Source organism: Gobio gobio (genome assembly GCF_949357685.1).
Source record: "Gobio gobio genome assembly, chromosome: 3".
Lineage (NCBI taxonomy): Eukaryota > Metazoa > Chordata > Actinopteri > Cypriniformes > Gobionidae > Gobio > Gobio gobio.
The window spans coordinates 47,396,231-47,540,409 of NC_137099.1; the positions used below are offsets into that span (position 1 = coordinate 47,396,231).

Here is a 144,179-nt window from a genome sequence, read left to right on the forward strand (position 1 = left end):
GAAAGGTGGCAAATTTTTCAAAAGGAGAATCAACACTTGCATTGAGTTTGGAGAAGTCGATGGGAAACTGGTTGTGTCTGGAGACATTGTTGTAGTGGGCATTTCTACAATGAAAGGCAGAAACACACAATAAAACTCAGATTTAGAGCAAAAAGACCTTCTTTTTTCATATAGATATATATCATCAGTATTGACATACTAAGCTCATTCAGGAAGCTGACTGGTTGTATGTCATCTCCTTCCTGGAAGCCGTATTCCACACTGCCATTAATCTGGTTTGATGTGCTTCTGCAGGAAAAATCAAAAACATATTTGGAAAGAGTTTTCAATACAGATTTCTTAAAAAAAATTGAGCAAATGTATTTATTTTGTATGCTTTTTTAATGTACTGAAATCCAAAGTTGAACATAATGAATAATTAATTGGATTTCAAGATAGAAGTAAGATCATCTCACGTGAAGCTGGAGTTCTTTGGTACAAAAACTTGCTTGCCAGGTTCATTCAGAAGAGTGTTCAGCTGCAGGAGAAAGTCAAACCATTCGTCAATCTCTGGGGAAGATTGGCATTGTAACAAGCATTTTGGAGGGTTACACTCTAATATTTACCGCATTATTGATATTATCCTGCAGTCTCTGGTAGGTGTCGCCTCTGAGATCCGAATCCTTTGGCATGCTGATGTTAACCAGGTTAAATGTGAAGACGACCGCATAGGAGGTTTCAGAGATTTCTGTTTCGAGAGAAATGTTACGATTTTATTTGGTTAAACTTGCCATTCATTACTGTTTACTCGTTGCCATTTCAAAAGCCTTTCAACCTTAAATGATGAAACTTACTCTGATATGTGACATTCACCACCTTCACTGAATCATTGAGCTGTGATTCCCTGCTTTGCCGGAGAGTGTTTGAAGCTCGGAGGACCAGAGCTTCACTGGGGACTGGAGATGAGGAGTTGAACACCAGCGTGCCTATGACCACTGCTGAACCAGATCTATAAAGAGCAGCACTTTTGATTAATACATTCACTTTTTTGGGGATAAAATTAGAACTCCATGAAAGGTGGCACATTTTTCAAAAGGAGAATCAACACTTGCATTGAGTTTGGAGAACTCGATGGGAAACTGGTTGTCTCTGGAGACATTGTTGTAGTGGGCATTTCTACAATGAAAGGCAGAAACACACAATAAAACTCAGATTTAGAGCAAAAAGACCTTCTTTTTCATATAGATATATATCATCAGTATTGACATACTAAGCTCATTCAGGAAGCTGACTGGTTGTATGTCATCTCCTTCCTGGAAGCCGTATTCCACACTGCCATTAATCTGGTTTGATGTGCTTCTGCAGGAAAAATCAAAAACATATTTGGAAAGAGTTTTCAATACAGATTTCTTAAAAAAAATTGAGCAAATGTATTTATTTTGTTTGCTTTATTGATGTACTGAAATCTAAAGTTGAACATAATGAATAAAAAACTGGATTTCAAGATAGACGTAAGATCATCTCACGTGAAGCTGGAGTTCTTGGGTACAAAAACTTGCTTGCCAGGTTCATTCAGAAGAGTGTTCAGCTGCAGGAGAATGTCAAACCATTCATCAATCTCTGGGGAAGATTGGCATTGGAACTAAAGCATTTTAGAGAGTTACATTCTAATATTTACCGCATTATTGATAATATCCTGCAGTCTCTGGTAGGTGTGGCCTCTGAGATCCGAATCCTTTGGCATGCTGATGTTAACCAGGTTAAATGTGAAGACGACCGCATAGGAGGTTTCAGAGATTTCTGTTTCGAGAGAAATGTTACGATTTTATTTGGTTAAACGTGCCATTCATTACTGTTTACTCGTTGCCATTTCAAGAGCCTTTCAACCTTAAATGATGAAACTTACTCTGATATGTGACATTCACCACCTTCACTGAATCATTGAGCTGTGATTCCCTGCTTTGCCGGAGAGTGTCGATGGCTCGGAGGACCAGAGCTTCACTGGGGACTGGAGATGAGGAGTTGAACACCAGCATGCTTGTGACCACTGCTGAACCAGATCTATAAAGAGCAGCACTTTTGATTAATACATTCACTTTTTTGGGGATAAAATTAGAACTCCATGAAAGGTGGCACATTTTTCAAAAGGAGAATCAACACTTGCATTGAGTTTGGAGAAGTCGATGGTAAACTGGTTGTGTCTGGAGACATTGTTGTAGTGGGCATTTCTACAATGAAAGGCAGAAACACACAATAAAACTCAGATTTAGAGCAAAAAGACTTTCTTTTTTCATATAGATATATATCATCAGTATTGACATACTAAGCTCATTCAGGAAGCTGACTGGTTGTATGTCATCTCCTTCCTGGAAGCCGTATTCCACACTGCCATCAATCTGGTTTGATGTGCTTCTGCAGGAAAAATCAAAAACATATTTGGAAAGAGTTTGCGATACAGATTTCTTAAAAAATTTGAGCAAATGTATTTGTTTGATTTATTAATGTCCTGAAATCCAAAGTTGAACATAATGAATAAGAAACTGGATTTCAAGATAGAAGTAAGATCATCTCACGTGAAGCTGGAGTTCTTGGGTACAAAAACTTGCTTGCCAGGTTCATTCAGAAGAGTGTTCAGCTGCAGGAGAAAGTCAAACCATTCATCAATCTCTGGGGAAGATTGGCATTGAAACTACAGCATTTTAGAGGGTTACAATCTAATATTTACCGCATTATTGATAATATCCTGCAGTCCCTGGTATGTGTTGCCACTGAGATCCAAATCCTTAGGCATGCTAATGTTAACCAGGTTAAATGTGAAGACGACAGCATAGGAGGTTTCTGAGATTTCTGTTTGGAGAGAAATGTTACGTTTTTATTTGGTTAAACTTGCTATTCATTACTGTTTACTCGTTGCCATTTCAAAAGCCTTTCAACCTTAAATGATGAAACTTACTCTGATATGTGACATTCACCACCTTCACTGAATCATTGAGCTGTGATTCCCTGCTTTGCCGGAGAGTGCTGATGGCTCGGAGGACCAGAGCTTCACTGGGGACTGGAGATGAGGAGTTGAACACCAGCGTGCTTGTGACCACTGCTGAACCAGATCTGTAAAAGAGCAACACTTTTGATTAATACATTCACTTTTTTTGGAATAAAATTCGAACTCCATGAAAGATGGCAAATTTTTCAAAAGGAGAATCAACACTTGCATTAAGTTTGGAGAAGTCGATGGGAAACTGGTTGTGTCTGGAGACATTGTTGTAGTGGACATTTCTACAATGAAAGGCAGAAACACACAATAAAACTCAGACTTAGAGCAAAAAGACTTTCTTTTTTCATATAGATATATATCATCAGTATTGACATACTAAGCTCATTCAGGAAGCTGACTGGTTGTATGTCATCTCCTTCCTGGAAGCTGTATTCCACACTGCCATCAATCTGGTTTGATGCGCTTCTGCAGGAAAAAGCAAAAACATATTTGGAAAGAGTTTTCAATACAGATTTCTTAAAAAATATGAGCAAATGTATTTATTTTGTTTGCTTTATTAATGTCCTGAAATCCAAAGTTGAACATAATGAATAATTAATTGGATTTCAAGATAGAAGTAAGATCATCTCACGTGAAGCTGGAGTTCTTGGGTACAAAAACTTGCTTGCCAGGTTCATTCAGAAGAGTGTTCAGCTGCAGGAGAAAGTCAAACCATTCATCAATCTCTGGGGAAGATTGGCATTGAAACTAAAGCATTTTAGAGGGTTACATTGTAATATTTACCGCATTATTGATAATATCCTGCAGTCCCTGGTAGGTGTTGCCACTGAGATCCAAATCCTTTGGCATGCTGATGTTAACCAGGTTAAATGTGAAGACGACAGCATAGGATGTTTCTGAGATTTCTGTTTGGAGAGAAATGTTACGTTTTTATTTGGTTAAACTTGCTATTCGTTTCTGTTTACTCGTTGCCATTTCAAAATCCTTTCAGCCTTAAATGATGAAACTTACTCTGATATGTGACATTCACCACCTTCACTGAATCATTGAGCTGTGATTCCCTGCTTTTCCGGAGAGTGTCGATGGCTCGGAGGACCAGAGCTTCACTGGGGACTGGAGATGAGGAGTTGAACACCAGCGTGCTTGTGACCACTGCTGAACCAGATCTGTAAAAGAGCAACACTTTTGATTAATACATTCACTTTTTGGGGATGAAATTAGAACTCCATGAAAGGTGGCACATTTTTCAAAAGGAGAATCAACACTTGCATTGAGTTTGGAGAAGTCGATGGGAAACTGGTTGTGTCTGGAAACATTGTTGTAGTGGGCATTTCTACAATGAAAGGCAGAAACACACAATACAACTCAGATTTAGAGCAAAAAGACTTTCTTTTTTCATATAGATATATATCATCAGTATTGACATACTAAGCTCATTCAGGAAGCTGACTGGTTGTATGTCATCTCCTTCCTGGAAGCTGTATTCCATACTGCCATTAATCTGGTTTGATGTGCTTCTGCAGGAAAAATCCAAAACATATTTGGAAAGAGTTTGCAATACATTTTTTTTTTTAAATTTGAGCAGATGTATTTATTTCGTTTGCTTTATTAATGTCCTGAAATCCAAAGTTGAACATAATGAATAAAAAAATGGATTTCAAGATAAAAGTAAGATCATCTCACGTGAAGCTGGAGTTCTTGGGTACAAAAACTTGTTTGCCAGGTTCATTCAGAAGAGTGTTCAGCTGCAGGAGAAAGTCAAACCATTCATCAATCTCTGGGAAAGATTGGCATTGGAACTAAAGCATTTTTTATTGGGTTACATTCTAATATTTACCGCATTATTGATAATATCCTGCAGTCTCTGGTAGGTGTCGCCTCTGAGATCCGAATCCTTTGGCATGCTGATGTTAACCAGGTTAAATGTGAAGACGACAGCATAGGAGGTTTCTGAGATTTCTGTTTGGAGAGAAATGTTACGATTTTATTTGGTTAAACTTGCCATTCATTACTGTTTACTCGTTGCCATTTCAAAAGCCTTTCAACCTTAAATGATGAAACTTACTCTGATATGTGACATTCACCACCTTCACTGAATCATTGAGCTGTGATTCCCTGCTTTGCCGGAGAGTGTCGATGGCTCGGAGGACCAGAGCTTCACTGGGGACTGGAGATGAGGAGTTGAACACCAGCGTGCTTGTGACCACTGCTGAACCAGATCTGTAAAGAGCAACACTTTTGATTAATACATTCACTTTTTTGGGGATGAAATTAGAACTCCATGAAAGGTGGCAAATTTTTCAAAAGGAGAATCAACACTTGCATTGAGTTTGGAGAAGTCGATGGGAAACTGGTTGTGTCTGGAGACATTGTTGTAGTGGACAGTTCTACAATGAAAGGCAGAAAAACACAATAAAACTCAGATTGAGAGCAAAAAGACTTTCTTTTTTCATATAGATATATATCATCAGTATTGACATACTAAGCTCATTCAGGAAGCTGACTGGTTGTATGTCATCTCCTTCCTGGAAGCCGTATTCCATACTGCCATCAATCTGGTTTGATGTGCTTCTGCAGGAAAAATCCAAAACATATTTGGAAAAAGTTTGCAATACAGATTTCGTAAAAAATTTGAGCAAATGTATTTATTTTGTTTTCTTTATTAATGTCCTGAAATCCAAAGTTGAACATAATGAATAAAAAAACTGGATTTCAAGATAGAAGTAAGATCATCTCACGTGAAGCTGGAGTTCTTGGGTACAAAAACTTGCTTGCCAGGTTCATTCAGAAGAGTGTTCAGCTGCAGGAGAAAGTCAAACCATTCATCAATCTCTGGGGAAGATTGGCATTGGAACTAAAGCAGTTTTTTGTTGGGTTACATTCTAATATTTACCGCATTATTGATAATATCCTGCAGTCCCTGGTAGGTGTCGCCTCGGAGATCCAAATCCTTTGGCATGCTGATGTTAACCAGGTTAAATGTGAAGACGACAGCATAGGAGGTTTCTGAGATTTCTGTTTGGAGAGAAATGTTATGATTTTATTTGGTTAAACTTGCTATTCATTACTGTTTACTCGTTGCCATTTCAAAAGCCTTTCAACCTTAAATGATGAAACTTACTCTGATATGTGACATTCACCACCTTCACTGAATCATTGAGCTGTGATTCCCTGCTTTGCCGGAGAGTGCTGATGGCTCGGAGGACCAGAGCTTCACTGGGGACTGGAGATGAGGAGTTGAACACCAGCGTGCTTATGACCACTGCTGTTGTTTGAGCTGTTTCAGTTGTTGCAGTTGCAAATTCAGTCACTGGAGTCACAAAATTAGTTGGGGAACCACCAGTTGTTGACATAGACATTGACATAGTGGTTTCTTGAGTAACAATTATGAGTGTCGGTGCACTGGTTGCAGTGGTTGCTGAAGACATAGTGCTTTGAGCTTCAAATGCAGTTGTATCTGGATTGTTTGTCGTTGAAATTTGAGTTGCATTTTGTAAAGATGTGGTTGTCAGAAATGTTGTAATTTCTGAGAACATCGGCATGGATGTGGGAGTGACAAATGTTGTTGTAAAAGATTCTATTGGTATTGCTGAAGATGGTGTCTTTGTTGGAGCAGTATTTTTTGTTGCTGGAAATTCAGTTGGAGGTTCTGGGAATATAGCCATGGTTGTATCCACAGGTTGGGTTGTTGAAGCTTCAGTTGTTGAAGATTGTGCTGTTGTTGAAGATGATATTGTGTTTGAACCTGTAACTGTTGTTTGATATTCTGTAGAGGCTTCATTTGATCTTGAAGATGTCATTGAACCCGTAGTTGTAGAAGGTGTATTAGTGAAAGTCACAGCTGTACATTTTTTATTTTGTTTGGGGGTCATAGCTGTGGTAATAGACACTTTAGTTTTTATCATACAAACTTCACTGGCTGTTTGTGAAACCAGTGTTGTTGGTGCAGTTGTAGTAAGGGAGGATGTACCTCCACAAACGGTACACCATACACATACTGTCAAGAAAAAAAATTATATTTCATCATTACCTTTTGATGTCTCAAATTTTATTTTGACTATTTTTAGACTAGTTTTGATTTGGGTGGAAATTATTTAAAATTATTTTCTTTTTCTAATTATCAATAATTCAGCACATAATATCCAGATTTCATATAAAGTATACTTACATATGGTGAGAAAAACTGTCCATTTGGATTCATTTTTTGAAATGAAACACCACCTAAAATAGAAGAAAATCATTTATTTTATGTCCTTAAGAAATTTCAGAACATTTATATTCAAAGAGCTTTATGAGTTTTGTGCAATAAAGTACTGGTATTGTTTCTCTTGCAGAATTACCGATCTACAAATAATAAATCTTTGTAGAAATAAATCTATGTAGAATTTTTTTTCTTTAGAGAAGATTTAAATAACTAAAATTGTGAGAAAAAAAATTGTCAGGCTTTCAGAGACTAAACTGAACCATTTTATGTATTAATTCTGTCACAAACACAGTAGAATTAAAAATGTTTAAACCGAGGCATCTATGACAAACATGCTTTTCAAATCATTTTAAAAAGCCAGGTCCAACTACATGGACTAGTTTTAATATTTATTTATTTTGTATTTTTTTGTCTTAAAATGTCCTTCTAGGTGGAAATATCCCTTATGGTACCACATTTGAATGCACTCATTTGAAGCAGCGCATATGGCATTCAAAATACATACAGTTATTGTATTCCATTGGAATCGAACCCATGACTTTGATGTCAAGTTCTAGTGTTTGTTCGACAGGAATGCGCAGAGATTTCCAACAAACATTGAAACAGACTAAGTATGGATTTCAGACAATAAAACACAAGGTGGCACTGTAGTCATCCCAATCCGCATCACATTGATACTTGGTAGACGTCAAGCACGTCACAATGAGTTTGAGATAATATCTCAATAGATAAATATTATGGTTGAAGATTCATTCTACATTGTATATTTGCATATTTCTGTATAATAAAGTATAATAAAGTAAAATAACGGTTCGTTGGGATGCTTGGCCATGGGGGACATCCCTGTGCCCCCCTCCGGACCTGATAGTCTAATAGCGTTTAATTTTCTCACTAAACCATGCCAACTGCTGCTGCTTCTTCTAGCTACTGATTGCTATTAGAGGGAAAAGCTGCCCAACACTGCTTGTCTAGAGCAGTGGTTCCCAACCACGTTCCTGGAGGACCCCCAACAATGCACATTTTGCATGTCTCCTCAATCAAACACACCTGATTCAGGTCATCAGCTCATTAGTAGTTACTCCAAGACCTGATGTGGGTGTGTCAGACAAAGGACACATCCAAAATGTGCACTGTTGGGGGTCCTCCAGGAACGTGGTTGGGAACCACTGGTCTAGAGAAGTGGTTCTCAACCCTGTCCTGAGGACCCCTCGCAACTGCACGTTTTGTATGTCTCCTTCATCAGACACACCCAAGTCTTGCAGTCTCTAACTAGTAATGAGCTGATGATTTGAATCAGGTGTGTTAGATCAGGGAGACATGCAAAATGTGTAGTGGTGAGGGGTCCTCAGGACAGGTGTGAGAACTGGTCTAGGGTCTGTTTTCTTCGTAATAATCGCATATTATTATGTCTTTGCGCTCGTCAAATTATTAAATTTCCATCGTGTTTTCCCTTTGGTTAGTAGCCTAATGTAGCCTATCACAGACATGTTTGTTAATTTCTACAATGCAATCACCGCTCAAGTTTTTGTCCAGTGCTGAGAGGTCTGCACGCGCGCTAATCCTCTCTAACTGTAGATATTATGTAAATAAGAGATTAATTGTGTATCAGCTTCAATGATTAATATAACAAAACTGTGTGAGATTGCGTTCGTTGAACGAGTGAGAGTTTTAGTGATAATAAAGGGAGCGCTCTTTGCGCACTGTAGGCGATAACAGAGCTAACATATGAATAGGCCTATTCAGAATTTGAATAAAACCATACACGCTTCAATACATAGAACCATATGCGGAATTCACTTTCTAAATGACTGACAGTGATACATATAGGCCTATGTATGTAGCCTATTGGAATCAGACGCGATTCCTGGCTGCATGTCAAAGCCTGTTCATGAGCGCACCCTTTTGGTAACTAAACATATACCCTCAAACTTAGGCTACACACTTTTGCCTGTAGACAATACCTAACAACTGCTAACAACCTATATGCCAAATGTAACAGATACCACTAGATGGCATTTGTAATAGGACTTTAGTTAACGTCAGGCAAAGCGGTCAACAGCTATCTGCTCGTTTCCCAAAGGCTTGGCTGTCTCTGTTTGTTGTTAACATTAGGGGTCAGTGTATGCTTCCCAGATTTGTTCATTTTAGTAGTTTGGATTTCTTTCAGTATGTTTGTTGCTTAACATTAAACATATGCTGCTGCTTGTTGCTGCCTGTAGTCTATGTTTCCTTCAATCTTGTATTTTACTAACTTTAATTATCTCAATTAATAGTCCCCTGTGAATTTAAAAATAAAAGTGCTTCAAGTGTTGTATGGTGATGTGATGTGTTGGGTAATTTAGTAAAATACATATTTGAATAGAGTTTTAATTATTGATTTATTTATGATTGTCTATTTATTTATTTATCCATCTGCCTGTGTATCTGTTTCTATTATATTATTCTGTCTTTCTCTCTGTTCATAAAGCCTATAAATCTTAAAATGTTAAAACTTTTTTTTTAACCTTCAAACAAGGCTTTGTCAAGTCAACATTCAAAAATGTATCTTGACAATCTGCTTTTCTGATTTTTTCAAATTTTGATTAAACGTTGATTCTGCTTCCTTGGTACCTCAATTTAATTTAAATTCAAATTCAAAAATGTAATTGTAATTTAAAAGGCATTCCCATTTCAAATTTGAATGGCGCAGAAGCCTGCTTTGACAAAGTTAAAACAAGTTGACAACAAATCATACAAGCAGATGCAGGGGCTAATATAAATTTATAACATATTTACATAGTCTAAATTGAATAAAGTCTTGTACAGTATTATAAGCTGTCAAACATTTAATTTGTAATCATTTACTTACCTCCTTATGCTATTCAAAGTCATAACCATGTACTCCAAAAGGTATTGCAATGCTCTGTGATTTGTCTTCTTAGTTCAAAAGTGACATAGGCTACTGATAAGCGCAATTTTGGGTGCTGCTATATCAAAGGCAGATTGACGTTTGTAGGGTGTGGTAAAAAAGTATAGTTCAGTGACCAAACCCTGTAGTACGCAATACATAAGAGTACTGATGGTATTATTCCATGTTCACAATGAAGGGTGTAAATACAATGCTGATTACTGCTAACGTGAATCTCAAGAATTCATGTCTGTCAGGATAATAAAAGGTGTTTTGTTGACAGGATCTATTTTGATGTAAGATAATAAAAGGCATGAAGATATACAAGGTAAAATAAAACCAATAAAAGGCTTTATGAAATCGATAAACAATAAACAAGAATAAATGTTCGCTGCACACATTAATCAGTGGTTGTAATTGTTGTAGAAGCCTATAAATGTTTCATTATAAAAAGTTAAAAGTTTGATTTAAAATTATTAAATGATGTTTTAACATTTAAAAGGCTATATTGTCAGTAACAGTGATTTCATTTAAAGAGGGCGGGGGGCAAATATATTTATTTATTTATTACTAATATTTTTATTTTAATAGTTTATGGTGATACTATGTACAATTTAGATATCAAACCGTTTTGCTCATATATTTGATAAAGGACTACCTGTCACAGGTCGTTTCTACTCTTTCCCCTGAGCCCAAAGTGTAGACCCTACCCCCACCCCCCTTCTTCCAGCCTTCTACCTAACTTATGATTTTGAGATTTGATAGTAGAGGAGGTGAAATATGGTGAAATTATAATCATCAATTAAATCATAATTTTTTTTAAAAGGATTTTCTGCCAAACTCCCTTTTAGGCTAAGGAGTAATATCATATTTAATATGTTAATTGAATAATTGCCAGGACAATAGGTTATATACTGATGCTGAAAAAAGCAATAAAGTGACCTGCAAAGCCACAAAGTAATCTCATATAAAAATCTTTAATTCTTTCTTATAATTATAGTTTAGGGTGTGAGTCTCAACTCTCTGTCATGCATACGCACACAGCAGGACGTCTAAAAGATAAAAATGGAATTGCTCTCATGTTTTGTTGTTATACTGGTATAAGGTGTGTCTTGGAATGTTCAACAAAGTGCGCACGCACACACACACACACACACACAGCAATTTACGTAGGCAAAAGGTTAGAGACTCTTTGGAATGAACAATCATTATATAGGCTAAATCTTTAATTTTGTCCAAATTTTGTTAAAATTGTCCAATATAGAATTATAGACCTGCTGTTGTATTTTGATTTTTGCTCATGCTTAATACATCCTGCTTAATTAATTAGCACCTATATACATTTTTGATAGGTAGCCTAAGTTACATGTGACGGCAATAAGTAAAGGCAATAGACATAACCATCTCTGTGATTTATTACAGACATTATTTTCCATTGGAAATTGACCTGATATACCTTATACATTACTGACATCCACAATAATTAATTAATTAAGACCTGAAAATGAATCGCTTTCAAAGAGGAAAGGTTTTAGATGTGCTACTTTCAGATTTTCAAAGTTGTTCAGTTCACATGCTTTTGCTATTTAATATTCACATGCCACTATTGTAACAGCCTAAAATAAATAAAAGTAAAATAATGACATAAAATACGATTCATTTCCTATGATATCAAACTTCAATCAAAAGGTTGCTTAGCTCTGAAGAGTGTGTAGACTGCTCTGAGTACAAATATCTCACTTGGGATCGGCCGTGTGAAGATTTCGCAATAGTTGCAGGTTCACTTCTAATATTACATAGCTGTCAATATGAGATTTTAAGATCATTGGTTATTTATGATATAAGTAATATAATATTATGTATCATGTTGCTTACATCAAATAAAACTATAATAATCAAGTGATTGGCTCAAAACAAAAACATGCCCATGAAGCAAAGATGTCAATGCCTTTCCAGGGAAGATCTTTTTTTTGAAAACAGTTTTTTTTTTTTTTAAGAATAAATGAAACCAGTTTGACCAGCTTTTGTGGTTAGCAGGTTAATGTCTATGAATACTGGAATGCAGTTAAATAATTTTGTGAACTGGTAAAGGATAGGCTATATACGAATCAACAGTAAATCGCCATAGATCAACATAAGCTTGCTTTCCACATAATGAAACATAATGATAATGAAACTTACCTAGGCCTACATAAAAAGAAAAAGGACTACACCCTTAAGAAAACATGATTCTAAACAGTTCTTTGGCTTTTAATAATAGCAGAACCCTTTTTATAAGGTTCTATAAAGAACCGTGCTTTGAAAGTGCTATATAGGACCTTAATAGTGTTAGAAATAAACTTTTTAATAATAGTTTATTTTCATTAATATTAATATATTTATATTATTAACATTATTTTATATATAATTTATTAATATAGTTTTTACCCCTCTATTTGCCAGATATTATACTATTTTGTAGCCTCTATTAGGGTTTAAAAAAAAGTTGTGTCACTAAGGTACTTTTTTATTGACAAGTATAATCAAATTATAAAACAAATTACAATTATTATGAAACACAAAACATTGAATTAAACCATTTTAATACAACAAAATGTATTAATTCACTTCAACCTACTCAATAATCTGTTCAAAAGCCACAGAATAAAGATATATTTTTAAAGAAGATTTATGAAAAGGGACACTATTCCAAAATGTAGGACCTATCACAGCAAAGGTACGGTCACTCTTTGATCTATAGCGGCAACGAGGAACCTTCAATAGAAGTTGAGGTTGGAGCTCTCGTTGGAGAGTACGGATGTAGAAGGTCGCTGATATATTGGGTTGTGAGACCAAATAGAGCCTTGTAGGCAAAACTCAGAATTTAAAAAATAGACCCTGGATTTCACCAGGGGCCAGTGCAGAGATGCTAAGACCGAGGAAATGTGATACCTCTTTCTTGACCCTGTTAACTCGTTTTGAATAAGCTGTAGACAGACCAATGTGAGTTACAATCTCAAATCTTGATTAAATAAGTGAGGATGTGGGGTTGGACAGCATCTGAAATACACAATTGAGTTACAGTGCATCTCATCCATCCATCTATCCATTTATTTATGTAAAAATAGTTGTTTATGAAGGCCAAAAGCAGCAAAAATGCACAGCATGTGGGTGAGCCTTTCACAATATTAAAAGGAAAAGGCGATAAAAGGAAAAAGCGATAAAGTCATAGTTTTAACGTTTTTATCAGATGGCAAAAGACACTTTTCGTCTGGTTTTGTCAGATCAGTTTTTTTAGGGGGAGACAGGGGATGGTTGTAACACTTCCGATTTCTCCAATCAGGAACTGGTTACAAATCACCTGATTCACTTCACACATGCTCAGTTTAGTCCTTATTCCACATGTGATAAAGTAGAGCCCTGTGGCAGACACAGCAGATGTTAGAGTGGAAAAACCAATTTCGAGGTAAGAAAGTAACTTTTTTTAGGCTACTTAGTTTATTGAATTTCTGCTTTGTAGTTGAACTCATCAAAGTTAAATTATGTTTATTGTAGGGATGTGGAAATGAAGCCTCATGAAGCAGTGAGGCTTTACCCTGACGGTTTCGGGAAAAGATTCAAAGCTTCGAGAGTGTCAAGAACAGCGCCATCTGGTGCTTATTTAAAATAAAGCAGGCAGAAGTCTGTGGAAGAAGCTCTGTCAGATGAAGCAACCACAACACACTCCATCATTTCAATGCTATGTGTACAAATAAAAGCTTTATATGTTTGTGTTTAATGTGTCCAGTAAATAAATTAATTTACCCATTAAAGTGTGTCAATAAAATATAATATGAGCTTATATGATTCAATAAGATGTAACGTAGGCCTACTCTCTCTCTCCACACACAAACACACACAAAATAAGGACATTGTGTGATAGGATCATCTGTAATTAAATGTGCTTATGACACTTGGCAGTGATAGTGCTTGTGTAACAGTAGGAATGACAGTAAGGCAAATATTTTACCAAAATACAAAGACACAACTCCAACAAACAAAAAATAATAAATAGTGACAAATAAATGTTTATCTAAATGTAATATATTGTTTAACTTTCAAAGTACAGCACACTCCTCACAAAACCATCAACCAGACTGAGGCAACAAGGACTTGTTAAAGGGGGGGTGAAATGCTGTTTCATGCATACTGATCTTTTTGCACTGTTAAAGACTTGGATTCCCATGCTAAACATGGACACAGTTTCATAAGCTAAGGTGGACGTTTGATGGGAGTATTTCTTTGCCAAAATTAGTACTTCCTGTTAGTAATAAGTTTCGGAAAGTTTTTTTCGATCATGGGTCCGCTTGACGTCAACAGGGCGGAATTTCCTTGTATGGGCCGTACGGACAATTCTACCGGAAGAGCGCGAGAGAGAGAGAGAGAGAGCGTGAAAGCAATAGGCTACGCCCATCAAAGCGCTGGCTCGTACAGATGGAATTTGCTTTTCCGGATCAACAACTGAGTTGCGCAAATATTTATGTCTGTTCCCTGCATTTCGGTGCCGATTGTTTTATAAACAAGGCCCAGTTCGACGCCGGATTTTCAGATCGCCTAATACTGAAGGATGGTGCGGTCCCAACGATAAAGGTCCCAACGTTGGAACCGCAGGTTTGACTGCTTCAAATGTCTGTTTTTGCCTATGCCCATCAAGAAGCCCAAACATGATCACGTATTGATCAATGGAGCATGCGATGTATAGTGTGTGTACATTTGTTTAGCTGGCCACTATATGTGTATGTTTGTGTATTGTAAAAGCACTCCAAACAACAATACACAAAGAATGGGGAAATATGTTGAACTAAATAAGCGCGCTTCTTCATTCAAATGCGCTACTATTCCATGTCTTTCTATGTTAACACTAGCCTGACGCGCAAAACCAGTCCGCTTACTACAAATCATGTCTACACAAACCACGCGTAAACACACACACACACACACATACACACACACACACACATTTGTTTTTGTGAAATGTGAGGACATTCCATAGGCGTAATGGTTTTTATACCGTACAAACCGTATTTTCTATCCCCTTACACTGCCCCTGCCCCTAAACCTAACCCTCACAGGAGACTGTGCAGTTTACTTTCTGTGAAAAAAACCTTGTTCTGTGTGATTTATAAGCATTTTGAAAAGTGAGGACATGGGGAACGTCCTCATATTTCACCCTCTTTTTGTAATACCTATGTCATACCCATGTCATTATACACATTTGTGTCCTGATATTTCACAAAAACATGCCCACACACACACACACACACACACACACACACACACACACACATTGTAACACTCGCGCTTGACATAGTGTTCTAAATAACACAAGCCGCTAAACATATTATATAGTTAGTGTAACTTATACCACATAGTTGACGTCCTGCTCTAGTCGTTTTTGCTGCTGCTCCTGTTCAACTTCAGCCTCTGGGTCTGATTCCGGATCATAGATGTATGGCTGTATCTGATTAAAAGCCATTTTTTATTTTGAATAAAGTTTTTCCCGCTTTTAGGGATGACGCAGCTTTCAGACGCACTCAACACAGTAACAGCGGCGCGCGCTCGACATTCTTTAGCTCCGCCCACACGATACGCCCCCAGCCGCACGGCTTTTTTCGGAAAGACTCGGAACAGCGCATCTTTCTTTTATAATTATAATAAAAATAAAGACTTTTCGGAGATATGCAGGATGCAATGCTACTCTATAGGTACTCAAGATTGACATGAGACTGACTGAAACTGAGTGTTTCCCCCCCCCTTTAAGTAAGATCTGGGGGTTCGAAGCTTCTGACACGCAAAGCGAAACGCGCACGTGATTGGACAGAAAGTGAGGCTTCATTTGTCATCGATCACGTGACTCTAGGAAACCAATACACACCCCGATACGGAGCTTCACTAGAAAATGTGTCGCATGCGCGATACGCGCATCGACGCTTCAGTGTCATACGTAACATCACTAGTTTATTGTGTGTCGGTGTATATATTTTTTAATGCAAGTTGTTAGTGCTAATGTTTAAGCTTTTAGCTGTGGTGAGCTAGTTCATGGCTACATGACTCTGGGTTAGTTGTAACAACAATGAAACGTTATAATCTACCCTAAGAAAATGTTGTTGAATTTGTATATGTTTTATTTGATTTTAGGTCTTGGAATATGTTAGAAGAGAAGGGATCAGGTGAACTTCCAAGAGAATACCACAGTGGAAAGAGGGTCTTCACTGAGGAACAAGAATAACATCCTCAATTGTTCAAGTTCAATGTATTATTGTCAATTACTATGACTGAGAGTGACAAACACACTGAGAATGAGAGTGACACACACACACAGACACTCACATCAGTTATATTGAAAAGTCAGTGTTGAATAAAAAGCTATCAAAAATCTATTTTTTTGTCATAATCCTTATTTAATTATGTTGCATATCACCCCGGTGGATATCATAATGTTACATCTCACCTATGGGCTGTGTAATATGGACAGAATAATCATTGCGATTTTTATTTTTTATTTTTTTTATGAATATTGCAATTGATTTTATATAATTTATTGATTTTATTTGCGATTTTGGAAATTGTTTTTGCTTTTTCAAACATGCCAGTGCACAAGAAGTGCATAACAACACATTTCAAATTGAAATAATAGTATTAACAGCTTGATAAACTAAACTAAACTGTCTTTAAAATAGACAACATAAAATAAATTAAGGTTCACTAACCTAAATTCCAGTCATAACAATCAATAAACTTCAAAACCGTTACATTTATATACGGCTCCATCGTTCTGCTGGACCACATATCTGTGGTCGTGGCGTAGTAAATGTGTTTTTATTCACTAGTAACATTTGTTTCATAAAAGCAAATAAATACAGAGTATTGATTCTAAAATTTGACAGATTATTTTTCAGATTATTTTTTTTATGTCAACAGGTTCCACGTAATTGGGTTATGTTGAATTTAATTAAAATAGTTTATTTCAGTAAACTTAAGTTTTTTACTTAAAGGGCACCTAATGCCGCTTTTTACAAGATGTCATATTGGTCTTGGGTGTCCCCAAAATGTGTGTGTGAAGTTTCAGCACAAAATACCCCACAGATAATTTATTATAACGTGTTTTATATTGCGACGACAATAGTTTTTGTGCGCAAAACAAAATCAAAATAACACCTTTATCCAGCTTGTTATTGCCTTCCGTGTGTGCCTCCACGACGCATGCGCGAGAATATGACGTAGCGCCGGGGTTCGAGAATCCATGAAATGGACACTCTAACCCCATTTTGAGCACTACGCCGAGACCTAAAGCACGATCAATGTAGAATCCAACAGCTGAGATACGCGCGTCTTCCTCTGATTGTAAACAAATCACTTCTGGGTCATCTGTCCGAACGCCGGATCTGCGTCATATTCTCGCGCATGCGTCGTGGAGGCACACACGGAAGGCAGTAACAAGTTGGAAAAAGGTGTTATTTTGATTTTTTTTGCGCACAAAAACTATTGTCGTCGCATTGTAAGATTATTGTAGAGTCACTGTGGTGAGATGGACTTTGTAACGATGTTCTGAGTGCCTTTTATCCGTCTTGGGAGTATAAGTGTACTGAATGCCAATGGAGGCCTATATGAAGCCTTTCTCAGCCATCAGCTTTCAACAAAAATATCTTCATTTGTGTTCCGAATATGAACGGAGGTCTTACGGGTCTCGAACGACGTGAGGGTGAGTAATTAATGACAGAATTTTCATTTTTGGGTGAACTAACCCTTTAAGTATTGAAGCTTTCCTTATTGTTTGTATATAACTGCTGACTCAATAAAACGTGATTTTAGTTGGATCTGTTTGTCTGTCTTTAATTTTGCAGTGTTGCTGTGATACATGTATGAATGATCATGTTAGGCTAGTAATGTACTAGCCGCATCTACTGGACAGCGCAAATTTGTTTTTATTTACGTGCCACATTTCATGACTGCACATATATACACAAAATACTAAACTGTAAATAAAATATTTGACAATGGATTACGTGGGAAGCCTTAGTACCTCCGACCGTGCCGATTATATAAAAAAAAACTTACTCTCAGCAATGGTGAGATCTTGCCAGATCCTTACGCTATACATGACGATCTGTGGATTGTGGATGACAAAAAATGGCCAGCAATTGAATGGCCTGATATATACAATTATCTAATTCAGACACCAAGTGTGTATACTAGAGAAAGTATTAGAGCGTACAAATCCCTCGATGCATACAACTACGTGCGGTCATGTGCAGCTTGTTAAATACTTTGATGCTGCACCGGATTTTTGCGTGTTGAGGTCAGGTGTGCTCCCTAGTCAAAGGCAAGAGATTAAAGCCAAGCCTTATGATGCCTGGGTGTATGTCCACAAGGCCTTTGGGTACATCCTCACGGCTAACTGCAAATGCATGGCAGGGTACGTCTACCTATCAAAATGTACCTGCAATAACAAAAATATTTTTTTGGCAAACGCATGCTTCCCCCTAGGTATGTTAAACATCAGGCACCCAGCACTGGCTCTGTTGGTACAATTAACCACGCAGCAACTCCTTGGCATTTTGACTTACAGACACGCCGCTACCAACCTACAACACGACACGAGAGGTTTCTTCTTTCTGCCTCTCGGGTGCGTGCGCAAGCAGTGATGACGTCGCAGAGAAATCCATGTATTGTGACAACGGTGCTTTTTTTTGCCTCTACGTCTATCACTCAACTGTTTACTGAGATATCGGCTCGCGCCTCTATCTGGGGTTGTGCGCTTGCGGCTTTGCTGGCCGGTTCGTCTCTGCCGGCGTGGTGCATCAGGATCTTCTTTGTGTATTTAGTTTATGTAGGCTACTTGTTTAGTTTATTGATTTTGTTTACAATTCACTCTGAGTATTGTAACTTCTATTTCTATCTCTCTCTAGCTGCTGAAAGCCTGAGTGAACTTTATGTTCATTCTAAAAGTTTTCTGGCATCCAATCCTCACGTGTGTATGGGCGCGACGGCGCGTGTATTGTGTTACTGGGGATTTTCTAATTTGGCAGCTGGCCCGTACCTACCGGTACATGCGCTAGGCCTACTGGTTAACTTGTTTTATTTAAATGTAGTTTTATGTCTGACTGAGGCAGATTGGTGCACATTATTAGTATATAGCTGATTTAAGAATCCAGCTTGAAGTTTTAGCTATTTATTATTCAATGTTGATAAAAATAAAATAGTTCATTTTTCTGTATACGACCCATCTCCTCACCCATTCTTATAGGAACCTGAGCTCCCGTATTCCTGGTGGCGTAGTCGACCATTGTTGCCATTATTGGTATCTTCTTTAGTCTCGGATAGCGTGTCCCTCGATTGTTACACCCGTCTTGATTTGGTTGCACTGCTTCAGGGTCAGCATGTTCATCCATGAGCACACCAAAGTCTTTTAATATGTTAAACAGTATGACACGCTGCAATGATGACTGCCTGCTCTTGTTGGTTCCAGACGTAACTCTCCGTGAAGACAGTAAAATCTCCTTTTAAGCTGGCTAATGGTCCTTTCTATGATTAGGCTACTCTGGATTTTGTTAGAGCAGTGTTAAGTGCATAAACTTTTGAATTATTTGTTCTGATGACACATTCTTCTTGGACATAGGTAAGCAGGTACTTCAAGATTTTTTTTTTTATTGAAATTATACATATGTCCTCACTAATGTATCTGCTTTCCACATATTGCTTTGAATCTTTCCTTGTCTTTTCAATGCGAGTTACATAAATGGATCAACTGCCTCCTTCCTTAATTGTCATACATTGCAAACATGCAAATGTTTTGTTAAATTAAAATATAAACTTAAAATCACAGGAGACTTTAGGTCAACCGAGTTAGGCTGGCAAAATAGTTTGGCAATCCCTGCCCTACAAGATTATGGTGCAACATTCCTTTGTTTATCATTGCATGAGACATCATTATAATAACATGACATGAAGGTTGTTTCAAAATAATGTTCACCTTTGTCCAGAGTGCAACATATTGTCAAAGAACAGACAACATGTTAGCCTATGTTTTTGTGGACCCGTTTTAAAGGAATAGTCCACACCAAAATAAAAAATAAATAAAATAATTGTCACCTTTATGGTATTTCAAATCTGTTTGATTTTCTTTCTTCTCTGGAACACAAAAAAATAAATATTTTGAAATTATATGTGAGAAAAGGTTTTTTTGTTTTTGTTTTTTTTCCATTAGGAACCAATATTGTTTGGCATTTTCAGAATATTGTTTGTGGTCCACAGAAGTCATACAGGTTTAGACCTACAGTATACTCTAGACAAAGATTTTGTTGTTGCTTTGTTAAAGCTTTGTGACTTTAATGCTACACAATATTCAGTATAATATGGGAAAATAAACATATGTAGTTGTTGAAAAGAGGTACTTGAGTCTTATCGATGGGCCTGTGGAGGTTGGGAAACTATTGGTTATCTAAAAAAATAAGTAAGAAATTAAGGATGACATGAATAATCACACCAGTGTAGCATGCATTTATTTTATACACTTGTGGAAATTTATTTCAGTTATTGTTGTCAACACAATCTATTCAACTTAATTTTAAAGTCCAAACACATCACGACTCAAACTGCATTCATTATCTGAATGCATTTAAATCAATCAGGCACACAGCTCAGTGAGTATCATAATACACAAACTATTTTGAAAATGTGAAGAGTTGCGGCCACGGGTTATAATTACAATCCTTTAAACCAGTGTTTCCCAACCACGATCCTGGAGTCACACCAACAATGCACATATTGCATGTCTCCTTTATTTAACACGCCCAATGCTCAGGGTCCAACGCTCTCCATTTACTTTGAATTGCGTTAAGTGGCCTCCTTGTCATTTCTGACTTATAACAAAAAATAGAACAATGTCTAAAAGCTGCTATGTGACAGGGTGTACAGAAAACAAGCTAATAAACACAGAACTAAGTTTATAAGCTGTCGACCCAAAAGACGAGCGTTTAAGGAGACAAAAGTGGAGACAGGCAATAAGATATGAAGCATCAGCAGGAAGAATGGGTAAATGTTGGGATCCAGACACTCAGTATGCCTATACGTGTGCAGTAAACATTTTGTCACTGTTAAGTCAAATATCCAAATGTCAGTTTTATATATTATATTTCCTATTTCTGATTACGTTCCCCTCTAGTGGGTGTAGTTCTCAGTGTAATATAACATGTCACGCTCTGTCTTAATTGCCTGTAACCACTTTTGTTTCCTTAAACGTTCATTTTTTGGGTCAACAACTTATAAAAAACTTCTGGGTTTTTGGTTCTGGGTTTTTTTTTTTTTTAGCCTTCTTTGCTGTACACCTGCCCATGGCCAACACACCCATGTGGGGCCCAAAGGGGTTGCGCATGGGCTGATATCTGGGGCCCACCTGGGCTACCCAAATGACACCCAGCTAATTTTGTCCTCAGTTTCCATGGAAAGATGGGTTGATGATGGGACCCAGACAGGTGTAGGGCTCTTATGGACCACAACGGGTATATATTTTCTGTTTGGTTTACCTTATTTTACAGTAAACCCCTAAATACAAACATTACATGCAATCCACTAAACTACACTAAAATGTTAAAAGGTATTCAATGAACAGAAACCAGTAGTTCATGCTTTACTTTATTAAGCAAGGTTTATTTGGAATAATTTGAATATGACTATTATTACATTATAGCCTTTTGGTGCCCCACATCAAGTTGATCTAGATGAAATGCTCAGCAGGGTCAAAAACAGGTGGCGAAGAATCGACACACGCTAACTGCAAAATAATTAAGAATTAAGGCGAAGAATTAAGTGTGAAAACATTAGAAACCTTTAGTCTCCAGCCCAACCATTTTCCAGAACTGCAATTGGAGTCTCCAGAAGTGCAAAGTGTCAGGATCTCAGAGACTTAAGTTAGCTAAAGAATCCTAAAAAAGACACCCACTTAATAAGAAACACTAGGGGATGTGTTGTAAAATGGTTATGGTTTCAAACCTGTCTTGGAGCACCACCAGCCCTGCAAATTTTGTAAGTCTCCCTATATCTGACACACCCATTTCAGGTTTTGCAGTCTCTACTAATGAGCTCATAAGTTGAATCAGGTGTGACAGATGAGGGAGTCATACAAAAGCTGTGTCCCAAAGTGAAGGGTGCGCACTTCGAAGGCCGTGCACTTCGAAGGCTAGGCCAGGCCACGAAGGGTGAACCGAGGGACAGGGTTGCCAGGTCTGCACAACAAAACCCCTCCAATTACGAATCAAAAGTAGCGGAATCACGGCCAAAATGTGGCAATATGCCAAAACGCGGGGGGCGCCCGGTAGAAATATTGCTAAAGTAAAGACAACTTAAACCTGTAGACTATGGCCCTGTCCCAAATGGCACACTTCATGTGCACTTCGGTCTTGTGGACTTACAATGGCCGCTGCGTGCGCGTGTCCGTTAACTCCACGAGACCGCAAGGTGTCCCGTTTGTCATTTTAGGTCCCAGAAGGGTGCTCGCGAGCACCCCCCTTGAGGTCGATATGCGCCCTCGATGCGCACTTCTGCCGAGCCCGCACTGGTGTGAGCTACGCAGCGGACTTCTTCCCGGCAGTCTAAGCGGCATTACGTCGTGAAAGTTTGGACTCAGAGGAAGACCGCGAGGGTTTAGGGTGCCATTTGGGACAGGGCCCATAGGCTACAAACAACCCACAGCAACAGTAAATGCAGCCCAATTCTAGACTTGGCAACACTGAACCGAGCGTTGTTGAATGGGCTAGCAGGTGTGTGACAACTGACAGCGGACCTTGGCGAGGAGATTTTAAAAAGAGAAATGGACAGGATTTTTTTTATTTTTTTTATGAGTCTTATTGGATTTTGACATGCTTCAAAGCCTGCGACGATGGGAGACCGGACCATAAGCACGTAAATCTGTAGCCTATGGTTAAATATTTAATCGTTAAGTTGCAACTATTGTTTATTTATTATGTTAAATGTAACTGTTACAATATATTTTAAACATTTATACATTTACGTCCAAGTCTTTATTTAAAGGGTTAGTTCACCCAAAAATGAAAATTCTGTCATTAATTACTCACCCTCATGTCGTTCGACACCTGTAAGACCTCCGTTCATCTTCGGAACACAAATTAAGATATTTTTGTTGAAAGCTGATGGCTGAGAAAGGCTTCAGATAGGCCTCCATTGGCATTCAGTACATTTACACTCGCAAGACGGCAAGAAGGCACTTAAAACGTCGTTACAAAGTCCATCTCACCACAGTGGCTCTACAATAATTTTACGAAGCGACAACAATAGTTTTTGTGCGCAATAACGACTTTATTCAACCTCCTCTTGTCTTCCGTGTGTGCCTCCACGACACATGTGCAAGAATATGATGTAGCGCCGGCGTTAATCAAATAAAGACACACGACTGAGGGAGTACCTCTATAAACAGTGCGTAGTAGTCCGAGTAGCAGTAAAGAAGGCCATCAACATGGCTGCCACGCCAAGTAATGACGTCACGACGCCCAAGCCCTGTTAAAGTTTTCCCAGGTTGCTCAGGGCAGGGAACTGGGGACTGTGTGAATGCACTAAATGTTTTTTTTTACTTCAAGGTCAAGCGGTTGCGCTGTTGTGTTCAATAGTATCCTGGCTAGACTTTTCGACCGCCACCGTCTTTCACTGGGAAATTTTATTCCGCGCCGCAAGAAATCTGATCGAGTGCCGCGGGAATGCGGACCAGTCGAATCCTGTAGTCAGTGTGCTATGAATTCTGGGATAGGGTAGGCTGCGAAGTTGTGGGAAGGTTCCATCCGCTGTACCCTTTATTTGCCTGAGAAACGGAGGGCGCATTTTGTAGTCGACTTGCTGCAGCCTTCGTCGCGCCGCTGTGACGCAATCGCACTTCAAATGTGGCCTTCAGAGGGTGCAGCCTTCACATTGGGACACCCTTCGTAGTGCCGCTGTGACGCAATTGCACTTCAAATGCGGCCTTCAGAGGGTGCAGCCTTCACATTGGGACACTCTTCGTAGTGCGGCTATGATGCAATCGCACTTCAAATGCGCCCTTCGAAGTGCGCACCCTTCACTTTGGGATATAGCTAAAATGTGTTAATAGGCTTGTTTGAGATGAGCAAAATCTGCGCAGAACAGATCACCGGTGATCAGCGCGAGATGCATGCCAGTTAGAAATGTGTCCGAGGGCGGTCCGCCTTGCTCTGATTTCATGCTGACATATGTCAAAAAACTCTCGCGAGCGAAAGGCGGATGTGTTGAGTTCTGCAGTCGAGCGCAATTGCTCTCCACTGACTGCGCTGAACAAAAGCATGATAGGAAACGACTTGCTGACGACACAGCTGAATGCTTATTGGTTTAAACAACCGTGATGTATGGTTCTTTTTTTTTAATGTTTGATTTTAAAATTCTGATATCATGTTTTTATGTTTGAAAATTCCCAAACTCTCGGACAGTGCGATCTCTACTATGTGGGTTATGTGTATCTTGACCCTCGATTTGACCTCCCATACGAGTGTGGAGATAACTACCCTCTCTGGTAAAATGCACTCGGGAGTAACCGGCCGTTCGGATGGATCAAAAATACGAGATAAGCAATTGGGTTTGACGTTCTTGGAACCCGGGCGGTACGAGAGAGTAAAGTCAAAACGTCCGAAAAAAAGTGCCCACCGAGTTATTTTGGCAGAACTAATATATTCTACGTTCTTATGATCGGTCCAGACGATAAAGGGTACCCCCAACCCCTCTAACAAATGACGCCACTCCTCCAATGCTAGCTTGACGGCCAACAACTCTCTGTTACCAATGTCATAGTTACGCTTGGCCGGTGATAAACGATGGGAAAAAAATGCACAAGGGTGCATCTTGTCCTCTGAGGAAGTGCGTTGGGAGAGAACTGTACCGACCCCCACCATGTCTCTCAACACATAATTGACGAGTGCCTGGAAAACCGCTGGGGAGTTGGAAAGGCTGAAGGGCATAACCAATTATTCAAAGTGGGAAGGGAACTCAAACAACAATCTGACAACATGAAATGGGAGAAAAGGCATTATATAGGCTGAGATGATTACAAACAGCTGCCGCTGATCAGCATGATGAGCGGCCAAGACCACCATAACAATGAATGTAACGAGACCCGAGACACCCACACAAACATCACACATGAGACTATAATGAGACAGCGGATCTACGAACCGTGACAATCTGTTGTATCTCTCAGATAACTAGGAAGAGATGTGACTACTGGTCTCAGAACAAAATCAACAAAATTTGAGAGTGGTTCAGTCAAACTATTGTTACCAGCTACTATAGGCCATCCTGGTGGATTGATCAAGCTTTTATGTACCTTGGGTAGGATGTAGAACACTGGCCTACTTGGAGAATGATTGAACAAGTATTGCATCTCCTTATCAAAAACAAAAAGCTGAGAAAATCACGTTTTTGTCAAAGACACCATGCAGATCAGATTCAGAGCAATGATCAAACACAGATGGAGTAGATCAAATCCATCAACTCCCCTAATGCTTGCACAGTCCTAGAGCTTGTCCTGGATCCACATTTCATTATGTAACATTAGGCAGTTTTATATGATGTTTAATGTTGATGATCACGTTATTTTACATAATGCATCTGCTTACATATGATCGCTTGTTTTTTTGCGTATATATATATAATTATTATTATTTTTATTAACAATGATAACAAATAAAAAAACAGTCACAAATTGACAAACATTAACATTATGATCGGATTCCAATAAAGAAATGAAAAGAAAGAAAATAATCTGAATTTTTATAACGATTCCAAGTAGGAACCGGTTCTCGATGCCCAATACTAGTAACAATGTTGCTACCAAACATTCTAGAGCGCTCTTTAGTTCCTACTAAATTGTGACATGGCGTGCCTTTTTACTTGCCCAATTATTTAGGATTGATGGTCATTGCAAAAACTGTCATGCAGATTGGCTGAGGATGGGAACCGATGATGCTGAATTTAAATTTTACTGTAACTGTAATCATAGACGCGAGCGAGATGATTGACAGGACGATAGCGGAGGCACAATCGCAAGATCACGTTTGTTAATAACAAAAAACACAAACCACAAATTGAGGGTTCCCCACAGGGAAATTTCCAAATATCTTTTATTTATTTGTTATAATTCGGGTAGCCTATAGCTATTTTATGTCAAGTTTTTTTTATTGTAGGCTACTATTTTATTGTTGCTGTATTTTCATTAAAAATAGGCTAACAAAGAAAAATTAAAGAGGAAATTATGAGTTAAGCAATATCATACGAGCAAGAGTGCTATTTTCCAGAGCCTATATCAGCACGATTCAAAATGCGATATTAATTTTATCCAACAGTTCAATAAACAAAAAATTTCATTTTTTTACAGTTTTGCTCTGTTTTTCCAACAAAAATTGATTCAAACAAAGTATAGGTTTCGTTCTCGCATAATTCACCGTTTTTGAACAGTCGGTTAGAAAGAATTATAGTTGAATGATTTTAGAATCCACTCACGCCACCAACTATACTGGCAGTTTTATAGTTTCATAGGCCTCGAATAATACAAATTTTCCCAACATTTCATATTTCTATAATTAAACTATTATATTTAGAACATAAATCTAAAAATCTCATTACATTATTTAGCCAATAGGGCTCGGGCGTATGACGTCATTACTTTGCGTGGCGGCCATGTTGATGGCCTCATTTGCTGCTACTCGGACTACTGCGCACTGTTTATAGACGTGCTCCCTCTCAGTCGTGTGTCTTAATTTGGCGTTATTATTGGAAACCATGGTAAACCGTTGCTGCATTGTGGGGTGTAACACTAGATCACATAATCGCCATGGGAAAAAGTTCGAAAATGGATTAACTTTCCACCTCTTTCCTGCTTGGAGACGCAACCACGGAGACCAAGTATCCGAGGTAACAAAGAGTCATCGGCTCGCTTGGATCACGCTTGTAAGACAAACTGTTACCTGGGGATATGGTGTTGGCTGATCGCGGCTTTGACATAAAGGACAGTGTGGGACTTATGTGTGCCGAGGTAAAGATCCCTGCTTTCACAAAAGAACGCTGTCAGCTGGATGCAAGAGATGTGGGGAGCACAAGAAAAAATGCCCACCTCCGAATTCACGTGGAAAGGGTGATTGTAACCGTCCGCAACAAGTACACTATTTTGTCAGATAAAGTACCGATTCACATGGTGTTGCCAAGCAAGGACGAAGACATGACATTCCTCTATAAGATTGTGTATATATGTTGTGCTCTGACAAACATGAGCCCTAGCGTTGAAATAAAATAAATGTGCATTAAATACAGCCATAAGTGTCTGTTGCATCCATACCCACAATCTTCAAAATAAATATACTTAAATCAATATAATGTGCAAAAGCAAGAAGTGTCACACAATCGCAATAACCGTATAATGTGCAAAAGCAAGAAGTGTCACACAATCAGATATTTTTCAGTGTTTATTTGCAAGTAGTGCAACCCGAGAACACAGAACGGTGCAGAATGCTTCAAGGTAAAAGGTTAACGTTACATAGGCTTCATGGTCTGCAGCTCCTCAACCCATCCATTTGTGAACTGCAAATTTCATATGAATCCAAACCGTTAATAGTTCCAATTTTGTTCATATACCGGTCCCTGGCTTTCCCTATTTAACGTATCCCGGTAAATTCCACATCCTTTTCGGGATTTTAACATAGTTTTTCTTTCTCCCAACTCTGCTTCTCCTCGTTCGATTTGCTGTATGTTTACATTCGCGAGGCCATCAACATGGACATCAACGCCCGAGCCCTATTGTAATTACAGTGTAAGTGGATTTTGATAAGGGTAAGATGGATTTTGTTGATATTGATCTCATTTAATTCTTATAACAGCCATGTACTATCGTGGTAAATAGTGTAATTACTTAAAAAGATGGTCAACAATATGTAACTTTAATTTATAAGAGGTTTGCCCTAAAAAGTGAGCATGCAATTTTGAGAACACCAAGGAAATGGGCACATTCTTTTCATCTGTTTGGATACTTCAAACACAAGTTTGCACTGACTGTTTGGTTTACCTGTTTAGCCGACACGTCAGTAACATGCATTTTGTCCGACTCATTGCGCGCGTCCTCAATGCATGATTTACCATATAAGCGTGCATTCTTTACGTGCGCTTTGATATAACGCGTCTGAAACGCGCGTTTTTCTTGACCCCAAAGCGCACGTTAAGAAAGCGCATTTTTGTGGTAAACCACGCGTCAAGGATGCGCGTTTTGCTGTCAAATCGCCGGGGCCCCCACCAGGCGCGCCCACTCGCGATATTCCATTATTATCCAAAATTCTATTATGGAATCTTATGAGGGCGCCTACTCTTGCCTGTTAGTCCTCTAAAATGTTATATAATATTGAGGAAATACAGAAATAATTTAGAAACGCACAACAGCAGCTATAGAAAATACGAATATATATATGTATATATATTTTTTTATACAATCGCTTTGGCACCCCTATGTGCCGCATATAGCGCATACCCACTTTTTGCGCCACTGATTCAAAGTGACCCTACATGCTTGCTTCCTCGGACTCACCTGAAAACCTACCTGATCTCCAACGAACCCTGGGTGTCTCCCCGTCTCGTCCTGTCTCCTGGTCCTCGTCTCCTTCGATCCATTGTTCCTGTGTTCAAGATTCAAGAAACGTATCGTATCACCAGCATATCCAGCATTAACCAGAAACACTCTCTCTGACTCTCACCGCACCTGCTCACTTCCTGGTTCAGCAATAAACTCTGCTTTCACCTGCCTTTGTTCTCTGTGTCACCTCTGTTTGTAACAGATTACCGGACCAACACAGCGCACCAGGATGAGCACCCCGGATCCCTTCCAAGAGCTCGTCTACGCCGTTCGGCGAGCTCTCCCCACCAGCGCACCTGCACCTTCACCGGTGAGCACTTCCGGGATCCACACCACCGCTTCTTCACCCCCAGAGTACGCCAGTCCCTTGGCCAGACTAGCGCCCTTCTCTGGTTCGGCGGAGGATTGCAATGGATTCCTTCTGCAATGTTCGCTGGTCCTGGAGATGCAGCCGCGCCTGTACCCCAACGATCGCGCTAAGGTAGCGTTCATCACATCCCAACTCTCCGGTAAAGCGCTCCGTTGGGCGGAATCCATGTGGTCCACAGACAGTCCAGTGATCCAGACCCTGTCTGGGTTTATGACTCACTTCAAGGAGGTCTTTGGGAAACCATCGTGGGATTCGTCGATCGGAGAACAGTTATATCATCTGAAACAAGGTACCTCCACTGTTAATGAGTATGCTCTACAGTTTCGAACCCTCGCTGCTGCTAGTGGATGGAACGAGCAGTCCTTGATTACGACCTACCGACAGGGTCTGGATCCTCGGGTGCAGCTGCATCTCGCTGCATACGAGGATACCATCGGGCTAGAACGCTTCATCCAACTCTCCATCCGCTTCGCCACTCGTATGCAGTCGTGCATTGAAGAACACCAGGGCCAGTCATCATTGTTCCTCCGCCGACCAGGTGATGTCAGCACTCCAGAACCCAACCCCGAGCCCATGCAAATAGAGAACACCCGACTGACATCGGCTGAGCGGCAGAGACGGCTGACCCAGAATCTCTGCTTATACTGCGGTCTACCTGGGCATTACATCTCTGAATGCCCAGTCCGTCCTGCTCGACCCATGGTGAGTGCAATCATCCCTTCTCTCTCTAAGATGAAGCCACTCACTACAACTGTGAACCTTACTGCTGCTGGAATTTCCCTTTCAGTTACTGCCCTCCTCGATTCTGGGTCAGCTGGGAACTTCATCTCGGGAACCCTCTGCCGTCAGCTCAAGCTCCGCACGTCTGCAACTACGACGACCTACCAAGTCCAGTCGATAACGGGCAGACCACTCAGTCGGAGGCAGGTTAGTCGCTCCGTGGGTCCCATCAGAGTGCAAGTCGGAATCCTCCACATGGAGCGACTACACCTGCTGGTTCTGGAGGAATCCACCGCTGACATCATCTTAGGGCGCCCGTGGTTAGAGCAGCACAACCCAGTCATCTCCTGGAAGACAGGAGAAGTCCTGAAGTGGGGCGACAGCTGCTTCCTGGACTGCTTCCCATCTCCACCGATTCGTCCCTCTCTGCGTCCCCAAGATCTCCATGTCTGTGCCACATCCATCGAGAGTCCGGTAGAGAGACGATCGGTGGATGTCCCCTCCTGTTATGCCCCCTTCAGAGACGTCTTCTGTCCCCAACGGGCCTCCAAGCTGCCTCCCCATCGGCCATGGGACTGCGCCATCGATCTGCTGCCAGGTGAACCAGTGCCCAGGGGGAAAATATATCCCCTTTCTCTTCCGGAGGAGAAAGCCATGGAGGAGTACATCAAGGAGGCGCTGGAGCAAGGCTACATCCGTCCATCCACCTCCCCTGCTGCTTCGAGTTTCTTCTTCGTGGCAAAGCAGGACGGAGGCTTGCGGCCTTGTATTGACTACCGCTCACTAAACAACATCACAGTCAAATTCCGGTACCCCCTTCCTCTCGTCCAGCTGCCCTGGAACATCTCTGTGGTGCCACTGTGTTCACGAAGTTGGACCTCCGCAGCGCGTATAACCTCATCCGGATACGTGAGGGGGACGAGTGGAAGACCGCCTTTGTCATGCCCACTGGTCACTACGAATATCTTGTGATGCCATATGGACTCGCCAACGCCCCCTCCGTATTCCAGGACTTCATACATGAGGTGCTCCGGGAGTGTCTCCACAGATTCGTGCTGGTCTACATTGATGACATCTTGATCTACTCCCGGAGCATGGCCGACCATCGCCGTCACGTTGCGGAGGTCCTACAACGCCTGAGGAACTACCTGTTCTACCTCAAGGCCGAGAAATGCTCCTTCCACCACCCCTTTGTGCAGTTCCTCGGGTACAACATCGATCACAGTGGCATCCGGATGGATGAGAGGAAGGTGGAAGCCATCCGGTCCTGGCCAACTCCAACTTCTGTGAAAGAACTGCAACGATTCCTGGGTTTCTCACATTTCTACCGACACTTCATTCAGAACTACAGCTCCATCGCCAGTCCCCTCACCAGCCTTCTCCGCAACAAGCCCAAGTGTCTTTCCTGGACCCCATCCGCCACCCAAGCCTTCCAGACCCTGAAGGATGCCTTCACGACAGCTCCCCTCCTGGTCCATCCTGATCCCGAGATTCCCTTTGTCATAGAAGTGGACGCCTCCACCACCGGGGTGGGTGGGGTCCTATCTCAGCAGCAGGGGAACCCCAGCCGTCTCCATCCATGTGCCTTCTTCTCCCGCAAGCTCAGCCCGGCGGAGGTTAACTACGACATCGGCAACCAAGAGCTCCTCGCCATCAAGCTCGCACTGGAGGAGTGGAGGCTCTGGTTAGAGGGCGCCAAACATCCGTTCCTGGTCCTTACTGACCATAAGAACCTGGGGTATCTCTGAGAGGCAAGACGACTTAACCTCCGACAGGCTCGCTGGGCACTCTTCTTCACGAGGTTCGACTTTCACATTTCCTACCGGCCAGGGGCCAAGAACATCAAGGCGGATGCCCTTTCCCGCATCCACGGCCCAGAGGAACATTCCGAAGAAGAAGAGGAACCCATTCTCCCCACGAAGCTCTTCCTCAGTCCCATCACATGGTCAGAAGAGACCCTGCCCTCCACCAACGTGCCGCCGGGCTGTCCTCCGGGCTTGCAATACATCACTCGAGCACAACGCATCCCTCTCATTCACTCCTCGCACACATCACTGGGCACTGGTCACCCTGGGGTCAATGAAACCCTCTCGCTGCTACGCCAGCGCTTCTGGTGGCCACACATGCCAGCTGATGTCAGAAGGTACGTGCGGGGATGCCGGGAATGCGCCATGGCTAAAAGCCCTCGACACCTGCCAGCTGGGAAACTCCTGCCTCTGCCCGTTCCCAACCGTCTGTGGTCACACCTAGGGGTAGACTTCATTACAGACCTGCCCAATTCTGAGAACTGTACCTGTATCCTCGTGGTGGTGGATCGCTTCTCGAAGTCCTGCCGGCTGCTCCCACTACGAGGACTTCCCACAGCCCTGGAGACCGCGGAAGCCATGTTTAACCACATCTTCCAGTATTATGGCATCCCCGAAGACATCGTATCAGACAGAGGTCCTCAATTCATTTCCAAGGTATGGAAGGCCTTCTTCGCACTCCTAGGTGTGACCGTAAACCTCACGTCCGGATACCATCCTCAGACGAACGGGCAGACGGAAAGAAAGATCCAGGAGATTGGCCGTTTCCTCCGTACCTTCTGTCACGGCCACCAGGACTCCTGAAACCCGTTCCTAGGATGGGCCGAGTACGCACAGAACTCCCTTCAACAACCCACCACCGGCCTGACTCCATTCCAGTGCGTACTCGGCTATCAGCCGTCCCTCTTCCCCTGGTCTGGGGAACCCTCCGACGTCCCTGCGGTTGATTACTGGTTCTGGGAGAGTGAGAGGGTCTGGGACTCAGCCCATCATCAACTCCAACGGGCAATCTGCCGACGCACCCACCCACCCGGGACATCAGACTGCGTCTGCAGTGTAAGAAGTTGAGTCCCAGGTTCATTGGCCCCTTCAACATCCTACAGCAGATCAATCCGGTGACGTACAAACTCCTATTACCCCCTCAGTACCGGATTCACCCCACTTTCCACGTGTCTCTCCTGAAACCTCACTACCCTTCTGTTTCTGTTTCCCCAGAGCCTGGCGTTACTACGGAGTCTCCCCCTCCACTACTCGTTGACGACGGCGCAGCATATCAGGTCCAGGACATCTTGGACTCCCGGCGTCGTGGTGGTCAACTCCAGTACCTGGTAGACTGGGAGGGGTACGGCCCTGAAGAAAGATCTTGGGTACCCAGGCATGACATCCTTGACCCGAATCTGCTGGAGACGTTCCACACTACCCGCCCTGATCGACCGGCACCTCGGGGTAGAGGTCGACCACCACGGCGTCGGGGTCCTCGGCCCTCAGGAGATGGCCGTGGAGGGGGGAGTAATGTTACAAGCACGCCAGGCTCCACCCTCTCACAACCACAACGATCCCTATCACCTGAATACTGAGCACACACACCTGCACGTCATCACCACAGCAATCACCACCTGCACTTAAGCACCACGTTCACACTCAGTCACTGTCCGGTAACGTTTGCACATGACCCTACATGCTTGCTTCCTCTGACTCACCTGAAAACCTACCTGATCTCCAACGAACCCTGGGTGTCTCCTCGTCTCGTCCTGTCTCCTTCGATCCATTGTTCCTGTGTTCAAGATTCAAGAAACGTATCGTATCACCAGCATATCCAGCATTAACCAGAAACACTCTCTCTGACTCTCACTGCACCTGCTCACTTCCTGCTGGTTCAGCAATAAACTCTGCTTTCACCTGCCTTTGTTCTCTGTGTCACCTCTGTTTGTAACACCGACTCCCTGATCAATGCCTTGACTACTGAACTAGGGAGCTGATTGAGCTGCACCCCATGAAGACAATAAATACACGATTTATTTACATTTCTGGTTTTATCTGCGTTCTTTTTCATCTGTGTATTTTCATAAGAATGATGTATGTCTATAATGCAACGCTAAATGACATAGTCTGTCACAGTATAGAATCTGTGTTAAGGAGCATATTACAGGTAAAACATTTTTTAAATGTATATATATATATATGTATGTGTGTAATATATATATACATATGTGTAATATATAACCTTGTATGAAAATACCATATGAAAGGTAATGCAGGATTTAAAATGTTTTAAAAAGACACAAGAGCACAAATTTTGTAGATAAAGTTGCCGTTTCGTTGACTGTTTGTAAAAAGCACTTTTTTTCAACATCACGTCATATTACGTTACGAGAGGGAGTCGTTTGCCGGGCTCTGCATTAGCTCAGTGCAGAATAGGTTGGTATTCAGTAGGAGTCTGTGTATTTTCTGTAGTTTTTCTATTTCAATTTATCATCATCATGGCAATGATAGAAAAATAATCTTATTTCTGTTTTAAATCTTGTTCCTTGTTTCTGTCCCAAACAAAAATAAGATTATTTTCCTTACTCCATTGGCAGATAATTTAGCTTGTTTTAAGCAAAAACTCACTTAATTTTTATTTTATTTTCCAGAAAACAAGAAAAAATATATTAGCTCATTTTACTTATCTATTAAAAGCATCTTGATTTAAGAATGTTTAGATATTTGGACTGGAAACAAGACAAAAATACTAAGTAAGAAAAGCATTTTTGCAGCATATAATGGCAAGTGCCTAATAATGCATACCTTGACAATCAAAAATAAGTTGCTCAAAAAAGAATTAGTAGCCTTCCTGAAAAAAAAGGTCAACAAAACGGACAACATCAGCTATTTTTTCTTTATAGGCAAATAAAATAAATTAATGTAATGACTGTGAGAAAACAACTTTTCTCAGTACATTAAGTAGTGAATGGCGATAGTAGTGGGCTACGGCTCAGACCGTAAGTAGGGAAACCGGACTTCCGGTCGCGCCGCCACCCACTACTATCGTCATATTGTGAAATAGGCCTATGAATCTCCTACAGGGCTCGCAAAATGTCTTTATCAAACAAACACAATGATTTATCTCTCATCCACCCGCGATTGATTGGAATGTTATTTTTCTTTTACTTGGCCCGCAAGATTGATGAATATAAGCACGAACCGTACACACACACACACATGCGCGCCCTTCAAGTCAAGAGAGTTCTTTCACTATTTAAGATAGCCTGTCGGCAGGCCAGGCTTATGTTTTGGTAGCCCGTCTGAAAAACACATAGCCCCGGGACGTTAGGCTTTGCGAGCCCTGGTCCATACAGCTGATATCATCAGGTTTTAGGCAGGTTTCTGTCAAACACAGCACATCTAGATTATTATCTGTAATCATATCATTAACAATAAGTGCTTTTGGGCGAAGGGATTGAATATTCAGCAGCCCGAGCTTTATCATTTGTTCATCTGTATTATATCTATTTTTTATTTAATGGACATCAATACAATTTTTACCGTTAAATGGTTTTGATGTTTTTTTGTATTTACTATATCGGGGAACAGATACAGTCTCAATGTGATAATATCTAGGTGAGAGAATCTCTATGTGTTGGGATTTATCTAACTCCGGTGAAGTGAGACAGCTAGCAGATGGTCGGTTAAGCCAGTCCGTCTGCTTCCTGACCTGGGCCCCAGTTAGTCAAGGTTTAGCTCTAAGACTATGTGCCAAATTAGTAGAGAGAAGAGCAGCACCATCCCAGGAAGGATGGTTGCCATCTTTTTTCAACAGGTCAGGTCTGCCCCAAAAGCTTTTCCAATTGTCTAACTCTATGTTATCTTGTTTTTGTGGGACGTTTTTTGGTCCCATGAAGAAAACGGCTTATACATCATACTAAATTATGCTTTTTGAAAATGTAAAAACTAGTGGTGGGCCGTTATCAGCGTTAACATGCTGTGTTAACGTGAGACTCTTATCGGGCGATAAAAAAAATATCGCCGTTAATCTATTCTCAAAGTTGGGTTGGGAGCTGGGTCTATCCTATGCAAGCTATGATGACTTTCAGCTTGATATTTTAGCGCGGATGTATACCTAGCCAAATTGCACGGTAGGGGGCGAGAGAACGAGTCTTCGATCCTGTGTGTATGCCTACTAGTGTTGTCAAAAATATCCATATTTCGCTCTGTATCGATACTGAAATATCTGAAACGATACAATACTCATTTTCTACAGTATCGATATCAGCTGCGCTCTCCTCTCTGTCCGACAGTGAGTTGACACGCATCCGCCTCCTATCATTCAGTCCGGTTAACCCTCTGAACATGGCGAACGGGTGTTCTGCTGGACTTTTGTTAGTATTGGTGTGACCGGTCTGAATTTCGCGCGGGGTTGCACATAACGTTAATTCTACTAATTCCCACAGATTTCGCGCTCGCATCTGAAGCGCACACACACATACCGTAATAAAGCCACCTCTGACATACAAGTGCAAAAATGAGCTCCTTTTTCCAGTTTATTAATGGTCAAATACACTCAAAAATGTCTCACAGGAACAGTGGGATCCATGCGTGCGTCAGTTCTTAAAGGGACAGAAGTTATTTATTATTCAAACTGCAAAAAGACAAACGATCACTACGAGCACACATATTCTGAATGCCTCCGGCAGAATTCAAATGAGCCATTTTAAAAAACACATTAAAAAAAGTAATATATGCCCACCACTAGTAAAACGTTTACAAGGGTTATGTTTGAAGGGTAGGGTTATTGTAGGGTGCTAGAATATACAGTTTTTACAGTATAAAAATAATGTATGTGTGTAGGGTGTGTATACTGTGTAGCACACAGACATGCACTAGTGACAGTTTTACAGTCAGTTGATATATCTCAGTCTCTGATTGAGAAATGTTTGCAACATAGTTCAAATTTGTGAACTGTTTTCATGGTCTTGGAATGTAACTTTGAATATTTGGCTGAGATGCATAAATACAGATGAAAATCTTTGCCATGGTTTCAAGTAGGACATATTCCTGGGTCAACATAATTCCGGAACACAATTCCTGTCCAGAAACATAGTCCTAACCTTAATCCTAACCCTAACCGCACCGATAACTTATCCTTAAAGAGGGAAATGATAGGTAAATAACCAGCACCAAACCCTGGATTTAAGCATAAACTTGACATAAACTGTAAACTTGTCACTGAAATATGATTTGTTGATTGGAATGCAGTAAATCAATGTTGTAAATCCAGAAACATACTTGTTGAAATCACCTTCACCTGTAACTGTAAGGCAGTGTCATCTTTTAAACTGCTTCAAGTGAGCCTGATATTCTAAATTATTATAAATAAAATACTTAATTTGTCTTACATTTTGGCTTAATATTGACATTTACATTTATTGGGCTTTTTATAGAAATAACAATAACCTATCAGTATATTAATTGAGAAATGAATTTATAAATTAATGACAAATCAGCACAACCTGCTATGAGAACATTTTAATGTTTTTTGGTGTTTTTTGTCAACCCTTTTCTGTTATGCATTCATGACAACAACAAAAATGTCTCACTTACTTGAAGACGTACTCGGTTACTTATCGTAATCTCGGTTCCCTGATTAGGGAATGAGTACTGCGTCCTTGCTAGACGCTAGGGAAATAATTCCTTTTCCTCGAATACTGAAGCATTTGTAAAACCACGCCGTGCTACTGCATAGCAAAAACAGTGTCGAGACCTCTCGCACGCTATTGGCTGATCAGTGGGAACTGCATGAACCAATGGCAGAACAGCGGAACTGCGCAAACCAATGGGCAGTTTGGGCACAAAGCCTGCGAAGCTGAGCACAAAAGCCTGCCAAATGGGCGGGGCATCTGCCTATAAAACACGCTGTAATGCCATAAAACATCAGGTTATATCGACTGAAGCGACTACAGGGTTGCCAACTCTCACGCATTTGGCGTGATACTCACGCTTTCAGGCTCTGTCTCACGCTCTCACGCTTCCCAACTTAATCTCACGCCAAATTGCCACACCTGCTTTTGATTTTAAACAAAGTCTAAGATTTTTTTTTTTTTTTTATTAAGTTTTAATGCAAAATTCAAACAATAAATAGCGTTTTGGCACTAATATGGCATAACAGTTAAAGCCAGAGTGTTGAAAAAAAGGAGTTGCGAGACTTGCGACATGCTCTCTTATCTCCCGGTGGTAATTTTTTAATTGTATTTAGCCCTCAGGTATTGCTTACTAATTGGTCACACTCATTCTCATTGATGGTCAAATGTGGCTATACACCTTAACAATTTTTCAATTGAATAAATGTTCTATATTTTAGTTCAATAATATTTATTGAAAATGTTTTGATATTTTGGTACTAAATACTATTTGTGCAATAATTATGGTCCATTGATGACCACTTAAAAAAATTGTATTCTAATATTTTTATTATTTATATTACAGTTAGGATAGTAATTAAGGTTAAATTAGAGTAATTTTTATTTAATAATTTATTAAATTAATTTTGTCCTTATATGTACAGTAGGCTATGAATTTAAAATCGATATACCGTTGTATACCGTCACACCCCCCCCCCCCCCCCAATCCCCCCCCCCCCCCCCCCAGATGTCTGACCTGTTGGTTGAGCCATCTAGACCTGAGTCTGCCTTGGCGGTTTATGTAGGAAACTGTCGTGTTGTCTGTACGGACTAGGACGTGATGACCCGAAAGATGTAGCAGCAAGGTCTTGAGGGCTAGCACCACTGCACCACTGCCAACATTTCCAGGCAGTTGATGTGCAACCGTGACTCCGTGCTCGACCATGAGCCGAAGGCCGGTTCGCCTTCGCACAGAGCGGCCCAATCCGTGTTGGAGGCATCCGTGGTGACCACCATTCATCGGGAAACTGTCCCCAAGCTCACCCCCAACTCTTAAAGGCGGGGATTCGACCACGGGGCCAGGGCTTTGATGCAGCCGTGGCCCACCTTGATCCAAAGCTGGCCTGAATGCCACGCTTGGGGAGGAACCCGTGATTTCAGCCAGTACTGTAGGGGGCGCATGTGCAGCATGCCCAGTGGAAGTACTGGAGAGGCTGATTCCATAAGGCCTAGCATTCTCTGAAGAATTCTCAGGGGTCTGTTGGTTCCCGTTTTGAACGAGTGTGCAAGCTGCTGTGTAGTCAGAGCGTGTTCGTTCGACAGCCACGCCCTCATATGGGCAGAGTCTGAAATTGTCCCCAGGAAAGAGATTCTCTGCCTGGAAAGCAACGAGCTCTTGGCTGTATTTATTCTGAGACCCAGGCATTCTAGATGGCTGAGTAGCACAGATTTGTGAGATTCTAGTTCCTCCTCTGACTGGGCCAAGATGAGCCAGTCGCGAAGGAAAATGCGCATCATCTCAAGAACGGTCTGTGATAGGGGATAATTTGGATATGAAAGTAAGCATCTTTCAGATCCACTGAGAAAAAACAATCCATCGGGCGGATTTGCGTGATGATCAGTTTTAATGCCAGCATTCTGAAAGGCCGTTTGATAAGGGCCTTGTTCAGATGTCTGAGGTCTAAGATCGGCCTGAGGCCGCCATCTTTTTTGGGGACGATGAAGTAGCCGCTGTAAAACCCTTACTTGCTCTGAGCTGGAGGCACCACCTCTATAGCTCTTTCCAAGCCTCTGCCCAGTTGCACAGGGGTTTTATAGTGTTGAGAGGCAGCGCGCTGTGCAGGGCGCTGACTTTCGTGTGGTACGGAAGAGAAAGAATGCTCGTTTGAGAATGCTTAAAGAGAAAGTATTTATGTTTTTTTTTATTGGGTTCGCTATTACAGCGGTCGAGTGTAGGGGAGCGCACATTGGAGCGGGATTGGTGTTTACACTCTCAATACACATAACAACATTTTTCTTCCTGGCCAGAACTAAAACGGGCCGCTGGGAGAGAACCTTTTGGGGGGTGGACCAGCCTGGGGGAGACTCAACCCTCCTCTCTTCCTGATCAGCCAATCAGGACTGCTTCCTGTGATCAGGGTCCAGCGCTATATTAGGCCGGGGTCCCTGACGCTTAGGAGGGAAGCGATTCGTCTGACTCAGACAGTGTTTGTGCGGTGGGCAGGGCTGAGCGGGCACGGGCATCCTCCTGTGCTGCTGCTGAGTCGGTGCTCTCTGGCGAACTGAGGAGGCTGAGCAGGATCATTTCCGCAAGAAGTGTCGCATTGCCTGGGACGCTTTCTGAACCGTGGTGAAAGGTTCCGGAAATCCTCCACTGCGGGGCCGAATAGGTCATTTGGAGCGATTGGAGCATAGAGGAAGGCGGTCTTATCGGCTTCCTTGATCTTCGTGAGGTTTAACCAGAGGTGGCGGTCCAACACTACAAGGCTGGCTATGGATCTGCCTATGGCCTGGGTGGTGGCTTTAGTGGCGCGAAGGGCCAGGTCTGTGTAGCTTCGGAGGTCACGGAAAGCCTCTTGATCTGGTCCAGTCTCATCCATAGCACGGATGAGCTTGGCCTGGAATAATTGCAGGATAGCCATCAAGTGGAGGGTGGAGCCTGCTTGGCCGGCAGAAGCATAAGCCCTATTCGCTAAGGCTGATGTTGTACGGCAGGGCTTGGAAAGGTGAGCGATCTTAGGCTTCCAGCCCATCGCGGAGGGTGGGCAGAGGTGCGCTGCTACTGTTTCCTCAAGTGGAGGAAGCTTCTCGTAGCTCTTTTGACAGCAGCGTCTATGGTGGAGATCGCGTGCGAAATGGATGGGTGGAGACGAGCAGAGTATATGACTTCGCTAGCTCCTTGTGCACCTCCGGTCAAGGGGCCTGCTGGCGCCCATCATTGCCGCCAAATGAAACCAGGCCCTCTGCGTCAAGCAGAGGGTGCAGGTCCAATTGAGAGAACGTCACAGAAAACACACCGCTCGTGCCATAGGACATTCCATGGTGGGCATGGCGGCAGAGCGCCACCTGTGGCTCAATCTCACGGAAATCCGTGACAAGGAGAAGGTCTTCCTACTGGACGCCCCATTTTCTCAGTCTGAACTGTTTGGGGAAGCTGTCAACACGGTGGTTGAGATATTTTGAGCCGCTAAGTCCCAATCGGCTGCTTTCACAACAAGCTTCCCAAACGAGGCCAAAACAGCAGACAACATCCGAAAAGAGTTGCAGCAGCAATTAGTCTCAGTCCTTGGATTTGATGCGGCAGTGATGAATAATGTTGTCTGGGTAACCGATCAGGGGACTAATTATGTTGCCACTCTCCGCCCATACCGCCGCCTGGACTGTCAAGGCCACTTGTACAACACTGTCCTCCGGCATGCCTTGAACCCAGATGAGCTTGAAGAAACAGTCCCAGAAGTAGCAGAGACCCTGCAGGCCGCCAAGGCTTTAGTCCGATATTTAAAGCAGTCAGGTCTGACAAGCCGGTTGTCAAAAACTGTCAAACAGATGGCAGAAACCAGATTTAGCACCGTATTCCTCACCCTGGAGTCAATTGAGTCAGTCTACACTGAGGCTGCGTTCGAAACCGCATACTCATTGAGTAGGTACTCATTTTCAATAAGTACTTACTTAACGAGCTCTAAAAGAGTAGGTACTATATTGCCTGATCTCGTTAAGTATGAATGCGAGCCTCACTTTATGCGCCATGTGGACGTTATCATGTGACCTACAACGTTATCTCAAGCGCAACGACTTGAAAGACGAGTGACAGGTTTAATTAATCGATCTATCAATATCTTAATATTGATTAAACTTGCTAATTTTGTGGTCTTGTTGAAGAAACAGCTGCCCATTTATTTTGTGATATTAACCCATCTGACTCAGTTTTATCCTTACCAAAACCGTGATCTCTTGAATATGTTGTTCATTTCTTTATTTTATATGCAAAAAATTTCATCCACAAGCAAAATTGGCCTAAATCTCGTTTATATTTTTCTTTTTTTCATTGCATTATGATGAATTATTCAAAGATATCTAACCTTATTATGGTTTTTTTCTTTGTATATAATGTATGCAAACCCATGATATTTGTTTTGTTTTATCATTATGATTGTTAAAGATACAACCATGTAATTATAAAATAAAAGATATGAGTGACAGGTGCAGTGAGAGCTCAAAGCATCAGTAACTCCACAGCCTGACCTGTGTGGTTTCCCTCAGTGTTTGCACAGAGACCTCTTTCAGCTGCTCGAAGATCTCACCTTGGGAGAACACTGTTGATTTTATACTCTTAAAATGTAAGTTCACTATTCAAAATTAAGATTACCCCAGAATGAATTGCATTGCTAGCCCACTAAAACACTTACAATAATAATGACAAATGCTGACCAATACTTAATTATATTACTTTTTCTTAATTTGTTTTACTGAAAATTATATTGTTTTAGTAAAACAAGCAAAATGCAACTTGTCATATGACATAGCGATGCATGAATACACACTAGACAAATGAACACCAGTCAAGCAATGAATAAATGCATGAGTTAATAAAATATTTTATTTACGGACAACAATAGGAAACATGAATTAATGAGTAAAAGAATGAATAAAAGTAAACATCACAAATGAATAAGTCACCAACACATGAAACAAAGCTTTATTCAAACGTATTGTTCTAACAAACCATCACACATTTACAGGCGGTGAAGCCCACATCTGCTGCCATCTCAACACAGCTGTGCTTCTGTGGCTTTATATTGATGAAGCAGTTGACCACCGTGAACACCTTCTCCTGTCCCAACCGTCCCTCATGTCCTCCTGAACCCCACAACCCTGAAGCAAGAGTGAGAACATGTGTGGGACAATCTCTGACTGCTGATGTCTGCTCCAAACATCCGTGTGTCTGCTCTCCATCAGCATGACTACTTAAAACGCTTTACAATTCATGCTGTCAGCATCCCATTTCTTGCCATATTTAATGTAATATTTTTACAATTACATGCTATTTGTATTGTAGCTTTATGACTTTTGTGGTGTAGTGGGCTAAACACTGAACTGATAAGCAGAAGGTTTCCTTGAGCAAGGCTCAACCACAGAAGCTCTGCAGCAAATGCACAGACATCAAGAATCAGAAAAATGCTGAAATAACTCTGTTTGAAATTAAAATAAAATACAACTTAAGATTTAAATTGATGTTTTGTTCATTTCTGTAGTATACTCAAAGCCTTTGATGACAGCCTTTCATCACCCTCTCTCCAGTCTCCACCAGATAAACACACACGTGCTCTTCTGCCCCTGTAACATCAGACAACATTCACGTTACCTGGATCTTAAACAACACCTTGATAAAAGCATAAAAGTTTATGTGCTCAATACTACATTTAAATGTTGAGGTAGTTGCTGATGTGTTAATGTTCCTCAATTCATCAACAGTACTAATGGACAAATAAAAAAGATAACTTATGTTTAGTTACTTTATGTAGATTTATTAACATTACTGACGTTCATGTAAAGTAAGCAGTGATGACAACAGTGAACTCTACATTATAGCACACACACATCACTCTGATCAGATGTCTATTTCATGCTGTGATGTCATCTGCAATACTTATCGAAAATGTCCCCTGTCAAATGTTAAACGCACATTTAGGAAACGTCTATATTGCATATGGTTAAGAGTGCATTCACACCTTTTCTTTAAACAAACGTTTATCGGGTTCTTTTACACAGTTAAAGTAATGCTTTCAAGAAAACGATGATTAACAAATCTTCAGAAGTATGTGTGCTTAATGAAGCACGACTGGTGCGTTAACTATATGAAAATGAAATGTTTTACAGCTATTTAATACCTTTAATATATCAATATTTAATATATATTAATGTCTTAAAACTAACAGTTTCCTCGTCAGTTGTTAAATATGTGAAATTTAAATACAATTAACAGCGGTTCAGTTTGTTGTACTTACACTTGAAAACAGCTGCGTCTACGTCCTCCGACATGTTCGATGATTCCCTATGGCCTCATGGGATATTAAAGTGTCCATCGGATGCACACTTCAGAATCTGGGCGGACGCAGTAGGCCATCCGGGGATTTCTCGCCTATACTGTTTTATAAATACTGAGGTTTCGGACATACTACTCCATTCATGTACTGTTTTCTCCTACTATATATTAGGTATGTAGGCATATTCGGACGCAATTTAAGTACACGCGCGTCCGAATCTCGCGAGAATTAGTTCATCCGCCCGGAAATTCTCACCTACTCTTTTATGAATACTGAGGATTCGGACATACTATTCGCTCGCCTACTGCTTTTTACATACTATATAGTAGGGAAGTATGCGGTTTCGAACGCAGCCTGAGTTACAGGAGATACTTCAGAGCCGTGGTGAGAGCCAGCGACTACACAATGTGTCTTCAGATGTGCTGGCCTTCCTGGTGAAATTTCTGCGCCCGTTCTACGACACACAAAGGGAGTTCGAGGGGGATAAGTACCCAACACTGAACCTTGTCGTGCCCTGGCTACACAAACTTAAACACCATTGCCAGCCAGATGTGTCGGACACTCCTTCCCAAGCAATCATCTGCCAACGACACTTTGAATGGATAATGAAGAAAGTCCACCTCCAGCTAGAGCCCTGCACGGGACTGTTTTCTTCATCCCGCTCCCGCCCGCACCCGCCGATTTTCTGACCATTACCGCCCGCTCCTGCAACGTATGTGTTACACTCCCGCCCGCTCCCGCAATATGTATGTCCACTTCCGCCCGCACCCGCAAAACTCTGAGAATTTATTCCCGCACAATAATAGAGATGCATTGATTTTGTGTCTTCTCCCGTCCCGCAGGAAAAAAAAACACGTATTTGTATTGATATTATTAAAGAGATTCATGGGGTTGTTTGTTTCGTTTCCCTGGCCTGCATGTAAAAAAAATTCAAATATAATTTCGTTTTTATCAAAAACTTTGCACATAAAAATAGACTGCTTTGCAAAACAGAAAACAGAAAAACAGATTGAGAAACAAAAAACAGATCCCAATTCGTCAGTCAGTTCCGACGTACATTGAACGTGACCGACTGAAAGGAAACCTGAGAAAACATGCTTCAACAGAACATAATGTGAACACAAAATAGCAAACGGACATTTAGAAACAATCCATTTCCACTAACTAAACTTCTATGTATTGTTTGTCAAAAACACCAAACAGTCAACTTGACCTGCAGGGAGTGCTGAGCGTTTTTGGTGAGGTATGATCAAGTAGCTATGTATTTGCCAGCTGCGCAATATGTGGATACATATAACGTTATACCGCATGATTTTGCCTACCAAAACAATTGAGAAACTTCTCCAAATGTCAGACTTTCCTTGCTTAGCTTTTGTGCTGTAAATACCTTGTTTGAGGTTCTTTTCTAAATCATCTATTGACATCTTCTCCATCATGTCGTTAGGCAACCTCCCTATCCCGCCGATTCCCGCTGTGTTTTTTTTAGCCGCCCATTCCCGCCCGCAGCAAAATTTAAACCGCCCGCTCGCGCAAGATTTGCGTTGGGTCCCGCGGGACCCGGCGGGACTCAATCCCAATGCAGCCCTCTACCTCCAGCCACTTCACAAACTGGCCATATTCTTATGGCCGAAATTCAGTCAGTTGTCACATGGTGTCTCATGTGAATCGCCAAGGGGGCTCACGATCGTGCACAGGCATGCGCACCGTCTCCTCCTGTGGGCCCAGGACAAACTCCTGTCCCTGAGAGCAGTCCATTTACCCGGGATCTTGAACCCCGCAGCAGATTTTCTGTCGAGGCAGAAGTTCAGATCGGGGGAATGGATGTTGAACCCTTAAACAGTAACCCAGATTTGGGAAGTGTTTGGCAGAGCGGAGGTGGACCTCTTTGCTTCGAAAGAGTTGTCCCAGTGCCAGCTCTGGTTCTCTCTGAGCCCCCAGCACTGTTGGGGATAGATGTGTTTGCGCATCCGTGGCCAAGTCTAAAGCTCTATGCATTCCCGCACATCAAATTGAGTCAGTCTCCTGCTTGTAGCGCCATTCTGGCCATCCCAGACCTGGTTCTCGGAGATGGTTCTTCTTCTGGACTCCCCCCACCTGGGACATTCCAGTCAGAGAGGATCTATTGTCTCAGCTTCAGGGCAGAATTTGGCATCCTCATCCCAAGATTTGGAAGCTGTGGATATGGCCCATCAAGGGCCATTAGCTCTGGGCGCTGGTCTTCCTGCCAATGTTCAGGAGACAATTGCGAGTGCAAGATTCCCCTCCACTAGGAGACTCTTCTCCTCCAAGTGGAAGGTTTTTGAGTCATGGTGCTCAACCCATGCGGTGGACTCAGTTAGCTGCCTGGTGGGTTCAGTGCTGAAGTTCCTGCAGGAGAAGTTTGCCATTGGAGCTGCAGCCACCACCCTGAGGGTGTACGTCACTACCATTGCTGCTCGTAGGGAGTTGGATGAAGTTCCTCTGGGCAAACATAGATTAGTTTCGTCTTTTATGCGAGGGATTAGGTGCCTGAGACCAGCACGCTCCCCTGGTATTCCCTCTTTAGACCTGTCAGTTGTCCTGGAGGGGATAACGAAGGCTCCCTTTGAGCCCTTGGAATCAGCTTCAGAGCAAATTCTGACTCTCAAGGTTGCCCTTTCACTGGCCTTAACTTCTTTGAAGCGAGTCGGCGACCTACAAACTCTCTCTGTTAATGAGACATATATGGATTTCGCTCTTGGAGCCTCATTTATAAAGGTTACGTACGCACAAAAGAAGGCGTACGCCGCTCTCTACGCAATAACTGGTATTTATAAAAAGCAAACTTGACGGGAAAATGTGCGGTCCTTCACGCAAGCTCTGACCCAAGCGTACACACAAAAACGGGTGAAATGAGAAATGGCGACACCGTCGGCAGATGGAAGAAACGTGTGAAAGTGTGTGAAACGGTAGACCGTTGTGTAAAAGAAATGGCTATACTGCCTCTCATAAATAACATGAAGACTTCACAAAGCAAGTCTTACATTTACATGTATGCATTTGGCAGACGCTTTTATCCAAAGCGACTTACATAGCATTCAAGGTACACATTCAAGTCTAACAATTAACAGCCTGCACGAACACCCGTTTGATCGATCTGCAGTGTAAAACAAACAAAATCAAACGAAAATGACAACAGAAATGCAAATTAACACATATTTGCAAAAATAAAAGTGAAATATGTTCTGCAATAATATTGGCATGTTAAGCAATTCATCCTCATAAATAATATGGTAAACAGAACGAAATAGCTAATGTACAAAACTGATACTCATCAATGTGTCCGTCTGGCGGAGCAGATATAGATGCAATTAGACAGACAGACAGACAGACAGACAGACTGACTAATTGTCCAACTATGGGTGTGACATGAAGACACGAAAGCTGCGCTACATTTAGAATTGATTGTGAATTATTAAGGGAAAACTGCGTAGGAGTTGCGTTCGCACTTTTATAAATTTTTATAAATCAGAAGATTTCTGTACGTACGCACGTCCTATGTTTCATCCGTACGCCACTTCTGACGCAAATCCTACGCAAAGTTTTATAAATGAGGCCCCAGGTCTGGTAAAGGTAACCCTAAGGCCCAGGCAAGGATATGTGCCCAAAGTTCTGTCCACATCGTCTCGTTCGCAAGTTATCACCCTTAACTCTTTCCACCCTCCTCCTTTCGCCTCAGAAGAGGACTGTTGTGAACTTCAGTTGTTTGTTGAAGAATAGACCAGGAGACGTCGGATCAAGACAGAATTATTCTTTTAATGAGAACCTTCTGTGCTGCAGGTCGTCCGAAAACAGTCTGATTTTAACAGTACAAAATAAGGCAATTTATCTACATGTCAAGGGGAGTGGTTATACAGCAGAGGAGGAGACATTCAAACAAAGGAAATGCATATGTTGTGTAGGTAAAGGGCACACCCTACTTAACTGTGTCCCTCGTCCAGATTCAATCAGCATAACAGTGCCATTCAACTGCATAGATGCTAATCCAATCACTCAGGCAGTATTGCTCTAAACTTGTCATGGTAAATAGTCAGGAAATTGCATAGAGACAAAAGACTTAATGTCTCAACCACTTACACAGCCTGACGTAATCTCCCTCAAGTTTACTTCAAAATGTAAAACACAAATATAGATAAGGTTTTCAGTTATATTCTATTACCTTGGAACCTATATATAACAATGTATAAATTTGTAATCTTACAGGACGAAAAGCTTTGTTTGCTCTGCCCTGTCCGAGCGTTGAACTTTTATGTAGATCGTTCTGGTGGTTGGAGAAAATCAAATCAACTCTTGGTATGTCTCGGTGTAGGCCGCCGCAGGCTTGCCGCATCAAAACAGAGAATTTCCCATTGGATGACAAGAGTCTATTTCGCCGGCATATGAGGTGCGTGGTCTTCCCTCACCTCTCAGCATTAGGGCACATTCTAGTGTGGCTTCCTCTCAAGCTCTTTTTAGAGGAGCTCTTCTGAAGGACATTTGTGTAGCGGCAGGTTGGTCCTCCCCGCACACTTTTGTCAGATTCTATAGTTTGGATCTCAACATGGCTCCGGGTTCGCATGTTCTATCTGCTTGATCCGGCCATGTATGTTATCTGGTATTCTTTAAGCCAGATATGGCAGCGCTTTGCTTGGCACGTGTGTATATCGTTCCCATTGCATCATAACAGTGCAGCATTGAGTGAACCTGTAAAAGAGAATGTCTCAGGTTACTGGTGTTACCTATGTTCTATGAATAGGGAACGAGATGCTGTGTTCGCTGCTAAGCTCTTCGCGCTGCCGACAGGCCTCCCTTTTCGGCAGAGAAATCTGAGGAGCGGATGGTGCGCCCGCGCCAGTATGATATGTCAACTTAAGAGCGTCGGGGCTGCGCCCGCGTCATCAGGTAATGAATTGCTGTGTTTCTATAAGGGCTTCAGACAATCGGCACACACAGAGGACGTTCCCCATTGCGTCATAGTTACCCAGCATCTCGTTCCCTATTCAGCGAACATAGTTGGAGACGTTTTCTTGCCTTTCCTGACACTGTCTTTCTTTCTAATTGTCGCTCATGCAGATTGATATTAAGATCTGTTTGATCTTTCTGAATTGTAAAAATGAACCAAATTATACAAGAATCAGCAGTTGTTTCTGCACCTAAAGTAGCCAACTTCATGTCATATTTGATACCGTAATCTATCATTTACAGCAATAAACACGAATTACCTGTTTTCATTATATATATACGGTTCTTGTTGTTTTTTCTTTTAATCGTTAGCACTCCAGAAATGTACTTCAGCATATGATCTATAGCTTAATTATCCACAATTTAGGATACATTATGTAAAAAAATGTTTTATATCATATAGTATTTTATATCATAGTTTTACATTTTATCACAAGTTAAAATTGTAAATTAAAAAAAAAAAAAAAGCATGTGTTGTTTTAGACTATACAAAAATGCCAAAACATGCTTAGACAAATCTGACCATGCAATAAGGAAAAGACCATGTAACGTTTTGATTTTTAACAAAATCATTCAATTTAATTAACTCAAAAAGGTTAATGGTACCAAACAGGTAAGAATAACAATAAACATAATAACTAAAAAAAAGAAAAAAAAAAAGTAAGTATTAACTTTATGGTAAGTATAAACAATGTCAACCTGACAAAAACACTTTATATTTATTATGCTTACATGCACTTGTGGCAGCAGGTAATTGTGATTGAGTGTTCTTTGCATTTTTTACAGACAAGGCTGTTTTTTTTCCTGTTGCTAACACAGACATGGCACCGTTTCCTTGCATTGTGCTGCTTCAGAATGAACTGAAAATGCAACTGCCACTGAAGTTTAGGAAGCATGCAGCAGACATGTTTTGTTTCTAAGCAACAACAAATCTTACAGCAGTGCTTTGATCTGACTTTGGTGTGTGTGTGTGTGTGTGTGTTTGCCACATTCAGAATGTTGTACAGACTCACCCGTTCATTTATGTGTATGTATGATCTGCATTGTGTTGGATTTATTTAATTTTTTTGGACAAATGAAAAAAAAAAAAGCTCTGAAATCTATTAAATTCCCATTCATTCCTATGGGTGCCCATTTTTGTCCACAAAGGCCCAATTAAGGAGGGGTTTTTCTCAACCACTTAACATTATAAAATCGAGTCAATTTCTTCTTTTTTTTTTGTGGTCAGGGGGCAAACTTAGAAAAAGTAGCCAAGCCTTGTACCGCTCCGATTAAGGGAAGTATTTTTAAAATTAAAGAAAAATAGATTTTCCCCACATTTGTCCCGAAGGTCCCTTTAGGGTTAACATGAAAAATAACAAATTTCACCATGAAATCATGTAGTGAAGTGTTCCGTGTGTTTCACAATCACCCTGACATCCAGCGCTGTGAAAAACGAAAACACAACACTGCCAGAAGTTTTTGCCCAAACTTCAAAGGCCTGTTTAAATTATTTAAACCAGAAGGATATCTTAACTTTAATGTTACATTTATCATGTAAACTACTTATATGTGAACTATGTTATATGCATGTGTGTTTGGGACAGAGGGTAACATGGTTGTATTTGCAGCAGATATGCTGGCCATAATAAATAAAAGCACTACACAGACAGGGGTCGGAGGAGAACACCGGAAAATGTGACAGAATGGACAATATTCTTCTGTATGCAATATACGAGCGGCACAAGCCGCGGTTCAGCTGCGCGAGACAAACGCTGCCAGTGTGTGAATGCTCTCCATACGCACTGCTTCTGCCCTGCCAACGCACTGCTTGCGCGAGCTGTGTGAAGCCGGCGTTATACGCCGCTGGCATGTCCTCCAACTCCTTCTCCAACTTGCCATTTCTACATGTGACGTGACCTGCAGCACTCCATTTTTACTTATTTTACTGTAGTCCACACCCAGCTCTTATTTTGCGCAAAAAGGACACCTTTCTGAGGTAACATATGGACACAAGGCTACATTGCGCATGCGTCGAACCGTGCCACACACACGCTCCGAACCGAGACAAGTGAACCGAACAGTTTGGATGTTTTTTCATGTGCCGTTCCACCCCTAATATATATATGGCCCAGATAAGGTACAGTAATGGTTTATTTGGTCTATTCTTTGCTAACATTCTGTCTGATTCATTCTTATCCCGAGGTTACCATTGTCAGCCGGATCTGCTCCAAATCCAGATCAGATGTTGGACCTGCACCTAGGCATGACCACAACGCAGCCCTAAATGTTAGCAGAGACCATGTCATCTAGACAAGTCCTAGAGACGGATTCCCTGTGAGGAACTTGTTAACAGCCATAGATCCTCGGCAAAGACCTCAAGAACCAGACAAGTCCTCTGCACAGACCCCTAGGGCCAGCTTCAACTCCATGCCAGCATGTTGTATCCTGATCTTCAAACTGATGGAACTAGAACTAGAAATATTCTGAATTATTCCAATCCACAGTCTGATTTATAATGTAGCCTGAATCATAATCACACCATGTTCATTGACCAGAGACAAACTGGTGCCCCGACTGAGCCTGGTTTCTCCCAAGGGTTTTTTCTTCTCCATTTCTGTCACCTGGTGGATTTTGGGTTCCTTGCCACTGTCACCTTTGGCTTGCTTAGTTGGGGACACTTAATATTCAGGGGTGGGCGATATACTGGTAGTCAAGTTTAACTGGTAGAAATGTATCAACCGCTAGAGATTTTGGACTACCGTCTCTATCGTGGTTACACTCATGTGACGTTGCTGTGCTGTTTGCGTGGTCTTGAAATCTTATCATCTGCATGCATTTTTAAGCATTGTGGTTAAAAAACAAGTGATTTTAAACCACTAAAGTACAGTAAGCAGTGAAAGACACCTCATTTCGCTATATGCGCACGCTGTCAGAGAAACTGCACTACTTTGTGATATTGACATTGGCGGCAAGAATTACAAAATGTCTAAGGTATGTCTAAACAATATTATTGATTTGATGGCACTGACGCTATCAGATGAGAACTGAACTGAGCTGGATGTTTTCTGCAGAGCTGCTTTATAGCGAATTTGACTGATTTAATAATTGATGAACTTTACACAGTTATTGGACAGAACTGAATCAACACTGAACTGACTTCAGCTGAACAATGACACTATGTTCTTTTTAGAGCTGCTTTACTGCAGAATTTAACTGTTTGAATAATTAAACCATTATTTTCATGTTTATACCTGTATTAGGTGTCCTGGAACACCTAAAAGACTCTCTACCATCCACATTGGACTCACAGCAGTTTGCCTACCGCAGCAATAGGAGCACAGAGGATGCAGTTTCCATGGCACTGCACTCTGTGCTCACTCATCTGGACAATAAGAACACTTATGCACGCATGCTGTTTGTTGACTTCAGCTCAGCATTCAACAATGTCATCCCAACCAAGTTAATAGCCAAACTTGGAGACCTGGGCATCAACACCTCAATGTGTAACTGGATTTTGGACTTCCGAACTGACAGACCCCAGAATGTTCGATCAGCATTCACCTGCTCCACGTCCATCACACTTAACACTGGTGTACCACAGGGCTGTGTGCTAAGTCCGTTTCTCTACTCCCTCTTCACCTCCGACTGCAAGCCTGTGTATGGATCTAATTCCATCGTCAAGTTTGTGGATGACACTATGGTGTTTGGTCTCATCAGTAACAACAATGAGACTGCCTATAGGGAGAAGATCCAGCACCTGGCCACATGGTGCACTGAAAATACCTGCTCCTTAACACCACCAAAATGAAGGAGCTCATCGTGGACTTCAGAAAGAGTCAAGAGGCATACACGACACCATCCACATCAATGGAATGGCTGTTGAGCGTGTCTCCAGTTTCAAGTTCCTGGGGATCCACATCTCGGCGGACATGTCGTGGACAACCAACACCTCCAGCCTGGTCAAGAAGGCTCACCAGCGCCTTTTCTTCCTGAGGACACTGAGGAAGAATCAGCTCTCCTCGGCTATCCTGGTGAACTTCTATCGCTGCGCAATAGAAAGCATCCTGACCAACTGTGTCAGATGTATGGTATGGGAGCTGCTCTGTTGCGGAGCGCAAGGCACTGCAGCGGGTGGTGAAAACTGCCCAGCGCATCACAAGGACTCCACTACCTGCCATCGAGCACATCCAGAGGAAACGCTGCCTGCATCGAGCTCACAGCATCCTTAAGGACTCCTCTCACCCAGCCCACAGACGGTTTTCTCTCCTGCCCTCCGGCAGGCGTTTCAGGTGCCTCATGGACCAGGACCAGCAGACTAAAGAACAGTTTTTCCCCAGAGCTGTCTCTTTATTGAACTCGAACCCCCGTTGATCCACTTCCCTCATATACTGCGAACTCTCCTCTCCCACCTCACATCTGCCTTCACTTGTTATTTGTACTACTGGAATGTCAATTTGCACTACCGACTGTTTATTACAGTAACAACTGTTTACTTATGCATCTTGCACTACCCTACCTTAACTGGATTATGCTCATTTGCACTGCCGACTGTTATTTACAGTACCAACTGTTTACATATGCATTTTGCACCGTACTTCCAACTGTAATATGCAATCACTTTCCACTTTTCCACTTTTTTCAGATAGCTTCTGTCCATACTTTATTGCACTACCTTAATCCACTGCTATATTCCTCATCTTAGCCTAACATATCATTGTATACCTCTCTGTAAAATTCTGTTTATAGTAATAGCCATAGGTATATTATTTTCATAGTACATATTCACCTGTAAATTCTGTTTATAGTAATAGCCATCTGTATATTTATTCACCTGTAAATTCTGTTTATAGTAACAACCATCTACACTAAAGATTTAAAGAAAAGTTACCGACTACGCCACCCCGGGGCCTATTTCCGGGGAAATGCCCTTTAACCACGAGCAAGGCTCAGAGGTTCGTTATATCAGAGTCAGGTATCAGACATGGGTTGAGTATAAAATAAAATAAAAACTTTGTTCTCAGTAAAAGAAAGATACATTTTATTTAATACGACAACACCAATAAATCAAAACGAATCTTTGCACAAAATGACACATACGCTCACTTCAGAATGGGGCGATGGCTCTCCTTGACAGAATGGATACAGCAATCATGCGTGCACACTCACGCCACACCTCACTGTGAGCACAGCACTCAGTCAAAAGAATCCACCACCACAACCGGAAAGAGACGCTAATCCTCTGTAACTGGCTGCCCCAATTCTGAAGAGAGAAAAAAAAATAAACACACACAGTAAGCCAAGTATATCAAAAACATAAAGAGCAACAGGCAATCTAAAACAATTTTAAAAGTTCACCACAGCAATTTGGTTCATTGAATCGAGGCGCCGCGTCCGGTCCCCCGACAATGCTGGAGTGGACAGAAATGGGCAAAAACAACCAACACTAATCACAAAAATAAACACATGCCCTTAGGCCACACACATAAGAAATAAACTCACAAAAAAAAAAAAAAAAATTGTATATATATATATATATATATATATATATATATATATATATATATATATATATATATATATATATATATATATATATATATATATATATATATAAAATATCCGACTTAAAAAAAAACAACAACAACCAATTCACAAAAAAAAAAAAATCATATGTTTACAGAAACACGCTGCAGAAAATAAATGGTGACAGTTGGGTGGCTCTCATATTTAAATACCACTGGAGGCTTTTGATTTGGATTGGTTACTCACAATACACAATCGATGATAAAAATACCACACCAATGGACCACAATCATTGGCCCAGCTGATGTAGCACGTTCAACACCATGAATGATGGACGAGGAAATCAGACGCAGCGTGTCAACAACACTCGATCTGAAACTGAGTAAATGAGTTAATGATGCTCGTCTGGCGGTTCAATGGAACAGACAAACTCGTAGTCCCGTTCCTAAACACTGAAAACAGGATAGTCACTGTGACAAGTCCAATGATGGCGAAACCGGAAGCAAAACAATGCAGACAGCAAAAGGAACATCCGCTTTAGATGAACCCAGAGCTCACTGTAACGTCCCCTGCACGTTGGCCCGCACTTTAAATATAAAATATAATGCAAGATATAAATTTGGCCAGCCCAGCTACTAGCAATCATATGTTTTCGTCACTGTTAAACATACCAGTGCGATTCACACGGCACCAGAGCTGTGATGTATTAAACACGCATCAAATTGACGGCATCCGCTCTCCCCCAGCATATTAAATAACCCGGCAGAAATAAACCGTACTGCTACATTTCCGACTACGCCACCTGGGGAATTTCACCCCAGGAATCTACCTCTAAAAGGTAGAAGGCACGCACAGGTCCTAATCACTTTGAGTCAGAGACACAGATGGATTGCAAAAAACAGATGTATATTTATTTTATTAATCATTAAAAGAGACACTGGTCATTAAAAGGTGTTGACCAACAATCACTTCAATTTGCTAAATCCTAATGTTGGCTGTGGAGGGACCTGGGCGCACCCAGGAGGCAGGATATCACCTTTTTGGAAATTACTCTACTCAGTGCACACACACACCAGCACAGCACACTCAACGACTCATGTCAGAGAAGACCACGGCACAGTGAGGACACCACCACCTCATTTTATCACTTGTCTGCCCCCGGGTGCCCAGGACCTGCCGAAAAGCAAAAGAAAAATTAACCAATGGTATGTAAACAAAATAATAAGGAAACAAAATAAACTTGGTTTACAATTTCAGGAGGGGACCAGCTCCTTGGTCCCTACCTGATCGTCACAAATCAAAACCCAAAAAAACAAGAAAACTCTGTAAACAAAAGATCAAAATTTCAGCAGCATAAGTCAACCAAAAATATATAAATTCACCAACACAATAATTGAGTCGGAAACAAATACAAATTTAGGAAACCACTCACTCATTAACATGAATCAAAGCAATAAACCAAACGAAAACAAAATAAACTCGAACATACCACGGTTACAAAGTCACCGTCAGTGGAAATAGTTCATTTGAAACGATTCACTTGATGCGGTTCACCGAAACGGTTCACCCGGAATGGGTTACTTGAAGTGGTTCTCAAAATAGTTCGCTCGGATGATTCGCTGGAAACGATTCATTAGAACCATTCACCTAGCGTGAAACGGAACAAAACAATCACAGTAGAAAACAGAACAACCCGCACAAAACAGAACAGCAGCTGGTAAGGCACAGCGCAAACAGGCTCCACGATGAAGCACCAGGCAGATAACTCATTCAGAATGGCGATATAGTCCTTATCGCATGCCTAAAAACAAGATGTTGGGATGTTATGCTGAGTTCTTCCCCCTTGGCTTCATGCTCTAATAGTGACTATACTCACAACTGAAGTCGAGATGGCGCCGAGGATGGCCGCAACGTCGCAAGCTCTGCTGAAACATTGTAGTTTTTTGTTTGTTCTGTTTATAGTTTTTGTGTTTTTTGTCTTGGATGTTGTCTGCCTCACTACGTACGACAGACAGACACTTTTGGACATTGGTTCGGCAATCGCACACCGAAAACCGGACTTTAAATTCTCCAGTGACGAACCGCTGCTTACAAACACAGCAGCGGATCCTTTTGTTTGGGCGGCCCGACCACGGAAACGCCGCCGGAGAAGGGGAAGCAGAGCCGGCGTGCTCATCAGATTAAGACGCCGCGCAAACCGACCCCCGCTTCCCAGTATTTTACTGGCAAATGTTCAGTCTCTGGACAATAAACTCTGCGAGCTGAGAGCACGGATCTCTTTCCAACGAGAGACGAGGGACTGCTGCATTATCTGCCTTACAGAAACTTGGATGTCCGCTGAGATTCCAGATTCGGCCATCGAAACCACGGGGTTCTCCGTGCATCGGATGGACAGAGAAAAAGATCTCTCCGGGAAAAGCAAAGGCGGGGGTGTATGTTTTATGATCAACCGATCCTGGTGTGATCAGAGGAACGTACATTCTATCAAGTCTTTCTGTTCTCCTGATCTGGAATTTCTCACGGTTATGTGTCGACCATTCTGGCTACCGAGGGAATTCACAGCGGTCATCATCACAGCGGTGTATATTCCCCCACAAGCCGACACAGACCGGGCACTGAAGGAACTGTATAGGTCAGTGAGTGAGCAGGAAACCGCGCATCCTGAGGCTGCGTTTATTGTGACCGGGGACTTTAACAAAGCCAACTTCAAGCGCATCGCACCCAAATACCACCAACATGTTAGCTTCAACACACGAGGGAACCGAGTTCTGGATCATTGTTACTCTCCCTTCAAGGATGGTTACAAATCACTCCCGCGCCCACCATTTGGCAAATCGGATCACGCTTCCATCATCCTTCTGCCCGCTTACAGGCAGAGACTGAAACAGGAAGCACCCGCCCTCAGAACCATTCAGTGCTGGTCGGACCAATCGGACTCTATGCTACAAGACTGTTTTGATCACGCGGACTGGGAGATGTTCCGGTCGGCCTCTGATGACGACATCGAGGTCTACGCCGATAGCGTAACGTGTTTCATCAGGAAGTGCGTAGAAGACGTTGTTCCGACCAAAACAATACGGCTGTACCCCAATCAGAAGCCGTGGCTAAATGTGGATGTTCGCGCGGCACTCAATGCGCGGACCTTCGCCTTTAACTCCGGTAATGCGGAGGAGCATAAACAAGCAAGTTATGCCCTCCGGAAAACCATCAGAGCAGCAAAACGCCAGTACAGGGACAAGATTGAAGGACAGTTCAACACCACCGACTCCAGAAGCATGTGGAGGGGAATTAACACCATCACGGACTACAAAGGGAACACAAACTCCACCGTGAACACCGCTGCCTCTCTCCCGGACGAGCTAAACACCTTCTATGCTCGCTTTGAGGGAACTAACACCGCCCTCGCGGAGAGAGAGCTCGTGGCTGAAGATACAGAGGTTAGTGCACTCTCCGTATCTGTAGCGGATGTTACCCGATCCTTCCGGCGGGTGAACGTCCGTAAAGCCGCGGGTCCAGACGGCATTCCGGGCCGCGTCATCAGAGCGTGCGCGCGCCAACTGGCTGGAGTTTTCACGGACATTTTTAACCTGTCCCTCTCCCTGTCTGTGGTCCCCACATGCTTCAAAACGTCCACCATTGTTCCTGTACCGAAGCAAGCAAAAACCACCTGCTTAAACGACTGGCGTCCTGTTGCTCTGACCCCCATCATCAGCAAATGCTTTGAGAGACTAGTCAGAAACCACATCTGCTCTGTTCTCCCCCCCTCACTGGACCCACTGCAGTTTGCATACCGCAAAAACCGCTCCACTGATGATGCCATTTCATCCACTATTCACACTGCTCTCTCCCACCTGGAAAAGAGGAACACATATGTGAGAATGCTGTTTGTAGACTACAGCTCAGCATTCAACACCATTGTGCCCTCCATACTTGACATGAAACTCCGGGCTCTCGGCTTAAACAGCCTGTTATGCAGCTGGATCCTGGACTTCCTGTCAAACAGACGCCAGGTGGTCAGAATGGGCAGTAACATCTCCTCACCACTGACTCTCAACACTGGAGCCCCTCAGGGCTGTGTTCTCAGCCCACTCCTGTACTCTTTGTACACACACGACTGTGTGGCAACCCACAGCTCCAACACCATCATCAAGTTTGCTGACGATACGACGGTGGTAGGTCTCATCACTGACAATGATGAAACGGCCTACAGAGAGGAGGTGCACACTCTGACACGGTGGTGTCAGGAGCACAACCTCTCCCTCAACGTCAGCAAGACCAAGGAGCTGGTGGTCGACTTCAGGAGGAATGAGAGAGAACACCGCCCCATCACCATCGATGGAGCACCGGTGGAGAGAGTCAGCAGCTTCAAGTTCCTCGGTGTCCACATCACAGAGGAACTCTCATGGTCCGTCCACACCGAGGCCGTTGTGAAGAAGGCTCATCAGCGCCTTTTCTTCCTGCGACGGCTGAGGAGGTTTGGAATGAACCGCCACATCCTCACACGGTTCTACACCAGCACTACAGAGAGCCTGCTGACTGGCTGCATCACCACCTGGTACGGCAACAGTACCGCCCGCAGCCGCAAAGCCCTGCAAAGGGTAGTGCGCACGGCCAGCTGCATCATCGGAGGTGAGCTTCCCTCCCTCCAGGACATTTACGCCAGGCGGTGTGTGAAGAGAGCTCAGAGGATCATCAGAGACTCTAGCCACCCGAGCCATGGGCTGCTCTCACTGCTGCCATCAGGCAGACGGTACCGCAGCATCAGAACACGCACCAGCCGACTCCAGAACAGCTTCTTTCAGAAGAATTTCACCTGCTGTTGCACTTGTGTACATGGCTGTGTGACAATAAAGTGATTTGATTTGATTTGATTTGAACTGAGCACGCTGTCCCGGGATCAATATGCGACGAACAGAGCTGAATGCCTCCGACAACGCAGACAGATCTTACACTACAGTGGGCATACGGATCAATCAGACTAATCGCTCAGTCAAACAAATCATAGAAACGTGGTTTACAAAGCGCTGTTGCACGCAAATGCTTCTCCTACCTGTCTCAGATGTCCACATTCAACTCTCCCGACACCAGTGACTAGCAAACAACACTGCCAGTGGCCAACAGCCTCGGCGAAACCTTTATGAGCGGCAACACAGCTGGCCGTGAACCGATCAAACGGCAGCAGGGCACCTGGATGACATCACGTCCCTGGACGATGACACATGCCAAAGAGCAGGTAGGCCGTGCTTTTATTTGCACCAGAAGCTGGGCCATTGGCCACACATTAAACAATTACGAGTGGGAGGGGCAATAGACCGTCCTGCTATATATATATATATATATATATATATATATATATATATATATATATATATATATATATATATATATATATATATATATATATATATATATATATATATATATATATTCAGTACATATCCAGGGTCACTTCTGGTTTATGTGGGCCAGAGCAAGGTTTTAGATCTGGGCCAGAATTAAAATGAACTGCTGCCCAGATGTGGGCCAGTTTTGCTTCATTTGTTTTGTCCATGGCTGACATGTGGCATTGCTATGGCTTAATTGTGGCCCATGTCTGGCAAACAGGAGCAGACCGGCCAAGTGCCATCATTCCACGCGGTATGTGGGCCAGAGCAAAAAGTATTATATCTGGGCCGGATCTGGGCCAGAATTAAAATGAACTGTTGCCCAGATGTGGGACAGTTTTGGTTCATGCGTTTTGTTTATGGCTGACATGCGGCATTGCTATGGCTTGATTGTGGCCCAAAATCTGGGAAACAGGAGCGGACAGCCCAAGTGCCCTCATTCAGTGCGGGTAGTGGGCCAGATGAAAGTGTCAAGTGTGGGCCGGATCTGGTCCACAGCAATTTTGCTATCTGGGATGTGATAGGCAATATTAGACAATATATGGTGATGGGTAAGTTATATTTAGCAGTTTAAACAACAGGGAATGATATCAAATAGAGATTCAAAAGCAAGCAAAGCAGACGCGAACACAGCAGCAACACAGCAGCAGGACAAAACAGGAGGCAAACAACATTTTCAACATAATGTTTTTATTTAGACATGGTGTTTACACTGGGTCATGTTAGATCATCAGTAGTCATTTGATAATAAATGTATCAATGTAGTTATGATTTAAAAGGTACATTTTATTTTTTCAATTTCTTGTCATCAGGCAATTTTGTCAGATTAGAAAAAAAGTGATTTAAAGATTTTGATTTATAGATAAAGTGCATAAAGTGTGAATAGGTTTAACATCATCCATATTGCCCATTAACATAAAATGTGTAACATCAAATAAATTATTTGGAAAACAAATATATTATTATTGTAAAATGTAAATATTGTATTAAGTAAATTTTCTGAAAATAAATTACATTCATCACAATTTGAGATCCTGCCTGTCCAGCAATACAGGTTCAATAAAATAATAAATAGTATATTGTGTATTATACAATCTGTAAGACATCATATTCATTATGGAAAGATAAATCTGAACATAAAGTACCTCTGTCACAATTTAGATTAATAATATTAGTAAGCAGTAATAATTTTTCCTGACATATTTATCTATTGTGTCTCAAGTTCTCTAGAAAAGGCTGTTTCGAGTGGTGTACTGTACATTGTACGACTGTCTTCTGTGCCAACGTCTTCTTAATGCTGTACAGCATCCACAGAGCAAACACTAAGGACAGAGAGAGAGCCTTATTAGACTAGAATTAACATTATAGAAACGTTTATAGGTTTCAGGTAAATTATCAAATCAATTCCTGTTATCACTAATCACTTCAATTATAATATGCATATTTTTCTTTAAACCTTTATGATACTTACACAAAGGAGAATCCAGCAAGGTACAAGTATGATGGCAATAGCACAAGGGACAATAATGGCAACAACCCATGCTGCACTAGTGCTGTTGTTTATGACTGTAGTGCTCAGCACTGTGGGGTAAAATGTGGTTCTTGTTGCAGCAGGTGTCGTTGTGGTAATAGTCTCTGAAGAAGAGAAGGTGTAAAATAATTCAAATAAGACTTTCTTCCAGCTCAAAGAATTATAAAACTATTCATATTAATAATTATATGCAGAAGAACATACCTTTATTAACCACAAGAAGTGCAGAGAGAAAGGCACTGGGTGTCTTGATGTCCTTTTCTGAGAAAATGTACTGTACATCAGCCTCAATAGTGGTGGAATTACCCCTGGAGGATATTAAAATGTACATTAACATAAATAAACACTTTAAAAATATCATAGTGTGCTTCTTCTTTTACATCCAATCAAATCAAGTTCAAAGCAGATTTCTTAGTTCAACTCTTACGTGAAATTGGCCCTTTGGAACACAAATGGAGAAGCTGTGGGGTCAGTTAGGATCTGGTTCAGCTAAACAGGTCAGATAGGAAAACAAATTAATTGGTTTAGTAATAGTTAAATTTGATGGTAAAAGTTGAGCTTAATCAAACCAAAGCTGAATGAAAATGATCGTATTTTAAAAACAAATCAAACTCACCAGTTTATTTATAGAGTCCTGGATTAAAGTATATGTGCTATCCCTGAGTTCAATTTTCTCTGACATGGAAACATTGTTGATTTCAAATCCAAACTTCAGGGTATATGATGTATTAGAAATTTCTTAAAAAGAAAAATCATATAATACAATTTAGCTGATTCTGTATGCACACATCTTTTTACTGTAATATGGAAATGTGTTTACTGGAAACTGGACAGAGGAGAGAGAACTCACTTGTAAAAGTAACTTGCACAAAGGCAACAGGGGTACTTAGATCTCGTTTGATTCTGAGACGTGAGTCCAACAGAGAGTTAGTTAACTGTATTATTTTACTCTCACTTGGTATGGGGCCCAGTGTAAAAAATATGAGCCGAATGTAAATAATCACTCTCCCAATCCTGAAAAAGATGGTAAATATGAATAATGGTGGGTGAGTAAGAGACTGAATAAAATAGTACCTTTTACACAATAAAATGTATTCATTGCCCTTACACATTTGGTGTTTCTTCTGGTTTCTGAGATGGCCTTTCTGTCACTTTTAGATTTGGAGTTGTCATGAATTGGGTTATAGCTGCCTGAGTGACATTTGATGGTATAGTTCCTGATATGGTGGTTTGATTTATTGACTTTACTGGTGTAACAGTGGAAGTTGATGATGATGTATTCATGACTGTAGTTCTCTCAACAATAGCTGAAGTTAGATGTGTTGATGTGGTTTCAGCCACAGTAGTATTTGTTGGGGGATTTGTTGTTTTGGAAACTAACAGCATAACATCAGTAGTTGTAGTTGGAAGTACTTTTGTGGTGTCTGTCACAATAGTGGTTGTTGAATTATTTGTAGTCGATGTGGTTTCAGAAGCCAACGTTGTTGTTGTCTTACCAGTAGCAGCAATTGGGAGTGCTGTTGTAGTTGTGAACACAGTGGGTGTTGGATGATTTGTTGTCGTCTCAGCAATGCTAGCAGCCACAGTAGCAGTTGTTGAATAGCCTGTAATATTTGGTGCTGTAGTTGAGAAATGTGTGGAGGTAGTTGTACTTGTGGGAGCTGAAGCTGTAGTTATTGCACCAATATTTGTTGTTGTTGGAAGTGTTGTTATTTCAGCCCCAACAGTGGTTGCTGGGTGATTTGTAGTCATTGTGGATTTAGAAAACAAAGTTGCTGTTGTCACAACTTTAGATGTATTTGAAGTTTCAAGAATAGTGTTTGTGATTTCAGGCATAGCCACGGATGTTGTTTGAATTGTAGTAGTTGGTGCTGTCGTTGACCCCTCCACTCTTGTTGAAGGGGTCGTTGTGTTTCTGGGGGCTATTGTAGTTATCTCACCAATTGTTGTTGTGGTTAATGTTGTCATATTTTCTGTCAAAAAAGAGGTTGATGGATGATTTGTAGTCACTGTGGTTTCATGAACCAAAGCTGTAGTTTCCTCACCATTAGCTGTAGTTTGAAGTGCTGTTGCGGTTTCAGCCAGATTATTTGTTGTCTTGTGAATAATAGCAGTTTTTGGAAGTGTTATTGTAGTTTCAGGAATAGTCACAGATGATGAATGAATTGTCATGGTTGGTGCTGTTGTTGGCTTCTCCACTATTGTTTTAGGGGTCGTTGTGGTAGACAAAGTTGTAGTTGTCTCACCAGTAGTTGTTGAAAGTGGTGTGCTGTCAGCCACAATTGTGGTTGTTGGAAGGTTTATATTCAGTGTTGATTCTGAAGCCAAAGATTTAGTAGTCTCAAAAATAGCTGAAGTTGGAAACGCTGATGTTTCAAGCACAGTAGAGGACGTTGAATGATTTGTTGTTGTAGAATTAACAATTGTAGTTGTCTCTCCAATATTTGTTATTGGAGATGGTGTTCTGGTTTCTACCACAATAATGGTAGTTGGATGATCTGTGGTCATTGTGGTTTCAGAATCCAAAGTTGTTGTTGTCACACCAGTGGTTCTTGCTGGAAGCACTCTTGTGGTGTCAGGCATAGTTGTGGTTGCTACATCAGTTGCTACAGTTGACAACATAAGTGCCTCGTCAGCTTTTGAAGTTAATGCTACAGTTGAGGATTGAGAAGGGGTGCTTTTGGAAGCCAAACTTGTCATTATTGCACCACCAGTGTCAGGCAAAGTTGTGGTTCCTGAATCGGTTGTTAACATTAGTGCTACATTGGAGGATGTTGGAGGACTACTTCTGGTACCCAAAGTTGTTATTGCACCAATAATTGTTGTGGTTTCAGGCATAGTTGTGGTTGCTACATCTGTTGTAGTGGTTGGTCCTGTATTTGAAAGTGTTGTAGTTTTGGTAGACAAAGTTGTAGCTGTCTCAATAATAGCAGTAGTTGGAATTGCTGTGGCAGTTTCAATCATAGTAGGGGTTGTTGAATGATTTGTTGTTGTAGAAATTACAGTGCCTGTTGTCTGTCCAGTAGTTGTCATTGGAAGTGGTGTTGTGGAATCTGCTGCAGTAGTGGTTGTTGGATGATTTGAAGTTATTGGGGTTACAGAAGCCAAAGTTGTTGTCATCACACCAATAGTGGTAAGCATAGGGTTATTTGTGGTTGCCAAAGTTATTGATGTTGCACCAATAATCGTTGTGGTGTCAGACATAGTTGTGGTTGCTGCATCAGTTGTCAATGTTGATGCTACAGTTGAAGATGTTTGATGGCTGCTTGTTGTAGCCACAGTTGTTGTTGCACCAATAGTTGTTGTGGTGTCAGACATAGCTGTGGTTGCTGCATATGTTGTCAAAATTTGTGCTATTGTTGAGGCTGTTGAAGTGGTGATAGTGGTAGCAAAAGTTTTAATTGCACCAGTAGTTGTTGTGGTGTCAAACATGGTTGTAGTTGCTGCATCAGTTGTCGATGTTGATGCTACAGTTGAGGATGGTGGAGGGGTGGTATTGGTTGCCAACGTTGCTGTTGCCGCACCTATATTTGTTGTTGAGTCAGACAAAGTTTTGGTTGCTGCATCATTTGACGATGTTAATGCAACAGATGAAGATGTTGGAGGTTTACTTGTGGTTTCCAATGTTGTTGTTACACCAAAAGTAGTTGTGGTTTCAGACATAGTTGTGGTTGCTGAATCAGTTGTCGACATTGCTGCTATGGTTGAGGATGTTGGAGGGGTTATATTGGTATATTGGTATATTTCTAAATCAGTTGTCAATGTTGGCGCTACAGTAGAAGATGTTTGAGGGGTGCTTGTTGTATCCAAAGTTGTTGTTTCACCAATAGTTGTTGTGGTGTCGGACATACTTGTGGTTGCTGAATCAGTTGTCGATGTTGATGCTTCTGTTGAGGATGTTATAGGAGTTGAAGTGGTAGCCAATGTTGTTGTTTTTATACCAATAGGTGTTGTTGTGTCAGACAAAGTTGTGGTTGCTGCATCAGTTGTCGATGTTGGTGCTACAGCTGAAGATGTTGGAGGGTTAATTGTGGTTTCCAAAGTTGTTCTTGTTGCCCCAATAGTTCTTGTGGTGTCAGATATAGCTGTGGTTGCTGAATTAGTTGTCAATGTTGATGCTACAGTTGATGATATGTGAGGGGTGCTTGTTGTCGCCACAGTTGTAGTTGCACCAACAGTTGTTGTGGTGTCAGACATAGTTGTGGTTGCTTCATGAGAAGTTGACGTTGGTGCCACTGTTGAGGATGTTGGAGGGGTGGTTGTGGTAGACAATGTTGTTGTTCGGGTGTCAAACATAGATTTGGTTGTTGTATAACGTGTCAACGTTGGTTCTATTGTTAAGGATGGAGGAGGGGTGGTAGTGGCAGCCAGTATTGTTGTTCTAGGAATATTTGTTGTGGTGTCAGACATAGTTGTGGTTGCTGCATCAGATGTCGATGTTGATGCTACTTTTGGGGATGTTAAAGGAGTTGTAGTGGTAGCCAATGTTGTTGTTGTTTCATCAATACGTGTTTTGGTGTCCAACATAGTTGTGGTTGCTGCAACAATTGTTGATGTTGATGCTACTTTTGAGGATGTTGAAGGGGTTGAAATGGTAGCCAATGTTGTCGTTGTTTCACCAATAGTTGTTATGGTGTCAGACATAGTTGTGGTTTCTGCATCAGCTGTTGATGTTTGTACTTCAGTTGATGATGTTGGAGGAGTGCTTGTTGTAACCACAGTTGTGTTTGCACCAACAGTAGTTGTGGTGTCAGACATATTTGTAGTTGCTGCATAAGTTGTCAACGTCTGTGATATTGTTGAGGATGTTGGAGGGGTGGTAGTGGTAGCCTCAGTTGTTGTTGTTGCACCAATAGTTATTGTGGTGTCAGATATAGTTGTGGTTTCTGCATCAGTTGTCAATGTTGATGCAACTGTTGAGAATGTTTGAGGAGTGATAATGGTAGCCAATGTTGTTGTTTCACTAATAATTGTTGTGGTGTCAGATATTGTTGTGGTTTCTGCATCAGTTGTCGATGTCGATGCTAATGTTGAGGATGTTGGAGGGTTACTTGTAGTTTCAGAAGTTGTTGTTGCACCAATAGTTGTTATGGTGTGAGACATATTTGTAGTTGCTGCATAAGTTGTCAACGTCTGTGATATTGTTGAGGATGTTGGAGGGGTGGTAGTGGTAGCCTCAGTTGTTGTTGTTGCACCAATAGTTATTGTGGTGTCAGATATAGTTGTGGTTGCTGCATCAGTTGTCAATTGTGATGCTACAGTTGATGATGTTTGAAGGGTGCTTCTTGTAGCCACAGTTGTTGTTGTTTCACCAATAGTTGTTGTGGAGTCAGACATAGTTGTGGTTTTTGCATCAGTTTTAGATGTTGGTGCTATTGTTGTGTTTGTTGAAGGGGTTGTAGTGGTAGCAAAATTTGCTGTTGTTTCACCAATAGTTGATGTGGTGTCAGGAATAGTTGTGGTTGCTGCATCAGTTGTCAATGTCGTTGTTACAGTTGACGATGTTTGAGGGGTGCTTGTTGTAGCCACAGTTGTTGTTGTTTCACCAATAGTAGAGGTGGTGTCGGACATAGTTGTGGTTGCTGCATAAGTTGTCGATGTTGATTCTTCTGTTGAGGATGTTGGAAGGGTGGTATTGGTAGCCAATGTTGTTGTTATGGTGTCAGACATAGTTGTGGTTGCTGCATCACTTGTGGATGTTGGTGCTACAGTTGAAGATGTTGGAGTGTTATTTGTGGTTTCCAAAGTGGTTGTTGTTGTTGCACCAATAGTTTTTGTGGTGTCAGATATAGTTGTGGTTCCTGTATCAGTTGTCAATGTTAATCCTACAGTTGATGATGTTTGAGGGGTGCTTGTTGTTGCCACTTTTGTTGTTGCACCAATAGTTGTTGTGGTGTCAGACATAGATGTGGTTGCTGCTTCAGTTGTCGATGTTGATGCTACTGTTGACAATGTTGAAGGGGTGGTAATGGTAGCCAATGTTGTTGTTGTTTTACCAATAGTTGTTGTAGTGTCAGACATAGATGTGGTTGCTGCATCAGTTGTAGATGTTGATGCAACTGTTGAAGATGTTGGATGGGAGGTAGTGGTAGCCAACCTTGTTGTTATGGGGTCAGAAAGTGATTTGGTTGCTGCATCATATGGAGATGTTGATATTACTGATGAAGATGTTGCAGGGGTGGTAGTGGTAGCCAATGTTGTTGTTGTTTTGGTGTCAGACATTGATGTGGTTGCTGCACCACTTGTCGATGTTGGTGCTAGAGTTGAAGATGTTGGAGGGGTGGTAATGGTAGCCAATGTTGTTATTGTTTTACCAATAGTTGTTGTGGTGTCAGACAGTGATGTGGTTGCTGCATCAGATGGAGATGTTGATGTTACTGATGAAGATGTTGCAGGGGTGGTAGTGGTAGCCAATGTTGTTGTTGTTTTGGTGTCAGACATTGATGTGGTTGCTGCACCACTTGTCGATATTGGTGCTACAGTTGAAGATGTTGGAAGGCTGCTTGTTGTAGTCACAATTGTTGTTGTTGTTTCACCAATAGTTGTTGTGGTGTCAGACATAGTTGTGGTTGCTGCATCACTTGTCGATGTTGATCCTACAGTTGATGTTTGAGGGGTGCTTGTTGTAGCCACAGTTGTTGTTGCACCAACAGTTGTTGTGGTGTCAGACATAGTTGTGGTTGCTGCATCACTTGTCGATGTTGATCCTACAGTTGATGTTTGAGGGGTGCTTGTTGTAGCCAAAGTTGTTATTGCACCAATAGTTGTTGTGGTGTCAGACATAGATGTGGTTGCTGCATCAGTTGTCGATGTTGATGCTACTGTTGAAGATGTTGGAGGGGTGGTAGTGGTAGCCAATGTTGTTGTTGTTGTGGTATCAGACATAGTTGTGGTTGCTGCATCAGCTGTGGACATAGGTGCTACGGTTGAGGATGTTGGAGGGGTGATAGTGGTAGTCAGAGTTGTTCTTTCACCAATAGTTTTTGTGGTGTTAGACATAGTTGTTGTTTCTAAATCAGTTGTCAATGTTGGCGCTACAGTTGAAGATGTTAGAAGGGTGCTTGTTGTATCCACAGTTCTTGTTGCACCAATAGTTGTTGTGGTGTCAGACATAGTTGTGGTTGCTTCATCATTTGTCGATGTTGATCCTACAGTTGCTAATGTTTGAGGGGTGCCTGTTGTAGCCACATTTTTTGCACTAATATTTGTGGTGGTGTCAGACAGAGTTGTGGTTACAGCATAAGCTGTTGACGTTGGTGCTACGGTTGAGGATGTTGGAGGGGTGATAGTGATAACCAAAGTTGTTGTTTCAGCAATAGTTTTTGTGGTGTCAGATAAAGTTGTGGTTGCTGTATTAGTTGTCGATGTTGATGCTACTGTTGAAGATGTTTGAGGGGTGCTTGTTTTAGCCACAGTTGTTGTTGCACCAATTGTTGTTGTGGTGTCAGACATTGTTGTGGTTGCTGCATCACTTGTCGATGTTGGTGCTACAGTTGAAGACGTTGGAGTGTTACTTGTGATTTGCAAAGTTGTTCTTGTTGCACCAATAGTTGTTGTGGTGTCAGATATAGTTGTGGTTCCTGTATCAGTTGTCAATGTTAATCCTACAGTTGATGATGTTTGAGGGGTGGTAGTGGTAGCCAACCTTGTTGTTATGGTGTCAGACATCGATGTGGTTGCTGCATCAGATGTCGATGTTGATGCTACTGTTGAAGATGTTGCAGGGGTGGTTGTGGTAGCCAATGTTGTTGTTGTTGTGGTGTCAGACATAGTTGTGGTTGCTGCATCAGTTGTGGACGTAGGTGGTATGGTTGAGGATGTTGGAGGGGTAATCGCGGTAGCCAGAGATCTTGTTTCACCAGTAGTTGTTGTGGTGACAGACGTAGTTGTGGTTACTGCATCACTTGTCGATGTTGATCCTACAGTTGATGTTTGAGAAATACTTGTTGTAGCCACAGTTGTTGTTGCACCAATAGTTGTTGTGGTGTCAGAAATAGATGTGGTTGCTGCATTACTTGTCGATGTGGGTACTTCAGTTGAAGATGTTGGAGGGGTGGTAATGGTATCCAGTGTTGTTGTTTCACCAATAGTTGTTGTAGTGTCAGATAAAGTTGTGGTTGCTGCATCAGTTGTCGATGTTGATGTTACTGTTGAAGATGTTGGATGGGAGGTAGTCGTAGCCAACCTTGTTGTTATGGTGTCTGACATTGATGTGGTTGCTGCATCATATGGCGATGTTGATGCTACTGTTGAAGATGTTGGAGGGGTGGTAGTGGTAGCCAATGTTGTTGTTGTTGTGGTGTTAGACATAGTTGTGGTTGCTGCATCAGCTGTGGATATAGGTGCTACGGTTGAGGATGTTGGAGGGGTCATAGGGGTAGCCAGAGTTGTTGTTTCACCAATAGTTGTTGTGGTGTCAGACATAGTTGTGGTTGCTTCATCAGATTTCGATGTTGATACTACTGTTGAAGATGTTGGAGGGGTGGTAATGGTAGCCAATGTTGTTGTTTCACCGATAGTTGTTGTGGTGACAGACATAGTTGTCGTTGCTGTATCACTTGTATCAGACATAGTTGTGGTTTTTGCATCAGTTTTAGATGTTGGTGCTATTGTTGTGTTTGTTGAAGGGGTTGTAGTGGTAGCAAAATTTGCTGTTGTTTCACCAATAGTTGATGTGGTGTCAGGAATAGTTGTGGTTGCTGCATCAGTTGTCAATGTCGTTGTTACAGTTGACGATGTTTGAGGGGTGCTTGTTGTAGCCACAGTTGTTGTTGTTTCACCAATAGTAGAGGTGGTGTCGGACATAGTTGTGGTTGCTGCATAAGTTGTCGATGTTGATTCTTCTGTTGAGGATGTTGGAAGGGTGGTATTGGTAGCCAATGTTGTTGTTATGGTGTCAGACATAGTTGTGGTTGCTGCATCACTTGTGGATGTTGGTGCTACAGTTGAAGATGTTGGAGTGTTATTTGTGGTTTCCAAAGTGGTTGTTGTTGTTGCACCAATAGTTTTTGTGGTGTCAGATATAGTTGTGGTTCCTGTATCAGTTGTCAATGTTAATCCTACAGTTGATGATGTTTGAGGGGTGCTTGTTGTTGCCACTTTTGTTGTTGCACCAATAGTTGTTGTGGTGTCAGACATAGATGTGGTTGCTGCTTCAGTTGTCGATGTTGATGCTACTGTTGACAATGTTGAAGGGGTGGTAATGGTAGCCAATGTTGTTGTTGTTTTACCAATAGTTGTTGTAGTGTCAGACATAGATGTGGTTGCTGCATCAGTTGTAGATGTTGATGCAACTGTTGAAGATGTTGGATGGGAGGTAGTGGTAGCCAACCTTGTTGTTATGGGGTCAGAAAGTGATTTGGTTGCTGCATCATATGGAGATGTTGATATTACTGATGAAGATGTTGCAGGGGTGGTAGTGGTAGCCAATGTTGTTGTTGTTTTGGTGTCAGACATTGATGTGGTTGCTGCACCACTTGTCGATGTTGGTGCTAGAGTTGAAGATGTTGGAGGGGTGGTAATGGTAGCCAATGTTGTTATTGTTTTACCAATAGTTGTTGTGGTGTCAGACAGTGATGTGGTTGCTGCATCAGATGGAGATGTTGATGTTACTGATGAAGATGTTGCAGGGGTGGTAGTGGTAGCCAATGTTGTTGTTGTTTTGGTGTCAGACATTGATGTGGTTGCTGCACCACTTGTCGATATTGGTGCTACAGTTGAAGATGTTGGAAGGCTGCTTGTTGTAGTCACAATTGTTGTTGTTGTTTCACCAATAGTTGTTGTGGTGTCAGACATAGTTGTGGTTGCTGCATCACTTGTCGATGTTGATCCTACAGTTGATGTTTGAGGGGTGCTTGTTGTAGCCACAGTTGTTGTTGCACCAACAGTTGTTGTGGTGTCAGACATAGTTGTGGTTGCTGCATCACTTGTCGATGTTGATCCTACAGTTGATGTTTGAGGGGTGCTTGTTGTAGCCAAAGTTGTTATTGCACCAATAGTTGTTGTGGTGTCAGACATAGATGTGGTTGCTGCATCAGTTGTCGATGTTGATGCTACTGTTGAAGATGTTGGAGGGGTGGTAGTGGTAGCCAATGTTGTTGTTGTTGTGGTATCAGACATAGTTGTGGTTGCTGCATCAGCTGTGGACATAGGTGCTACGGTTGAGGATGTTGGAGGGGTGATAGTGGTAGTCAGAGTTGTTCTTTCACCAATAGTTTTTGTGGTGTTAGACATAGTTGTTGTTTCTAAATCAGTTGTCAATGTTGGCGCTACAGTTGAAGATGTTAGAAGGGTGCTTGTTGTATCCACAGTTCTTGTTGCACCAATAGTTGTTGTGGTGTCAGACATAGTTGTGGTTGCTTCATCATTTGTCGATGTTGATCCTACAGTTGCTAATGTTTGAGGGGTGCCTGTTGTAGCCACATTTTTTGCACTAATATTTGTGGTGGTGTCAGACAGAGTTGTGGTTACAGCATAAGCTGTTGACGTTGGTGCTACGGTTGAGGATGTTGGAGGGGTGATAGTGATAACCAAAGTTGTTGTTTCAGCAATAGTTTTTGTGGTGTCAGATAAAGTTGTGGTTGCTGTATTAGTTGTCGATGTTGATGCTACTGTTGAAGATGTTTGAGGGGTGCTTGTTTTAGCCACAGTTGTTGTTGCACCAATTGTTGTTGTGGTGTCAGACATTGTTGTGGTTGCTGCATCACTTGTCGATGTTGGTGCTACAGTTGAAGACGTTGGAGTGTTACTTGTGATTTGCAAAGTTGTTCTTGTTGCACCAATAGTTGTTGTGGTGTCAGATATAGTTGTGGTTCCTGTATCAGTTGTCAATGTTAATCCTACAGTTGATGATGTTTGAGGGGTGGTAGTGGTAGCCAACCTTGTTGTTATGGTGTCAGACATCGATGTGGTTGCTGCATCAGATGTCGATGTTGATGCTACTGTTGAAGATGTTGCAGGGGTGGTTGTGGTAGCCAATGTTGTTGTTGTTGTGGTGTCAGACATAGTTGTGGTTGCTGCATCAGTTGTGGACGTAGGTGGTATGGTTGAGGATGTTGGAGGGGTAATCGCGGTAGCCAGAGATCTTGTTTCACCAGTAGTTGTTGTGGTGACAGACGTAGTTGTGGTTACTGCATCACTTGTCGATGTTGATCCTACAGTTGATGTTTGAGAAATACTTGTTGTAGCCACAGTTGTTGTTGCACCAATAGTTGTTGTGGTGTCAGAAATAGATGTGGTTGCTGCATTACTTGTCGATGTGGGTACTTCAGTTGAAGATGTTGGAGGGGTGGTAATGGTATCCAGTGTTGTTGTTTCACCAATAGTTGTTGTAGTGTCAGATAAAGTTGTGGTTGCTGCATCAGTTGTCGATGTTGATGTTACTGTTGAAGATGTTGGATGGGAGGTAGTCGTAGCCAACCTTGTTGTTATGGTGTCTGACATTGATGTGGTTGCTGCATCATATGGCGATGTTGATGCTACTGTTGAAGATGTTGGAGGGGTGGTAGTGGTAGCCAATGTTGTTGTTGTTGTGGTGTTAGACATAGTTGTGGTTGCTGCATCAGCTGTGGATATAGGTGCTACGGTTGAGGATGTTGGAGGGGTCATAGGGGTAGCCAGAGTTGTTGTTTCACCAATAGTTGTTGTGGTGTCAGACATAGTTGTGGTTGCTTCATCAGATTTCGATGTTGATACTACTGTTGAAGATGTTGGAGGGGTGGTAATGGTAGCCAATGTTGTTGTTTCACCGATAGTTGTTGTGGTGACAGACATAGTTGTCGTTGCTGTATCACTTGTCGATGTTGATGCTACTGTTGAGGATGTTTGAGGGGTGCTTGTTTTAGCCACAGTTGTTGTTGCACTAACCGTTGTTGTGGTGTCAGACATAGTTGTGGTTGTTGCATCAGATGTCGATGTTGATGCACCTGTTGAAGATGTTGGAGGGGTGGTTGTGTTAGCCATGGTTGTTGTTGTTTCACCAATAGTTGTTGTGATGTCAGACATAGTTGTGGTGGCTGCATCAGATGTCGATGTTGATGCTACAGTTGAAGATGTTAGAGGGGTGCTTGTTGTAGCCTCAGTTGTTGTTGCACTAACCGTTGTTGTGGTTTCAGACATAGTTGTGGTTTCTGCATCACTTGTCAATGTTGATGCTGCTGTTGAGGATGTTGGAGGGATGATAGTGGTAGCCAAAGTTGTTGTTTCACCAATAGTTGTTGTGGTGTCAGACATAGTTGTGGTTGCTGCATCAGTTGTAGACGGTGCTATTGTTGAGAATATTGAAGGAGTGGTAGTGGTAGCCAATGTTGTTGTTGTGGTATCAGACATAGATGTGGTTGCTACATCTCTTGTCAATGTTGATGCTGCTGTTGAGGATGTTGGAGGGGTGGAAGTGATAGCCAATGTTGTTGTTTTTTCACCAATAGTTATTGTGGTGTCAGACATAGTTGTGGTTGCTGCATCTGATGTTGATGCTACAGTTGAAGATGTTTCAGGGGTGCTTGTTGTAGCCACAGTTGTTGTTGCACTAACCGTTGTTGTGGTGTCAGACATAGTTGTGGTTGCTTCATCAGATTTCGATGTTGATGCTACTGTTGAAGATGTTGGAGGGGTTGTAGTGGTAGCCAATGTTGTTGTTGTGGTGTCAGACATAGATGTGGTTGCTGTATCACTTGTCAATGCTGATGCTGCTGTTGAGGATGCTGGAGGGAGGGTAATGGTAGCCGATGTTGTTGATTCACCAATAGTTGTTGTGGTGTCAGACATAGTTGTGGTTGTTGCATCAGATGTTGATGTTGATGCTACAGTTGAAGATGTTTGAGGGGTGCTTGTTGTATCCTCAGTTGTTGTTGCACTGACCGTTGTTGTGGTTTCAGACATAGTTGTGGTGGCTGCATCAGATGTCGATGTTGATGCTACTGTTGAAGATGTTGCAGTGGTGGAAGTGGTAGTCAATGTTGTTGTTGTTTCGCCAATAGTTGTTGTGGTGTCAGAAATAGTTGTGGTTGTTGCATCAGATGTCGATGTAGATGCATCTATTGAAGATGTTGGAGGGGTGGAAGTGGTAGCCAATGGTGTTGTTGTTTCACCAATAGTTATTATGGTGTCAGACATAGTTGTGGTTGCTGCATAACTTGCCAATGTTGATGCTACTGTTGAAGATGTTGCAGTGGTGGAAGTGCCAGCCAATGTTGTTGTTTCACCAATAGTTATTGTGGTGTCAGACATAGTGATGGTTGTTGCATCAGATGTCGATGTTGATGCATCTGTTGAAGATGTTGGAGGGGTGGAAGTGGTAGTCAATGTTGTTGTTGTTTCGCCAATAGTTGTTGAGGTGTCAGAAATAGTTGTGGTTGTTGCATCAGATGTCGATGTAGATGCATCTATTGAAGATGTTGGAGGGGTGGAAGTGGTAGCCAATGGTGTTGTTGTTTCACCAATAGTTATTATGGTGTCAGACATAGTTGTGGTTGCTGCATAACTTGCCAATGTTGATGCTGCTGTTGAGGATGTTGGAGGGGTGGTAATGGTAGCCAATGTTTTTGTTGTTTCGCCAATTGTTGTTTTGGTGTCAGACATAGTTGTGGTTGCTGCATCAGATGTTGATGTTGTTGCTACTGTTGAAGATGTTGGAGGGGTTGTAGTGGTAGCCAATGTTGTTGTTGTTGTGGTGTTAGACATAGTTGTGGTTGCTGCATCAGCTGTGGATATAGGTGCTACGGTTGAGGATGTTGGAGGGGTCATAGGCGTAGCCAGAGTTGTTGTTTCACCAATAGTTGTTGTGGTGTCAGACATAGTTGTGGTTGCTTCATCAGATTTCGATGTTGATACTACTGTTGAAGATGTTGGAGGGGTGGTAATGGTAGCCAATGTTGTTGTTTCACCGATAGTTGTTGTGGTGACAGACATAGTTGTCGTTGCTGTATCACTTGTCGATGTTGATGCTACTGTTGAGGATGTTTGAGGGGTGCTTGTTGTAGCCATAGTTGTTGTTGCACTAACCGTTGTTGTGGTGTCAGACATAGTTGTGGTTGTTGCATCAGATGTCGATGTTGATGCATCTGTTGAAGATGTTGGAGGGGTGGAAGTGGTAGTCAATGTTGTTGTTTTTTCGGCAAGAATTGTTGAGGTGTCAGAAATAATTGTGGTTGTTGCATCAGATGTCGATGTAGATGCATCTATTGAAGATGTTGGAGGGGTGGAAGTGGTAGCCAATGGTGTTGTTGTTTCACCAATAGTTATTATGGTGTCAGACATAGTTGTGGTTGCTGCATAACTTGCCAATGTTGATGCTGCTGTTGAGGATGTTGGAGGGGTGGTAATGGTAGCCAATGTTTTTGTTGTTTCGCCAATTGTTGTTTTGGTGTCAGACATAGTTGTGGTTGCTGCATCAGATGTTGATGTTGTTGCTACTGTTGAAGATGTTGGAGGGGTGGTAATGGTAGCCAATGTTGTTGTTTCACCGATAGTTGTTGTGGTGACAGACATAGTTGTCGTTGCTGTATCACTTGTCGATGTTGATGCTACTGTTGAGGATGTTTGAGGGGTGCTTGTTGTAGCCATAGTTGTTGTTGCACTAACCGTTGTTGTGGTGTCAGACATAGTTGTGGTTGTTGCATCAGATGTCGATGTTGATGCACCTGTTGAAGATGTTGGAGGGGTGGTTGTGTTAGCCATGGTTGTTGTTGTTTCACCAATAGTTGTTGTGATGTCAGACATAGTTGTGGTGGCTGCATCAGATGTCGATGTTGATGCTACAGTTGAAGATGTTAGAGGGGTGCTTGTTGTAGCCTCAGTTGTTGTTGCACTAAACGTTGTTGTTGTTTCAGACATAGTTGTGGTTTCTGCATCACTTGTCAATGTTGATGCTGCTGTTGAGGATGTTGGAGGGATGATAGTGGTAGCCAAAGTTGTTGTTTCACCAATAGTTGTTGTGGTGTCAGACATAGTTGTGGTTGCTGCATCAGTTGTAGACGGTGCTATTGTTGAGAATATTGAAGGAGTGGTAGTGGTAGCCAATGTTGTTGTGGTATCAGACATAGATGTGGTTGCTACATCTCTTGTCAATGTTGATGCTGCTGTTGAGGATGTTGGAGGGGTGGAAGTGATAGCCAATGTTGTTGTTTTTTCACCAATAGTTATTGTGGTGTCAGACATAGTTGTGGTTGCTGCATCTGATGTTGATGTTGATGCTACAGTTGAAGATGTTTCAGGGGTGCTTGTTGTATCCTCAGTTGTTGTTGCACTAACCGTTGTTGTGGTTTCAGACATAGTTGTGGTGGCTGCATCAGATGTCGATGTTGATGCTATTGTTGAAGATGTTGCAGTGGTGGAAGTGCTAGCCAATGTCGTTGTTTCACCAATAGTTATTGTGGTGTCAGACATAGTGATGGTTGTTGCATCAGATGTCGATGTTGATGCATCTGTTGAAGATGTTGGAGGGGTGGAAGTGGTAGTCAATGTTGTTGTTGTTTCGCCAATAGTTGTTGTGGTGTCAGAAATAGTTGTGGTTGTTGCATCAGATGTAGATGCATCTATTGAAGATGTTGGAGGGGTGGAAGTGGTAGTCAATGTTGTTGTTGTTTCGCCAATAGTTGTTGAGGTGTCAGAAATAGTTGTGGTTGTTGCATCAGATGTCGATGTTGATGCATCTGTTGAAGATGTTGGAGGGCTGGAGGTGGTAGCCAATGGTGTTGTTGTTTCACCAATAGTTATTATGGTGTCAGACATAGTTGTGGTTGCTGCATAACTTGCCAATGTTGATGCTGCTGTTGAGGATGTTGGAGGGGTGGTAATGGTAGCCAATGTTTTTGTTGTTTCGCCAATTGTTGTTTTGGTGTCAGACATAGTTGTGGTTGCTGCATCAGATGTTGATGTTGTTGCTACTGTTGAAGATGTTGGAGGGGTTGTAGTGGTAGCCAATGTTGTTGTTGTTGTGGTGTTAGACATAGTTGTGGTTGCTGCATCAGCTGTGGATATAGGTGCTACGGTTGAGGATTTTGGAGGGGTCATAGGCGTAGCCAGAGTTGTTGTTTCACCAATAGTTGTTGTGGTGTCAGACATAGTTGTGGTTGCTTCATCAGATTTTGATGTTGATACTACTGTTGAAGATGTTGGAGGGGTGGAAGTGGTAGCCAATGGTGTTGTTGTTTCACCAATAGTTATTGTGGTGTCAGACATAGTTGTGGTTGCTGCATCAGATGTCGATGTTGATGATACAGTTGAAGATGTTTGAGGGGTGCTTGTTGTAGCCACAGTTGTTGTTGCACTAACCGTTGTTGTGGTGTCTGACATAGTTGTGGTTGTTGCATCAGATGTCGATGTTGATGCTCCTGTTGAAGATGTTGGAGGGGTGGTTGTTGTAACCACAATTGTTGTTGCACTAACCGTTGTTGTGGTGTCATTCATAGTTGTGGTTGCTTCATCAGATGTCAATGTTGATGCTACTGATGAAGATGTTGGAGGGGTTGAAGTGGTAGCCAATGGTGTTGTTGTTTCACCAATAGTTATTGTGGTGTCAGACATAGTAGTGGTTGCTGCATCGGTTGTAGACGGTGCTATTGTCGAGAATGTTGAAGGGTTGGTAGTGGTAGCCAATGTTGTTGTTGTGGTGTCAGACATTGATGTGGTTGCTGCATCAGCTGCTGATGTTGGTGCTACGGTTGAGGATGTTGGAGGGATGATTGTGGTAGCCAAAGTTGTTGTTTCACCAATAGTGGTTGTGGTGTCAGACATAGTTGTGGTTGCTGCATCAGATGTCAATGTTGATGATACAGTTGAAGATGTTTGAGGGGTACTTGTTGTAGCCACAGTTGTTGTTGCACTAACCGTTGTTGTGGTGTCAGACATAGTTGTGGTTGTTGCATCAGATGTCGATGTTGATGCACCTGTTGAAGATGTTGGAGGGGTGGTTGTGGTAGCCAATGTTGTTGTTGTTTCACCAATAGTTTTTGTGGTGTCAGACATAGTTATGGTTGCTGCATCAGATGTTGATGCTGATGCTACTGTTGAGGATGTTAGAGGAGTTGTAGTGGTAGCCAATGTTGTTGTTGTGGTGTCAGACATAGTTGTGTTTGCTTCATCAGATGTCGATGTTGATTCTACTGTTGAAGATGTTGGAGGGGTGGTAGTGGTAACATTTGTTGTTGTTGTGGTGTCAGACATGGATGTGGTTGCTGCATCACTTGTCAATGTTGATGCTGCTGTCGAGGATATCGGAGAGGTGGTAATGGTAGCCGATGTTGTTGTTGCACCAATAATTGTTGTGGTGTCAGATATAGTTGTGGTTGCTATATCGGTTGTAGACGGTGCTATTGTTGAGAATGTTGAAGGGGTGGTAGTGGTAGTCAATGTTGTTGTTGTCGTGTCAGACATTGATGTTGTTGCTTTATCAGCTGCCGACGTTGGTAATACGGTTGAGGATGTAGGAGGGATGTTAGTGGGAGCCAAAGTTGTTGTTTCGCCAATAGTTGTTTTGGTGTCAGACATAGTTGTGGTTGCTGCATCAGATGTCGATGTTGATGCTACAGATGAGGATGTTTGAGGGATGCTTGTTGTAGCCTCAGTTGTTGTTGCACTAACCATTATTGTGGTTTCAGACATAGTTGTGGTTGCTGCTTCAGATGTTGATGCTACTGTCGAGGATGTTAGAGGAGTTGTGGTGGTAGCCAATGTTGTTGTTGTGGTGTCAGACATAGTTGTGGTTGTTGCATCAGTTGTCGATGTTGATGCTACAGTTGAAGGCGTTTGAGGGGTGCTTGTTGTAGCCTCAGTTGTTGTTGCACTAACCGTTGTTGTGGTTTCAAACATAGTTGTGGTGGCTGCAACAGATGTCAATGTTGATGCTACTGTTGAAGATGTTGCAGGGGTGGAAGGGTTAGCCAATGTTGTTATTGTGGTGTCAGACATAGATGTGGTTGCTGCATCACTTGTCAATGTTGATGCTGCTGTTGAGGATGTTGGAGGGGTGGTAATGGTAGCCGATGTTGATGTTTCACCAATAGTTGTTGTGGTGTCAGACATAGTTGTGGTTGTTGCATCAGATGACGATGTTGATGCATCTGTTGAAAATGTTGGAGGGGTGGTAGTGGAAGCCAATGTTGTTGTTGTTTCACCAATAGTTGATGTTGTGTCAGACATAGTTGTGGTTGCTGCATCAGATGTTGATGCTGATGCTATTGTTGAGGATGTTAGAATAGTTGCAGAAGTAGCCAAAGTTGTTGTTGTTTCACCAATAGTTGTTGTGGTGTCGGACGTAGTTGTTGTTGCTGCATCAGATGTTGATGTTGATTCTACAGTTGAAGATGTTGGAGGGGTGCTTGTTGTAGCCACAGTTGTTGTTGCACTAACCGTTGTTGTGGTGTCAGACATAGTTGTGGTTGTTGCATTAGATGTCGCTGTTGATGCTCCTGTTGAAGATGTTGGAGGGGTGGTTGTGGTAGCCAATGTTGTTGTTGTTTCACCAATAGTTGTTGTGGTGTCAGACATAGTTGTGGTTGCTGCATCAGATGTTGATGCTGATGCTACTGTTGAGGATGTTAGAGGAGTTGTAGTGGGAGCCAATGTTGTTGTTGTTTCACCAATAGTTGTTGTGGTGTCAGACATAGTTGTGGTTGCTGCATCAGATATTGATGTTGATGCTACAGTTGAAGATCTTGGAGGGGTGCTTTGTGTAGCCACAGTTGTTGTTGCACTAACCGTTGTTGTGGTGTCAGACATAGTTGTGGTTGTTGCATCAGATGTCGATGTTGATGCTCCTGTTGAAGATGTTGGAGGGGTGGTTGTGGTAGCCAATGTTGTTGTTGTTTCACCAATAGTTGTTGTGCTGTCAGACATAGTTGTGGTTGCTGCATCAGATGTCGATGTTGATGCTACAGTTGAAGATCTTGGAGGGGTGCTTGTTGTAGCCACAGTTGTTGTTGCACTAACCGTTGTTGTGGTGTCAGACATAGTTGTGGTTGTTGCATTATATGTCGCTGTTGATGCTCCTGTTGAAGATGTTGGAGGGGTGGTTGTGGTAGCCAATGTTGTTGCTGTTTCACCAATAGTTGTTGTGATGTCAGACATATTTGTGGTTGCTGCATCAGATGTCGATGTTGATGCTACAGTTGAAGATGTTAGAGGAGTTGTAGAGGTGGCCAATGTTGTTGTTGTTTCACCAATAGTTGTTGTAGTGTCAGACATAGTTGTGGTTGCTGCATCAGATGTTGAAGCTACAGTTGAAGATGTTTGAGGGGTGCTTGTTGTAGCCTCAGTTGCTGTTGCACTAACCGTTGTTGTGGTGTCAGACATAGTTGTGGTTGCTGCTTCAGATATTGATGTTGATGATACTGTTGAGGATGTTAGAGGAGTTGTAGTGGTAGCCAATGTTGTTGTTGTGGTTACAGACATAGTTGTGGTTACTGCATCAGATGTCGATGTTGATGCTACAGTTGAAGATGTTTGAGGGGTGCTTGTTGTAGCCACAATTGTTGTTGCACTAACCGTTGCTGTGATGTCAGACATGGTTGTGGTTGCTGCATCAGATGTTGATGTTGATGCTACAGTTGAAGATGTTTGAGGGGTGCTTGTTGTAGCCTCAGTTGTTGTTGCATTAACCATTGTTGTGGTTTCAGACATAGTTGTGGTTGCTGCTTCAGATGTTGATGCTACTGTTGAGGATGTTAGAGGAGATGTAGTGGTAGCCAATGTTGTTGTTGTGGTGTCAGACATAGTTGTGGTTGTTGCATCAGTTGTCGATGTTGATGCTACAGTTGAAGACGTTTGAGGGGTGCTTGTTGTAGCCTCAGTTGTTGTTGCACTAACCGTTGTTGTGGTTTCAAACATAGTTGTGGTGGCTGCAACAGATGTCAATGTTGATGCTACTGTTGAAGATGTTGCAGGGGTGGAAGTGGTAGCCAATGTTGTTATTGTGGTGTCAGACATAGATGTGGTTGCTGCGTCACTTGTCAATGTTGATGCTGCTGTTGAGGATGTTGGAGGGGTGGTAATGGTAGCCGATGTTGATGTTTCACCAATAGTTGTTGTTGTGTCAGACATAGTTGTGGTTGTTGTATCAGATGACGATGTTGATGCATCTGTTGAAAATGTTGGAGGGGTGGTAGTGGTAGCCAATGTTGTTGTTGTTTCGGCAATAGTTGTTGTGGTGTCAGACATAGTTGTGGTTGTAGCATCACTTGTCAATGTTGATGCTACTGTTGAGGATGTTAGAGGGGTGGTAATCGGGGCCAATGTTGTTGTTGCATCAATTGTTGTTGTGGCGTCAGAAATAGTTGTGGTTGCTGCATCAGATGTTGATGCTACTGTTGAAGATGTTGGAGGGGTTGTAGTGGTAGCCAATGTTGTTGTTGTGGTGTCAGACATAGATGTGGTTGCAGCATCACTTGTCAATGTTGATGCTACAGTTGAAGATGTTTGAGGGGCTCTTGTTGTAGCCACAGTTGTTGTTGCACTTACCATTGTTGTGGTGTCAGACATAGTTGTGGTTGCTTCATCAGATGTCGATGTTGATGCTACTGTTGAAGATGTTGGAGGGGTGGTTGTGGTAGCCAATGGTGTTGTTGTTTCACCAATAGTTATTGTCGTGTCAGACATAGTAGTGGTTGCTGCATCGGTTGTAGACAGTGCTATTGTCGAGAATGTTGAAGGTGTGGTAGTGGTAACCAATGTTGTTTTTGTGATGTCAGACATTGATGTGGTTGCTGCATTAGCTGCTGACATTGGTTCTACGGTTGAGGATGTTGGAGGGATGATAGTGGTAGCCAAAGATGTTGTTTCACCAATAGTTGTTGTGGTGTCAGACATAGTTGTGGTTGTTGCATCAGATGTCGATGTTGATGCTACTGTTGAGGATGTTAGAGGAGTTGTAGTGGTAGCCAATGTTGTTGTTGTGGTGTCAGACATAGTTGTGGTTGTTGCATCAGTTGTCGATGTTGATGCTACAGTTGAAGACGTTTGAGGGGTGCTTGTTGTAGCCTCAGTTGTTGTTGCACTAACCGTTGTTGTGGTTTCCAACATAGTTGTGGTGGCTGCAACAGATGTCAATGTTGATGCTACTGTTGAAGATCTTGCAGGGGTGGAAGTGGTAGCCAATGTTGTTATTGTGGTGTCAGACATAGATGTGGTTGCTGCATCACTTGTCAATGTTGATGCTGCTGTTGAGGATGTTGGAGGGGTGGTAATGGTAGCCGATGTTGATGTTTCACCAATAGTTGTTGTGGTGTCAGACATAGTTGTGGTTGTTGCATCAGATGACGATGTTGATGCATCTGTTGAAAATGTTGGAGGGGTGGTAGTGGTAGCCAATGTTGTTGTTGTTTCGGCAATAGTTGTTGTGGTGTCAGACATAGTTGTGGTTGTAGCATCACTTGTCAATGTTGATGCTACTGTTGAGGATGTTAGAGGGGTGGTAATGGTGGCCAATGTTGTTGTTGCATCAATTGTTGTTGTGGCGTCAGAAATAGTTGTGGTTGCTGCATCAGATGTTGATGCTACTGTTGAAGATGTTGGAGGGGTTGTAGTGGTAGCCAATGTTGTTGTTGTGGTGTCAGACATAGATGTGGTTGCAGCATCACTTGTCAATGTTGATGCTACAGTTGAAGATGTTTGAGGGACTCTTGTTGTAGCCACAGTTGTTGTAGCACTAACCATTGGTGTGGTGTCAGACATAGTTGTGGTTTTTGCATCAGATGTTGATGTTGATAATACAGTTGAAGATGTTTGAGGAGTGCTTGTTGTAGCCAGAGTTGTTGTTGCACTAACCATTGTTGTGGTGTCAGACATAGTTGTGGTTGCTTCATCAGATGTCGATGTTGATGCTACTGTTGAAGATGTTGGAGGGGTGGTTGTGGTAGCCAATGGTGTTGTTGTTTCACCAATAGTTAGTGTTGTGTCAGACATAATAGTGGTTTCTCCATCGGTTGTAGACAGTGCTATTGTCGAGAATGTTGAAGGGGTGGTAGTGGTAACCAATGTTGTTTTTGTGATGTCAGACATTGATGTGGTTGCTGCATTAGCTGCTGACATTGGTTCTACGGTTGAGGATGTTGGAGGGATGATAGTGGTAGCCAAAGATGTTGTTTCACCAATAGTTGTTGTGGTGTCAGACATAGTTGTGGTTGTTGCATCAGATGTTGATGCTGATGCTACTGTTGTGGATGTTAGAGGAGTTGTAGTGGTAGCCAATGTTGTTGTTGTGGTTACAGACATAGTTGTGGTTACTGCATCAGATGTCGATGTTGATGCTACAGTTGAAGATGTTTGAGGGGTGCTTGTTGTAGCCACAGTTGTTGTTGCACTAACCGTTGCTATGGTGTCAGACATAGTTGTGGTTGCTGCATCAGATGTCGATGTTGATGCTACTGTTGAGGATGTTAGAGGAGTTGTAGAGGTAGCCAATGTTGTTGTTGTTTCACCAATAGTTGTTGTGGTGTCAGACATAGTTGTGGTTGCTGCATCAGATGTTGATGCTGATGCTACTGTTGAGGATGTTAGAGGAGTTGTAGAGGTAGCCAATGTTGTTGTTGTTTCACCAATAGTTTTTGTGGTGTCGGACATAGTTCTGGTTGCTGCATCAGATGTTGATGTTGATGCTACAGTTGAAGATGTTTGAGGGGTGCTTGTTGTAGCCACAGTTGTTGTTGCACTAACCTTTGTTGTGGTGTCAGACATTGTTGTGGTTGCTTCATCAGATGTTGATGTTGATGCTACAGTTGAAAATGGTGGAGGGGTGGTTGTGGTAGCCAATGTTGTTGTTGTTTCACCAATAGTTGTTGTGGTGTCAGACATAGTTGTGGTTGCTGCATCAGATGTCGATTTTGATGTATCTATTGAAGATGTTGAAGGGGTGGTAGTAGTAGCCAATGTTATTGTTGTTGCACCAATAGTTATTGTGGTGTCAGACATAGTTGTGGTTCCTGCATCAGATGTTGATGCCGATGCTACTGTTGAAGATGTTGGAGGAGTTGTAGTGGTAGCCAATGTTGTTGTTGTTTCACCAATATTTGTTGTGGTGTCAGACATAATTTTGGTTGCTGCATCAGATGTTGATGCTACAGTTGAAGATGTTGGAGTGGTGGTTGTGGTAGCCAATGTTGTTGTTGTTTCACCAATAGTTGTTGTGGTGTCAGACATAGTTGTGGTTCCTGCATCAGATGTTGATGCTGATGCTACTGATGAGGATGTTAGAGGAGTTGTAGTGGTAGCCAATGTTGTTGTTGTGGTGTCAGACATATTTGTGGTTGTTGCATCAGATGTCAATGTTGATGCTACAATTGAAGATGTTTGAGGGGTTCTTGTTGTATACACAGTTGTTGTTGTAGTGTCAGACATAGTTGTGGTTGCTGCATCAGATGTTGATGTTGATGCTACTGTAGAGAATGTTAGAGTAGTTGTAGTGGTAGCCAATGTTGTTGTTGTTTCAGCAATAGTTGTTGTGGTGTCAGTCATAGTTGTGGTTGCTGCATCAGATGTTAATGTTGATGCTACAGTTGAAGATGTTTCAGGGGTGCTTGTTGTAGCCTCAGTTGTTGTTGCACTAACCGTTTTTGTGGTGTCAGACATAGTTGTGGTTGTTGCATCAGATGTCGATGTTGATGCTACAATTGAAGATGTTTGAGGGGTGCTTGTTGTAGCCTCAGTTGTTGTTGCACTAACCGTTGTTGTGGTGTCAGACATAGTTGTGGTTGCTGCATCAGATGTTGATTCTACTGTTGAGGATGTTAGAGGAGTTGTAGTGGTAGCCAATGTTGTTGTTGTTTCACCAATAGTTGTTGCGATGTCAGACATAGTTGTGGTTGCTGCAACATATGTTGATGTTGATACTACTGTTGAGGATGTTAGAGGAGTTGTAGTGGTAGCATATGTTGTTTCACCAATAGTTGTTGTGGTGTCAGACATAGTTGTGGTTTCTGCATCAGATGTTGATGTTGATGCTACAGTTGAAGATGTTGGAGGGGTGGTTGTGGTAGCCAATGTTGTTGTTGTTTCACCAATAGTTGTTGTGGTGTCAGACATAGTTGTGGTTGCTGCATCAGATGTTGATGCTACTGTTGAGGATGTTAGAGAAGATGTAGTGGTAGCCAATGTTGTTGTTGTGGTGTCAGACATAGTTGTGGTTGTTGCATCAGATGTCGATGTTGATGCTACAGTTGAAGATGTTTGAGGGGTGCTCGTTGCAGCCTCAGTTGTTGTTGCACTAACCGTTGTTGTGGTGTCAGACATAGTTGTGGTTGTTGCATCAGATGTCGATGTTGATGCTACAGTTGAAGATGTTGGAGGGGTTGTAGTGGTAGCCAATGTTGTTGTTGTGGTGTCAGACATAGTTGTGGTTGATGCATCACTTGTCAATGTTGATGCTACAGTTGAAGATGTTTGAGGGGTGCTTGTTGTACCCACAGTTGTTGTTGCACTAACCATTGTTGTGGTGTCAGACATAGTTGTGGTTGTTGCATCAGATATTGATGTTGATGCTACAGTTGAAGATGTTTGAGGGGTGCTTGTTGTAGCCACAGTTCTTGTTGCACTAACCGTTGTTGTGGTGTCGGACATAGTTGTGGTTGTTGCATCAGATGTCGATGTTGATGCACCTGTTGAAGATGTTGGAGGGGTGGTTGTGGTAGCCAATGTTGTTGTTGTTTGACCAATAGTTGTTGTGGTGTCAGACATAGTTGTGGTTGTTGCATCAGATGTTGATGTTGATGCTACAATTGACGATGTTTGAGGGGTGCTTGTTGTAGCCAAAGTTGTTGTTGCACTAACCGTTGTTGTGGTGTCAGACATAGTTGTGGTTGTTGCATCAGCTGTTGATGTTGATGCTACAATTGACGATGTTTGAGGGGTGCTTGTTGTAGCCTCAGTTGTTGTTGCACTAAACGTTGTTGTGGTGTCAGACATAGTTGTGGTTGTTACATCAGATGTTGATGTTGATGCTACAGTTAAAGATGTTTGAGGGGTGCTTGTTGTAGCCTCAGTTGTTGTTGCACTAACCGTTGTTGTGGTGTCAGACATAGATGTGGTTGATGCATCACTTGTCAATGTTGATGCTACAGTCGAAGATGTTGGAAGGGTGGTTGTGGTAGCCAATGTTGTTGTTGTTTCACCAATGGTTGTTGTGGTGTCAGACATAGTTGTGGTTTCTGCATCAGATGTTGATGTTGATACAACTGTTGATGATATTAGAGGAGTTGTAGTGGTGGCCAATGTTGTTGTTGTTTCACCAATAGTTGTTGTGGTGTCAGACATAGTTGTGGTTGCTGCATCAGATGTTGATGCTGATGCTACTGTTGAGGATGTTAGAGGAGTTGTAGTGGTGGCCAATGTTGTTGTTGTTTCACCAATAGTTGTTGTGGTGTCAGACATAGTTGTGGTTTCTGCATCAGATGTTGATGCTACTGTTGAGGATGTTAGAGGAGTTGTAGTGGTAGCCAATGTTGATGTTGTTTCACCAATAGTTGTTGTCGTGTCAGACATAGTTGTGGTTTCTGCATCAGATGTTGATGCTACTGTTGAGGATGTTAGAGGAGTAGTATTGGTAGCCAATGTTGTTGTTGTTTCACCAATAGTTGTTGTGGTGTCAGACATAGTTGTGGTTGCTGCATCAGCTGTTGATGTTGATGCTACAGTTGAAGATGTTGGAGGGGTGGTTGTGGTAGCCAATGTTGTTGTTGTTTCATCAATAGTTGCTGTGGTGTCAGACATAGTTGTGGTTGCTGCATCAGATGTCGATGTTGATGCTACAGTTGAAGATGTTTGAGGGGTGCTTGTTGTAGCCTCAGTTGTTGTTGCACTAACCGTTGTTGTGGTGTCAGACATAGTTGTGGTTGCTGCCTCAGATGTTGATGTTGATGCTACTGTTGAGGATGTTAGAGGAGTTGTAGTGGTTTCCAATGTTGTTGTTGTTTCACCAATAGTTGTTGTGGTGTCAGACATAGTTGTGGTTGCTGCATTAGATGTCGATGTTAATGCTACAGTAGAATATGTTAGAGGAGTTGTAGTGGTAGCCAATGTTGTTGTTTCACCAATAGTTGTTGTGGTGTCAGACATAGTTGTGGTTGCTGCATCAGATGTTGATGTTGATGCCACTGTTAATGATGTTAGAGGAGTTGTTTTGGTAGCCAATGTTGTTGTTGTAGAACCAATAGTTGTTGTGGTGTCAGACATAGTTGTGGTTGCTGCATCAGATGTTGATGTTGATTCTAAAGTTGAAGAAGTTGGAGGGCTGGTTGTGGTAGCCAATGTTGTTGTTGTTTCACCAATGGTTGTTGTGGTGTCAGACATAGTTGTGGTTTCTGCATCAGATGTTGATGTTGATACAACTGTTGATGATATTAGAGGAGTTGTAGTGGTGGCCAATGTTGTTGTTGTTTCACCAATAGTTGTTGTGGTGTCAGACATAGTTGTGGTTGCTGCATCAGATGTTGATGCTGATGCTACTGTTGAGGATGTTAGAGGAGTTGTAGTGATGGCCAATGTTGTTGTTGTTTCACCAATAGTTGTTGTGGTGTCAGACATAGTTGTGGTTTCTGCATCAGATGTTGATGCTACTGTTGAGGATGTTAGAGGAGTTGTAGTGGTAGCCAATGTTGATGTTGTTTCACCAATAGTTGTTGTGGTGTCAGACATAGTTGTGGTTGCTGCATCAGCTGTTGATGTTGATGCTACAGTTGAAGATGTTGGAGGGGTGGTTGTGGTAGCCAATGGTGTTGTTTCACCAATAGTTGTTGTGGTGTCAGACATAGTTGTGGTTGCTGCATCAGATGTTGATGTTGATGCCACTGTTGAGGATGTTAGAGGAGTTGTAGTGGTTTCCAATGTTGTTGTTGTTTCACCAATAGTTGTTGTGGTGTCAGACATAGTTGTGGTTGCTGCATTAGATGTCGATGTTAATGCTACAGTAGAATATGTTAGAGGAGTTGTAGTGGTAGCCAATGTTGTTGTTTCACCAATAGTTGTTGTGGTGTCAGACATAGTTGTGGTTGCTGCATCAGATGTTGATGTTGATGCCACTGTTAATGATGTTAGAGGAGTTGTAGTGGTAGCCAATGTTGTTGTTGTAGAACCAATAGTTGTTGTGGTGTCAGACATAGTTGTGGTTGCTGCAACAGATGTTGATGTTGATTCTAAAGTTGAAGAAGTTGGAGGGCTGGTTGTGGTAGCCAATGTTGTTGTTGTTTCACCAATTGTTGTTGTGGTGTCAGACATAGTTGTGGTTCCTGCATCAGATGTTGAAGCTGATGCTACTGTTGAGGATGTTAGAGGAGTTGTAGTGGTAGCCAATGGTGTTGTTGTTTCACCAATAGTTGTTGTGGTGTCGGACATAGTTGTGGTTGTTGCATCAAATGTCGATGTTGATGCACCTGTTGAAGATGTTGGAGGGGTGGTTGTGGTAGCCAATGTTGTTGTTGTTTCACCAATAGTTGTTGTGGTGTCAGACATAGTTGTGGTTGTTGCATCAGATGTCGATGTTGATGCACCTGTTGAAGATGTTGGAGGGGTGGTTGTGGTAGCCAATGTTGTTGTTGTTTCACCAATAGTTGTTGTGGTGTCAGACATAGTTGTGGTTGCTGCGTCAGATGTTGATGCTACTGTTGAGGATGTTAGAGGAGTTGTAGCGGTAGCCAATGTTGTTGTTTCACCAATAGTTGTTGTGGTGTCAGACATAGTTGTGGTTGCTGCATCAGATGTTGATGTTGATGCTACAGTTGAAGATGTTAGAGGAGTTGTAGTGGTAGCCAGTGTTGCTGTTGTTTCACCAATAGTTGTTGTGGTGTCAGACATAGTTGTGGTTGCTGCATCAGATGTTGATGTTGATTCTAAAGTTGAAGAAGTTGGAGGGCTGGTTGTGGTAGCCAATGTTGTTGTTGTTTCACCAATAGTTGTTTTGGTGTCAGACATAGTTGTGGTTCCTGCATCAGATGATGAAGCTGATGCTATTGTTGAGGATGTTAGAGGAGTTGTAGTGGTAGCCAATGTTGTTGTTGTTTCACCAATAGTTGTTGTGGTGTCGGACATAGTTGTGGTTTCTGCATCAGATGTTGATGCAACAGTTGAAGATGTTGGAGGGGTGCTTGTTGTAGCCATAGTTGTTGTTGCACTAACCGTTGTTGTGGTGTCAGACATAGTTGTGGTTGTGGCATCAGATGTCGATGTTGATGCACCTGTTGAAGATGTTGGAGGGGTGGTTGTGGTAGCCAATGTTGTTGTTGTTTCATCAATAGTTGCTGTGGTGTCAGACATAGTTGTGGTAGCTGCATCAGATGTCGATGTTGATGCTACAGTTGAAGATGTTTGAGGGGTGCTTGTTGTAGCCTCAGTTGTTGTTGCACTAACCGTTGTTGTGGTGTCAGACATAGTTGTGGTTGCTGCCTCAGATGTTGATGTTGATGCTACTGTTGAGGATGTTAGAGGAGTTGTAGTGGTTTCCAATGTTGTTGTTGTTTCACCAATAGTTGTTGTGGTGTCAGACATAGTTATGGTTGCTGCATCAGATGTCGATGTTAATGCTACAGTAGAATATGTTAGAGGAGTTGTAGTGGTAGCCAATGTTGTTGTTTCACCAATAGTTGTTGTGGTGTCAGACATAGTTGTGGTTGCTGCATCAGATGTTGATGTTGATGCCACTGTTAATGATGTTAGAGGAGTTGTAGTGGTAGCCAATGTTGTTGTTGTAGAACCAATAGTTGTTGTGGTGTCAGACATAGTTGTGGTTGCTGCATCAGATGTTGATGTTGATTCTAAAGTTGAAGAAGTTGGAGGGCTGGTTGTGGTAGCCAATGTTGTTGTTGTTTCACCAATAGTTGTTGTGGTGTCAGACATAGTTGTGGTTCCTGCATCAGATGTTGAAGCTGATGCTATTGTTGAGGATGTTAGAGGAGTTGTAGTGGTAGCCAATGGTGTTGTTGTTTCACCAATAGTTGTTGTGGTGTCGGACATAGTTGTGGTTTCTGCATCAGATGTTGATGCAACAGTTGAAGATGTTGGAGGGGTGCTTGTTGTAGCCACAGTTGTTGTTGCACTAACCGCTGTTGTGGTGTCAGACATAGTTGTGGTTGTTGCATCAGATGTCGATGTTGATGCACCTGTTGAAGATGTTGGAGGGGTGGTTGTGGTAGCCAATGTTGTTGTTGTTTCACCAATAGTTGTTGTGGTGTCAGACATAGTTGTGGTTGCTGCATCAGATGTTGATGCTGATGGTACTGTTGAGGATGTTAGAGGAGTTGTAGTGGTGGCCAATGTTGTTGTTGTTTCACCAATAGTTGTTGTGGTGTCAGACATAGTTGTGGTTTCTGCATCAGATGTTGATGCTACTATTGAGGATGTTAGAGGAGTTGTAGTGGTAGCCAATGTTGATGTTGTTTCACCAATAGTTGTTGTCGTGTCAGACATAGTTGTGGTTTCTGCATCAGATGTTGATGCTACTGTTGAGGATGTTAGAGGAGTAGTATTGGTAGCCAATGTTGTTGTTGTTTCACCAATAGTTGTTGTGGTGTCAGACATAGTTGTGGTTGCTGCATCAGATGTTGATGTTGATGCTACAGTTGAAGATATTGGAGGGGTGGTTGTGGTAGCCAATGTTGTTGTTGTTTCATCAATAGTTGCTGTGGTGTCAGACATGGTTGTGGTTGCTGCATCAGATGTTGATGCTGATGCTATTGTTGAGGATGTTAGAGGAGTTGTAGAGGTAGCCAATGTTGTTGTTGTTTCACCAATAGTTGTTGTGGTGTCGGACATAGTTGTGGTTGATGCATCAGATGTTGATGCAACAGTTGAAGATGTTGGAGGGGTGCTTGTTGTAGCCACAGTTGTTGTTGTACTAACCGTTGTTGTGGTGTCAGACATAGTTGTGGTTGTTGCATCAGTTGTCGATCTTGATGCACCTGTTGAAGATGTTGGAGGGGTGGTTGTGGTAGCCAATGTTGTTGTTGTTTCACCAATAGTTGTTGTGGTGTCAGACATAGTTGTGGTTGCTGCATCAGATGTTGATGTTGATGCTACTGTTGAGGATGTTAGAGGAGTTGTAGTGGTAGCCAATGTTGTTGTTGTATCACCAATAGTTGTTGTGGTGTCAGACATAGTTGTGGTTGCTTCATCAGATGTTGATGTTGATGCTACAGTTGAAGATGTTGGAGGGGTGGTTGTGGTAGCCAATGTTGTTGTTGTTTCACCAATAGTTGTTGTGGTGTCAGACATAGTTGTGGTTCCTGCATCAGATGTTGGTGCTGATGCTATTGTTGAGGATGTTAGAGGAGTTGTAGTGGTAGCCAATGTTGTTGTTGTTTCACCAATAGTTGTTGTGGTGTCGGACGTAGTTGTGGTTGATGCATCAGATGTTGATGCAACAGTTGAAGATGTTGGAGGGGTGCTTGTTGTAGCCACAGTTGTTGTTGCACTAACCGTTGTTGTGGTGTCAGACATAGTTGTGGTTGTTGCATCAGATGTCGATGTTGATGCACCTGTTGAAGATGTTGGAGGGGTGGTTGTGGTAGCCAATGTTGTTGTTGTTTCACCAATAGTTGTTGTGGTGTCAGACATAGTTGTGGTTGCTGCATCAAATGTTGATATTGATGCTACTGTTGAGGATGTTAGAGGAGTTGTAGTGGTAGCCAATGTTGATGTTGTTTCACCAATAGTTGTTGTCGTGTCAGACATAGTTGTGGTTTCTGCATCAGATGTTGATGCTACTTTTGAGGATGTTAGAGGAGTTGTATTGGTAGCCAATGTTGTTGTTGTTTCACCAATAGTTGTTGTGGTGTCAGACATAGTTGTGGTTGCTGCATCAGATGTTGATGTTGATGCTACAGTTGAAGATGTTGGAGGGGTGGTTTTGGTAGCCAATGTTGTTGTTGTTTCACCAATAGTTGCTGTGGTTTCAGACATAGTTGTGGTTCCTGCATCAGATGTTGATGCTGATGCTACTGTTGAGGATGTTAGAGGAGTTGTAGTGGTATCCAATGTTGTTGTTTTTTCACCAATAGTTGTTGTGGTGTCAGACATAGTTGTGGTTGCTGCATCAGATGTTGATGTTGATTCTAAAGTTGAAGAAGTTGGAGGGGTGGTTGTGGTAGCCAATGTTGTTGTTGTTGAACCAATAGTTGTTGTGGTTTCGGACATAGTTGTGGTTGCTGCATCAGATGTTGATGTTGATGCTACAGTTGAAGATGTTGGAGGGGTGATTGTTGTAGCCTCAGTTGTTGTTGCACTAACCGTTGTTGTGGTGTCAGACATAGTTGTGGTTGCTGCCTCAGATGTTGATGTTGATGCTACTGTTGAGGATGTTAGAGGAGTTGTAGTGGTAGCCAATGTTGTTGTTGTTTCACCAATAGTTGTTGTGGTGTCAGACATAGTTGTGGTTGCTGCATCAGATGTCGATGTTATTGCTACAGTTGAAGATGTTAGAGGAGTTGTAGTGGTAGCCAATGTTGTTGTTTCACCAATACTTGTTGTGGTGTCAGACATAGTTGTGGTTGCTGCATCAGATGTTGATGTTGATGCCACTGTTGATGATGTTAGAGGAGTTGTAGTGGTAGCCAATGTTGTTGTTGTTGAACCAATAGTTGTTGTGGTGTCAGACATAGTTGTGGTTGCTGCATCAGATGTTGATGTTGATTCTAAAGTTGAAGAAGTTGGAGGGCTGGTTGTGGTAGCCAATGTTGTTGTTGTTTCACCAATAGTTGTTTTGGTGTCAGACATAGTTGTGGTTCCTGCATCAGATGATGAAGCTGATGCTATTGTTGAGGATGTTAGAGGAGTTGTAGTGGTAGCCAATGTTGTTGTTGTTTCACCAATAGTTGTTGTGGTGTCGGACATAGTTGTGGTTTCTGCATCAGATGTTGATGCAACAGTTGAAGATGTTGGAGGGGTGCTTGTTGTAGCCATAGTTGTTGTTGCACTAACCGTTGTTGTGGTGTCAGACATAGTTGTGGTTGTGGCATCAGATGTCGATGTTGATGCACCTGTTGAAGATGTTGGAGGGGTGGTTGTGGTAGCCAATGTTGTTGTTGTTTCACCAATAGTTGTTGTGGTGTCAGACATAGTTGTGGTTGCTGCATCAGATGTTGATGCTACTGTTGAGGATGTTAGAGGAGTTGTAGTGGTAGCCAATGTTGTTGTTGTTTCACCAATAGTTGTTGTGGTGTCAGACATAGTTGTGGTTGCTGCATCAGATGTTGATGTTGATGCTACTGTTGAGGATGTTAGAGGAGTTGTAGTGGTAGCCAATGTTGTTGTTTTTTCACCAATAGTTGTTGTGGTGTCAGTCATAGTTGTGGTTGCTGCATCAGATGTTGATGTTGATTCTAAAGTTGAAGAAGTTCGAGGGGTGGTTGTGGTAGCCAATGTTGTTGTTGTTGAACCAATAGTTGTTGTGGTCTCGGACATAGTTGTGGTTGCTGCATCAGATGTTGATGTTGATGCTACAGTTGAAGATGTTGGAGGGGTGCTTGTTGTAGCCTCAGTTGTTGTTGCACTAACCGTTGTTGTGGTGTCAGACATAGTTGTGGTTGCTGCCTCAGATGTTGATGTTGATGCTACTGTTGAGGATGTTAGAGGAGTTGTAGTGGTAGCCAATGTTGTTGTTGTTTCACCAATAGTTGTTGTGGTGTCAGACATAGTTGTGGTTGCTGCATCAGATGTCGATGTTATTGCTACAGTTGAAGATGTTAGAGGAGTTGTAGTGGTAGCCAATGTTGTTGTTTCACCAATACTTGTTGTGGTGTCAGACATAGTTGTGGTTGCTGCATCAGATGTTGATGTTGATGCCACTGTTAATGATGTTAGAGGAGTTGTAGTGGTAGCCAATGTTGTTGTTGTAGAACCAATAGTTGTTGTGGTGTCAGACATAGTTGTGGTTGCTGCATCAGATGTTGATGTTGATTCTAAAGTTGAAGAAGTTGGAGGGCTGGTTGTGGTAGCCAATGTTGTTGTTGTTTCACCAATAGTTGTTGTGGTGTCAGACATAGTTGTGGTTCCTGCATCAGATGTTGAAGCTGATGCTATTGTTGAGGATGTTAGAGGAGTTGTAGTGGTAGCCAATGGTGTTGTTGTTTCACCAATAGTTGTTGTGGTGTCGGACATAGTTGTGGTTTCTGCATCAGAAGTTGATGCAACAGTTGAAGATGTTGGAGGGGTGCTTGTTGTAGCCACAGTTGTTGTTGCACTAACCGTTGTTGTGGTGTCAGACATAGTTGTGGTTGTTGCATCAGATGTCGATGTTGATGCACCTGTTGAAGATGTTGGAGTGGTGGTTGTGGTAGCCAATGTTGTTGTTGTTTCACCAATAGTTGTTGTGGTGTCAGACATAGTTGTGGTTGCTGCATCAGATGTTGATGCTACTGTTGAGGATGTTAGAGGAGTTGTAGCGGTAGCCAATGTTGTTGTTTCACCAAGAGTTGTTGTGGTGTCAGACATAGTTGTGGTTGCTGCATCAGATGTTGATGTTGATGCTACAGTTGAAGATGTTAGAGGAGTTGTAGTGGTAGCCAGTGTTGCTGTTGTTTCACCAATAGCTGTTGTTGTGTCAGACATAGTTGTGGTTGCTGCATCAGATGTTGATGCTGATGCTATTGTTGAGGATGTTAGAGGAGTTGTAGAGGTAGCCAATGTTGTTGTTGTTTCACCAATAGTTGTTGTGGTGTCGGACATAGTTCTGGTTGATGCATCAGATGTTGATGCTACAGTTGAAGATGTTGGAGGGGTGCTTGTTGTAGCCACAGTAGTTGTTGCACTAACCGTTGTTGTGGTGTCAGACATAGTTGTGGTTGTTGCATCAGATGTCGATGTTGATGCACCTGTTGAAGATGTTGGAGGGGTGGTTGTGGTAGCCAATGTTGTTGTTGTTTCACCAATAGTTGTTGTGGTGTCAGACATAGTTGTGGTTGCTGCATCAGATGTTGATGCTGATGGTACTGTTGAGGATGTTAGAGGAGTTGTAGTGGTGGCCAATGTTGTTGTTGTTTCACCAATAGTTGTTGTGGTGTCAGACATAGTTGTGGTTTCTGCATCAGATGTTGATGCTACTGTTGAGGATGTTAGAGGAGTTGTAGTGGTAGCCAATGTTGATGTTGTTTCACCAATAGTTGTTGTCGTGTCAGACATAGTTGTGGTTTCTGCATCAGATGTTGATGCTACTGTTGAGGATGTTAGAGGAGTAGTATTGGTAGCCAATGTTGTTGTTGTTTCACCAATAGTTGTTGTGGTGTCAGACATAGTTGTGGTTGCTGCATCAGATGTTGATGTTGATGCTACAGTTGAAGATGTTGGAGGGGTGGTTGTGGTAGCCAATGTTGTTGTTGTTTCATCAATAGTTGCTGTGGTGTCAGACATAGTTGTGGTAGCTGCATCAGATGTCGATGTTGATGCTACAGTTGAAGATGTTTGAGGGGTGCTTGTTGTAGCCTCAGTTGTTGTTGCACTAACCGTTGTTGTGGTGTCAGACATAGTTGTGGTTGCTGCCTCAGATGTTGATGTTGATGCTACTGTTGAGGATGTTAGAGGAGTTGTAGTGGTTTCCAATGTTGTTGTTGTTTCACCAATAGTTGTTGTGGTGTCAGACATAGTTATGGTTGCTGCATCAGATGTCGATGTTAATGCTACAGTAGAATATGTTAGAGGAGTTGTAGTGGTAGCCAATGTTGTTGTTTCACCAATAGTTGTTGTGGTGTCAGACATAGTTGTGGTTGCTGCATCAGATGTTGATGTTGATGCCACTGTTAATGATGTTAGAGGAGTTGTAGTGGTAGCCAATGTTGTTGTTGTAGAACCAATAGTTGTTGTGGTGTCAGACATAGTTGTGGTTGCTGCATCAGATGTTGATGTTGATTCTAAAGTTGAAGAAGTTGGAGGGCTGGTTGTGGTAGCCAATGTTGTTGTTGTTTCACCAATAGTTGTTGTGGTGTCAGACATAGTTGTGGTTCCTGCATCAGATGTTGAAGCTGATGCTATTGTTGAGGATGTTAGAGGAGTTGTAGTGGTAGCCAATGGTGTTGTTGTTTCACCAATAGTTGTTGTGGTGTCGGACATAGTTGTGGTTTCTGCATCAGATGTTGATGCAACAGTTGAAGATGTTGGAGGGGTGCTTGTTGTAGCCACAGTTGTTGTTGCACTAACCGCTGTTGTGGTGTCAGACATAGTTGTGGTTGTTGCATCAGATGTCGATGTTGATGCACCTGTTGAAGATGTTGGAGGGGTGGTTGTGGTAGCCAATGTTGTTGTTGTTTCACCAATAGTTGTTGTGGTGTCAGACATAGTTGTGGTTGCTGCGTCAGATGTTGATGCTACTGTTGAGGATGTTAGAGGAGTTGTAGCGGTACCCAATGTTGTTGTTTCACCAATAGTTGTTGTGGTGTCAGACATAGTTGTGGTTGCTGCATCAGATGTTGATGTTGATGCTACAGTTGAAGATGTTAGAGGAGTTGTAGTGGTAGCCAGTGTTGCTGTTGTTTCACCAATAGTTGTTGTTGTGTCAGACATAGTTGTGGTTGCTGCATCAGATGTTGATGCTGATGCTATTGTTGAGGATGTTAGAGGAGTTGTAGAGGTAGCCAATGTTGTTGTTGTTTCACCAATAGTTGTTGTGGTGTCGGACATAGTTGTGGTTGATGCATCAGATGTTGATGCTACAGTTGAAGATGTTGGAGGGGTGCTTGTTGTAGCCACAGTAGTTGTTGCACTAACCGTTGTTGTGGTGTCAGACATAGTTGTGGTTGTTGCATCAGATGTCGATGTTGATGCACCTGTTGAAGATGTTGGAGGGGTGGTTGTGGTAGCCAATGTTGTTGTTGTTTCACCAATAGTTGTTGTGGTGTCAGACATAGTTGTGGTTGCTGCATCAGATGTTGATGCTGATGGTACTGTTGAGGATGTTAGAGGAGTTGTAGTGGTGGCCAATGTTGTTGTTGTTTCACCAATAGTTGTTGTGGTGTCAGACATAGTTGTGGTTTCTGCATCAGATGTTGATGCTACTATTGAGGATGTTAGAGGAGTTGTAGTGGTAGCCAATGTTGATGTTGTTTCACCAATAGTTGTTGTCGTGTCAGACATAGTTGTGGTTTCTGCATCAGATGTTGATGCTACTGTTGAGGATGTTAGAGGAGTAGTATTGGTAGCCAATGTTGTTGTTGTTTCACCAATAGTTGTTGTGGTGTCAGACATAGTTGTGGTTGCTGCATCAGATGTTGATGTTGATGCTACAGTTGAAGATATTGGAGGGGTGGTTGTGGTAGCCAATGTTGTTGTTGTTTCATCAATAGTTGCTGTGGTGTCAGACATGGTTGTGGTTGCTGCATCAGATGTCGATGTTGATGCTACAGTTGAAGATGTTAGAGGAGTTGTAGTGGTAGCCAATGGTGTTGTTGTTTCACCAATAGTTGTTGTGGTGTCGGACATAGTTGTGGTTTCTTCATCAGATGTTGATGCAACAGTTGAAGATGTTTGAGGGGTGCTTGTTGTAGCCTCAGTTGTTGTTGCACTAACCGTTGTTGTGGTGTCAGACATAGTTGTGGTTGCTGCCTCAGATGTTGATGTTGATGCTACTGTTGAGGATGTTAGAGGAGTTGTAGTGGTTCCCAATGTTGTTGTTGTTTCACCAATAGTTGTTGTGGTGTCAGACATAGTTGTGGTTGCTGCGTCAGATGTTGATGCTACTGTTGAGGATGTTAGAGGAGTTGTAGCGGTACCCAATGTTGTTGTTTCACCAATAGTTGTTGTGGTGTCAGACATAGTTGTGGTTGATGCATCAGATGTTGATGTTGATGCTACAGTTGAAGATGTTAGAGGAGTTTTAGTGGTAGCCAGTGTTGCTGTTGTTTCACCAATAGTTGTTGTTGTGTCAGACATAGTTGTGGTTGCTGCATCAGATGTTGATGCTGATGCTATTGTTGAGGATGTTAGAGGAGTTGTAGAGGTAGCCAATGTTGTTGTTGTTTCACCAATAGTTGTTGTGGTGTCGGACATAGTTGTGGTTGATGCATCAGATGTTGATGCTACAGTTGAAGATGTTGGAGGGGTGCTTGTTGTAGCCACAGTAGTTGTTGCACTAACCGTTGTTGTGGTGTCAGACATAGTTGTGGTTGTTGCATCAGATGTCGATGTTGATGCACCTGTTGAAGATGTTGGAGGGGTGGTTGTGGTAGCCAATGTTGTTGTTGTTTCACCAGTAGTTGTTGTGGTGTCAGACATAGTTGTGGTTGCTGCATCAGATGTTGATGCTGATGGTACTGTTGAGGATGTTAGAGGAGTTGTAGTGGTGGCCAATGTTGTTGTTGTTTCACCAATAGTTGTTGTGGTGTCAGACATAGTTGTAGTTTCTGCATCAGATGTTGATGCTACTGTTGAGGATGTTAGAGGAGTAGTATTGGTAGCCAATGTTGTTGTTGTTTCACCAATAGTTGTTGTGGTGTCAGACATAGTTGTGGTTGCTGCATCAGATGTTGATGTTGATGCTACAGTTGAAGATGTTGGAGGGGTGGTTATGGTAGCCAATGTTGTTGTTGTTTCATCAATAGTTGCTGTGGTGTCAGACATAGTTGTGGTTGCTGCATCAGATGTCGATGTTGATGCTACAGTTGAAGATGTTTGAGGGGTGCTTGTTGTAGCCTCAGTTGTTGTTGCACTAACCGTTGTTGTGGTGTCAGACATAGTTGTGGTTGCTGCCTCAGATGTTGATGTTGATGGCACTGTTGAGGATGTTAGAGGAGTTGTAGTGGTTCCCAATGTTGTTGTTGTTTCACCAATAGTTGTTGTGGTGTCGGACATAGTTGTGGTTTCTGCATCAGATGTTGATGCAACAGTTGAAGATGTTGGAGGGGTGCTTGTTGTAGCCACAGTTGTTGTTGCACTAATCGTTGTTGTGGTGTCAGACATAGTTGTGGTTGCTGCATCAGATGTCGATATTAATGCTACAGTAGAATATGTTAGAGGAGTTGTAGTGGTAGCCAATGTTGTTGTTTCACCAATAGTTGTTGTGGTGTCAGACATAGTTGTGGTTGCTGCATCAGATGTTGATGTTGATGCCACTGTTAATGATGTTAGAGGAGTTGTAGTGGTAGCCAATGTTGTTGTTGTAGAACCAATAGTTGTTATGGTGTCAGACATAGTTGTGGTTGCTGCATCAGATGTTGATGTTGATTCTAAAGTTGAAGAAGTTGGAGGGCTGTTTGTGGTAGCCAATGTTGTTGTTGTTTCACCAATAGTTGTTGTGGTGTCAGACATAGTTGTGGTTCCTGCATCAGATGTTGAAGCTGATGCTATTGTTGAGGATATTAGAGGAGTTGTAGTGGTAGCCAATGGTGTTGTTGTTTCACCAATAGTTGTTGTGGTGTCGGACATAGTTGTGGTTTCTGCATCAGATGTTGATGCAACAGTTGAAGATGTTGGAGGGGTGCTTGTTGTAGCCATAGTTGTTGTTGCACTAACCGTAGTTGTGGTGTCAGACATAGTTGTGGTTGTTGCATCAGATGTCGATGTTGATGCACCTGTTGAAGATGTTGGAGGGGTGGTTGTGGTAGCCAATGTTGTTGTTGTTTCACCAATAGTTGTTGTGGTGTCAGACATAGTTGTGGTTGCTGCATCAGATGTTGATGCTACTGTTGAGGATGTTAGAGGAGTTGTAGTGGTAGCCAATGTTGTTGTTGTTTCACCAATAGTTGTTGTGGTGTCAGACATAGTTGTGGTTGCTGCATCAGATGTTGATGTTGATGCTACAGTTGAAGATGTTGAAGGGGTGGTTGTGGTAGCCAATGTTGTTGTTGTTTCACCAATAGTTGTTGTGGTTTCAGACATAGTTGTGGTTCCTGCATCAGATGTTGATGCTGATGCTACTGTTGAGGATGTTAGAGGAGTTGTAGTGGTAGCCAATGTTGTTGTTTTTTCACCAATAGTTGTTGTGGTGTCAGTCATAGTTGTGGTTGCTGCATCAGATGTTGATGTTGATTCTAAAGTTGAAGAAGTTGGAGGGGTGGTTGTGGTAGCCAATGTTGTTGTTGTTGAACCAATAGTTGTTGTGGTCTCGGACATAGTTGTGGTTGCTGCATCAGATGTTGATGTTGATGCTACAGTTGAAGATGTTGGAGGGGTGCTTGTTGTAGCCTCAGTTGTTGTTGCACTAACCGTTGTTGTGGTGTCAGACATAGTTGTGGTTGCTGCCTCAGATGTTGATGTTGATGCTACTGTTGAGGATGTTAGAGGAGTTGTAGTGGTAGCCAATGTTGTTGTTGTTTCACCAATAGTTGTTGTGGTGTCAGACATAGTTGTGGTTGCTGCATCAGATGTCGATGTTAATGCTACAGTTGAAGATGTTAGAGGAGTTGTAGTGGTAGCCAATGTTGTTGTTTCACCAATACTTGTTGTGGTGTCAGACATAGTTGTGGTTGCTGCATCAGATGTTGATGTTGATGCCACTGTTAATGATGTTAGAGGAGTTGTAGTGGTAGCCAATGTTGTTGTTGTAGAACCAATAGTTGTTGTGGTGTCAGACATAGTTGTGGTTGCTGCATCAGATGTTGATGTTGATTCTAAAGTTGAAAAAGTTGGAGGGCTGGTTGTGGTAGCCAATGTTGTTGTTGTTTCACCAATAGTTGTTGTGGTGTCAGACATAGTAGTGGTTCCTGCATCAGATGTTGAAGCTGATGCTATTGTTGAGGATGTTAGAGGAGTTGTAGTGGTAGCCAATGGTGTTGTTGTTTCACCAATAGTTGTTGTGGTGTCGGACATAGTTGTGGTTTCTGCATCAGAAGTTGATGCAACAGTTGAAGATGTTGGAGGGGTGCTTGTTGTAGCCACAGTTGTTGTTGCACTAACCGTTGTTGTGGTGTCAGACATAGTTGTGGTTGTTGCATCAGATGTCGATGTTGATGCACCTGTTGAAGATGTTGGAGTGGTGGTTGTGGTAGCCAATGTTGTTGTTGTTTCACCAATAGTTGTTGTGGTGTCAGACATAGTTGTGGTTGCTGCATCAGATGTTGATGCTACTGTTGAGGATGTTAGAGGAGTTGTAGCGGTAGCCAATGTTGTTGTTTCACCAAGAGTTGTTGTGGTGTCAGACATAGTTGTGGTTGCTGCATCAGATGTTGATGTTGATGCTACAGTTGAAGATGTTAGAGGAGTTGTAGTGGTAGCCAGTGTTGCTGTTGTTTCACCAAAAGCTGTTGTTGTGTCAGACATAGTTGTGGTTGCTGCATCAGATGTTGATGCTGATGCTATTGTTGAGGATGTTAGAGGAGTTGTAGAGGTAGCCAATGTTGTTGTTGTTTCACCAATAGTTGTTGTGGTGTCGGACATAGTTCTGGTTGATGCATCAGATGTTGATGCTACAGTTGAAGATGTTGGAGGGGTGCTTGTTGTAGCCACAGTAGTTGTTGCACTAACCGTTGTTGTGGTGTCAGACATAGTTGTGGTTGTTGCATCAGATGTCGATGTTGATGCACCTGTTGAAGATGTTGGAGGGGTGGTTGTGGTAGCCAATGTTGTTGTTGTTTCACCAATAGTTGTTGTGGTGTCAGACATAGTTGTGGTTGCTGCATCAGATGTTGATGCTGATGGTACTGTTGAGGATGTTAGAGGAGTTGTAGTGGTGGCCAATGTTGTTGTTGTTTCACCAATAGTTGTTGTGGTGTCAGACATAGTTGTGGTTTCTGCATCAGATGTTGATGCTACTGTTGAGGATGTTAGAGGAGTTGTAGTGGTAGCCAATGTTGATGTTGTTTCACCAATAGTTGTTGTCGTGTCAGACATAGTTGTGGTTTCTGCATCAGATGTTGATGCTACTGTTGAGGATGTTAGAGGAGTAGTATTGGTAGCCAATGTTGTTGTTGTTTCACCAATAGTTGTTGTGGTGTCAGACATAGTTGTGGTTGCTGCATCAGATGTTGATGTTGATGCTACAGTTGAAGATGTTGGAGGGGTGATTGTGGTAGCCAATGTTGTTGTTGTTTCATCAATAGTTGCTGTGGTGTCAGACATAGTTGTGGTAGCTGCATCAGATGTCGATGTTGATGCTACAGTTGAAGATGTTTGAGGGGTGCTTGTTGTAGCCTCAGTTGTTGTTGCACTAACCGTTGTTGTGGTGTCAGACATAGTTGTGGTTGCCACCTCAGATGTTGATGTTGATGCTACTGTTGAGGATGTTAGAGGAGTTGTAGTGGTTTCCAATGTTGTTGTTGTTTCACCAATAGTTGTTGTGGTGTCAGACATAGTTATGGTTGCTGCATCAGATGTCGATGTTAATGCTACAGTAGAATATGTTAGAGGAGTTGTAGTGGTAGCCAATGTTGTTGTTTCACCAATAGTTGTTGTGGTGTCAGACATAGTTGTGGTTGCTGCATCAGATGTTGATGTTGATGCCACTGTTAATGATGTTAGAGGAGTTGTAGTGGTAGCCAATGTTGTTGTTGTAGAACCAATAGTTGTTGTGGTGTCAGACATAGTTGTGGTTGCTGCATCAGATGTCGATGTTGATGCTACAGTTGAAGATGTTTGAGGGGTGCTTGTTGTAGCCTCAGTTGTTGTTGCACTAACCGTTGTTGTGGTGTCAGACATAGTTGTGGTTGCTGCCTCAGATGTTGATGTTGATGCTACTGTTGAGGATGTTAGAGGAGTTGTAGTGGTTCCCAATGTTGTTGTTGTTTCACCAATAGTTGTTGTGGTGTCAGACATAGTTGTGGTTGCTGCATCAGATGTCGATGTTAATGCTACAGTAGAATATGTTAGAGGAGTTGTAGTGGTAGCCAATGTTGTTGTTTCACCAATAGTTGTTGTGGTGTCAGACATAGTTGTGGTTGCTGCATCAGATGTTGATGTTGATGCCACTGTTAATGATGTTAGAGGAGTTGTAGTGGTAGCCAATGTTGTTGTTGTAGAACCAATAGTTGTTATGGTGTCAGACATAGTTGTGGTTGCTGCATCAGATGTTGATGTTGATTCTAAAGTTGAAGAAGTTGGAGGGCTGGTTGTGGTAGCCAATGTTGTTGTTGTTTCACCAATAGTTGTTGTGGTGTCAGACATAGTTGTGGTTCCTGCATCAGATGTTGAAGCTGATGCTATTGTTGAGGATGTTAGAGGAGTTGTAGTGGTAGCCAATGGTGTTGTTGTTTCACCAATAGTTGTTGTGGTGTCGGACATAGTTGTGGTTTCTGCATCAGATGTTGATACAACAGTTGAAGATGTTGGAGGGGTGCTTGTTGTAGCCACAGTTGTTGTTGCACTAACCGTTGTTGTGGTGTCAGACATAGTTGTGGTTGTTGCATCAGATGTCGATGTTGATGCACCTGTTGAAGATGTTGGAGGGGTGGTTGTGGTAGCCAATGTTGTTGTTGTTTCACCAATAGTTGTTGTGGTGTCAGACATAGTTGTGGTTGCTGCGTCAGATGTTGATGCTACTGTTGAGGATGTTAGAGGAGTTGTAGCGGTACCCAATGTTGTTGTTTCACCAATAGTTGTTGTGGTGTCAGACATAGTTGTGGTTGCTGCATCAGATGTTGATGTTGATGCTACAGTTGAAGATGTTAGAGGAGTTGTAGTGGTAGCCAGTGTTGCTGTTGTTTCACCAATAGTTGTTGTTGTGTCAGACATAGTTGTGGTTGCTGCATCAGATGTTGATGCTGATGCTATTGTTGAGGATGTTAGAGGAGTTGTAGAGGTAGCCAATGTTGTTGTTGTATCACCAATAGTTGTTGTGGTGTCAGACATAGTTGTGGTTGCTGCATCAGATGTTGATGTTGATGCTACAGTTGAAGATGTTGGAGGGGTGGTTGTGGTAGCCAATGTTGTTGTTGTTTCACCAATAGTTGTTGTGGTGTCGGACATAGTTGTGGTTGATGCATCAGATGTTGATGCAACAGTTGAAGATGTTGGAGGGGTGCTTGTTGTAGCCACAGTTGTTGTTGCACTAACCGTTGTTGTGGTGTCAGACATAGTTGTGGTTGTTGCATCAGATGTCGATGTTGATGCACCTGTTGAAGATGTTGGAGGGGTGGTTGTGGTAGCCAATGTTTTTGTTGTTTCACCAATAGTTGTTGTGGTGTCAGACATAGTTGTGGTTGCTGCATCAAATGTTGATATTGATGCTACTGTTGAGGATGTTAGAGGAGTTGTAGTGGTAGCCAATGTTGATGTTGTTTCACCAATAGTTGTTGTCGTGTCAGACATAGTTGTGGTTTCTGCATCAGATGTTGATGCTACTTTTGAGGATGTTAGAGGAGTTGTATTGGTAGCCAATGTTGTTGTTGTTTCACCAATAGTTGTTGTGGTGTCAGACATAGTTGTGGTTTCTGCATCAGATGTTGATGCTACTGTTGAGGATGTTAGAGGAGTTGTAGTGGTAGCCAATGTTGATGTTGTTTCACCAATAGTTGTTGTCGTGTCAGACATAGTTGTGGTTTCTGCATCAGATGTTGATGCTACTGTTGAGGATGTTAGAGGAGTAGTATTGGTAGCCAATGTTGTTGTTGTTTCACCAATAGTTGTTGTGGTGTCAGACATAGTTGTGGTTGCTGCATCAGATGTTGATGTTGATGCTACAGTTGAAGATGTTGGAGGGGTGATTGTGGTAGCCAATGTTGTTGTTGTTTCATCAATAGTTGCTGTGGTGTCAGACATAGTTGTGGTAGCTGCATCAGATGTCGATGTTGATGCTACAGTTGAAGATGTTTGAGGGGTGCTTGTTGTAGCCTCAGTTGTTGTTGCACTAACCGTTGTTGTGGTGTCAGACATAGTTGTGGTTGCCACCTCAGATGTTGATGTTGATGCTACTGTTGAGGATGTTAGAGGAGTTGTAGTGGTTTCCAATGTTGTTGTTGTTTCACCAATAGTTGTTGTGGTGTCAGACATAGTTATGGTTGCTGCATCAGATGTCGATGTTAATGCTACAGTAGAATATGTTAGAGGAGTTGTAGTGGTAGCCAATGTTGTTGTTTCACCAATAGTTGTTGTGGTGTCAGACATAGTTGTGGTTGCTGCATCAGATGTTGATGTTGATGCCACTGTTAATGATGTTAGAGGAGTTGTAGTGGTAGCCAATGTTGTTGTTGTAGAACCAATAGTTGTTGTGGTGTCAGACATAGTTGTGGTTGCTGCATCAGATGTCGATGTTGATGCTACAGTTGAAGATGTTTGAGGGGTGCTTGTTGTAGCCTCAGTTGTTGTTGCACTAACCGTTGTTGTGGTGTCAGACATAGTTGTGGTTGCTGCCTCAGATGTTGATGTTGATGCTACTGTTGAGGATGTTAGAGGAGTTGTAGTGGTTCCCAATGTTGTTGTTGTTTCACCAATAGTTGTTGTGGTGTCAGACATAGTTGTGGTTGCTGCATCAGATGTCGATGTTAATGCTACAGTAGAATATGTTAGAGGAGTTGTAGTGGTAGCCAATGTTGTTGTTTCACCAATAGTTGTTGTGGTGTCAGACATAGTTGTGGTTGCTGCATCAGATGTTGATGTTGATGCCACTGTTAATGATGTTAGAGGAGTTGTAGTGGTAGCCAATGTTGTTGTTGTAGAACCAATAGTTGTTATGGTGTCAGACATAGTTGTGGTTGCTGCATCAGATGTTGATGTTGATTCTAAAGTTGAAGAAGTTGGAGGGCTGGTTGTGGTAGCCAATGTTGTTGTTGTTTCACCAATAGTTGTTGTGGTGTCAGACATAGTTGTGGTTCCTGCATCAGATGTTGAAGCTGATGCTATTGTTGAGGATGTTAGAGGAGTTGTAGTGGTAGCCAATGGTGTTGTTGTTTCACCAATAGTTGTTGTGGTGTCGGACATAGTTGTGGTTTCTGCATCAGATGTTGATACAACAGTTGAAGATGTTGGAGGGGTGCTTGTTGTAGCCACAGTTGTTGTTGCACTAACCGTTGTTGTGGTGTCAGACATAGTTGTGGTTGTTGCATCAGATGTCGATGTTGATGCACCTGTTGAAGATGTTGGAGGGGTGGTTGTGGTAGCCAATGTTGTTGTTGTTTCACCAATAGTTGTTGTGGTGTCAGACATAGTTGTGGTTGCTGCGTCAGATGTTGATGCTACTGTTGAGGATGTTAGAGGAGTTGTAGCGGTACCCAATGTTGTTGTTTCACCAATAGTTGTTGTGGTGTCAGACATAGTTGTGGTTGCTGCATCAGATGTTGATGTTGATGCTACAGTTGAAGATGTTAGAGGAGTTGTAGTGGTAGCCAGTGTTGCTGTTGTTTCACCAATAGTTGTTGTTGTGTCAGACATAGTTGTGGTTGCTGCATCAGATGTTGATGCTGATGCTATTGTTGAGGATGTTAGAGGAGTTGTAGAGGTAGCCAATGTTGTTGTTGTATCACCAATAGTTGTTGTGGTGTCAGACATAGTTGTGGTTGCTGCATCAGATGTTGATGTTGATGCTACAGTTGAAGATGTTGGAGGGGTGGTTGTGGTAGCCAATGTTGTTGTTGTTTCACCAATAGTTGTTGTGGTGTCGGACATAGTTGTGGTTGATGCATCAGATGTTGATGCAACAGTTGAAGATGTTGGAGGGGTGCTTGTTGTAGCCACAGTTGTTGTTGCACTAACCGTTGTTGTGGTGTCAGACATAGTTGTGGTTGTTGCATCAGATGTCGATGTTGATGCACCTGTTGAAGATGTTGGAGGGGTGGTTGTGGTAGCCAATGTTTTTGTTGTTTCACCAATAGTTGTTGTGGTGTCAGACATAGTTGTGGTTGCTGCATCAAATGTTGATATTGATGCTACTGTTGAGGATGTTAGAGGAGTTGTAGTGGTAGCCAATGTTGATGTTGTTTCACCAATAGTTGTTGTCGTGTCAGACATAGTTGTGGTTTCTGCATCAGATGTTGATGCTACTTTTGAGGATGTTAGAGGAGTTGTATTGGTAGCCAATGTTGTTGTTGTTTCACCAATAGTTGTTGTGGTGTCAGACATAGTTGTGGTTGCTGCATCAGATGTTGATGTTGATGCTACAGTTGAAGATGTTGGAGGGGTGGTTTTGGTAGCCAATATTGTTGTTGTTTCACCAATAGTTGCTGTGGTTTCAGACATAGTTGTGGTTCCTGCATCAGATGTTGATGCTGATGCTACTGTTGAGGATGTTAGAGGAGTTGTAGTGGTAGCCAATGTTGTTGTTGTTTCACCAATAGTTGTTGTGGTGTCAGACATAGTTGTGGTTGCTGCATCAGATGTTGATGTTGATGCTACAGTTGAAGATGTTAGAGGAGTTGTAGTGGTAGTCAATGTTGCTGTTGTTTCCCCAATAGTTGTTGTTGTGTCAGACATAGTTGTGGTTGCTGCATCAGATGTTGATAATGATGCTATTGTTGAGGATGTTATAGGAGTTGTAGAGGTAGGAAATATTGTTGTTGTTTCACCAATAGTTGTTGTGGTGTCAGACATAGTTGTGGTTGCTGCATCAGATGTTGATGTTGATGCTACTGTTGAGGATGTTAAAGGAGTTGTAGTGGTAGCCAATGTTGTTGTTGTTTCGCCAATAGTTGTTGTGGTGTCAGACATAGTTGTGGTTGCTGCATCAGATGTTGATGCTGATGGTACTGTTGAGGATGTTAGAGGAGTTGTAGAGGTAGCCAATGTTGTTGTTGTTTCACCAATAGTTGTTGTGGTGTCAGACATAGTTGTGGTTGCTGCATCAGATATTGATGCTACTGTTGAGGATGTTAGAGGAGTTGTAGTGGTAGCCAATGTTGTTGTTGTTTCACCAATAGTTGTTGTGGTGTCAGACATAGTTGTGGTTGCTGCATCAGATGTTGATGTTGATGCTACAGTTGAAGATGTTGAAGGGGTGGTTGTGGTAGCCAATGTTGTTGTTGTTTCACCAATAGTTGTTGTGGTTTCAGACATAGTTGTGGTTCCTGCATCAGATGTTGATGCTGATGCTACTGTTGAGGATGTAAGAGGAGTTGTAGTGGTAGCCAATGTTGTTTTTTCACCAATAGTTGTTGTGTTGTCGGACATAGTTGTGGTTTCTGCATCAGATGTTGATGCAACAGTTGAAGATGTTGGAGGGGTGCTTGTTGTAGCCACAGTTGTTGTTGCACTAATCGTTGTTGTGGTGTCAGACATAGTTGTGGTTGTTGCATCAGATGTCGATGTTGATGCACCTGTTGAAGATGTTGGAGTGGTGGTTGTGGTAGCCAATGTTGTTGTTGTTTCACCAATAGTTGTTGTGGTGTCAGACATAGTTGTGGTTGCTGCATCAGATGTTGATGCTACTGTTGAGGATGTTAGAGGAGTTGTAGCGGTAGCCAATGTTGTTGTTTCACCAATAGTTGTTGTGGTGTCAGACATAGTTGTGGTTGCTGCATCAGATGTTGATGTTGATGCTACAGTTGAAGATGTTAGAGGAGTTGTAGTGGTAGCCAGTGTTGCTGTTGTTTCACCAATAGTTGTTGTTGTGTCAGACATAGTTGTGGTTGCTGCATCAGATGTTGATGCTGATGCTATTGTTGAGGATGTTAGAAGAGTTGTAGAGGTAGCCAATGGTGTTGTTGTTTCACCAATAGTTGTTGTGGTGTCGGACATAGTTGTGGTTGATGCATCAGATGTTGATGCTACAGTTGAAGATGTTGCGGGGGTGCTTGTTGTAGCCACAGTAGTTGTTGCACTAACCGTTGTTGTGGTGTCAGACATAGTTGTGGTTGTTGCATCAGATGTCGATGTTGATGCACCTGTTGAAGATGTTGGAGGGGTGGTTGTGGTAGCCAATGTTTTTGTTGTTTCACCAATAGTTGTTGTGGTGTCAGACATAGTTGTGGTTGCTGCATCAAATGTTGATATTGATGCTACTGTTGAGGATGTTAGAGGAGTTGTAGTGGTAGCCAATGTTGATGTTGTTTCACCAATAGTTGTTGTCGTGTCAGACATAGTTGTGGTTTCTGCATCAGATGTTGATGCTACTTTTGAGGATGTTAGAGGAGTTGTATTGGTAGCCAATGTTGTTGTTGTTTCACCAATAGTTGTTGTGGTGTCAGACATAGTTGTGGTTGCTGCATCAGATGTTGATGTTGATGCTACAGTTGAAGATGTTGGAGGGGTGGTTTTGGTAGCCAATGTTGTTGTTGTTTCACCAATAGTTGCTGTGGTTTCAGACATAGTTGTGGTTCCTGCATCAGATGTTGATGCTGATGCTACTGTTGAGGATGTTAGAGGAGTTGTAGTGGTAGCCAATGTTGTTGTTGTTTCACCAATAGTTGTTGTGGTGTCAGACATAGTTGTGGTTGCTGCATCAGATGTTGATGTTGATGCTACAGTTGAAGATGTTAGAGGAGTTGTAGTGGTAGTCAATGTTGCTGTTGTTTCCCCAATAGTTGTTGTTGTGTCAGACATAGTTGTGGTTGCTGCATCAGATGTTGATAATGATGCTATTGTTGAGGATGTTATAGGAGTTGTAGAGGTAGGAAATATTGTTGTTGTTTCACCAATAGTTGTTGTGGTGTCAGACATAGTTGTGGTTGCTGCATCAGATGTTGATGTTGATGCTACTGTTGAGGATGTTAAAGGAGTTGTAGTGGTAGCCAATGTTGTTGTTGTTTCGCCAATAGTTGTTGTGGTGTCAGACATAGTTGTGGTTGCTGCATCAGATGTTGATGCTGATGGTACTGTTGAGGATGTTAGAGGAGTTGTAGAGGTAGCCAATGTTGTTGTTGTTTCACCAATAGTTGTTGTGGTGTCAGACATAGTTGTGGTTGCTGCATCAGATGTTGATGCTACTGTTGAGGATGTTAGAGGAGTTGTAGTGGTAGCCAATGTTGTTGTTGTTTCACCAATAGTTGTTGTGGTGTCAGACATAGTTGTGGTTGCTGCATCAGATGTTGATGTTGATGCTACAGTTGAAGATGTTGAAGGGGTGGTTGTGGTAGCCAATGTTGTTGTTGTTTCACCAATAGTTGTTGTGGTTTCAGACATAGTTGTGGTTCCTGCATCAGATGTTGATGCTGATGCTACTGTTGAGGATGTTAGAGGAGTTGTAGTGGTAGCCAATGTTGTTGTTTTTTCACCAATAGTTGTTGTGGTGTCGGACATAGTTGTGGTTTCTGCATCAGATGTTGATGCAACAGTTGAAGATGTTGGAGGGGTGCTTGTTGTAGCCACAGTTGTTGTTGCACTAATCGTTGTTGTGGTGTCAGACATAGTTGTGGTTGTTGCATCAGATGTCGATGTTGATGCACCTGTTGAAGATGTTGGAGTGGTGGTTGTGGTAGCCAATGTTGTTGTTGTTTCACCAATAGTTGTTGTGGTGTCAGACATAGTTGTGGTTGCTGCATCAGATGTTGATGCTACTGTTGAGGATGTTAGAGGAGTTGTAGCGGTAGCCAATGTTGTTGTTTCACCAATAGTTGTTGTGGTGTCAGACATAGTTGTGGTTGCTGCATCAGATGTTGATGTTGATGCTACAGTTGAAGATGTTAGAGGAGTTGTAGTGGTAGCCAGTGTTGCTGTTGTTTCACCAATAGTTGTTGTTGTGTCAGACATAGTTGTGGTTGCTGCATCAGATGTTGATGCTGATGCTATTGTTGAGGATGTTAGAAGAGTTGTAGAGGTAGCCAATGGTGTTGTTGTTTCACCAATAGTTGTTGTGGTGTCGGACATAGTTGTGGTTGATGCATCAGATGTTGATGCTACAGTTGAAGATGTTGCGGGGGTGCTTGTTGTAGCCACAGTAGTTGTTGCACTAACCGTTGTTGTGGTGTCAGACATAGTTGTGGTTGTTGCATCAGATGTCGATGTTGATGCACCTGTTGAAGATGTTGGAGGGGTGGTTGTGGTAGCCAATGTTGTCGTTGTTTCACCAATAGTTGTTGTGGTGTCAGACATAGTTGTGGTTGCTGCATCAGATGTTGATGCTGATGGTACTGTTGAGGATGTTAGAGGAGTTGTAGTGGTGGCCAATGTTGTTGTTATTTCACCAATAGTTGTTGTGGTGTCAGACATAGTTGTGGTTTCTGCATCAGATGTTGATGCTACTGTTGAGGATGTTAGAGGAGTTGTAGTGGTAGCCAATATTGATGTTGTTTCACCAATAGTTGTTGTCGTGTCAGACATAGTTGTGGTTTCTGCATCAGATGTTGATGCTACTGTTGAGGATGTTAGAGGAGTAGTATTGGTAGCCAATGTTGTTGTTGTTTCACCAATAGTTGTTGTGGTGTCAGACATAGTTATGGTTGCTGCATCAGATGTTGATGTTGATGCTACAGTTGAAGATGTTGGAGGGGTGGTTGTGGTAGCCAATGTTGTTGTTGTTTCATCAATAGTTGCTGTGGTGTCAGACATAGTTGTGGTTGCTGCATCAGATGTCGATGTTGATGCTACAGTTGAAGACGTTTGAGGGGTGCTTGTTGTAGCCTCAGTTGTTGTTGCACTAACCGTTGTTGTGGTGTCAGACATAGTTGTGGTTGCTGCCTCAGATGTTGATGTTGATGCTACTGTTGAGGATGTTAGAGGAGTTGTAGTGGTTCCCAATGTTGTTGTTGTTTCACCAATAGTTGTTGTGGTGTCAGACATAGTTGTGGTTGCTGCATCAGATGTCGATGTTAATGCTACAGTAGAATATGTTAGAGGAGTTGTAGTGGTAGCCAATGTTGTTGTTTCACCAATAGTTGTTGTGGTGTCAGACATAGTTGTGGTTGCTGCATCAGATGTTGATGTTGATGCCACTGTTAATGATGTTAGAGGAGTTGTAGTGGTAGCCAATGTTGTTGTTGTAGAACCAATAGTTGTTGTGGTGTCAGACATAGTTGTGGTTGCTGCATCAGATGTTGATGTTGATTCTAAAGTTGAAGAAGTTGGAGGGCTGGTTGTGGTAGCCAATGTTGTTGTTGTTTCACCAATAGTTGTTGTGGTGTCAGACATAGTTGTGGTTCCTGCATCAGATGTTGAAGCTGATGCTATTGTTGAGGATGTTAGAGGAGTTGTAGTGGTAGCCAATGGTGTTGTTGTTTCACCAATAGTTGTTGTGGTGTCGGACATAGTTGTGGTTTCTGCATCAGATGTTGATGCAACAGTTGAAGATGTTAGAGGGGTGCTTGTTGTAGCCACAGTTGTTGTTGCACTAACCGTTGTTGTGGTGTCAGACATAGTTGTGGTTGTTGCATCAGATGTCGATGTTGATGCACCTGTTGAAGATGTTGGAGGGGTGGTTGTGGTAGCCAATGTTGTTGTTGTTTCACCAATAGTTGTTGTGGTGTCAGACATAGTTGTGGTTGCTGCGTCAGATGTTGATGCTACTGTTGAGGATGTTAGAGGAGTTGTAGCGGTAGCCAATGTTGTTGTTTCAACAATAGTTGCTGTGGTGTCCGACATAGTTGTGGTTGCTGCATCAGATGTTGATGTTGATGCTACAGTTGAAGATGTTAGAGGAGTTGTAGTGGTAGCCAGTGTTGCTGTTGTTTCACCAATAGTTGTTGTTGTGTCAGACATAGTTGTGGTTGCTGCATCAGATGTTGATGCTGATGCTATTGTTGAGGATGTTAGAGGAGTTGTAGAGGTAGCCAATGTTGTTGTTGTTTCACCAATAGTTGTTGTGGTGTCGGACATAGTTGTGGTTGATGCATCAGATGTTGATGCAACAGTTGAAGATGTTGGAGGGGTGCTTGTTGTAGCCACAGTTGTTGTTGCACTAACCGTTGTTGTGGTGTCAGACATAGTTGTGGTTGTTGCATCAGATGTCGATGTTGATGCACCTGTTGAAGATGTTGGAGGGGTGGTTGTGGTAGCCAATGTTGTTGTTGTTTCACCAATAGTTGTTGTGGTGTCAGACATAGTTGTGGTTGCTGCATCAGATGTTGATGTTGATGCTACTGTTGAGGATGTTAGAGGAGTTGTAGTGGTAGCCAATGTTGTTGTTGTATCACCAATAGTTGTTGTGGTGTCAGACATAGTTGTGGTTGCTGCATCAGATGTTGATGTTGATGCTACAGTTGAAGATGTTGGAGGGGTGGTTGTGGTAGCCAATGTTGTTGTTGTTTCACCAATAGTTGTTGTGGTGTCGGACATAGTTGTGGTTGATGCATCAGATGTTGATGCAACAGTTGAAGATGTTGGAGGGGTGCTTGTTGTAGCCACAGTTGTTGTTGCACTAACCGTTGTTGTGGTGTCAGACATAGTTGTGGTTGTTGCATCAGATGTCGATGTTGATGCACCTGTTGAAGATGTTGGAGGGGTGGTTGTGGTAGCCAATGTTGTTGTTGTTTCACCAATAGTTGTTGTGGTGTCAGACATAGTTGTGGTTGCTGCATCAAATGTTGATATTGATGCTACTGTTGAGGATGTTAGAGGAGTTGTAGTGGAAGCCAATGTTGATGTTGTTTCACCAATAGTTGTTGTCGTGTCAGACATAGTTGTGGTTTCTGCATCAGATGTTGATGCTACTTTTGAGGATGTTAGAGGAGTTGTATTGGTAGCCAATGTTGTTGTTGTTTCACCAATAGTTGTTGTGATGTCAGACATAGTTGTGGTTGCTGCATCAGATGTTGATGCTGATGGTACTTTTGAGGATGTTAGAGGAGTTGTAGTGGTGGCCAATGTTGTTGTTATTTCACCAATAGTTGTTGTGGTGTCAGACATAGTTGTGGTTTCTGCATCAGATGTTGATGCTACTGTTGAGGATGTTAGAGGAGTTGTAGTGGTAGCCAATGTTGATGTTGTTTCACCAATAGTTGTTGTCGTGTCAGACATAGTTGTGGTTTCTGCATCAGATGTTGATGCTACTGTTGAGGATGTTAGAGGAGTAGTATTGGTAGCCAATGTTGTTGTTGTTTCACCAATAGTTGTTGTGGTGTCAGACATAGTTGTGGTTGCTGCATCAGATGTTGATGTTGATGCTACAGTTGAAGATGTTGGAGGGGTGGTTGTGGTAGCCAATGTTGTTGTTGTTTCATCAATAGTTGCTGTGGTGTCAGACATAGTTGTGGTTGCTGCATCAGATGTCGATGTTGATGCTACAGTTGAAGATGATTGAGGGGTGCTTGTTGTAGCCTCAGTTGTTGTTGCACTAACCGTTGTTGTGGTGTCAGACATAGTTGTGGTTGCTGCCTCAGATGTTGATGTTGATGCTACTGTTGAGGATGTTAGAGGAGTTGTAGTGGTTCCCAATGTTGTTGTTGTTTCACCAATAGTTGTTGTGGTGTCAGACATAGTTGTGGTTGCTGCATCAGATGTCGATGTTAATGCTACAGTAGAATATGTTAGAGGAGTTGTAGTGGTAGCCAATGTTGTTGTTTCACCAATAGTTGTTGTGGTGTCAGACATAGTTGTGGTTGCTGCATCAGATGTTGATGTTGATGCCACTGTTAATGATGTTAGAGGAGTTGTAGTGGTAGCCAATGTTGTTGTTGTAGAACCAATAGTTGTTGTGGTGTCAGACATAGTTGTGGTTGCTGCATCAGATGTTGATGTTGATTCTAAAGTTGAAGAAGTTGGAGGGCTGGTTGTGGTAGCCAATGTTGTTGTTGTTTCACCAATAGTTGTTGTGGTGTCAGACATAGTTGTGGTTCCTGCATCAGATGTTGAAGCTGATGCTATTGTTGAGGATGTTAGAGGAGTTGTAGTGGTAGCCAATGGTGTTGTTGTTTCACCAATAGTTGTTGTGGTGTCGGACATAGTTGTGGTTTCTGCATCAGATGTTGATGCAACAGTTGAAGATGTTGGAGGGGTGCTTGTTGTAGCCACAGTTGTTGTTGCACTAACCGTTGTTGTGGTGTCAGACATAGTTGTGGTTGTTGCATCAGATGTCGATGTTGATGCACCTGTTGAAGATGTTGGAGGGGTGGTTGTGGTAGCCAATGTTGTTGTTGTTTCACCAATAGTTGTTGTGGTGTCAGACATAGTTGTGGTTGCTGCGTCAGATGTTGATGCTACTGTTGAGGATGTTAGAGGAGTTGTAGCGGTAGCCAATGTTGTTGTTTCACCAATAGTTGTTGTGGTGTCAGACATAGTTGTGGTTGCTGCATCAGATGTTGATGTTGATGCTACAGTTGAAGATGTTAGAGGAGTTGTAGTGGTAGCCAATGTTGCTGTTGTTTCACCAATAGTTGTTGTTGTGTCAGACATAGTTGTGGTTGCTGCATCAGATGTTGATACTGATGCTATTGTTGAGGATGTTAGAGGAGTTGTAGAGGTAGCCAATGTTGTTGTTGTTTCACCAATAGTTGTTGTGGTGTCGGACATAGTTGTGGTTGATGCATCAGATGTTGATGCAACAGCTGAAGATGTTGGAGGGGTGCTTGTTGTAGCCACAGTTGTTGTTGCACTAACCGTTGTTGTGGTGTCAGACATAGTTGTGGTTGTTGCATCAGATGTCGATGTTGATGCACCTGTTGAAGATGTTGGAGGGGTGGTTGTGGTAGCCAATGTTGTTGTTGTTTCACCAATAGTTGTTGTGGTGTCAGACATAGTTGTGGTTGCTGCATCAGATGTTGATGTTGATGCTACTGTTGAGGATGTTAGAGGAGTTGTAGTGGTAGCCAATGTTGTTGTTGTATCACCAATAGTTGTTGTGGTGTCAGACATAGTTGTGGTTGCTGCATCAGATGTTGATGTTGATGCTACAGTTGAAGATGTTGGAGGGGTGGTTGTGGTAGCCAATGTTGTTGTTGTTTCACCAATAGTTGTTGTGGTGTCAGACATAGTTGTGGTTCCTGCATCAGATGTTGGTGCTGATGCTATTGTTGAGGATGTTAGAGGAGTTGTGGTGGTAGCCAATGTTGTTGTTGTTTCACCAATAGTTGTTGTGGTGTCGGACATAGTTGTGGTTGATGCATCAGATGTTGATGCAACAGTTGAAGATGTTGGAGGGGTGCTTGTTGTAGCCACAGTTGTTGTTGCACTAACCGTTGTTGTGGTGTCAGACATAGTTGTGGTTGTTGCATCAGATGTCGATGTTGATGCACCTGTTGAAGATGTTGGAGGGGTGGTTGTGGTAGCCAATGTTGTTGTTGTTTCACCAATAGTTGTTGTGGTGTCAGACATAGTTGTGGTTGCTGCATCAAATGTTGATATTGATGCTACTGTTGAGGATGTTAGAGGAGTTGTAGTGGTAGCCAATGTTGATGTTGTTTCACCAATAGTTGTTGTCGTGTCAGACATAGTTGTGGTTTCTGCATCAGATGTTGATGCTACTTTTGAGGATGTTAGAGGAGTTGTATTGGTAGCCAATGTTGTTGTTGTTTCACCAATAGTTGTTGTGGTGTCAGACATAGTTGTGGTTGCTGCATCAGATGTTGATGTTGATGCTACAGTTGAAGATGTTGGAGGGGTGGTTTTGGTAGCCAATGTTGTTGTTGTTTCACCAATAGTTGTTGTGGTGTCAGACATAGTTGTGGTTGCTGCATCAGATGTTGATGTTGATTCTAAAGTTGAAGAAGTTGGAGGGGTGGTTGTGGTAGCCAATGTTGTTGTTGTTGAACCAATAGTTGTTGTGGTGTCGGACATAGTTGTGGTTGCTGCATCAGATGTTGATGTTGATGCTACAGTTGAAGATGTTGGAGGGGTGATTGTTGTAGCCTCAGTTGTTGTTGCACTAACCGTTGTTGTGGTGTCAGACATAGTTGTGGTTGCTGCCTCAGATGTTGATGTTGATGCTACTGTTGAGGATGTTAGAGAAGTTGTAGTGGTAGCCAATGTTGTTGTTGTTTCACCAATAGTTGTTGTGGTGTCAGACATAGTTGTGGTTGCTGCATCAGATGTCGATGTTAATGCTACAGTTGAAGATGTTAGAGGAGTTGTAGTGGTAGCCAATGTTGTTGTTTCACCAATACTTGTTGTGGTGTCAGACATAGTTGTGGTTGCTGCATCAGATGTTGATGTTGATGCCACTGTTGATGATGTTAGAGGAGTTGTAGTGGTAGCCAATGTTGTTGTTGTTGAACCAATAGTTGTTGTGGTGTCAGACATAGTTGTGGTTGCTGCATCAGATGTTGATGTTGATTCTAAAGTTGAAGAAGTTGGAGGGCTGGTTGTGGTAGCCAATGTTGTTGTTGTTTCACCAATAGTTGTTTTGGTGTCAGACATAGTTGTGGTTCCTGCATCAGATGTTGAAGCTGATGCTATTGTTGAGGATGTTAGAGGAGTTGTAGTGGTAGCCAATGTTGTTGTTGTTTCACCAATAGTTGTTGTGGTGTCGGACATAGTTGTGGTTTCTGCATCAGATGTTGATGCAACAGTTGAAGATGTTGGAGGGGTGCTTGTTGTAGCCATAGTTGTTGTTGCACTAACCGTTGTTGTGGTGTCAGACATAGTTGTGGTTGTTGCATCAGATGTCGATGTTGATGCACCTGTTGAAGATGTTGGGGGGGTGGTTGTGGTAGCCAATGTTGTTGTTGTTTCACCAATAGTTGTTGTGGTGTCAGACATAGTTGTGGTTGCTGCATCAGATGTTGATGCTACTGTTGAGGATGTTAGAGGAGTTGTAGTGGTAGCCAATGTTGTTGTTGTTTCACCAATAGTTGTTGTGGTATCAGACATAGTTGTGGTTGCTGCATCAGATGTTGATGTTGATGCTACAGTTGAAGATGTTGAAGGGGTGGTTGTGGTAGCCAATGTTGTTGTTGTTTCACCAATAGTTGTTGTGGTTTCAGACATAGTTGTGGTTCCTGCATCAGATGTTGATGCTGATGCTACTGTTGAGGATGTTAGAGGAGTTGTAGTGGTAGCCAATGTTGTTGTTTTTTCACCAATAGTTGTTGTGGTGTCAGTCATAGTTGTGGTTGCTGCATCAGATGTTGATGTTGATTCTAAAGTTGAAGAAGTTGGAAGGGTGGTTGTGGTAGCCAATGTTGTTGTTGTTGAACCAATAGTTGTTGTGGTCTCGGACATAGTTGTGGTTGCTGCATCAGATGTTGATGTTGATGCTACAGTTGAAGATGTTGGAGGGGTGCTTGTTATAGCCTCAGTTGTTGTTGCACTAACCGTTGTTGTGGTGTCAGACATAGTTGTGGTTGCTGCCTCAGATGTTGATGTTGATGCTACTGTTGAGGATGTTAGAGGAGTTGTAGTGGTAGCCAATGTTGTTGTTGTTTCACCAATAGTTGTTGTGTTGTCAGACATAGTTGTGGTTGCTGCATCAGATGTCGATGTTAATGCTACAGTTGAAGATGTTAGAGGAGTTGTAGTGGTAGCCAATGTTGTTGTTTCACCAATACTTGTTGTGGTGTCAGACATAGTTGTGGTTGCTGCATCAGATGTTGATGTTGATGCCACTGTTAATGATGTTAGAGGAGTTGTAGTGGTAGCCAATGTTGTTGTTGTAGAACCAATAGTTGTTGTGGTGTCAGACATAGTTGTGGTTGCTGCATCAGATGTTGATGTTGATTCTAAAGTTGAAGAAGTTGGAGGGCTGGTTGTGGTAGCCAATGTTGTTGTTGTTTCACCAATAGTTGTTGTGGTGTCAGACATAGTTGTGGTTCCTGCATCAGATGTTGAAGCTGATGCTATTGTTGAGGATGTTAGAGGAGTTGTAGTGGTAGCCAATGGTGTTGTTGTTTCACCAATAGTTGTTGTGGTGTCGGACATAGTTGTGGTTTCTGCATCAGATGTTGATGCAACAGTTGAAGATGTTGGAGGGGTGCTTGTTGTAGCCACAGTTGTTGTTGCACTAACCGTTGTTGTGGTGTCAGACATAGTTGTGGTTGTTGCATCAGATGTCGATGTTGATTCACCTGTTGAAGATGTTGGAGTGGTGGTTGTGGTAGCCAATGTTGTTGTTTCACCAATAGTTGTTGTGGTGTCAGACATAGTTGTGGTTGCTGCATCAGATGTTGATGCTACTGTTGAGGATGTTAGAGGAGTTGTAGCGGTAGCCAATGTTGTTGTTTCACCAATAGTTGTTGTGGTGTCAGACATAGTTGTGGTTGCTGCATCAGATGTTGATGTTGATGCTACAGTTGAAGATGTTAGAGGAGTTGTAGTGGTAGCCAGTGTTGCTGTTGTTTCACCAATAGTTGTTGTTGTGTCAGACATAGTTGTGGTTGCTGCATCAGATGTTGATGCTGATGCTATTGTTGAGGATGTTAGAGGAGTTGTAGAGGTAGCCAATGTTGTTGTTGTTTCACCAATAGTTGTTGTGGTGTCGGACATAGTTGTGGTTGATGCATCAGATGTTGATGCTACAGTTGAAGATGTTGGAGGGGTGCTTGTTGTAGCCACAGTAGTTGTTGCACTAACCGTTGTTGTGGTGTCAGACATAGTTGTGGTTGTTGCATCAGATGTCGATGTTGATGCACCTGTTGAAGATGTTGGAGGGGTGGTTGTGGTAGCCAATGTTGTTGTTGTTTCACCAATAGTTGTTGTGGTGTCAGACATAGTTGTGGTTGCTGCATCAGATGTTGATGCTGATGGTACTGTTGAGGATGTTGGAGGGGTGGTTGTGGTAGCCAATGTTGTTGTTGTTTCACCAATAGTTGTTGTGGTGTCAGACATAGTTGTGGTTCCTGCATCAGATGTTGGTGCTGATGCTATTGTTGAGGATGTTAGAGGAGTTGTGGTGGTAGCCAATGTTGTTGTTGTTTCACCAATAGTTGTTGTGGTGTCGGACATAGTTGTGGTTGATGCATCAGATGTTGATGCAACAGTTGAAGATGTTGGAGGGGTGCTTGTTGTAGCCACAGTTGTTGTTGCACTAACCGTTGTTGTGGTGTCAGACATAGTTGTGGTTGTTGCATCAGATGTCGATGTTGATGCACCTGTTGAAGATGTTGGAGGGGTGGTTGTGGTAGCCAATGTTGTTGTTGTTTCACCAATAGTTGTTGTGGTGTCAGACATAGTTGTGGTTGCTGCATCAAATGTTGATATTGATGCTACTGTTGAGGATGTTAGAGGAGTTGTAGTGGTAGCCAATGTTGATGTTGTTTCACCAATAGTTGTTGTCGTGTCAGACATAGTTGTGGTTTCTGCATCAGATGTTGATGCTACTTTTGAGGATGTTAGAGGAGTTGTATTGGTAGCCAATGTTGTTGTTGTTTCACCAATAGTTGTTGTGGTGTCAGACATAGTTGTGGTTGCTGCATCAGATGTTGATGTTGATGCTACAGTTGAAGATGTTGGAGGGGTGGTTTTGGTAGCCAATGTTGTTGTTGTTTCACCAATAGTTGTTGTGGTGTCAGACATAGTTGTGGTTGCTGCATCAGATGTTGATGTTGATTCTAAAGTTGAAGAAGTTGGAGGGGTGGTTGTGGTAGCCAATGTTGTTGTTGTTGAACCAATAGTTGTTGTGGTGTCGGACATAGTTGTGGTTGCTGCATCAGATGTTGATGTTGATGCTACAGTTGAAGATGTTGGAGGGGTGATTGTTGTAGCCTCAGTTGTTGTTGCACTAACCGTTGTTGTGGTGTCAGACATAGTTGTGGTTGCTGCCTCAGATGTTGATGTTGATGCTACTGTTGAGGATGTTAGAGAAGTTGTAGTGGTAGCCAATGTTGTTGTTGTTTCACCAATAGTTGTTGTGGTGTCAGACATAGTTGTGGTTGCTGCATCAGATGTCGATGTTAATGCTACAGTTGAAGATGTTAGAGGAGTTGTAGTGGTAGCCAATGTTGTTGTTTCACCAATACTTGTTGTGGTGTCAGACATAGTTGTGGTTGCTGCATCAGATGTTGATGTTGATGCCACTGTTGATGATGTTAGAGGAGTTGTAGTGGTAGCCAATGTTGTTGTTGTTGAACCAATAGTTGTTGTGGTGTCAGACATAGTTGTGGTTGCTGCATCAGATGTTGATGTTGATTCTAAAGTTGAAGAAGTTGGAGGGCTGGTTGTGGTAGCCAATGTTGTTGTTGTTTCACCAATAGTTGTTTTGGTGTCAGACATAGTTGTGGTTCCTGCATCAGATGTTGAAGCTGATGCTATTGTTGAGGATGTTAGAGGAGTTGTAGTGGTAGCCAATGTTGTTGTTGTTTCACCAATAGTTGTTGTGGTGTCGGACATAGTTGTGGTTTCTGCATCAGATGTTGATGCAACAGTTGAAGATGTTGGAGGGGTGCTTGTTGTAGCCATAGTTGTTGTTGCACTAACCGTTGTTGTGGTGTCAGACATAGTTGTGGTTGTTGCATCAGATGTCGATGTTGATGCACCTGTTGAAGATGTTGGGGGGGTGGTTGTGGTAGCCAATGTTGTTGTTGTTTCACCAATAGTTGTTGTGGTGTCAGACATAGTTGTGGTTGCTGCATCAGATGTTGATGCTACTGTTGAGGATGTTAGAGGAGTTGTAGTGGTAGCCAATGTTGTTGTTGTTTCACCAATAGTTGTTGTGGTGTCAGACATAGTTGTGGTTGCTGCATCAGATGTTGATGTTGATGCTACAGTTGAAGATGTTGAAGGGGTGGTTGTGGTAGCCAATGTTGTTGTTGTTTCACCAATAGTTGTTGTGGTTTCAGACATAGTTGTGGTTCCTGCATCAGATGTTGATGCTGATGCTACTGTTGAGGATGTTAGAGGAGTTGTAGTGGTAGCCAATGTTGTTGTTTTTTCACCAATAGTTGTTGTGGTGTCAGTCATAGTTGTGGTTGCTGCATCAGATGTTGATGTTGATTCTAAAGTTGAAGAAGTTGGAAGGGTGGTTGTGGTAGCCAATGTTGTTGTTGTTGAACCAATAGTTGTTGTGGTCTCGGACATAGTTGTGGTTGCTGCATCAGATGTTGATGTTGATGCTACAGTTGAAGATGTTGGAGGGGTGCTTGTTGTAGCCTCAGTTGTTGTTGCACTAACCGTTGTTGTGGTGTCAGACATAGTTGTGGTTGCTGCCTCAGATGTTGATGTTGATGCTACTGTTGAGGATGTTAGAGGAGTTGTAGTGGTAGCCAATGTTGTTGTTGTTTCACCAATAGTTGTTGTGTTGTCAGACATAGTTGTGGTTGCTGCATCAGATGTCGATGTTAATGCTACAGTTGAAGATGTTAGAGGAGTTGTAGTGGTAGCCAATGTTGTTGTTTCACCAATACTTGTTGTGGTGTCAGACATAGTTGTGGTTGCTGCATCAGATGTTGATGTTGATGCCACTGTTAATGATGTTAGAGGAGTTGTAGTGGTAGCCAATGTTGTTGTTGTAGAACCAATAGTTGTTGTGGTGTCAGACATAGTTGTGGTTGCTGCATCAGATGTTGATGTTGATTCTAAAGTTGAAGAAGTTGGAGGGCTGGTTGTGGTAGCCAATGTTGTTGTTGTTTCACCAATAGTTGTTGTGGTGTCAGACATAGTTGTGGTTCCTGCATCAGATGTTGAAGCTGATGCTATTGTTGAGGATGTTAGAGGAGTTGTAGTGGTAGCCAATGGTGTTGTTGTTTCACCAATAGTTGTTGTGGTGTCGGACATAGTTGTGGTTTCTGCATCAGATGTTGATGCAACAGTTGAAGATGTTGGAGGGGTGCTTGTTGTAGCCACAGTTGTTGTTGCACTAACCGTTGTTGTGGTGTCAGACATAGTTGTGGTTGTTGCATCAGATGTCGATGTTGATTCACCTGTTGAAGATGTTGGAGTGGTGGTTGTGGTAGCCAATGTTGTTGTTTCACCAATAGTTGTTGTGGTGTCAGACATAGTTGTGGTTGCTGCATCAGATGTTGATGCTACTGTTGAGGATGTTAGAGGAGTTGTAGCGGTAGCCAATGTTGTTGTTTCACCAATAGTTGTTGTGGTGTCAGACATAGTTGTGGTTGCTGCATCAGATGTTGATGTTGATGCTACAGTTGAAGATGTTAGAGGAGTTGTAGTGGTAGCCAGTGTTGCTGTTGTTTCACCAATAGTTGTTGTTGTGTCAGACATAGTTGTGGTTGCTGCATCAGATGTTGATGCTGATGCTATTGTTGAGGATGTTAGAGGAGTTGTAGAGGTAGCCAATGTTGTTGTTGTTTCACCAATAGTTGTTGTGGTGTCGGACATAGTTGTGGTTGATGCATCAGATGTTGATGCTACAGTTGAAGATGTTGGAGGGGTGCTTGTTGTAGCCACAGTAGTTGTTGCACTAACCGTTGTTGTGGTGTCAGACATAGTTGTGGTTGTTGCATCAGATGTCGATGTTGATGCACCTGTTGAAGATGTTGGAGGGGTGGTTGTGGTAGCCAATGTTGTTGTTGTTTCACCAATAGTTGTTGTGGTGTCAGACATAGTTGTGGTTGCTGCATCAGATGTTGATGCTGATGGTACTGTTGAGGATGTTAGAGGAGTTGTAGTGGTGGCCAATGTTGTTGTTGTTTCACCAATAGTTGTTGTGGTGTCAGACATAGTTGTGGTTTCTGCATCAGATGTTGATGCTACTGTTGAGGATGTTAGAGGAGTTGTAGTGGTAGCCAATGTTGATGTTGTTTCACCAATAGTTGTTGTCGTGTCAGACATAGTTGTGGTTTCTGCATCAGATGTTGATGCTACTGTTGAGGATGTTAGAGGAGTAGTATTGGTAGCCAATGTTGTTGTTGTTTCACCAATAGTTGTTGTGGTGTCAGACATAGTTGTGGTTGCTGCATCAGATGTTGATGTTGATGCTACAGTTGAAGATGTTGGAGGGGTGGTTGTGGTAGCCAATGTTGTTGTTGTTTCATCAATAGTTGCTGTGGTGTCAGACATAGTTGTGGTTGCTGCATCAGATGTCGATGTTGATGCTACAGTTGAAGATGTTTGAGGGGTGCTTGTTGTAGCCTCAGTTGTTGTTGCACTAACCGTTGTTGTGGTGTCAGACATAGTTGTGGTTGCTGCCTCAGATGTTGATGTTGATAATACTGTTGAGGATGTTAGAGGAGTTGTAGTGGTTCCCAATGTTGTTGTTGTTTCACCAATAGTTGTTGTGGTGTCAGACATAGTTGTGGTTGCTGCATCAGATGTCGATGTTAATGCTACAGTAGAATATGTTAGAGGAGTTGTAGTGGTAGCCAATGTTGTTGTTTCACCAATAGTTGTTGTGGTGTCAGACATAGTTGTGGTTGCTGCATCAGATGTTGATGTTGATGCCACTGTTAATGATGTTAGAGGAGTTGTAGTGGTAGCCAATGTTGTTGTTGTAGAACCAATAGTTGTTGTGGTGTCAGACATAGTTGTGGTTGCTGCATCAGATGTTGATGTTGATGCCACTGTTAATGATGTTAGAGGAGTTGTAGTGGTAGCCAATGTTGTTGTTGTAGAACCAATAGTTGTTGTGGTGTCAGACATAGTTGTGGTTGCTGCATCAGATGTCGATGTTAATGCTACAGTAGAATATGTTAGAGGAGTTGTAGTGGTAGCCAATGTTGTTGTTTCACCAATAGTTGTTGTGGTGTCAGACATAGTTGTGGTTGCTGCATCAGATGTTGATGTTGATGCCACTGTTAATGATGTTAGAGGAGTTGTAGTGGTAGCCAATGTTGTTGTTGTAGAACCAATAGTTGTTGTGGTGTCAGACATAGTTGTGGTTGCTGCATCAGATGTTGATGTCGATTCTAAAGTTGAAGAAGTTGGAGAGCTGGTTGTGGTAGCCAATGTTGTTGTTGTTTCACCAATAGTTGTTTTGGTGTCAGACATAGTTGTGGTTCCTGCATCAGATGTTGAAGCTGATGCTATTGTTGAGGATGTTAGAGGAGTTGTAGTGGTAGCCAATGTTGTTGTTGTTTCACCAATAGTTGTTGTGGTGTCGGACATAGTTGTGGTTTCTGCATCAGATGTTGATGCAACAGTTGAAGATGTTGGAGGGGTGCTTGTTGTAGCCACAGTTGTTGTTGCACTAACCGTTGTTGTGGTGTCAGACATAGTTGTGGTTGTTGCATCAGATGTCGATGTTGATGCACCTGTTGAAGATGTTGGAGGGGTGGCTGTGGTAGCCAATGTTGTTGTTGTTTCACCAATAGTTGTTGTGGTGTCAGACATAGTTGTGGTTGCTGCGTCAGATGTTGATGCTACTGTTGAGGATGTTAGAGGAGTTGTAGCGGTACCCAATGTTGTTGTTTCACCAATAGTTGTTGTGGTGTCAGACATAGTTGTGGTTGCTGCATCAGATGTTGATGTTGATGCTACAGTTGAAGATGTTAGAGGAGTTGTAGTGGTAGCCAGTGTTGCTGTTGTTTCACCAATAGTTGTTGTTGTGTCAGACATAGTTGTGGTTGCTGCATCAGATGTTGATGCTGATGCTATTGTTGAGGATGTTAGAGGAGTTGTAGAGGTAGCCAATGTTGTTGTTGTTTCACCAATAGTTGTTGTGGTGTCGGACATAGTTGTGGTTGATGCATCAGATGTTGATGCTACAGTTGAAGATGTTGGAGGGGTGCTTGTTGTAGCCACAGTAGTTGTTGCACTAACCGTTGTTGTGGTGTCAGACATAGTTGTGGTTGTTGCATCAGATGTCGATGTTGATGCACCTGTTGAAGATGTTGGAGGGGTGGTTGTGGTAGCCAATGTTGTTGTTGTTTCACCAATAGTTGTTGTGGTGTCAGACATAGTTGTGGTTGCTGCATCAGATGTTGATGTTGATGCTACTGTTGAGGATGTTAGAGGAGTTGTAGTGGTAGCCAATGTTGTTGTTGTATCACCAATAGTTGTTGTGGTGTCAGACATAGTTGTGGTTGCTGCATCAGATGTTGATGTTGATGCTACAGTTGAAGATGTTGGAGGGGTGGTTGTGGTAGCCAATGTTGTTGTTGTTTCACCAATAGTTGTTGTGGTGTCGGACATAGTTGTGGTTGATGCATCAGATGTTGATGCAACAGTTGAAGAAGTTGGAGGGGTGCTTGTTGTAGCCACAGTTGTTGTTGCACTAACCGTTGTTGTGGTGTCAGACATAGTTGTGGTTGTTGCATCAGATGTCGATGTTGATGCACCTGTTGAAGATGTTGGAGGGCTGGTTGTGGTAGCCAATGTTGTTGTTGTTTCACCAATAGTTGTTGTGGTGTCAGACATAGTTGTGGTTGCTGCATCAAATGTTGATATTGATGCTACTGTTGAGGATGTTAGAGGAGTTGTAGTGGTAGCCAATGTTGATATTGTTTCACCAATAGTTGTTGTCGTGTCAGACATAGTTGTGGTTTCTGCATCAGATGTTGATGCTACTTTTGAGGATGTTAGAGGAGTTGTATTGGTAGCCAATGTTGTTGTTGTTTCACCAATAGTTGTTGTGGTGTCAGACATAGTTGTGGTTGCTGCATCAGATGTTGATGTTGATGCTACAGTTGAAGATGTTGGAGGGGTGGTTTTGGTAGCCAATGTTGTTGTTGTTTCACCAATAGTTGCTGTGGTTTCAGACATAGTTGTGGTTCCTGCATCAGATGTTGATGCTGATGCTACTGTTGAGGATGTTAGAGGAGTTGTAGTGGTAGCCAATGTTGTTGTTTTTTCACCAATAATTGTTGTGGTGTCAGACATAGTTGTGGTTGCTGCATCAGATGTTGATGTTGATTCTAAAGTTGAAGAAGTTGGAGGGGTGGTTGTGGTAGCCAATGTTGTTGTTGTTGAACCAATAGTTGTTGTGGTGTCGGACATAGTTGTGGTTGCTGCATCAGATGTTGATGTTGATGCTACAGTTGAAGATGTTGGAGGGGTGATTGTTGTAGCCTCAGTTGTTGTTGCACTAACCGTTGTTGTGGTGTCAGACATAGTTGTGGTTGCTGCCTCAGATGTTGATGTTGATGCTACTGTTGAGGATGTTAGAGGAGTTGTAGTGGTAGCCAATGTTGTTGTTGTTTCACCAATAGTTGTTGTGGTGTCAGACATAGTTGTGGTTGCTGCATCAGATGTCGATGTTAATGCTACAGTTGAAGATGTTAGAGGAGTTGTAGTGGTAGCCAATGTTGTTGTTTCACCAATACTTGTTGTGGTGTCAGACATAGTTGTGGTTGCTGCATCAGATGTTGATGTTGATGCCACTGTTGATGATGTTAGAGGAGTTGTAGTGGTAGCCAATGTTGTTGTTGTTGAACCAATAGTTGTTGTGGTGTCAGACATAGTTGTGGTTGCTGCATCAGATGTTGATGTTGATTCTAAAGTTGAAGAAGTTGGAGGGCTGGTTGTGGTAGCCAATGTTGTTGTTGTTTCACCAATAGTTGTTTTGGTGTCAGACATAGTTGTGGTTCCTGCATCAGATGTTGAAGCTGATGCTATTGTTGAGGATGTTAGAGGAGTTGTAGTGGTAGCCAATGTTGTTGTTGTTTCACCAATAGTTGTTGTGGTGTCGGACATAGTTGTGGTTTCTGCATCAGATGTTGATGCAACAGTTGAAGATGTTGGAGGGGTGCTTGTTGTAGCCATAGTTGTTGTTGCACTAACCGTTGTTGTGGTGTCAGACATAGTTGTGGTTGTTGCATCAGATGTCGATGTTGATGCACCTGTTGAAGATGTTGGTGGGGTGGTTGTGGTAGCCAATGTTGTTGTTGTTTCACCAATAGTTGTTGTGGTGTCAGACATAGTTGTGGTTGCTGCATCAGATGTCGATGTTAATGCTACAGTTGAAGATGTTAGAGGAGTTGTAGTGGTAGCCAATGTTGTTGTTGTAGAACCAATAGTTGTTGTGGTGTCAGACATAGTTGTGGTTGCTGCATCAGATGTTGATGTTGATTCTAAAGTTGAAGAAGTTGGAGGGCTTGTTGTGGTAGCCAATGTTGTTGTTGTTTCACCAATAGTTGTTGTGGTGTCAGACATAGTTGTGGTTGCTGCATCAGATGTTGATGTTGATGCTACAGTTGAAGATGTTGGAGGGGTGGTTGTGGTAGCCAATGTTGTTGTTGTTTCACCAATAGTTGTTGTGGTGTCGGACATAGTTGTGGTTGATGCATCAGATGTTGATGCAACAGTTGAAGAAGTTGGAGGGGTGCTTGTTGTAGCCACAGTTGTTGTTGCACTAACCGTTGTTGTGGTGTCAGACATAGTTGTGGTTGTTGCATCAGATGTCGATGTTGATGCACCTGTTGAAGATGTTGGAGGGCTGGTTGTGGTAGCCAATGTTGTTGTTGTTTCACCAATAGTTGTTGTGGTGTCAGACATAGTTGTGGTTGCTGCATCAAATGTTGATATTGATGCTACTGTTGAGGATGTTAGAGGAGTTGTAGTGGTAGCCAATGTTGATATTGTTTCACCAATAGTTGTTGTCGTGTCAGACATAGTTGTGGTTTCTGCATCAGATGTTGATGCTACTTTTGAGGATGTTAGAGGAGTTGTATTGGTAGCCAATGTTGTTGTTGTTTCACCAATAGTTGTTGTGGTGTCAGACATAGTTGTGGTTGCTGCATCAGATGTTGATGTTGATGCTACAGTTGAAGATGTTGGAGGGGTGGTTTTGGTAGCCAATGTTGTTGTTGTTTCACCAATAGTTGCTGTGGTTTCAGACATAGTTGTGGTTCCTGCATCAGATGTTGATGCTGATGCTACTGTTGAGGATGTTAGAGGAGTTGTAGTGGTAGCCAATGTTGTTGTTTTTTCACCAATAATTGTTGTGGTGTCAGACATAGTTGTGGTTGCTGCATCAGATGTTGATGTTGATTCTAAAGTTGAAGAAGTTGGAGGGGTGGTTGTGGTAGCCAATGTTGTTGTTGTTGAACCAATAGTTGTTGTGGTGTCGGACATAGTTGTGGTTGCTGCATCAGATGTTGATGTTGATGCTACAGTTGAAGATGTTGGAGGGGTGATTGTTGTAGCCTCAGTTGTTGTTGCACTAACCGTTGTTGTGGTGTCAGACATAGTTGTGGTTGCTGCCTCAGATGTTGATGTTGATGCTACTGTTGAGGATGTTAGAGGAGTTGTAGTGGTAGCCAATGTTGTTGTTGTTTCACCAATAGTTGTTGTGGTGTCAGACATAGTTGTGGTTGCTGCATCAGATGTCGATGTTAATGCTACAGTTGAAGATGTTAGAGGAGTTGTAGTGGTAGCCAATGTTGTTGTTTCACCAATACTTGTTGTGGTGTCAGACATAGTTGTGGTTGCTGCATCAGATGTTGATGTTGATGCCACTGTTGATGATGTTAGAGGAGTTGTAGTGGTAGCCAATGTTGTTGTTGTTGAACCAATAGTTGTTGTGGTGTCAGACATAGTTGTGGTTGCTGCATCAGATGTTGATGTTGATTCTAAAGTTGAAGAAGTTGGAGGGCTGGTTGTGGTAGCCAATGTTGTTGTTGTTTCACCAATAGTTGTTTTGGTGTCAGACATAGTTGTGGTTCCTGCATCAGATGTTGAAGCTGATGCTATTGTTGAGGATGTTAGAGGAGTTGTAGTGGTAGCCAATGTTGTTGTTGTTTCACCAATAGTTGTTGTGGTGTCGGACATAGTTGTGGTTTCTGCATCAGATGTTGATGCAACAGTTGAAGATGTTGGAGGGGTGCTTGTTGTAGCCATAGTTGTTGTTGCACTAACCGTTGTTGTGGTGTCAGACATAGTTGTGGTTGTTGCATCAGATGTCGATGTTGATGCACCTGTTGAAGATGTTGGTGGGGTGGTTGTGGTAGCCAATGTTGTTGTTGTTTCACCAATAGTTGTTGTGGTGTCAGACATAGTTGTGGTTGCTGCATCAGATGTCGATGTTAATGCTACAGTTGAAGATGTTAGAGGAGTTGTAGTGGTAGCCAATGTTGTTGTTGTAGAACCAATAGTTGTTGTGGTGTCAGACATAGTTGTGGTTGCTGCATCAGATGTTGATGTTGATTCTAAAGTTGAAGAAGTTGGAGGGCTTGTTGTGGTAGCCAATGTTGTTGTTGTTTCACCAATAGTTGTTGTGGTGTCAGACATAGTTGTGGTTCCTGCATCAGATGTTGATGTTGATGCAACAGTTGAAGATGTTGGAGGGGTGCTTGTTGTAGCCACAGTTGTTGTTGCACTAATCGTTGTTGTGGTGTCAGACATAGTTGTGGTTGTTGCATCAGATGTCGATGTTGATGCACCTGTTGAAGATGTTGGAGTGGTGGTTGTGGTAGCCAATGTTGTTGTTGTTTCACCAATAGTTGTTGTGGTGTCAGACATAGTTGTGGTTGCTGCATCAGATGTTGATCCTACTGTTGAGGATGTTAGAGGAGTTGTAGCGGTAGCCAATGTTGTTGTTTCACCAATAGTTGTTGTGGTGTCAGACATAGTTGTGGTTGCTGCATCAGATGTTGATGTTGATGCTACAGTTGAAGATGTTAGAGGAGTTGTAGTGGTAGCCAGTGTTGCTGTTGTTTCACCAATAGTTGTTGTTGTGTCAGACATAGTTGTGGTTAATGCATCAGATGTTGATGCTGATGCTATTGTTGAGGATGTTAGAGGAGTTGTAGAGGTAGCCAATGTTGTTGTTGTTTCACCAATAGTTGTTGTGGTGTCGGACATAGTTGTGGTTGATGAATCAGATGTTGATGCTACAGTTGAAGATGTTGGAGGGGTGCTTGTTGTAGCCACAGTAGTTGTTGCACTAACCGTTGTTGTGGTGTCAGACATAGTTGTGGTTGTTGCATCAGATGTCGATGTTGATGCACCTGTTGAAGATGTTGGAGGGGTGGTTGTGGTAGCCAATGTTGTTGTTGTTTCACCAATAGTTGTTGTGGTGTCAGACATAGTTGTGGTTGCTGCATCAGATGTTGATGCTGATGGTACTGTTGAGGATGTTAGAGGAGTTGTAGTGGTGGCCAATGTTGTTGTTGTTTCACCAATAGTTGTTGTGGTGTCAGACATAGTTGTGGTTGCTGCATCAGATGTTGATGCTACAGTTGAAGATGTTAGAGGACTTGTAGTGGTAGCCAATGTTGCTGTTGTTTCACCAATAGTTGTTGTTGTGTCAGACATAGTTGTGGTTGCTGCATCAGATGTTGATGCTGATGCTATTGTTGAGGATGTTAGAGGAGTTGTAAAGGTAGCCAATGTTGTTGTTGTTGTTTCACCAATAGTTGTTGTGGTGTCGGACATAGTTGTGGTCGCTGCATCAGATGTTGATGTTGATGCTACAGTTGAAGATATTAGAGGAGTTGTAGTGGTAGCCAATGTTGTTGTTTCACCAATAGTTGTTGTGGTGTCAGACATAGTTGTGGTTGCTGCATCAGATGTTGATGTTGATGCCACTGTTAATGATGTTAGAGGAGTTGTAGTGGTAGCCAATGTTGTTGTTGTTTCACCAATAGTTGTTGTGGTGTCAGACATAGTTGTGGTTGCTGCATCAGATGTTGATGTTGATTCTAAAGTTGAAGAAGTTGGAGGGCTGGTTGTGGTAGCCAATGTTGTTGTTGTTTCACCAATGGTTGTTGTGGTGTCAGACATAGTTGTGGTTCCTGCATCAGATGTTGAAGCTGATGCTATTGTTGAGGATGTTAGAGGAGTTGTAGTGGTAGCCAATGTTGTTGTTGTTTCACCAATAGTTGTTGTGGTGTCAGACATAGTTGTGGTTGCTGCATCAGATGTTGATGCTACAGTTGAAGATGTTGGAGGGGTGCTTGTTGTAGCCACAGTTGTTGTTGCACTAACCGTTGTTGTGGTGTCAGACATAGTTGTGGTTTTTGCATCAGATGTCGATGTTGATGCACCTGTTGAAGATGTTGGAGGGGTGGTTGTGGTAGCCAATGTTGTTGTTGTTTCACCAATAGTTGTTGTGGTGTCAGACATAGTTGTGGTTGCTGCATCAGATGTTGATGCTACTGTTGAGGATGTTAGAGGAGTTGTAGTGGTAGCCAATGTTGTTGTTGTTTCACCAATAGTTGTTGTGGTGTCAGACATAGTTGTGGTTGCTGCATCAGATGTTGATGCTACAGTTGAAGATGTTAGAGGACTTGTAGTGGTAGCCAATGTTGCTGTTGTTTCACCAATAGTTGTTGTTGTGTCAGACATAGTTGTGGTTGCTGCATCAGATGTTGATGCTGATGCTATTGTTGAGGATGTTAGAGGAGTTGTAAAGGTAGCCAATGTTGTTGTTGTTGTTTCACCAATAGTTGTTGTGGTGTCGGACATAGTTGTGGTTGCTGCATCAGATGTTGATGTTGATGCTACAGTTGAAGATGTTAGAGGAGTTGTAGTGCTAGCCAATGTTGATGTTGTTTCACCAATAGTTGTTGTCGTGTCAGACATAGTTGTGGTTTTTGCATCAGATGTTGATGCTACTGTTGAGGATGTTAGAGGAGTAGTATTGGTAGCCAATGTTGTTGTTTCACCAATAGTTGTTGTGGTGTCAGACATAGTTGATGTTGCTTCATCAGATGTTGACGTTGATGCTACAGTTGAAGATGTTGGAGGGGTGGTTGTGGTAGCCAATGTTGTTGTTGTTTCATCAATAGTTGCTGTGGTGTCAGACATAGTTGTGGTTGCTGCATCAGATGTCGATGTTGATGCTACAGTTGAAGATGTTTGAGGGGTGCTTGTTGTAGCCTCAGTTGTTGTTGCACTAACCGTTGTTGTGGTGTCAGACATAGTTGTGGTTGCTGCCTCAGATGTTGATGTTGATGCTACTGTTGAGGATGTTAGAGGAGTTGTAGTGGTAGCCAATGTTGTTGTTGTTTCACCAATAGTTGTTGTGGTGTCAGACATAGTTGTAGTTGCTGCATCAGATGTTGATGCTACTGTTGAGGATGTTAGAGGGGTTGTAGTGGTAGCCAATGTTGATGTTGTTTCACCAATAGTTGTTGTCGTGTCAGACATAGTTGTGGTTTCTGCATCAGATGTTGATGCTACTGTTGAGGATGTTAGAGGAGTAGTATTGGTAGCCAATGTTGTTGTTGTTTCACCAATAGTTGTTGTGGTGTCGGACATAGTTGTGGTTTCTGCATCAGATGTTGATGAAACAGTTGAAGATGTTGGAGGGGTGCTTGTTGTAGCCACAGTTGTTGTTGCACTAACCGTTGTTGTGGTGTCAGACATAGTTGTGGTTGTTGCATCAGATGTCGATGTTAATGCACCTGTTGAAGATGTTGGAGGGGTGGTTGTGGTAGCCAATGTTGTTGTTGTTGAACCAATAGTTGTTGTGGTGTCAGACATAGTTGTGCTTGCTGCATCAGATGTTAATGTTGATGCCACTGTTAATGATGTTAGAGGTGTTGTAGTGGTAGCCAATGTTGTTGTTGTTGAACCAATAGTTGTTGTGGTGTCAGACATAGTTGTGGTTGCTGCATCAGATGTTAATGTTGATTCTAAAGTTGAAGAAGTTGGAGGGCTGGTTGTGGTAGCCAATGTTGTTATTGTTTCACCAATAGTTGTTGTGGTGTCAGACATAGTTGTGGTTCCTGCATCAGATGTTGAAGCTGATGCTATTGTTGAGGATGTTAGAGGAGTTGTAGTGGTAGCCAATGGTGTTGTTGTTTCACCAATAGTTGTTGTGGTGTCGGACATAGTTGTGGTTTCTGCATCAGATGTTGATGCTACAGTTGAAGATGTTGGAGGGGTGCTTGTTGTAGCCACAGTTGTTGTTGCACTAACCGTTGTTGAGGTGTCAGACATTGTTGTGGTTGTTGCATCAGATGTCGATGTTGATGCACCTGTTGAAGATGTTGGAGGGGTGGTTGTGGTAGCCAATGTTGTTGTTGTTTCACCAATAGTTGTTGTGGTGTCAGACATAGTTTTGGTTGCTGCATCAGATGTTGATGCTACTGTTGAGGATGTTAGAGGAGTTGTAGTGGTAGCCAATGTTGTTGTTTCACCAATAGTTGTTGTGGTGTCAGACATAGTTGTGGTTGCTGCATCAGATGTCGATGTTGATGCTACAGTTGAAGATGTAAGAGGAGTTGTTGTGGTAGCCAGTGTTGCTGTTGTTTCACCAATAGTTGTTGTTGTGTCAGACATAGTTGTGGTTGCTGCATCAGATGTTGATGCTATTGTTGAGGATGTTAGAGGAGTTTTAGTGGTAGCCAATGTTGTTGTTGTATCACCAATAGTTGTTGTGGTGTCAGACATAGTTGTGGTTGCTGCATCAGATGTTGATGTTGATGCTACAGTTGAAGATGTTGGAGGGGTGGTTATGGTAGCCAATGTTGTTGTTGTATCACCAATAGTTGTTGTGGTGTCAGACATAGTTGTAGTTGCTGCATCAGATGTCGATGTTAATGCTACAGTTGAAGATGTTAGAGGAGTTGTAGTGGTAGCCAATGTTGTTGTTGTTTCACCAATAGTTCTTGTGGTGTCAGACATAGTTGTGGTTGCTGCATCAGATGTTGATGCTACTGTTGAGAATGTTAGAGGGGTTGTAGTGGTAGCCAATGTTGATGTTGTTTCACCAATAGTTGTTGTCGTGTCAGACAGAGTTGTGGTTTCTGCATCAGATGTTGATGCTACTGTTGAGGATGTTAGAGGAGTAGTATTGGTAGCCAATGTTGTTGTTGTTTCACCAATAGTTGTTGTGGTGTCGGACATAGTTGTGGTTTCTGCATCAGATGTTGATGAAACAGTTGAAGATGTTGGAGGGGTGCTTGTTGTAGCCACAGTTGTTGTTGCACTAACCGTTGTTGTGGTTTCAGACATAGTTGTGGTTGTTGCATCAGATGTTGATGTTGATGCTACAGTTGAAGATGTTGGAGGGGTGGTTGTGGTAGCCAATGTTGTTGTTTTTTCACCAATAGTTGCTGTGGTTTCAGACATAGTTGTGGTTCCTGCATCAGATTTTGATGCTGATGCTACTGTTGAGGATGTTAGAGGAGTTGTATTGGTAGCCAATGTTGTTTTTGTTTCACCAATAGTTGTTGTGGTGTCAGACATAGTTGTGGTTGCTGCATCAGATGTCGATGTTGATGCTACAGTTGAAGATGTTTGATGGGTGCTTGTTGTAGCCTCAGTTGTTGTTGCACTAACCGTTGTTGTGGTGTCAGAAATAGTTGTGGTTGCTTCTTCAGATGTTGATGTTGATGCTACTGTTGAGGATGTTAGAGGATTTGTAGTGGTAGCCAATGTTGTTGTTGTTTCACCAATAGTTGTTGTGGTGTCAGACATAGTTGTGGCTGCTGCTTCAGATATTGATGTTGATGATACTGTTGAGGATGTTAGAGGAGTTGTAGTGGTAGCCAATGTTGTTGTTGTGGTTACAGACATAGTTGTGGTTACTGCATCAGATGTCGATGTTGATGCTACAGTTGAAGATTTTTGAGGGGTGCTTGTTGTAGCCACAGCTGTTGTTGCACTAACCGTTGTTGTGGTGACAGACATAGTTGTGGTTGTTGCATCAGATGTCGATGTTGATGCACCTGTTGAAGATCTTGGAGGGGTGGTTGTGGTAGCCAATGTTGTTGTTGTTTCACCAATAGTTGTTGTGGTGTCAGACATAGTTGTGGTTGCTGCATCAGATGTTGATGCTACTGTTGAGGATGTTAGAGGAGTTGTAGTGGTAGCCAATGTTGTTGTTGTTTCACCAATAGTTGTTGTGGTGTCAGACATAGTTGTGGTTGCTGCATCAGATGTTGATGTTGATGCTACAGTTGAAGATGTTAGAGGAGTTGTAGTGGTAGTCAATGTTGCTGTTGTTTCCCCAATAGTTGTTGTTGTGTCAGACATAGTTGTGGTTGCTGCATCAGATGTTGATAATGATGCTATTGTTGAGGATGTTATAGGAGTTGTAGAGGTAGGAAATATTGTTGTTGTTTCACCAATAGTTGTTGTGGTGTCAGACATAGTTGTGGTTGCTGCATCAGATGTTGATGTTGATGCTACTGTTGAGGATGTTAAAGGAGTTGTAGTGGTAGCCAATGTTGTTGTTGTTTCGCCAATAGTTCTTGTGGTGTCAGACATAGTTGTGGTTGCTGCATCAGATGTCGATGTTGATGCTACAGTGGAAGATGTTTGAGGGGTGCTTGTTGTAGCCTCAGTTGTTGTTGCACTAACCGTTGTTGTGGTGTCAGACATAGTTGTGGTTGCTGCATCAGATGTTGATGCTACTGTTGAGGATGTTAGAGGGGTTGTAGTGGTAGCCAATGTTGATGTTGTTTCACCAATAGTTGTTGTCGTGTCAGACATAGTTGTGGTTTCTGCATCAGATGTTGATGCTACTGTTGAGGATGTTAGAGGAGTAGTATTGGTAGCCAATGTTGTTGTTGTTTCACCAATAGTTGTTGTGGTGTCGGACATAGTTGTGGTTTCTGCATCAGATGTTGATGAAACAGTTGAAGATTTTTGAGGGGTGCTTGTTGTAGCCACAGCTGTTGTTGCACTAACCGTTGTTGTGGTGTCAGACATAGTTGTGGTTGTTGCATCAGATGTCGATGTTGATGCACCTGTTGAAGATGTTGGAGGGGTGGTTGTGGTAGCCAATGTTGTTGTTGTTTCACCAATAGTTGTTGTGGTGTCAGACATAGTTGTGGTTGCTGCATCAGATGTTGATGCTACAGTTGAAGATGTTGGAGGGGTGGTTGTGGTAGCCAATGTTGTTTTTGTTTCACCAATAGTTGTTGTGGTGTCAGACATAGTTGTGGTTCCTGCATCAGATGTTGATGCTGATGCTATTGTTGAGGATGTTAGAGAAGTTGTAGTGGTAGCCAATGTTGTTGTTGTTTCACCAATAGTTGTTGTGGTGTCGGACATAGTTGTGGTTGCTGCATCAGATGTTGGAGGGGTGCTTGTTGTAGCCACAGTTGTTGTTGTACTAACCGTTGTTGTGGTGTCAGACATAGTTGTGGTTGTTGCATCAGATGTCGATGTTGATGCACCTGTTGAAGATCTTGGAGGGGTGGTTGTGGTAGCCAATGTTGTTGTTGTTTCACCAATAATTGTTGTGGTGTCAGACATAGTTGTGGTTGCTGCATCAGATGTTGATGCTACTGTTGAGGATGTTAGAGGAGTTGTAGTGGTAGCCAATGTTATTTTTGTTTCACCAATAGTTGTTGTGGTGTCAGACATAGTTGTGGTTGCTGCATCAGATGTTGATGTTGATGCTACAGTTGAAGATGTTAGAGGAGTTGTAGTGGTAGTCAATGTTGCTGTTGTTTCCCCAATAGTTGTTGTTGTGTCAGACATAGTTGTGGTTGCTGCATCAGATGTTGATAATGATGCTATTGTTGAGGATGTTAGAGGAGTTGTAGAGGTAGGAAATATTGTTGTTGTTTCACCAATAGGTGTTGTGGTGTCAGACATAGTTGTGGTTGCTGCATCAGATGTTGATGTTGATGCTACTGTTGAGGATGTTAAAGGAGTTGTAGTGGTAGCCAATGTTGTTGTTGTTTCGCCAATAGTTGTTGTGGTGTCAGACATAGTTGTGGTTGCTGCATCAGATGTTGATGTTGATGCTACAGTTGAAGATGTTTGAGGGGTGCTTGTTGTAGCCTCAGTTGTTGTTGCACTAACCGTTGTTGTGGTGTCAGACATAGTTGTGGTCGCTGCTTCAGATGTTGATGTTGATGCTACTGTCGAGGATGTTAGAGGAGTTGTAGTGGTAGCCAATGTTGTTGTTGTTTCACCAATAGTTGTTGTTGTGTCAGACATAGTTGTGGTTGCTGCATCAGATGTTGATGCTACAGTTGAAGATATTAGAGGACTTGTAGTGGTAGCCAATGTTGCTGTTGTTTCACCAATAGTTGTTGTTGTGTCAGACATAGTTGTGGTTGCTGCATCAGATGTTGATGCTGATGCTATTGTTGAGGATGTTAGAGGAGTTGTAAAGGTAGCCAATGTTGTTGTTGTTTCACCAATAGTTGTTGTGGTGTCGGACATAGTTGTGGTTGCTGCATCAGATGTTGATGTTGATGCTACAGTTGAAGATGTTAGAGGAGTTGTAGTGGTAGCCAATGATGTTGTTGTTTCACCAATAGTTATTGTGGTGTCAGACATAGTTGTGGTTTCTGCATCAGATGTTGATGCTGATGCTACTGTTGAGGATGTTAAAGGAGTTGTAGTGGTAGCCAATGTTGTTGTTGTTTCGCCAATAGTTCTTGTGGTGTCAGACATAGTTGTGGTTTCTGCATCAGATGTTGATGCTACTGTTGAGGATGTTAGAGGAGTAGTATTGGTAGCCAATGATGTTGTTGTTTCACCAATAGTTATTGTGGTGTCAGACATAGTTGATGTTGCTGCATCAGATGTTGATGTTGATGCTACAGTTGAAGATGTTGGAGGGGTGGTTGTGGTAGCCAATGTTGTTGTTGTTTCATCAATAGTTGCTGTGGTGTCAGACATAGTTGTGGTTGCTGCACCAGATGTCGATGTTGATGCTACAGTTGAAGATGTTAGAGGAGTTGTAGTGGTAGCCAATGATGTTGTTGTTTCACCAATAGTTATTGTGGTGTCAGACATAGTTGATGTTGCTGCATCAGATGTTGATGTTGATGCTACAGTTGAAGATGTTGGAGGGGTGGTTGTGGTAGCCAATGTTGTTGTTGTTTCATCAATAGTTGCTGTGGTGTCAGACATAGTTGTGGTTGCTGCACCAGATGTCGATGTTGATGCTACAGTTGAAGATGTTAGAGGAGTTGTAGTGCTGGCCAATGTTGTTGTTTCAACAATAGTTGTTGTGTTGTCAGACATAGTTGTGGTTGCTGCATCAGATGTTGATGTTGATTCTAAAGTTGAAGAAGTTGGAGGGCTGGTTGTGGTAGCCAATGTTGTTTCACCAATAGTTGTTCTGGTGTCAGACATAGTTGTGGTTCCTGCATCAGATGTTGCAGCTGAAGCTATTGTTGAGGATGTTAGAGGAGTTGTAGTGGTAGCCAATGGTGTTGTTGTTTCACCAATAGTTGTTGTGGTGTCGGACATAGTTGTGGTTTCTGCATCAGATGTTGATGCAACAGTTGAAGATGTTGGAGGGGTGCTTGTTGTAGCCACAGTTGTTGTTGCACTAACCGTTGTTGTGGTGTCAGACAAAGTTGTGGTTGTTGCATCAGATGTCGATGTTGATGCACCTGTTGAAGATGTTGGAGGGGTGGTTGTGGTAGCCAATGTTGTTGTTGTTTCACCAATAGTTGTTGGGGTGTCAGACATAGTTGTGGTTGCTGCATCAGATGTTGATGCTACTGTTGAGGATGTTAGAGGAGTTGTAGTGGTAGCCAATGTTGTTGTTTCACCAATAGTTGTTGTGGTGTCAGACATAGATGTGGTTGATGCATCACTTGTCAATGTTGATGCTACAGTTGAAGATGTTTGAGGGGTGCTTGTTTTAGCCATAGTTGTTGTTGCACTAACCGTTGTTGTGGTGTCAGACATAGTTGTGGTTGTTGCATCAGATGTTGATGTTGATGCTACAGTTGAAGATGTTTGCGGGGTGCTTGTTGTAGCCACAGTTGTTGTTGCTTCATCAGATGTCGATGTTGATGCTACTGTTGAAGTTGTTGGAGGGGTGGAAGTGGTAGCCAATGGTGTTGTTGTTTCACCAAAAGTTGTTGTGGTGTCAGACATAGTTGTGGTTGCTGCATCAGATGTTGATGTTGATTCTAAAGTTGAAGAAGTTGGAGGGCTTGTTGTGGTAGCCAATGTTGTTTCACCAATAGTTGTTCTGGTGTCAGACATAGTTGGGGTTCCTGCATCAGATGTTGCAGCTGAAGCTATTGTTGAGGATGTTAGAGGAGTTGTAGTGGTAGCCAATGGTGTTGTTGTTTCACCAATAGTTGTTGTGGTGTCGGACATAGTTGTGGTTTCTGCATCAGATGTTGATGCAACAGTTGAAGATGTTGGAGGGGTGCTTGTTGTAGCCACAGTTTTTGTTGCACTAACCGTTGTTGTGGTGTCAGACATAGTTGTGGTTGTTGCATCAGATGTCGATGTTGATGCACCTGTTGAAGATGTTGGAGGGGTGGTTGTGGTAGCCAATGTTGTTGTTGTTTCACCAATAGTTGTTGTGGTGTCAGACATAGTTGTGGTTGCTGCATCAGATGTTGATGCTACTGTTGAGGATGTTAGAGGAGTTGTAGTGGTAGCCAATGTTGTTGTTTCACCAATAGTTGTTGTGGTGTCAGACATAGATGTGGTTGATGCATCACTTGTCAATGTTGATGCTACAGTTGAAGATGTTTGAGGGGAGCTTGTTTTAGCCATAGTTGTTGTTGCACTAACCGTTGTTGTCGTGTCAGACATAGTTGTGGTTGTTGCATCAGATGTTGATGTTGATGCTACAGTTGAAGAGGTTTGCGGGGTGCTTATTGTAGCCACAGTTGTTGTTGCTTCATCAGATGTCGATGTTGATGCTACTGTTGAAGTTGTTGGAGGGGTGGAAGTGGTAGCCAATGGTGTTGTTGTTTCACCAAAAGTTGTTGTGGTGTCAGACATAGTTGTGGTTGCTGCATCAGATGTTGAAGTTGATGCTACTGTTGAAGATGTTGGAGGGGTGGTTGTGGCAGCCAATGTTGTTGTTGTTTCACCAAAAGTTGTTGTGATGCCAGACATAGTTGTGGTTGCTGCATCAGATGTTGATGCTGATGCTACTGTTGAGGATGTTAGAGGAGTTGTAGTGGTAGCCAAAGTTGTTGTTGTTTCACCAATAGTTGTTGTGGTGTCGGACATAGTTGTGGTTGCTGCATCAGATGTTGATGTTGATGCTACAGTTGAAGATGTTTGAGGGGTGCTTGTTGTAGCCACAGTTGTTGTTGCACTAACCTTTGTTGTGGTCTCAGACATAGTTGTGGTTGTTGCATCATATGTCGATGTTGATGCACCTGTTGAAGGTGTTGGAGGGGTGGTTGTGGTAGCCAATCTTGTTGTTGTTTCACCAATAGTTGTTGTGATGTCAGACATAGTTGTGGTTGCTGCATCAGATGTTGATGTTGATGCTACAGTTGAAGATGTTGGAGGGGTGGTTGTGGTAGCCAATGTTGTTGTTGTTTCACCAATAGTTGTTGTCGTGTCAGACATAGTTGTGGTTGCTGCATTAGATGTCGATGTTGATGGTACAGTTGAAGATGTTTGAGGGGTGCTTGTTGTAGCCTCAGTTTTTGTTGCACTAACCGTTGTTGTGGTGTCAGACATAGTTGTGGTTTCTGCATCAGATATTGATGTTGATGCTACTGTTGAGGATTTTAGAGGAGATGTAGTGGCAGCCAATGTTGTTGTTGTGGTGTCAGACATAGTTGTGGTTGTTGCATCAGATGTCGATGTTGATGCTACAGTTGAAGATGTTTGAGGGGTGCTTGTTGTAACCTCAGTTGTTGTTGCACTAACCATTGTTGTGGTGTCAGACATAGTTGTGGTTGTTGCATCAGATGTCGCTGTTGATGCTACAGTTGAAGATGTTGGAGGGGTGCTTGTTGTAGTCACAGTTGTTGTTGCACTAACCTTTGTTGTGGTGTCAGATATAGTTGTGGTTGTTGCATCAGATGTTGATGTTGATGCTACAGTTGAAGATGTTTGCGGGGTGCTTCTTGTAGCCACAGTTGTTGTTGCACTAACCGTTGTTGTGGTGTCAGACACAGTTGTGGTTCCTTCATCAGATGTCGATGTTGATGCTACTGTTGAAGTTGTTGGAGGGGTGGTTGTGGTAGCCAATGGTGTTGTTGTTTCACCAAAAGTTGTTGTGGTGTCAGACATAGTTGTGGTTGCTGCATCAGATATCGAAGTTGATGCTACTGTTGAAGATGTTGGAGGAGTTGTAGTGGTAGCCAATGTTGATGTTTCACCAATAGTTGTTGTGGTGTCAGACATAGTTGTGGTTGCTGCATCACTTTTCAATGTTGATCCTACAGTTGATGATGTGTGAGGGGTGCTTGTTTTAGCTACAATTGTTGTTGCACCAATAATTGTTGTGGTGTCAGACATAGTTGTGGTTGCTGCATCAGATGTCGATGTTGATGCTACCGTTGAAGATGTTGAAGGGGTGGTAGTGGTAGCCAATGTTGTTGTTGTGGTGTCAGACATTGATATGGTTGCTGCATCAGCTGCCGACGTTGGTTCTACGGTTGAGGATGTTGGAGGGAGGATAGTGGTAGCCACAGTTGTTGTGGTGTCAGACCTAGTTGTGGTTGCTGCATCAGATGTCGATGTTGATGCTTCTGTTGAAGATGTTAGAGGAGTGGTATTGGAAGCCAATGTTGTTGTTGTGGTGTCAGACATAGTTGTGGTTGCTGCATCAGTTGTCGATGTTGATGCTACAGTTGATGATGTTTGAGGGTTGCTTGTTGTAGCCACAGTTGTTGTTTCACCAACAGTTGTTGTATCAGACAAATGTCTTGCAGGCCTAGTTGTTGTTGTTACATCAGTAGTAGTAGTTGGTCCTGTAGCTGAAAATGTTGTTGTAAACAAAGTTGAAGTTGTCTCACCAATTATTGTTGATGGAATTGTTTTGGTTTCAGGTATATTTTTGGTTGTTGTATCGGTTGTTGAGGTTGGTTCTTTAGTTGTGAGAGCCAAAGTTGTTGTTGTACCAATAGTGGATGTGGTTTCAGGCGTAGTTGTGCTTGTTGGATGAATGATAGTTTTTGCTTCTGTTGTGGACTCGTCCACTAGTGTCTGAGGTTTCATTGTCGTTGTAGAAAGTAGTTTTGAGATTAAATCTTTAGTTGTTGTTTGAAGCACATCTGTGGTTGTAGAGTCCTCATTTTCTGTAGATTGAACTGATTTTGTAGTTTGTCCAAGTACTGTTGTACATTCGTAAACCATCCACCACAAATATACTGTCAAAAGACATATTTCATTTTTCATTTATTTTTTAATTACTTGTTTTGTTTGTTTCACATAAATAAGTTATTCTTGTATTATTTTTGTTAATTTTGTCTATTATATTTTTTTATTATCCTTGTCATATCTTCCTTAAAGGGTTAGTTCACCTAAACATGAAAATTACCCCATGATTTACTCACCCTCAAGCCATCCTAGGTGTTTATGACTCTTCTTTCATACGAATACAATCAGAGATATATTAAATAAAGTCCTGGCTCTTCCAAGATTCATTATGGCAGTGAATATAGGATTTGATTTTGAAGCCCAAAAAAGTGCATCCATGCATCATAAAAGATATCCACACAACTCTGGGTGGTTAATAAAGTCCTTCAGAAGTGAAGCGGTGTGTTTGTGTGAGAAAATGTCCATATTTAAAACTTTAAAAACAAAAATAACTAGCTTCCAGCAGATGGCCTACTACGCACATCCCTTGACGCAATGTAGAACTAGCGTAAGCTTTGACTCCTCTCATGGTTTAAACAAATAGGGCTGGGCAACAAACTCAAGCTCCTCTTATATCGAAATCCTCTGGCATAAAAATTCTCATTTTAGACTTATTTGTGACAGGTGTTTTGTTTTGCTCTCTCTGCTGCTCTTCGGCGTTCCTCAATGTGTCATGCGCCGGGTCAAGATTTACTCTTTTGCCGCAAATCGATGTGTACGCCCGTCTGTCGGTAGCTTGTTATTTTGGTTTATAAAGTTTTAAATATGGATATTTTTCTCACACAAATGCATCGCATCTCACACAAATGCATCAAGGAAATCAGGGGGAAATTTTCATTTTTGGGTGAACTAACCCCTTAAATCTTAAAAACATTGTATTATTTAAAATAGATTTACTCACATATGGTGAGGACAGTTTTCCTTCCGCCATCATACCTATAAGTAAAAAATATAATTAGATTTTGTTTCAGTGTTTTGAGACATGTTTAATTGTATATTTTAATACACTCATTTTATATATATATATATATATATATATATATATATATATATATATATATATATATATATATATATATATATATATATATATATATATATATATATATATATATATATACTTTGCATTTGTAAAAATAGAAATTATTTTATAAACATTTAGTTTATAAACGTTTTATTCGCCAAGCAACAGGCAAATAAAACGGGTATTTATTGCAACAACAAAAAAAATAATATAAAAGTACTACAAATAACTCATGTGTCATTCCAAGTTTTCTGAAGCCATTTGATATCTTCATGTGAAGGACAGAGTGAATCTTAATGTTTTAATTGCTGAAATGATCCTGCTCTGCCTTTGTGAACTAACGCAGTCATATCTCATTCAAAAGATCCACCCAACTCTTTGCGTTCGACTCCGGCTGCGGCTGGATGTAACCGATCGGCGATAGTTGCCACTTGCAGTTGGGGAGGAGCTGAAACCGGAGACCGGAAGTCGGACACTTTATGCTTTCCGTACTGCTCATGTGGTGTTTGCCTATTTCATCTCATGCATGATGAAGTTAATTAAATGCAATATTTGTAAAATGCACAGACATTTCAGACATTTTTATTCAATATTTTCTGTACTGCTTAATACAGCGTCTGTTTGTACAAGAATAAAGTTCTATACAATTTAAAGGGTTAGTTCACTCAAAATTGAAAATTAGCCCATGATTTACTCACCCTCAAGCCATCCTAGCTGTATATGAAATTCTTCTTTCAGACGAACACAATCAGAGTTATATTAAAAAAAAATGTCCTGGCTCTTCCAAGCTTTATAATGGCAGTAAATGCTGCTCTGTTTTAGAAGTCCATAAAAGAGCATCTAAATCCATCATAGCTGCTCCACACGGCTCAGGGGGTTAATAAAGGCCTTCTGAAGCGAAGCGATGCGTTTGTGTAAGGAAAATA

At 42.2% G+C, this 144,179-nt stretch overlaps 1 protein-coding gene across 1 annotated transcript; it reads right to left on the reverse strand.

Moving 5' to 3' along the window:
- Positions 1-60,048: 60,048 nt before the first annotated feature.
- LOC307124179 (uncharacterized protein) lies at positions 60,049-64,334 on the reverse strand (the record flags this gene model as incomplete). Its single annotated transcript, XM_079813226.1, has 7 exons — positions 60,049-60,693; positions 60,843-61,006; positions 61,107-61,210; positions 61,330-61,391; positions 61,519-61,640; positions 61,753-61,916; positions 62,011-64,334. The coding sequence occupies 7 exons, from the start codon at positions 64,332-64,334 to the stop codon at positions 60,598-60,600; spliced, it is 3,036 nt and encodes a 1,011-aa protein (XP_079669352.1). The 3' UTR covers positions 60,049-60,597.
- Between the last annotated feature and the right edge of the window lie 79,845 nt (positions 64,335-144,179).